The 121,896-nt window shown below is 51.4% G+C and overlaps 1 protein-coding gene and 1 non-coding gene across 5 annotated transcripts; one reads left to right on the top strand and one right to left on the bottom strand.

The window, feature by feature from the left end:
* Positions 1-3,868: 3,868 nt before the first annotated feature.
* Positions 3,869-68,304, bottom strand: LOC121464720 (protein ELFN1). 4 transcript variants are annotated; one of them, XM_041677753.1, is made up of 2 exons: positions 68,196-68,304; positions 3,869-7,059 (listed from the first exon to the last, which is right to left on the bottom strand). In XM_041677753.1, the coding sequence occupies exon 2, from the start codon at positions 6,786-6,788 to the stop codon at positions 4,299-4,301; it is 2,490 nt and encodes an 829-aa protein (XP_041533687.1). In that variant the 5' UTR covers positions 6,789-7,059; positions 68,196-68,304; the 3' UTR covers positions 3,869-4,298. The 4 variants fall into 4 exon arrangements, with proteins under 4 accessions (XP_041533687.1, XP_041533690.1, XP_041533689.1 ...); XM_041677756.1 differs by having other exon boundaries at positions 3,869-7,056; positions 68,196-68,289; XM_041677755.1 differs by lacking the exon at positions 68,196-68,304 and adding an exon at positions 65,093-65,144.
* Positions 21,418-21,521, top strand: LOC121465205. The gene has a single exon (XR_005976632.1). It is a non-coding gene; the product is annotated as a U6 spliceosomal RNA (small nuclear RNA).
* Positions 68,305-121,896: the final 53,592 nt, after the last annotated feature.

The raw sequence follows: 121,896 nt of genomic DNA, 5'->3' as shown, positions 1-121,896 counted from the left end.
TCCATGTGTCCTCCAAGACCGCGTGTCTGAGACTGGCTGGTCCCCCAACTCCATATAAGGGAGGAGAGGACAGCAAAAAGCCCAGGAGTGAAAATGTCGCACTTTGAAAACAGCTGGAACTGTCTCAACAGTGTTCTTCCTGCGGTGTTAAAGTGCTGGCAACAGGAAAGAAACCAGAAGCTCATCCCCACTGCCTCAACTTCCCCAGTCAGTTTCTGCTGGATGTCCTGAGGCCCCATCTGGACGATGTGATCTTTATCTGTTGCTCTCTGTTCTGTGGAAGCCTCTGGTCCTTGTCAGTCTGTGAGTAAACTCTTCTCTCTGTGGGAAGCCTATCTGTCTGCCTCAATGAAACTTCCCTGATTGGTTTCTGCTGAACATTTTATATTTTAAGTCTCTGATTTAATTCTCTCTCTCTCTCTCTCTCTCTCTCTCTCTCTCTCTCTCTCTCTGGATTGCTATATATTTGATAAATACTCTCATTCAAACAAAAGAATGGTTCCCAGAACATTCTCTGCACCATACAGAACAGATACCTATGCCTGATCTTTCTCAGGGTCACTCCCATAGGGCTGGGCTGTGGAAGCTAAGAGGCATGTGGAGTAGGCTTTGTCCTTCAGGGTCCTCTCATCCATACCAGCTACCTGTGGCTGCCCTGCGTGCTGCTTTTGTGACAGAGACTCCTTGTCGGGTCCTTTGTGAGACTGTCCTGGTAACCAGAGGAGGGTGTGGGGTGCCTTCCCCACATTGGATGGAGGAGATAGCTGGGACTTAAGGTATAGGGACAGTCACAAGGCCCCTGATTCAAGCTCCCATACCTTCTGCTTTCCCATGGGAAACCACAAAGCAGGGACCATGGGGAGAGTTCCCACATCCCTACTCTAAACCCAGTTCAGACCCCACTCTCCTAGGGCCCATCCTCCCTTTTCTTTCCCCTTCTCCAAGCCAACTCCCACCACTTTCAGGAGCCCCCAACCCAGCACCCCTGGCTTTTTCCCTTCATTGCCTGGCATCCCCTGCGCACCTCTGAGCTGACCACTTCCCTTCATCGCACGTGGCTGCCAGCCTGCAAGTTCCCAAGTTCAGCTGTGCAGAATTTTGCACACGGTGGGCACCTGATAAATGCGGGTCAGGGCTGGAAAGATGGCTCAGCAATTAAGAACACTAGCTGCTCTTCCAGGTTTGATTCCCAGCACCCCCACAGTGGCTCATAACCATCCATAACTCCAGTTCAAAGGAATCTGACGCCCTCTTCTGGCCTCCACAGGTACCAGGCATGAACATGGTACACATACAAATATGTAGGCAAAACATTTATACACATAAAAATAAATAAATATAAACACATTTTAATGTGTAGGTCTTCTCCTGGCACCTTAGCAACCGGAGTCTTAAACGCTTTCTAGTGAGGATGTAATGGCATGTGAGTACCTGTCACCAGCTCACACTCAGCGCAGAGTTGACTCCGCTGGCCTTAGGAGACCTTGGAAGACTAGGCATCGCTGCCTGGGCTCTGGCAGCTGGGCATCCTGTATGCACCTCCTGCCTCTTGTGTCTCTGCCCTCATCCCTCTCCAGACCTGCGATTCTTCCATTAGACCCCATCCTGGTACCAGCTCTCTCTGTCCTGTCTCTTCACACATGTGCACTCTCTGGCCAGCTGCCTGACCTGTGAAGCTGCCACCTTTGTTCTGTCTGTCATGGTCCCCTATAAATAGCTATTTTGTCTCCTTGGGGACAAGGAATGTGTTGAGCAGGCCTGATCACCTCCTTCTGTCACATAACCAGAACAGTTATTGAGTGGCTATGGGTCCCTGGGAGGAATAGGCTCTTCTCTAGGCCTCCACCACCAGCTCTGGATTCTACATTCCCCTCTGGATGTGATCTCTGTCTCTGGACCACTGGTGGATCCTCCTTCGATGATCATAAAGGTACAGCACTGGGAAGGAGCTGAGCTGGTTGGTGCCTGTTAGGTTGGACAAGAAAGGACAGGATATGTAATATTTGAGGGGGATTCATTTAGAGAGTTTACTGGCAGGGTGCCCATCAAATGCAGCCTGGGTAGGAATCTAGAGTGGGCTCTGTGTGTAGCTCTGTGTTTCCCTCCAGGGACCCAGGAGAAGCCAGAACTTGACCCTGGGACTATGTGGTTCTAAGAAAAGTGCCTAAAGTTAGAGGAAAGAGATGAGCCTGTGTCCCTGGGAGTATGCAAGCAGAGGCTGTGTGCCCCTGGTCCCCAGCCTCCCCAACCCTCTCTGCCCTCATCTCCAGCTAGGCTGGAACCTAGGTGTATTCCCCACAGCTCATCAGATGCCAAAGTCTGCTTCTTTCCATGACTGTGGCTCTGTATTCAAGTCCCCCAGCACCTTGAGTCCAGGATGTTGGTATCTTATTGGGTCTTTGTCAATAGTCCATACTAGGACTTGTTTTCCCTGGGTGGAGGCCCTCGGTGACTAGGACCTTTAGGGGCATAAAGGGAAGATCCTCAAAATGGTTTGGGAATATTGATTGGGAGACATGCTTCCTGGCTGTCCAGGTAAATGAATGGCCTCAGGTTTCCATGGGTACAAAGAGACAGGATGTCCCTTCCCAACACAGCACTGAACCTCTCTGGAAGAGAACAGCATTGGGTGGGGGTGATCACAGGACCACTGGAGCTATTAGCATTGGGCTAGAGGGTGGCAGATGGATGGTTCTTGACAAGAGGTAACTATGGTTTCAATAACATAAAGTTCAGAGGCTAGCCTTGGACTGGGACTTCCACCTACCAGCTCCAGAAACTGAAGAACCTAGAAAGATCCACTGCTCATCCCCAGAGGATGGGCCCACCCAGAGAAGGTCATCTAAGACAGAGAGTGGGCAAGAGACGAGGGAGGGTTGGCAGGCAGGGCCGGCTGTGCGAAGATGAAAGCCGGCTTCAGGTTGAAGGGTATAGAAGGGTCTCTCTCCATGTGGGTGGGGCTCTGGGTATGGAAGGACCCCTCCACAGACACACCCTCTGATCATCTCACCCTCACACCAACCCACCATTCCCACCAGCTCATAGGAGCCGCTGTTTATTCCAGGATGTCTCTAACCCTCATCCATTAGGTCTGCACATGGGGCCCAGGTGTAGCCACAACCCTGCTGGACCTCCTTCTGCTTCTTATTCCCAACCCATCCACACTGGTTCCCACCCTCATTAAGACTGGACTCTTCCTTGCTCAGTGTGAGCCACACTAATTTACCCCCGGGGCTCCCACTGAACCCATCAAAGTCACTACCCACAATCACCTATATGGGGCCCTGAGCCCCCATCCCCAGTAAAAACCCACAGAACACATGTATTTGAATTTTTTCCTTTGCAGATTTTTTTTTAGTAGACATAGTCTTTTTTTTTCTCTCTCATTTTACAGCAAACTTTGCAAATATAGATTCTTTTTCTGTACAATAGAACAGCTACAGTGTACAATGAAGATGGGGACAGGGTTGGGGGAGGACACACCTGCTTCACAATGCTTCCCAGCCTGCACCCCTCTTGCCACCCCATCCTGTCCCTAGGCACAGTCTCCATCTCCCCCCTGGAGTCTCACAGCCTCAAGATGCTGCCAAAGTCAGGCGGCCCATCTGCCTCAGCTCCACCCCCCCCCTGCACAGACTGGAACGTCATATTTAGGGGGTGCCATGAAGCTGGCACACTTGGTCACCCCCCCCCCCATGATAGGTGATTTAGGTTTTTTTTTAAGAATTTCACTTTTATATATATATTTTTTAAAAAGGAAGGAAAGAAAGAGGAAAGAGAGAAGAAAGAGAGAAAAGGAAGAGAAGACTCAGAACAGGAAAAAGATGGAAAAAATTCCCCTCCCCCGCCCCCACCCATAAGACACAGTTTTCCGAAGTCCCGTGTATGCGTGTGTATGCATGTGCATGTGTGTGTGTGCATGCGTGTGTATGTATATGTGTATTTGTGCATGTTTGCATGCGTGTGGTGAGTGTGTGTGTGCATGTGTGTGTGAGTGTGTGTGTGCATGTGTGTGTGTGTGGCTTGCTTGCTTGCACCAGGCAGCAGGCACAGTACAGTTTACATGAAAGTTAGTATATCTATTGTTGTGGCCACCTGCGGCCTCCTCAAGCTGTCCCTGCAGGCCAGGCGCTGAGCCCAGCAGCCCCTTGTTGTGCACTTATGTTGGGCTTAGTGTTGAGTCTCAGTCAGGGATAGCTGCTGCGGATGGTCTATCCTTTTTGGTCCACTGAGCATCACGAGTTTCGGAGAGGACAGGGCCGGGTTGCCTTGGGCCCTGCTGAGGGATGGAGGGAGATTCAGGACTTGTGCTGGGCGGACACGCCTTTCCAGTAGTCTAGGATGTCATGCAGGTCCTCATCTTTGGCAAACTGGACCTTCTTGCGCAGGGCGTGGCCAGCCGCCATGAATTCCGCATCATCCTTGTGCCTCCTACGGCTCAGTCTGAGGCGCTCCCAGATGCTCGGGGACGCCCTGCAGGTATACTCGGGGCTGGATGAATAGCTCAGGTTGTGGTACTGCGGGGACAGCTGCGAGTAGACGAGGTCTCGGGGTCGTGGCCGTGTCAGAGGCTCCAGGATGGATGCCTTGCGGCCTCCAAGCCCTTCATGAGTGGGCGGAGGTGGCGGCGGAGCAGGTGGCTCAGCAGGGTGGGAGCCGGGGTACGAGTGCCGATGCTCGCCATACTGGCGACTCTTGTCGGCCTCGGCCCGCAGCACAGTGGCTGCGGGTGTCACAGTGAGGATGGTCTCGGGCACAGGTGAGCTTTTTTCAATGTACTTGGTCTCAGTGGCTGGGGCCTTATGTGTGCCGGTGGCCTCAGCCCGGAAGGTGCGAGGGCTACGCGCAGAACCGCTGGATGAACTGCTGGCCCTGGGGGGGCCGGGTGCAGCCTCCACGCTGTGGTGCCGCTGCAGGCCACCATGGCCAAAGGCATCTTTGTAGACAGGGGACAGGAAGCTGTGCTTGCTAGCCAGAGGCTCGGACAGCAGTACCAGCGGCGGCTCAGCCACGGACACGGCCCCCGATTTGGCGCCCTGGAAGGACGTGGACTCAGACTTGAGAGCATCGATGCAATTGTTAATGATCTGGTTGACCCTGTCCACCTCCTTGGCAATGGTGGAGATTTCCGCCACTGAGCTCTGGTTTTCTGTGCCAGGCCGGCTCAGCTCACAGCTCCTGCGTTCTGGCGGCTCCCCTGTGCGTACTTCAATGTAGTTCCCCTTGGTGGCTTTGGGGGTCTCACTACTCTCCACTAGCTTGTACTGCTCCACGTCACTGGTGGTGGCTGGCAGGTAGGGTATTCGAGACACAGCCTCAGAGCCAAGCAGCGGGCCCTGGGTCAGCGGGGCTAGCCCAGGTGCCTCAATCTCAGGCCCATACTTCAGCTCGATGATGGTCTTTTTCAGGCTGCCAGCTGCCGCCGCCACCGCCTTCTTATGTTTCTCCTCCTGTCGCCTCCGCTTGCGCAGGCAGTAGTAAACAGCGCCCAGAACCAGCACCATGCCGAAGAGGCAGCCGAGGATGGTCATGATGTAGTGAGTGGCTGTGGAGGGGCTGGGCACGGGGCCAGGGGGGCTGGGCGGCTTGGGCAGGCAGATGGTAAGGCAGGTGTGGTTGTGATGGGTGCCAGAGCTGGTGGAGACCACGCAGTATGTGTAGTTGGTGAGCGTGTAGAGATTGGTCAGGCGAATCTCCTCCTGAGGCTGGGTCAGCTTGGACACGGTGAACGATTTGCTGTTGTTGTAGTGCTCCAGTGTGTACATGCGGTTGAACGGGCTTGGCAACTGCACCATGATGGTGGCCGAGTTTTGGGTCAGTTGCTTGACCTTCATGGAGGGACGAGCCTCCATCTGAGTGGCCAGAGTCGTCAGGACCACCAGTGGCGTGGTGCCGTCACCAGAGAAGCACTCGTCATCGGGACAGGGCACATCGCTGGGCTCCGGGGGAGGTGGCGGTGGTGAATGTCCCGGCTGTGATCTGCCTGGCGCCGGGCGAGGTGGGCCGAGCACCTCAGCTGTGTAGGAGTCCTCGGTGCACACAGACTGCAGTTTGCTGAGGATGCTACGCTGGTGGCCATGGCGGCCCTGGCCCAGCAGGAAGTAGCCGGCGTAGACAGGAGGCGACTCACACTGTACCCGGTCGTGGGTCTGTGTGGCATTGGTGAAGGCGGCCAGCCAACGCAGGAAGCCCAGCAGCTCACAAGAGCAGTAGAAAGGGTTACTGTAAATTTCGCACACCGAGAGCTTGGCCAGGCCCGCGAAGGTGCCGCTGCCCAGCTGCTGGATGCGGTTCATGGAGAGGTCTATGTTCATGATGTTGGGACACTCCCAGAAGGCGCTAGCCATGACCACCTCGATGAGGTTGGCCTGCAGGTACAGGTACTCGAGTTTGCTCAGGCCCCGCAGCATGCCCTCCGTAAGGTTGCGCAGCCGGTTGTATCCCAGCTGCAGCACCTGGAGGTTGAACTGGCCGGAGAAGGCCCCATCCTCGATGTAACCGATCTCATTCTTGGTGAGGTTGAGGTATGTGAGGTTCCCAAAGCGGCTCAGGGAGGCATAGTGCACACTGCGGATACGGTTCTCATTGAGCCGCAAATCCACGATGGTGTTGTTGATCTGTTGGGGGATGGCCTCATAGGGCGGTTGGTTCTGGCTGCAGATGGCCAGCCACACAAAGCCCTTATCACCCTCGATCAGCCAGCAGTCGCCTTGGGCCAGCCCGCCTGCGTGCAGTAACGTGGCAGCCGCCACAAGCACCCAGGGTGCGCCCCACCCATGCCCAGCCATCTCGAGACACTCTGCCTGTGGGGACAGGGTGGAGGGCTGGGCAGTGCCCCGCCCCCCGCGGGGACTTAGAGGTGGAATAGGTCACTGCCTGCACTGTCAGAGATGTCCTGTCCCAAGCTGCATGGTGCAAGTCCTGGGAGGGAGGATCGCTCCCTCACTGCCCACTGCCTCGCGCCGTCCTCCCCGATCCTGAGGTGACCACGGCCTGCTTTCCCATGGGCCTGTGTGTCCTGGTGGCTTCTCCCGGCTCCTGTGCCTGAAGTACTCTCTGCTGCAAGACAAGAGAAAAGAGAGTAAGTCACACACACACACACACACACACACACACACACACACACATAACCCTCATGTCCAAGGTCACTGGGTGACTGAAGAATTCAGCCAAGCCATCCACCCACGTTTTCTGTGAAACAGAAACCCTGTCTTAGGTCATGGGACTGGGTGAGAGAGTCTGGGGTCACCAAGGCAAACATATGCAAGGCGGACACGATGTCCCCAGGGTGACCAGCTCCCCAGGGTGACCAGCTCAGAGGTATCTTGAGGGATGATACAGTTCACTGGGCATAGCTCAAGTCTGCAGGGTAACAGCCTAGAAAGGACTCAGAGTTCATCAGGCCATGAGTGGCAGGGCTGGCTGAGGCAGGACATCCATCTCATTGACTCATTGGCACTATGCCTGCCACCTGGATGGAGTTCTTGGATGTCACTTCTCCCCAAGAAGGGCCAGTCACAGCACCTTCAGAGCCGCCTGCAGAGGGTGCCGAACACCCAGCCAATGTCCCCAGCCTGAGGCGGATCAGTTCTCCTTCTGCCCTCTAGGAGGCAGCAGAGTGGTCCAGCACACCCAGGGCTCATCATTAGTAGAGCTCCGAGTGACCGTCCCCACCACATGACCCGGCAAGCCACCCCTTCTAGGCCTCAGTTTCTCCAAGCGAACCAGCTGGCTGATCTCTGAGGCCTGCTACCCACAGAGCACCCAGGACTTGAAGCTGTCCCCCTCGTGGCAATGGAGGAGGGGCAGCCCACTTTGCAAAGAAGTCCTCCTGGGATTGAGGGAGACTGAGATGGCTCAGCAGACCAGGGTGATGACTGCCAAGCCTGACGACCTGAGTTCAATCCCCAGGACCCACATGGTGGTAGGAGAGATTCAACTCCCGCAAATTGCACCTCCCATACACACAATTAATAAAGAAATATAAAACAACCTCCTTAAATTAATTAAAAGAAAAGTCCTCTCCAGGCATCCTCCACTTTCCCAGACGAGGCCCACCTTCCTCCATCTCCCACCCCACGTTTACATACAAGCAGCCTCCTCTACCCCATGCCCCCCCCCGCTATGCCCCCCCCCCCGAGGACCAGGACTATGCCTCCCCCTAATCCCCAAAGCCCAGAGTGCATGAGAACAGAACTGTGGGGTGATGGGAGGATGCCTTATGGGGCAACTGGAGTCCTTTATCCTCTGGTCCCCTTCTGCCCACTTGCGGGATGGAGAAATGGGTATTCGCTTGTTAATACAGGGATTTACAGCTGCCTTTGTCACCGCTCAGTGGCCTGGCCAGCAGCCAGCTGAGTGTATTTCACCAATATTGACAGCGGCAACTAGGCTGCTCCGAGGCGACTAAAATGAGGAGGAATATATATATATATATATTTCTTTCCTCTTTGCAAACTTCATAAATGGGACCTGGCTCCCAAGAGAATCCATTTCTAATGGAGAAAGGCGAACAGAATAGACTGGAAATCCAGAGGAACCCAGACCCTGCCTTGCGGTTCAGCAGCCTGGTTTCTGCTTAGACCTTGTGCACTGGAGCTGGTGAGCAGACATAGAGCCTTGGGGGTGGCATGATCCTTAGCCAGAAGGGCCTGGGAATTCCCTTGGGCTCCTCATCCGATGTCAAGTTCACAGTGGTGGCACAACGTATCCACCATGCCTCGGAGCCTGACAACCACGGGAGAGCTCAAGCCAGAGAAAGGCCAGTGGAGTTGATTGTGAGGACACGGACCCCGGTGGGAAGAGCCTTTCTCTCCTGGCCTCCAGGAGGGGTAGTGCCTGGCGAGAGATCTTAATCAGCTGTAATCTCTTGCTCAAAATAACTGAAAGTCGAGTTAAGCAGGATTACAGGCCCAAAGAGGCGCCGTGGTGTCTCCTGCGGTCTGTCGGCCTCCTACGCACACAGCTGCAGGTGTGTGCATGGGCATTTGCACTCCTGTGTCATCCTAGGCATAGGTTTGCACACACATGCTCACCTAGACACATGGGACAGGCTGTGTGGGGACCCCAAGGTGCTCTTTTGTCCCCCCCTTACCTTGTTTGTACTCTGACTCACAGTGTGGGCAACAGGCCCTACTCCCTCTCACCCTGTTCCAGTATGGCAGTGGGCACTCTGAGTTCAAGGGCCCCTGACTCCAGCCATGTAGTCCTTGTCTCCTCCCCACCCCCACAGCCTTCTGCTATCCCACACCTAGGTTTGTCAACAATGCAGGGATCTTCAGTACCTGCCGGGGTAGGAACCCATGACTGTCCCCTCTATCACGGCCAGCGGCGCCTCAAGCATGGAAAGACGGACCCACCTCTCACATAGCCTCTGCCTCACAGGGAACCCCACAACCTCAGCCTTGTGGGTCCCCAAATTCTCCTTCCATGCTTAGTTTTTCAGATAGAGGAAACTGAGGTCCAAAAAGTAAGATCCATCCTGGGTCGCACAGTGAATTGGCCCATGCCTCTTCCCGTTTAGGTCAATGTCCAGAGTCACAGGCACAGAATTAGGTGGAAGCCAGGGCAGATGCCATGGGTCTAGTCCCAGAGTACTGAGGCCATGGAGCCACTCTGGGGAGTACTTATCAAGGGAACAGGTCAAATCGCCTTGATAGGTATTGGTATTGATGGCCCAGGATGGTGTCCTACCTCCAACCCGAGCTCTCCCGCCAACCTTTCCCTCATTCCATAATTCACTCACTCCCCTGGTCCTCACCTCACCCTGCAATCCCTTCTCATCCCCTCATTTCTCCTCTCACTCTGTGCTTAGTAACTCACTCATCAACCCACAGACCCCAGGTTGGAAGGCAGTGTCTAGACCCTGCAAGAGGGAGTTGCATCCCGGCACCAGGCCCAGCCCCCCATCTAGAACACACGTCCTTAAGTGGACCACATTCTGTGTCAGGGGTCCCCCGCCCACGTGTCGATACCCAGTGTCAAAAGTGCAGCCAATCCTTACAGAATTTTCCACGGTAATAAGCAACACACTCAATCTGCCTCCTTCCTTGTTCACCTCTGCCTGCCCTCCACAGTAAACTTCCTCACTAGGGGACCCATGTTTCCCTCTGCCTTGGGACTGTATCTTTTTCCAGCTGTTTCCACCCTGGATCTAAGAGAGTGATGCCTCCCGTCACTGTCACAGGTGACCTCTGGGCCACCAGTCCCTGGCTTCTTGTCTTTCTCACACCATGGTATTCTTTTTTTTTTTTTTTTTTTGGTTTTTCGAGACAGGGTTTCTCTGTGGTTTTGGAGCCTGTCCTGGAACTTGCTCTTGTACACCAGGCTGGTCTCGAATTCACAGAGATCCACCTGCCTCTGCCTCCCGAGTGCTGGGATTAAAGGCATGTGCCACCACCGCCCACACCATAGTATTCTTTCCTGTCCCTGAAGTTGGGCTCTCAAGTGGCCCTGTGGCTGACCCTCAGCTGGACTGCCCAATGCTATCCCCTGACACCTCCACTTGGCTGAACCCCAGTGGGTCTCCACAGCCCTGACATTTCCTAGGTTGTAGATGAGGTGTGCAGATACCTGTGCCAACCAGTGGCTCTCAGGCCTAGTTTGGAGGATAGATTCTGCTTACAATGAGCAGGGACCAAACCCGGGTGCTGGCTCAGCTCACCAGGACCAGTTGACAGCTCTGACCCCTGAGATACCAGAGGGAGAAGCCTTGCACCATGGGAGGCTTTGAAGCCATGCTGGGAGATGAGGGTCAGACCACCTGGCCGGATGGAGATGGCAGAGGTGCCGAGGGTGTCAACCTGTCACTCAAAGAAATGCCACAGGGGGAGATGGCTCACCATATGAGCATGAAGATCTGGATTCAGATCCCCTTAACTCATATAAAAAGCTAAGTGTTGTAGCCACAGTGCTGGGGAGGGGGTGACAGGGTTCAGGGGCCAGACAGCCTCAGTGAGCTCCAGGCCAAGGTTACCCTGTCTCAAAAAAAAAAGTGAATGGTACCTGAGGTTGACCTTTGACCTTCATGTGTTGGTACATATGCATGTGCTTACATGCACACATACACATCAGCACTCACATGAACACACACAGAAGGGAGGGAGGGAGGGAGGGAGGGAGGGAGGGAGGGAGGGAGGAAAGACCTATCACAGGCCAAAGAAGCATTCAAAGAGACCTAGGAATGAACAGAGTGGTTTTAGTGGTTTTCCTAATAGGCTTTCATTAGGCAGCTGACTTGTAGACTAAAAGGACTGGGCAGCAAGACAACTTCCGGTCCCACCCTGCTCTATGCCATGCTCTCCCCCACAGCAGGGGGATGCTAGGCGTGGCGTTTAAGAACAGCAAAGGCCCCTCAAAGGACCATACACAGAGGGACACACAGTCTGGCAGGAGGGAGGAGAGCTGGAGAGAGACGCAGTTGGGCCGGAGGCTGGGTGGGCAGGGCATCAGACGGACGGTCTTAGTGGCTGGGTAGGAGTCCATCAGGCAGGCAGGAGGAGGAGAGGGTGCATGGTCATGTGATCAGAGCCATTCCTCCCCAGGGGCTGGGAGGGTGTCCCAGGACAGAGGGGAGTAGGCAGTGCCAGGCTATAGTGGGTGGCTGTTGGGGCAAGGTGTGGGGGGGAGGTCCAAGGTGACAAGGGAGGGGCCGGACTTGTTCCCATCCACTTCTTCCTCTCTCTGTTTCCCACTTCTCTCTTCTTAGAATAGGTGGCCAGAGGCCAGAGGATCTGAGGCTGGGGAATCAAGCCTGCACTGCCCAGGCCCTCCATGTTCAACTTCAGGTCTCAGTTTCCACACCTGAGATTCACTGGGTATCTGCAAGGATTCTTCCTATAGTAAGAGGGCCGGGGCCTCATGTCTGGGGATGACTCTATGTACACACACACACACACACACACACACACACACACACACACACACCGTGGGTGCTCATGGAGGACCTCTGTAGCCCAGGGCACCCCAGGGACAATGGACTTGCATTGTCATTCCAACCCCGCGGCCCTTCCCTGGTGATGAAGTAGCGCGTGGCATTCTCAGCTTTTAAACTTCTTATAGTCAGATTTACATAATCATGGCGGCCGAGTGGGACTGATCACATGTGTCTAAAAATATGGCTCTGTTTTCGATCATAGAGCAGGAAGAGCCGCCGGGGCAGAGCTGGAGCTGAGCCAAGGCTTCTGCTGACGAAGTGGACGTCCCTTCCCCTCCTGCACCCCCCAGGGGCAGCACAGGCTGAGGGCCAGGGCGGGACACAGAGAGATAGGTAGAGAGCTATCGATCAGTAACTTTTCACCATTCCAATGTTTTGCCAATAGATCATGTTTACTGCTAACGCCCGCTTGCCCGCCGCTGCCGCAGGGCTCCAGCCAGAACTGTCCAGTGCTCTGCGGCAGAGCCTGCCGGGCTATGATGGGCAGGCCTGGGAGGCTGAGGCTGCATGGACCCGGCCTGGCCAAGAGCACACCGGGGCCAGCCTGTTCTCTTGCTGCTGAGTTCAGGTTGGGGTGCTAAGGTTGGTTTGGCCAAGCGCTGCCTGGGTGACCTTGGGAAAGTTACTGACCCTCTCTGAGCTTCATTCGGCTTCCTACTCCGTCAAGTAGAGATGAGCTTGGCTCTGCCTCCTAGGTTGACGGTACAGAAGCATGCTTCTGGCTATTTAAAGTTTCTAGAACTTTGTACGGATTGTCCTCTTTGTTCTAGACCCTCCTTGGTCTAAAGAGACAGAAGAGAAATTTTGTAAAACAGCCTGGGTGGACAGAGCATGGGTGTACTCCTGGCTCCACACAGGAAAGGCCCCAGGGACCCCCACCAGCTTTCAGGATTTTCTCATCACCCACTAAGGTTGTCTGGATCCTACCTGCTCTCCCAGTACACACACCCCTGCCCCCCGTTCAAGCTCAGCATGACCAGGACTGCAGGATGGCTGAATCAGCAGCCTGGCTCCTTGGGAACTGGCCACAGGGTCAGGCCTGGCATACCATGGACCTTGGCTGGACCTGACTTTGTACTCCAGATGGCCAGAGAAATGGAGGCTAGAGAATACCCTTGTCCACACCACACCCCTCCCTGTGAGAACTCAGAGGTCACCAAGGAGGGCTGAAGGGACGGGGAGACTGTCCAACACCAGATGACCTTGTAGAAGAACACTGGGGTCTCGATCCATCTACTCAGAGAAGAAAACACTCTGCAAGAATGCGGACAGAACAACTACACACACACACACACACACACACACACACACACACATCTACATTAACTGAGCATCTACTAGATACCAGAGCCATCATCAGTGATGACCTCAGCATGTGGAACAAGGAAGAGGGGAAAGAGGGAGAGAAAGAGAAAGAGGGGGGCTCAGAGAGAGAAAGTCAGCCAGGAAACAGAGACTAGCAAGAGAATTCAGCAGGCAGTTTGAAGATGAACAGTCTCCTGATTCACTCCAGAGTTCCAGAGGGAACCGTGGAGCTGGAGCCAGATACACAAAGCATCCAGCCTCCCCCGCGAGGCTGGGGCCCAGGGATGCAGGAGGGGGGAGGGTCTGGTCTGCAGTTTCCTTCCCAACCAGAGCTGGGGCCCCCAGATCACTCCCTGTGGCCCTCCCCCCTCCCTCGCTGCTCCAGGCTGCTCTGAAGTTAATTAGGGACCCAAACACTTAATGGTCTCTTAAGCTTCCACCGGGCATCTTTTTAAATTAAAAAAGATGATGTATTGCACCATTGGAGGGAGAAATCAGTCCGCAAAGGCTCCTCGCTCAGGCGCTGGCAGGCATCTTTGGAGGAGGATGCCAGGCTGGTCCCTGAAGATGATAGACAATGTGTGACCCTCTCCAGGAACTCTGCCACACTCCCCATCATCAGACAGAGAGCCTCGTTTAAAGGCAAGCATGGGTCTGGGTGTCCCATCACACCCCATAACTCCAGCAGCCAGGAGGTTCTATCTTTAGTCTGACCTGAATCTCTCCGGTTGTTTTGAGGTCTGCTGTTCTCATCCTACCACTATGCTGACCTCCGAGAGCCCCCGAGTTCCAGAAAGCCCCTTTCTAATTCTCCTGACCTCGGGGACTCTGACACTATTTGGGGGTTTGATATCGGCCTGGTGGGAAGGCTAGGAGCTATGGCAGAAAACTGGCTGGCTCCCCAGGGGACAACATAGGCCAGATCTCACTGGGTACAGACACAATGACCAACCGCAAACTACTCACGGGGTCAGGCCAACCCTCACGACACCGGCACCTTGGCTGTCGGATCTGTACTCATTTTCCATTGTACTAAAGATTTGGCGGGGGAGCGGGCACCATTTTTGAGTTGAGGTTGTAAACGAGCCACCAGCCCTCAGATTTTACAATTACCTGGGAGCTAGCACATCAACGGGCAAGGTGTGTCTGTGTGAGCTCGAGGGCCTGGGTTCGATCCTGGGTCCCACATCAAAGCCAGGTCTCATGGTGCATGCCTGCAATCCAGTGCTGGGTGGAGAAGGGAGAGGTGGAGATGGAGGACCCATGGGGCTCGCTGGCCACGTAGTCCAGCTGAATCAGAGAGCATCAGGTTCATGAGAGACCCTGTCTCAAAAATAATGTGGGGTGACTGAGGAAGACAGTGGATGTGGACCTCTGCACACAGTCAGAACCCCACACACACAATGAGTGAGCAATTGGTCCTTCAACGTTACATTAATTAGGGAAATTAAGAAAAGCACAAAACCTCTTCTGAGGGTATTGGCGTTGAGACACGTGTAACTGGAACCAGTGTGTGTCTGGGCCTCCACGGGCCCCTCTGTGGGACACACCTCCACCAGATATGAGTCTATGACCTCCTGACAGAGTGAGAGGGCAGGAAGGGAAAGGACCCACACCACTCACTCGTACCCGTGGCTGCCCACACTCCATTTGTCCACGCTGTAAGTTCTGAGGAGGTGAATGGAATAGAGGCTTTCCTCCTCCCTGGGGCTCGACCTGCTTCTAGACTGTGGAACAGAGTCTACTACTGCCATCACCAGCATGCCCTGTCCCCTAGGAAGCTCCCATAGTCACCAGTCATCTCCCAGAGGCCACACCATGTCCACCCCAACAGGCGCCAGGGAATGATGGTCAGCCACCAAGGAGGCTCCTCTAGACAGGTGTGGTTCGCAACTGTCATCCCCAGCTCACAGGAGGCTGAAACGGGAGGTTCGTTGTCACCAGATCCTTGGGTTTGAGACTCCTGCCCTGCCTCCCACAGTTCTGCAGAGTGGGGACAGTGGCTTGCCCTCAGAGAGAACACTGCCTTACACTTGTGTGAGTTGACGTCTCGTATTTAATGTTCACGCCACATGGGATGTTTCCTCTGCATAGAAAAAGGATGGGAATTGACTCCACCCCCCCTCCTAAGTAGCAGCAAATGGTCTTGACAAGATGTATTGATTAATCTATTTCTTCTGGTTGATTTCTGATTCTCCAATCTCGCCCTCTCTTCCTCCCTCCACAGCTCTGCACGGCTTTCAAGTGCCCTCCAGGACCTCTCTCTGGCATCATAAATGAGCCCACCAGGGTTGGGGAGATGGCTTAGTCAGCACAGGGCTCGCTGTGCAGAGAGCAAGAGGCCTGGATTCTACCCCAGAACCCACATGAAATGCCAGGTCTGGTAGCCCTTGCTTGTGATCCCTGAGCCAAGGAGGCAAAGCCAAGGTGATCCCTGGGGCTGGATGGTCAGTCAGCCTTACCTACTTGGTGAGCTCCAGGACAGCGAGAGATCCTGTCTCAAAAAAACAAGGTGGATGGTACTCTAAGAATGACACCTGCGGGTGGCCTCTGGGCTCCACACGTGCTACCAACACCACACACACACACAGTGATAAGAAATGCACCCACAGATAAAGCAGAAGGCAGCCTCAGGAGATGGTCCCCCAGGACATTCCCTGCCTCTCCTTCTTTCACCAAACTGCACACTTTCTGTCACTGGTCACCTCTGTCCTTCATATTTAGGAAGACAAACATTGTAACTAAATTGTTCATATATCCTGATTTCTTAATTCTGCCTTTTTTTTTTTTGACAGGATCTCATGCAGCGCAGGCTGGCCTCAAGCTCCCCTATGTAGCCAAGGATAGCCTTCAGCTTTTGATCCTCCTGCCTTCGCCTCCCAGATGCTGGGATTGTGGGGATGCCTCACACACCCCATTTGTGTGGTACTGAAGACAGAAGCCAGGGCTTCCTACATACCAGGCAAGCCCTCGTCTGACTGAGCCACACCCCTAGGCCCAGTTCTTTATCTTTTTGGATATTCATTTTTAGGGGAGGGAATAGTTGTTTTGAGACAAAGTCTCCCCGTGTAGCCCAGGCTGGCCTGAAACTCTCCCTCTTCCTGCTTCTACCTCCTGGGCACTGGGAGTCCACCCCATCCGGTTCTGAATCTTCTTCCAGACGAACCTTCAGGGCGGGTCTCTATTGTTTTCCCAAACTGGCCACCTAGTGCCGACTGTGAATTAATTCTGGAGTAACTTCCAGGGAACGTTCCAGCAAGCCTCTTCGCATTGTTATTTTGTCTTCCTGTCCCCCAGGAAGACATTATCGAGCTCTTTGTAATGATCCTAAATTTTTCTTGTCAAATTTTCTGGAAATTCCTTGGGGCTCCAGTGCTGCTGTTTTACTGTACCCATCTCAAGTGGGGGACCAATTATTTCATTACTTGTTCGGATCACTTGTTCTTTAGCGCAAATGAAAGTTATTGATCTGTGTTATGTGTTTTCTCTCTGGCTGTGTACCTTCATATTAAATTCATATATTAAATTATTTTTTTCAGTTGCTTCTCTTGGGTCTCAAATCACGCGGATGGCAAATAATTACAATTTTTCCTAGAGACGGCCGTTCATTTCGCTTTCCTGTCTTATTGCTATGTCTACTGTCACAGCACAAAGAGAAAGGTGCTGTCTTTTTTTCTAATAAAAGTTTTTGAACAGGAATGATTTTTTCTTAATGCCATCATTTAGAACAGTCTTGGCTGGGGCAGATGCTCTACTCTGATAGCAAAGTGCTTCCTCATACCTATTTTTAGCTGTTACTTTAAAGCCAGAAGTTGGCACCAGAGCTTGGTCAAATGCCCTTTGTCATTTATTAACACGGTGTGCTGGCTAGCTGATTGGTATTATATATTTTATTAATAGATTGCTCTAGCTCGAGGCCGTCTCCAAAATCTTTGTATGAATCCTGTATAATCGAGGCGGATCATCTCTCTGATAGTCTTCAGACCCGCGCCTGTGTCTGCTCTTGTCTTCCCAAGGTGATTTGGATGGCATTCATGGGCAGGGATAGTGTGTAGGGGGGGTTCATTTCTGGGGTGTCTTTGCCACTTTGGGAGTGTGTGGCCTTTCCTACACCCCCAGGTGGTCGTGGGCTCAGTCTCTGATGTTCTTGGAGGGGAACCCCCCACTCTCAGGGATTCTGGTTCTTTCTGTGGGGCTGTGTGAGTGAGCATCCCTAACCTAGACCAGCACCCACAGAAGGGCAGGAGACAGGGTAATCTCTGAGAACACATTAGGAACTCGAAAGGGACCTTCCTTGGCAGATGCAAGAGCAGTTGGGGGGGGGTTGTGGGGACCTTTGGGGAGACAACCCTCAACTAGTGAGGTCTGGTTTGGGGGGTCACTGCCTGTGGCCCTCTCTAGGACCCACAGGGCAAGGCTCAAGGACATCTGTGCATGAACAAGACACACCGAGGGTACTGCAGATATACAAGAAGAAACAGAAGACCCTGAGAGCCCATGGCTCATCCCTCCTAACTGACAGACAAACGGACACCATGTGCAGCGTCAGAGCTCCCAGCCAGGGCTGTTTATGAAGTACAGCAGCAATGTCACCTCCTGTGGTTGCTAGGGTGTCTCTACCTTGGCATCCCTGAACCCAGGCCAGCCTAAGGCTTCCCAGGCCACCACAGAGCTAGCTAAATCAACCGGAATCAACCTACAGCGAGGCCAGCATGTCCTGAAAGTGCCTTCCATGCCGTACCACTGTGGGTGTACATGCTGTGTGGGAAGTAGGGGGTGGAGGCCAAGGCCTCCTCGGTGCCTAGATGGGGGCAAAGCACCAACGCTGAACAGAGCCAGCAGTGCCACCAATCCCTTCCCTGAGCCTTTGACTCACAAACCTCAATGTGGAACAGCTGCTGGACCACTTGTTACCCAGCAACAGCAGCCCCAGAGTCTGCACATCACATGCCAGGGACAGGGCAGGTGGTGGCTCCACCCCCCTGCTTCCCTTCCTGTCTGCTATCTGCTGAGGGGAGTCCCCAGTCCTCAGAGCCATGCTGAGTGGCCTCATGGTTCTCATGCTGAGGTGGAGGCTGCCGCAGGGACTCCAGGCAACACTATGAGCACAAGCCAGGACCCTGAAGCTATTGAGCCTTTTTTTCCTCCTGACTGGGACACCTGCCAGCCATAGGCTTCCCTGAAAACCACCACTTCTCCTCGTGTGTGTGTGTGTGTGTGTGTGTGTGTGTGTGTGTGTGTGTGGTGGGGTAGGCTAGAGGTAACCTAGGCTAGCATTACTCTGTCAACTTTATTTTTGGAGAGAGTCTCTCACTAGCCAGATAGGGTAGACTGGCCGACCAGAGTGCCATGGGGATCCTCCTGTCTCAGCCTCCTCAGCACTGGGATTACAAGATGTGCCTCCACACCCAGCTTTTTATATGAGTCCTCGGGACCTGAATTCAGGTCCCCACACTTCTTCACCCAGGGGCCCAGCTGCCCAGCCCCAAGGATGCTCCTGAACTCCTCCGACCCTCATTCCACCTCTCTGACAGGTGGGCCAGCTATGAAGTGTGAGCAAGGCCACCATGACAATTAGTATTGAGGGTTTCTACGGCCATGCATGGCACAGGGGGACAGTCAGTACAGTGTGGTCCTGCACAGGGCAGAGAGTGAGCAGCTGCAGGCCTTCAGCTCCCTAGGGAGAAAGTGCTCAGTCATTCTGACTTCTGTCTCCTCTCTTAAAAAACAGAGACAATGAAGGGATCTCCTAAGAGAGCCACCCACCCGTGGAATTCACACCACCATATCACGGGCTCCTAGGGACTGTAGCTTGTGGTGGGAGTGGGGGATGGGAGGGAAAGAGGGAAGATGGCTGAGGTTCAGGAGGGGAGTGGGTGGAGGAAGACAGGTGTGGTGGCTTGCCGGAAGAACACAGAATGCACCTAGCTGGAGCAGGGCATGGCTTTCTATGAAGTCATACAGCTCTCCAAGGCTGAAAAACAAATAAACCAAAAGCAACAAATAACGCAGAGAATGGTGCAGGGCGGGAGGGTGCAGAGACTGGAGAGCTGCGCCAGAGTGCAGGGCAAACAGGGGTGCAGCGATGAGAAGGGGACCAGGGCAGAGGGTCCAGAGCAGGGGTGGAGGGGTGGAGCGCCACCCGGTCCCTCACCATGGGTTGGGAAGGCGGGATGTGGAGGTCACAGGTGAGTGGGTCTTGCTCAGGCCACGTGTACTCCTTAAGAACACAGCTTCCTTCTAGGACCTGGGGTTCTGAGATCAGGGTCCCTGGAGCTCTGGCTTCTCCAACCAACAGGTAAAAGGTTTTTACTAGGGAAGCTGAAGAAAAATGAGTTTGGAGTCCTCAGGCAGATGGAAGAATTTGGAGTCAGAGAGTGGGGGTAAAAGCTCTCCTCGGGGGGCTGAGCTGACGAGAAATCTGGGGATTATAGGGTCATCCCTAGGAGGGTCCCTGGCCACTATGAACCCTTGAGAGCCACCAGCTCCCTTCAGTCTCTTCCACTGGAAAGAACAAAAGTTAAGCCTAGCCGAGTTACACAGCTTCTAGCTATGTCAGAGCCTGAGGGGATCTCCCCACCAGAATAAAAGTCTATCCCTTTTACTCTCCTGGGGTGGAGTGACCACAGCCTAGGACAGTCAGGACAGAGATGAGAGTCGCAAGTCCAGAACTTTCTAACCTGAGAATTGCCAGGGCCAGTGTGTATGCGCATGTGACTTCATGAGCAAGTATGCAGCCCTGGTTCCTGACTCCAAGCGCTGTGCCCAAGCCTAACCATCGCTGCACGCCGCGCGCGCACGTCTGCCTCCTGTCTCGCAGTAGGAGCTCAGCCGCCAGGCTGGCAGCTGGGAACCTTCCATCTTTGCTATCAAAGTTGGGCCTGGAAGTCACCCAGCTGGGGTTGTGAGCACAGCCCCAGGGTCACACCAGGCTGGCTTCCTGATGAAGCCCTTGGGGCTTTAATCCAGGCCCATGGCTCCCAGCCTATCTGCCCTTGTCTCTGAGTCCATGTGTGTCACCTGCCACCCACAGGCAGCAGCTTCTAGGCCACACATTTCCTAGCCAGAGCCCCCTGGCTTTTCTGACACACACGCACACACACACACACACACACACACACACACACTGCCATCTTTCTGCTCTCCACAGAAGACCCACACTGCTGCTAGGATCTCAGGGCCGGCAGAGGCAGGATTTAACGCTTCCAGTCTTCCTCTGAGGCCACTATCCCGTTCTTTCTGCCAACACCAGGCAGGTGTCCTGCACCTACCTTAGGGGGCTGGGCAGGGTCACTTCCCACCTCTACTCTGGAAGACCCTAGGCAGCCTCCCAGATTCCAGCTTGAACTCTCTTGGACCTGATGAGTCTTAGGGCAGTCTATGGGTTCTGTTCCCACCCATACTGTGACAAGTTTGAAGATCCTACAGTAAGATCCAGAACTTCCTTCTAGTAGGATTTGTGGCTCAAGACCTTATGCGACCCCGTGTCACCACAGGGAACAGAAAGACAAAAGACAAACTTGGAAGAGGCAAGCTTGGTCTATATCAGAGAGATATACAGAGCAGAATAGAGGCGGCAATGGTCCATGTGCTGGCCAGTTAGATGTCAACTTAACACAAGGTAGAGTGATCGGAAAGGAAGGAGCCTCAGTTGATAAAATGCCTCCATAAGATCGGGCTGCAGGCAAGCCTGTAGGGCATTGTCTTAATTAGTGATTGATGGTGGAGGGTCCAGTCATTGTGGGTGGTGCCACCCCTGGGCTGCTGGTCCTGGGTTCTATAAGAGAGCAGACTGAGCAAGCCATGAGGAGCAAGCCAGTAAGCAGCACTCCTCCATGGCCTCTGCATCAGCTCCTGCCTCCAGGTTCCTGTCCTGCTTGAGTTCCTGCCATGACTACTTTTAAGGATAAACTGGGTCTAATCCCTGATGAAGGTGAAAGAAGTGTCAGAAGATATACACAGCAGGATTGTTCCTGCTGGCCAGAGAGGGATCAAGAGTCAAGAGTATCGGGTGGCAGCATCACAGGGCACGCATACTGTGGAACATTATACAGCAATGAAAAAGAAACAAACCACCCAGCCACAAGCACACTGCTGAAAACACCTGCTGTGCTGTCCCTCAGGTCAAAGTTCGGCAGCAGAGTCCTTCACCAGGTTTGGGTAGTACAAGTGTAGAACTGCTCGCTTCGGCAGCACGTATACTACAATTGGAACGATACAGAGATTAGTATGGCCCCTGCATTTTCATGACGTGCAAATTCGTGAAGCATTCCATATTTTTTAGTGGACACTAGATGTAAAGCAAAGGGTAACCAGGCTACAATCTCAGCTCAGAGAGGCTGGGTAACAAGGAGGACCTTAAGAGGGATGCATGCATTTCCCAGGGAAGAGGAAATAGATGAGATGTCCTGAGTAAACTGGGAGCAGGGTCGGGAAGTAGAGCGAAGGGGTTGGGGAGATGGGAGTGCAAGGGATCAGGACAGTCGAGATGGGGACGATGGGGATGGGAGGAGGGGAGAGTAATGAAGGAGTTATCTTGATAGAGGGAGTCATTGTGGGGCTGGGGAGAAACCTGGTGCCAGGGAAACTCCCAGGAATCCACAGGGATGACCCCAGCTAAGACTCCGAGCCATGATGGAGAAGGTGGTGCCTGAACCGGCCTTCCCCTGTGATCAGACTGGTAACTGCCCTGATTGCCTTCATCCAGTACCTGGTGGAAGCAGATGCAGAGATCCTAAGCCAGGCCCTGGGCCAAGCTCCAGGAGTCCAGTTGAAGAGAAGTTGGAGGGATGATACAACCAACTGTAGGGGGGGGGGGGCAGGATCATCAGAATCATGATGGGGAAACACACAGAGACAGCTGACCTGAGCTTGTGGGAGCTCACCGACTCTGGACAGACAGCTGGGGAGCCAACATGGGACTGACCTAGGCCCTCTGCATCTGGGTGACAGTGTGTAGCTTGGTCTTTTGTGGGGCCCCTGGCAGTGGGACCAGAACCTGTCCTTGAAGCATGGTCTGGCTCTTTGGAACCTATTCCCTATGGTGGGATGCCTTTTTCAGCCTGATGCAGGGGGAAAAGCTTGGTCCTGCCTCAACTTGATATGCCATGCTTTTTTGATTCCCGTGGGAGGCCTTACCCCTTCTGAATGGAGACAGAAGAGGAGTGGATAGGAGAGGGTGGAGGGGAAGCAGGGTGGGGAAAACAGGAGGAGAGGAGGGAGGGGAAACTGTGGTTGCTATGTAAAATTTAAAAATGATGAATAAAAAATGAAAAAGAAGCTGGACGGGGTAAGGGCCTCTGAAAGAACAAATCAGAAAAGGTTTAGTGCACCCAGCGTATTTATGCAGATGATTCCGGGAAGGGACAGCTTGGTTCAGAAAGCCTGTATCAGTGATGGACTTGAAAAGAGACAGGAAGATATGAAAATAACAGCAATAGTGTTGATAAAAAAATTTATTATTAAATTTTTGATTTTGACATTTAATCAGTTGACACAAAATCAAATGGAATCATTAGTTAAACAACGCCTTTAGATTCCACTATGAAATTAAGGGAAATCTTTTTTTGCTTGTATCAATAAATACCCAAAAGAGAGAGAGAAAATAAATGTAAAATTGCATGAGGATAAAGAATCACAAAATTAAGGAAGGGGAAAGGACTCGATGTGGCCTTCTTCATTGACTCAGTAGCTATGGGGAAGGTTCCCAGCTCTGGGGCAGCTGGGAGATGGCTTAGTGGGTAAAGTACCACACATGCATGAGAATCCAGTTCAGACACCTCAGAACTCATCCATAAAGTCCTGGGGGAGGGCAGAGATAAGTACCCCCCACCCTGCACTCACTGGCCAGAGAGTCCAGGCAAGTCAGTGAGTTCCAGGTTCAGCGAAGAGACCCTGTCTCTAAAGCTATGACAGAGGAAGGCATGGGACAGTCACTGGTCTCCACCCTCATTCACGCATGTGCACGCATGCGCACGCATGCCATACATAGACATGAGTAAGATCTACAATGACTGAGAATAACACCTACAATTCTAGCACTCGGGAGGCCGAGGCAGGGGGATTACAAGTTTGAGGCCAGCCTGAGCTACATAGGGAACCCATGCTGTGTCCCTTTCCAGATGTTACAATGGCCAATTCTGTTCTGAGGACTTCGGCAGAATCCAAAGTCAAAAGACAAGCAGAACAGAGAGGGATGGAACCGCTACTGTGCGCGGGAAGCCTCCGGAGTATGAGAAGCCACCTGGGAGGGATCTCCACTGTGTTATTCTTTATACCTTTGGTCATAGTAAATATTTTATAATTAGTGAAATATTTATTAGGGATTCCTTAAATATTTGAGATGTCTTGAATATTTTATAATAAATTTTAAAACGTTTTGAAAAGGAGCTGCCTGTGGTGTCGGACTGAGTTCCCCATCCACGGAGGTGTGCAAAGACAAGGACAGGCTGCCCTCAGGGGGGCCTTGAACCTCAGAAGGATGTGGGTTCAAACACTGGTTTGTGGGGTCCTGCTGAGGTGGGTAGGGAGTGGGGATCAGGTGTCTGTCTGTCTGTCTGTCTCCAGCTCTGGCAAAGGAGAGAAAAAGCGGTTTTCCCTCATTCTGAGGACTAGGCTGAGATGCCAAGTCATCACAGGGGCTCTGGGCAGCAGGGGACAGGAACTTGGTCCATTTCTTTGTCTCCATAAACACAAACTCCATCAGCTGCCAAGGGTTGGAGCCAGCCACACAGCACAGCACAGCAGAACCATGGGTCCCAGGAGGCTGCACACCCCTTTCAGCTTCCCCCAGGTTGTCACACATCTCTTCAGCCACCCAGGAGCCACCTCAGCCTCTGCAATCACTGGTTTTAGCCCAGACGGGGTAAGGCACTTCCCTGGAGACACACAGTCAGATCAGGATAAAAATGGTAAAAATGAAGTCTCGGCCCCTCTCTAGAGTGTTTTCTAACTCTTCCTAAGGACAAGGAGACAGCTCCTTGGCAAGTGGATTTCCCCTTGCTCTGTCCCCAAGACTTGGAAGGGTTGGTGGCTTGGGCAGGTGATAGAGCAGAGAGTCAGAACTCAGACTTTTCTAGAACCCTCAAGTGGCTGTCCTTAGCTTTATTATTATTTGTGTGTGTGTTCATGCACAAATGTGTGCATAGTCACATGTATGAGGGAGAGAACATGTGTGCCATCACACACGTGTTGGGGTCAGAGGACAACTTCAGGTGTCAGTCCTTGCCTTCCACCTTGTTCAAGGCAGGGTGTCTTTTTCGTCCCTGAACACGCGAGGCTAGCTGGCGCATGAGCTTCTTGGCAGCCTTCTGTCTCTGCCTCCCATCTCCCCGTAGGAGTGCAGGGAGTATAGATACGCACCACTGCATTTGATATGGGTGGAATTCGAACTCAGTCCCTTTGCTTGCACAGCAAGCATTTTATCTGCTGAGCCTCTCTCATTAACTTGAATGTCACCTAAGGCTTTGGAACCTCAACCAGAGCATGAGCAGAATCCTCCCTAGCTGACCCCTCATCCTATGCGATGATTAATGGACCTCCTTCTGGTCTAACATGCTGTGTGGACAGTGGGCGCAACACCCTCTCCAGTGCCCTTTCTTTCCTAAGAATATTGATTTATTCTTGTTTGGGGACTCCTAGCAAGAGAGGGCTTCCTGGAAGGGGCCACAGAGAGCCTTGGAAATGATGCTGTGCAGGCTCCTAAGGTGCTCGTGTGCCTGCTTGCTTCTACCAGGTCCCAAGATCCAGGACATTCATGGAGAATCTATGTCCAAGAATTCTGATTGGCCGCCAGCTTCTATTCTCATCATATCCTTTAAACTTGAGGGCTAGTGAGATAGTTCAGGAGGCAAAGGGAATTGCTGCCACGTCTGACGACCTGAGTGGGAGAGAACAGACTCCAGCAAGGTGTGTGTGTGTCTCTGTGTGTGTACGTGTGTGTATATGTGTGTGTGTCTGTGTGTATATGTGTGTGTATGTATGTGTGTGAGTGTATGTGTGTCTGTGTGTACATGTGTGTATATGTGAGTGTCTGTGTGTCTGTGTGTGTCTGTGTATGTATATGTGAATGTGTGTATATGCGTGTGTATGATGTGTGTGTGTGTGTGTGTGTGTGTGTGTGTGTGAGTGTGTATATGTGTGTATCCAGCTAGGATGCAGATGCAGTAGAAGGAGCTAAAGCAACTACTTTGGCCCCAGACAAAGAAGTCACAGCAGGAGATGCCTGCCCCTACCTGCCCTGGCCACCAACCCCTGAGCCCTTATGTGTAGGATACAAATACTTTTTATTTACTGAGTTTTGGTTCATTCTCTCATCTCAGTGCAGAGGGAAACCTTCTTTCTTAGGGGATCCAGTTACTGGGGAGGGGCTCAGCAGGAGCATGGAGGTGTCTGGAGGGAGGAGGACAGAGAGATGGGAACACATCCCTACTCTTCAGCTTGTGTCTGCCACACCTGGTCCCTCCTCTCACCACCTCCTTCCACGGGCCACCCTGGTGAACCTGTCCGGCTCATCCACAAGCCTCTGGCTCAGAAGCTGAGCCTCAGGCTCCCCACAGCCTCCACTGAGCTGCAGCCCTACTGGGTGTTTGAAAACCAAGCAGCCATGGAACGCCTGTGATCTCGGCGCAGCAAATAGATTGCTGGACCAGAGAGACAGACGTCCGTGCTGGAGTCTGGGCAGAGGCCAGCTCCTCTCTGTATGTGTCCTCAGAGCCACGGCACCGTGAGTCACTCGGGCAGCCTGACAGGAGGGCTCAGGCAGAAGGCACCAAGCAAATGCTCCCTTCTGCAAGATGTTCCCCAGCTCTGGGCCATGTGTCTCCACACCACAGCTCTGACGACAGCATCTAGCTCTGTGTCCTCAGCCTGATGCCACTCAGGTCACCCGGCGGATCACTCCAGCCCCCTCTCCTTCTTCATCACGCCTGCCCCTCCCCTGCAGCTCCATCACAGTTCACAGTGATGCCTGGAGGCATGCTGGGATGGTGGGGGTGATGTAGGGAACAGGGGCACAGCCATTGGGAAATATGGGTTAGGGCAGTTAGTTTATGTACATTGGCAAACTTATCCTGGCCAGCAGGTGAGTGAACTCAGCTCCCTTCCTGGCAATAAGAAACAGATGTATCTACAGGATTCCTTTGCCTCTCTTACACTCTCCTTCTTTCCTGCCTGAAACAGGCAATGGCTGGAGGTACAGCAGCCATCTTAAGACCACGAGGACAAATGCTCATGATGACAGAACAGGACGTGGAAAGACTGAGTTTTCAGGATGGCGCTCCATCACCATGCTCTTCACATAAGAAAGAGGAGCCCTGTGTGGGGTTCAGCCCTACAGTGCGGGTCTTTGTTTTACACACTCTAACTGGCACAGCATAAAAGAACGCCGAACTGTTTTACTAGGGAGTGGCTACCAATTCAGATTCCCTGCAAATGCTTCTGACTCTTAGGTGGAAAGTTTCAGGCCAGGACTCCTAGGTCTTAATCTCCTCTCTCTCTCTCTTTAATAAAGCAATAGCAAGCTTTGGGCTCTGAGCCTCCCTGGGGCTACAGCACCCAATGAGAATTTAATAACATTGTTTTCTTTCCATTGAATTTATTTTTATGATTATGAATTCTATTTATGGCCGGGGAGACCTGTTTTCCATTTGTGTTGTGCTGTAAAACTTCCCTTTATATAAATGTATTTAAGTTTTTAAAAAGCAGATTGATTTAGAGAGAAGCTGTAAAGGGTGTCATGGCAGGAGAGGTGGGGCCCGTGAGGGGCACACTGGTGGGGTGTCTGAGCCCATTGCACTGCCCTCGGATTGTTGAATCACCTGGGGGAAGTCCAGGGCAAGGCCATGAAGGTCACAGCCGTCTGCTGCCCTCTGGGAACATAGCCCTGATGCCCAGGGGCCTGTCCAGCCCCATTGCTCCGGGGAGTTTCTAGAAAGCCAATCTCAGAGTCATGGGTTGGACAATTTGGGGCTTGGTGGGGGCAGGAGTCTGGTCACCCCAGCCTTCTTCAAGCCGCTCTACCCGCCTGTGGCAAGACTTCAAAAGCAGGGACTCCAGGAGCCGCCTGACCTTTCGCTAATTAGCTGGAGCTGTTTGCTACGCGGTCTCCAGCCCTTCCCTAGACAGCGGCTCAACAGGCCAACATGGCTGCTGTCAACCCCTGTCGCCCTGGGGCACATAAACAGTTTTGTGCTGGAGAACAGCGGAGCTCAGCAAGCTGGGCTTCTGCAGCTTACGGAGGGAAGGCAGGATCACTGGTTCTGGACAAGTCAGCAGATGCTACCTGGATAACAGACACTGGGTCCATTTCTCAGACAATGGCGGAGAGGCAGAGGAGGGGGAGTGTCCTTCACAGAGGGTCTGGGCTCCACCACACCAACTCCAGGGTGTTCTAACCACACCCATCACCACAGCCACCAGACAAGCTCAGTCCCTGCTCATGGACACAGAATCCAGCCAAGGACTACATAACACGGAGGGACCTTTCTGAACTCTTAATAGTGACTTCCAGGAAAGAGGCTTCTAGGGATGGAGTCCCTGTACTAGGAAAAAGAGAAAGGCAGGAACAGGGAAGGTGGAAAAGTGGCAGAGCCTAGAACAACTAGGTGTAAGGAATCTTGGAGAACAGAGGCATGGCTTAGTGGTAGAGCCCCTGCCTAGAATCCCCCAGTGAGGGGCTGGGGTGTGGCTCAGGGGTAGAGCCCCTGCCTAGAATCCCCCAGTGAGGGGCTGGGGTGTGGCTCAGGGGTAGAGCCCCTGCCTAGAATCCCCCAGTGAGGGGCTGGGGTGTAGCTCAGTGGTAGAGCACCTGCCTAGAATCCCCCAGTGAGGGGCTGGGGTGTGGCTCAGTGGTAGAACCCCTGCCTAGAATCCCCCAGTGAGGAGCTGGGGTGTGGCTCAGGGGTAGAGCCCCTGCCTAGAATCCCCCAGTGAGGGGCTGGGGTGTGGCTCAGGGGTAGAGCCCCTGCCTAGAATCCCCCAGTGAGGGGCTGGGGTGTGGCTCAGTGGTAGAACCCCTGCCTAGAATCCCCCAGTGAGGAGCTGGGGTGTGGCTCAGGGGTAGCATGCTGACCTAGTGTGCAGGAGTTCCTCAGTTCCATCCTGAACTCCTCCAGATTATAACTCAGTGCCGGCAACTGAGAAAAAATGTCCCGCCCCTGGGTTCCTGAGGAAGCCCAGTGGAGCATATGTGTGCCTCCTTCAGACCTGCAGGAGCCTGGAGGCCATCTGCTCTGCCACCTGCCTTTCCAGGTAGTTGTCTGGGAACCGTACCATCCTCCATTCAGTCAACAAACACTCATTCAGGGCCTGTGTTGCCAGGTCCAGGAGGATGCATTTTAATACTTGAAATGTCAAGCCTGGGGCACAAGAAGAAGGAAGGAAAGGGGATGGGCCTAAAGGAAACCCTTAGAAGGGCAGGGGTGGGCATATCTCCAGGTATGGGTGCTGTGTGCTTAGTGCAAGCACTCTGCTTCTCTGTTTCTCCATCGGCTACTTTCCCCTAAGAACCCAGGTGTCTCACAAATACTCTGGCCTCACTAGAGAGGCCCAGGAAGCCCTGTATAGATTTTGAAGGTTGGGGATGGAAAATGACTTCCCCAAAGCCCAGTGGCGACAACTTCAAAGGCAGAACAGTTGGGAGGGAATGGGAGTGATCCCGCGAGAAGAGGCGTGGCCCGGGGTGAGGCCAGGCTCTTCACGTTCGCACTCGTGGCTGTGCCAATGCCCTGAGATCAGTGCAGCCAAATCTGCCCAGTTTTATGGCGGTCACACATGCTCACTCCTCCATGTGGGTCTTACTCACCATGTCAGGGAGTCTCGGGGGTCTGTGTTGTTCGAGCATTTGCCCCTTCCTCTCTCTGTGTGGCACAGCAGAGACCAGGTGTCTGCCTTCCTGAATCCCAGGCTCTATGAAGGCATCATCATCCATGACTCTTCCTCCAAGAGGCCTCCTGGGCCACCTTCCTGAGAGGTCTGACCTCCAGCAGAGAAAGGCACCATATGGCCCATCTCAACCCCGTGTGACACAGGAGAGCACCTCACAAATTTCCAAATGCTTTCCTACTGTAGTTTGGTAACTCAAAATGTAGACTTCTTCAAAGCTCAAATGCAGCAGGCAAGCAGTCTCTGGAGAAAAACCCCCATTCAAAAGTCAGAGAACAGCCTTAGGTCCCAACAGCACCTCCTATTGGTCATGTGTGGTATTACAGCCCTGCTCCGCTGGACAAGCAGAAAACTAATAGACTGGCATAGAGCCCAGAAAGGAGGAATCCAGGCCCCGTTGTTCCAAGAGGGCACACCTCAATGATCTTGTCCAGCCTCTACCACTTATAGGTGGAATTCTGTTCAAAACAGCATTTGCTAATGGCAGAAGCCTCATCTCACTTTCCACCAGGGTCCAACCTATATCTGTGGTGCGAGCTCCTGCCAGCTCCTGGCTGCCTCTTGCAGTCCTATGCCATCCCCTGTGGCTTCTGTCTGTTAACAAGGGACAGAGCTTCTACATGGGACTGCATGAGCAAGGCCTGTATCTATCCAATGTCTGGCTTTGCCTCCATCTCCATGAGAGACTGACCATGAAAAGACCACCACCACCCCCAGCAACCTTTCCCTCCATCCCCAGGGCACAGGCTGCTTGGAGCTAGTCAAGACCATGACTTGGGAAAACTAAGTCAGGAGAATGAAATCTTGGCTCAAGGGCAGCCCTGTTGCTGAACTAAACAGTCTTGGAGAAGGTGGCCACTAATGGGGCTCTACAAGTACCCAGATCACCTCATTTATGCATGTGAGTATTCAACAGTTCATGCATGGATTCATTCACTTGTTCATTCATCCATTCATGCATTCATTCACCCGTCCATCCATCAATCCATGCATCCATCCATTCATCTGTCCATGTATCCATCCATCCATCCATCCATCCATCCATCCATCCATTCGTCCATCCATCCATCCATTCATCCGTCCATGTATCCATCCATCCATTCATCCATTCATCCATCCATCCATTCATCTGTCTATGTATCCATCCATCCATCCATCCATCCATCCATCCATTCATCCGTCCATGTATCCATCCATCCATTCATCCATCCATCCATCCATTCGTCCATCCATCCATTCATCCATTCATCTGTCCATGTATCCATCCATCCATCCATTCATCTGTCCATGTATCCATCCATCCATCCATCCATCCATTCATCCGTCCATGTATCCATCCATCCATTCATCCATTCATCCATCCATCCATTCATCCATCCATGTATCCATCCATCCATCCATCCATTCATCCATTCATCCATCCATCCATTCATCTGTCTATGTATCCATCCATCCATCCATCCATCCATCCATCCATTCATCCGTCCATGTATCCATCCATCCATTCATCCATTCATCCATCCATCCATTCATCTGTCCATGTATCCATCCATCCATCCATCCATCCATCCATTCATCCGTCCATGTATCCATCCATCCATTCATCCATTCATCCATCCATCCATTCATCTGTCCATGTATCCATCCATCCATCCATTCGTCCATCTATCCATCCATTCATCCATCCATCCATTCGTCTGTGCATCCATCCATCCGTCCATCCGTCCATCCATTCAACATATCAGCCTTAGTCTCTGAGCATCAAGAAAATATCTAGATTTACTGGTAGCTACGTCATTCATCCTTCTCATTCAATCTGGAGGCCCTTTGGCTGAGGAGAGGAATAAATAGCGTCTCCCAGTGTCATGCACCTCAGAAGATCCTGGGGCCGAGGACTTGGAAAGCAAAAGGTTTTATGTGGGTGGCAAGGTGGCTCTGGGATACTTGTGCCCTGGAAGGCTGGCAGAGCTGGAGAATGGCTGAATCTGTAGCCTGCATTTCCCAGGCTGGCGGGGAATGTTAAAGGCGACAAGGAACCTGTCGCTGGAGGACTGTGTGGTGTGTGTGTGTGTGTGTGTGTGTGTGTGTGTGTGTGTGTGTGTGTGTAAATAGACAGTGAGTGGCAGTAATTACCTAAAATTGTGGGTTAGGAGCAGATGTACATAACCAAAAAATACACGGGGAAGTGGGGGGAGCACTCATCAATTAGAACTAATTACTTAACAGCTAATTCAAATAATAATGGACTGTATTTGAATATGCTAACGAGGCCAAACCTGCCTCAGTAAAGGTAAATGGAACAAGAATAGCAGGAGGCCTCGGGCTGAGATGAAACCCAGGGAAAGCAGTCATTGTTCCTTCTGCAGGCCCGGCCCTGGCCACCACCTACACTCCATCCCCAGGACTGGCCAAGGTCCCTGCTCTGGGCCACCTGTCAATCCCAGGCAGCCCCAGCTTCTAGCGCTTGGCAGAGTCCTGGCTGCAGCGATGCCCGAGGGAGAAGCGAGAGTACATGCTCTTTTAGCCACACAACAGGCCTGAGACAGGAGAGAAAACTGAATTCTGAGGACAGCCCGTGGCCTGCCAAAGACACCAACCCAGGGCAGGGCCAGGACACAGTTTCTGCCACCATCAGACTTTGCAGCAAAGCTGTCCAAGACAGACCGCTGCACCAGCCAGCACCACCGCAAACGCTGAGTGGACGTCAGGGGGCTGGGGGCAAGGGTCCTGTTGTCCCACTGAGCTATGAGCCGGTTCTGTGTTCTCCATCCAGTGCTGCGTGCTGCCACACCCAAGTCAAGGCAGTCGCCAGGAGTCTGTCACGTAGCATGAGTACGGGCATGCACATGCGATTGCACATATGTATATGCATGTGTGTACACACACCTGAACACAGGCAGAAGTCAGTGTGGGCTTCAGGCCGAGATGGGGTCTCTCAGGTACATGAGCCCAACAGGCTCCCAGGTGATGAAAGACTTTAGCTGGCCCTTCACAGGTATCTGAGTGACAGCAAATGACAGATCGGTGGCTCTGCTGGAGGACACACTTACACACTCACACACACAGCAGGAGGCATGCCACCAGGCCTGCTTGGCCTGAGATCTGGACACCTAGGACTGAGAGCTGCTTCAAGTTGGATAAGGGAACAGAACTCATGGGAAAGATCCTGCGGGCTCACAAGGGTGTGGTGGCATTCAAGTGACATCCCTGGCTGGTGAGACTTTAATAAGCTTTTGAATTGAACTTTCTCACTTGGGTCTACCTAAGAGCCTCAGCCATCACCTAGGCTTCAGGATCTGAACTCAGGACCCACTCTGGAAACATATATATCGTCCATGATGCTGGAGAAAAGAGAGTCAGACCAAATTCAGAGACTCCAAGGTAGAAAATTGAGAGTTGGATTCTTCACTAGAGTTGCAACGGGCCAGTTAGTGTCTGGGGCCATTACACAGGGAGGTAAACTGAGGTTCTGATGCCAGATCGCCCAATTGGTTGGTGGGAAAAGGGTATGAGATTCCTCTACAGATGGGTACCTTTGGAAAAGCCATGGAAAAGTCAGTGCACTGGCCAGGGCAGGTGGGTTCCCTGGGTTCCAACTTTCTCCGATGGGGCACCCCCAGTGTTCCCAGGATGAGGGCTAACTTGATCGACTTGCAAATGTCCGGGGAAGAGGGGTGGGAAAAACCAACAGCGCCCAGAGTTGACATTTGCATTTCAAACACTTATATCAGCAAAACAAATAACAGTAATTATACCATTTGCATATTTGTGCCAGGATTGTTTAGCATGGGGGGAGGAGGGGCGCCTGCTGATGCCAGCAGTCCAGCCTCCTGCACAGCTGTTCCGCCCGCCACTGCCTGCATGCCACCCCCTGTCCCCAAGACCACACCTCGGGTTCCCTGCAGGAAGGGGAATGACCACCAATACCTGACCAATACCTGACCCCGTGACCCCAGGCCGAGCACCGGCTCCTCACCTCATCTTCTGCCCTGTGCTCATACCACTGAGACCTCTCTGTCCTCTACAGTGTGTCTCTCTCCTCTCTCAGAGTCCCCCCACGTCAGGACCACCAGCCTGGGAGACTCAGAACCGGCTGTCTCTCCAGCTGACATCCGCCCCAGTCCAGTTTAGAGGGGAGGCCATCTTCACCACCACCCCGATAGGAACTGACAACTCCAGGCCACTGAGGACTCTAAGCTTTCCGTGGGTGGGGCTGCCAGCCCTCCCATGCGGTACAGGCAGCCTAGGCCCATAAAGGACAATCCATGCAAGCCCCTGCCTTCAACTGAGTACTGGACATGCAGGTCAGGGCGCCGGGCATTGCATAGAACTTGAAGGGGAGAGCCATGGTGGCCTCCAGCTGGGAAGGGAAAGGGCAGAGGCACTGACCCCACTCCCACCCCAACTCCAACCCCCAGCGTGTCCCCAAGGCTGTGCAGGCAGGTCTTCCCGGACACCTTGGGAGAGCAGGAGCCCAGCTTTAGGAACCCCTCTGTGATCACGCTTCTGCAGTACGCGAGTCTCCATTACTCCAGGTGCATCGCTCACAGGGACATGGGTGGAGCCCGATGCTCACTCCTGCCCCCCCCCTCACACACCCAGGGTTCAGGCTATGACAACTCAAGTTTCAAGTCCAGCAAATGATGGAAGGGTCCCCTTGTTCAGGTGCTGGCTGCAGCTACCCACAGTTGAGAGTTCATCTTCTCCCATGAGCCCTCGGGCCACAGGGTCCACGTGTCAGTCTCACCCCAACACAGCACAAACATCCTGCCTCTACAGAGAGCAGGGAGCTGAGGAGATCGGCGCACAAACGGAGAGGAGCTGCGCCAAGGTGGACGGAACAGGAGAGTGACCATACGAGTGGAGTGGGCGTGGGGACTGTCTGGGGACCACCAGAAAACCAGAGGAAGGTTAGAAGGCCAGGCTTGGTGGGAATAAGACAGCTCGACCCAGCTAACTCCCAGGCCCAGCTCGGCACCTGAGTGTGAGCATGGTGTGTGTGTGAGACACTGTGTCCATGGCCAGTGCCTGTCTGCTATATGACTGTGCACACGGAGGCTCTGACTACATGTATAAGTGTATGATGATGTGTTAAGTGTGCACTTACATACACTTGTGTTCCTTCCCCTGTCTGTGTCTGTGCAAGACCACGTGTACTCAAAGGTAAGGTTGCATGCGTGTGTAAGTATGTGTACATCTGTGTGTATACTGCAGGCTTTCTCGGGTGGCCTTTTATTTAGGCCAGGGCTGAGTGGACAAGGGACTAGGAGTTGACCTGCAACCCCCTCCCCATCTCCCAGAACAGGGCGCAGACCAGAATTGGACAAATAGCTGACCCCATTCACCAACACATTGTCTCCTCCTGTCCCCATCACAGTGGGCCCTGGTCACCACCCTAAAATGGACACACTCTCCTGAACAAAGACCTTAATGAAGATAACAAATGTGGGTGCTATCCTGTTAGAGGGTGTTCCCAAGACCACGCACCTCTCACTGACCAGGACTGTCATTGTGGGGTGTCCTATGGACCCATCCCCCATGCCCTCTGTGATCTCTACCTTCAGATGCAGAAACTCAGAGCTGGGATTTGAAATGAGCCCGCCTGGTCCCTGTCTGCTTACAGAGCACACCCCAGCACTCCAGCTCCTTGTGACAGCTCTTAAAAGTCTTTAAGACCTTTAATTTGTTCCTCGATTGTATGTGTGTGCGTGTAGGCACATGAGCATGCACAAACGTATGCAGGTTTACACTACATGTAGAGAGGTGTCTATGCATATGTGCGCACACACATGTATGCGTGTGTGTGTGTAGGCTGGGGTCAACCTTGTGTGCTGTTCCTCAGGTGCCATCCACATTGGATTTTGAAATAGTGTCTCTCATTGACCTGGAACCTCACTACGTGGAACTGCCTCTGCCCCCCCAGTGCTGGGGTTACAAGTGTGCATTGTAGTTAGTGTCTGGCTTTTTAGGTAGGGTGCTGGGGATTGAACTCAGATCCTCACATTTGTGCAAAAAGCACTTTACCTCCAGAGCCATCTCCCCAGCCCCTGTTCTGTGTTTTGAAACAGGATCGTGCTCTGTAGCCCAGGCTAGCCTCAAATTCCCCATCCTCCTACTTCTGCTTACAAGACCTGGGGTGATTGGTGTGTAGTACCATGCCCATTTTAGAGAGAAGAAACTGAGCCAGGATCCCACAGCCTGAGGCTGAGCTGGACTGAATGCTTTGCTTTCGTCTTAAACCCAGGCAGGCAGAGGCAGCGGCTAGAACGGTCCCTATGGTAATCAGGGCTGCACGGTCTGGTCCCTGCGCTGCCTGCACAGCGTGCCACCTCCTTCCTTCCTTCAATCTCTCCCAGCTCAGCACAGACACGGAAAGCCAGACCCCAGAGACTCTCAGGTGCAAATGAGGCCCCTTCCCCCAGTAGACTCCGAGCTGCAATTAACCCCTCACCCCACCCACACCCACAGCCCCACAAATTCCAGATGGAGTAAACCGTTAAATGTGAAATATTAAGCCATAAAGAAAAAAAGCTGGGTGGAAACACAGCCCAATCCTTATGAGGTCTCAGGAGAGACGCCGGCTTTCCAAGCTCAGAAAGAGTGGAATAAATTGTAAAGGGGGAGAGAAGCACGTTTGGCCGAATAAAAATAAGGAAAAGGTACATAAAAAAATAACAACAAAAATGAAACTCTCTGTGGTACAGAGAGGAAATGTCTGTGATGCATTTGGCAGAGGTGGGGCAACACCCACTCATACCAGCATTGAAGCCCAACAATGCACGGACACACGGGCAAAGAATCAGACTCAAAGAGGGAAAAGAAGATGGCTAACACGTACACAGGTTTGTTCAGCCCTGTGCCTCAGGGAAACACATTTTGTAAGGATTTTGGTGTGTGTATGCGTGTGCCCAAGGAGACCAGAAGAGGTCCCCTGGAAATGAAATATTGCGTGAGTTGCTCCATGTTGTACGATCAGGCTCTTCTCAAGAGCATCAAGTGCTCTTAGTCACTGAGCCATATTGCCAGGTCCAGAAACGTATATTTTAATAATACTTTAATGAAATAAGATGAAATCCAACTTGTGCTCACCAAATAAGGATTGAGCTACATAGCGAACAAAAAACCCTAAGTTAAGGCTAAAACTCAGTGCCTGGCAAAGCTCATTAGACCGTGGTAGACTGGACCAAGCGCTTCCGCAAAATCATTCTGAATCCAAATTAGAAGCCTTTAAAGTGTGCCTTGCTTCAGTTGGGAGGCTGAGGCAGAAGGATCGTGACTTCCAGGCCAGCAAAAATGTATAATGAGGTCCTGGCTCCAAAGAACAAAGGAAACCATGACTGGCTCTCAGCAGAGAGCACACGTCATGGTGAAGTTTCTCTGAGATCAAGAAAAAAAGCAGGGACATTTCTATTTGACACGTTCCTAGTGACTTCAGCCACTGCAACAAGGCAAGAAAAAGAAATGGCAATTCTAAGGTTCAGAAAGGAAGAAATGAAACTCTTGACATTTTCCAAGGATATGACTATGCATATAGAAGCCAAAATTATGTGCGAATTCTATTAATAATAGGTGCCCAGTCAAGTGGTAGGTGTAAAATCCACATACAACTGTATACTGGATGTCTATGTGTTTACAGCAAAAAGCAGATTACTAAAACAGCTTCTACTCTTGCGGAGAACCTGAGGCAGGCTCCAAGCACCCAGGCAGCTTACAAACATCTGCAACTCCAGCCACACAGCTGACATCTTCTGCTGGACACACACACACACACACACACACTTCCACACATATTCATGCACGCTCGCACGTGCATGCACACACACACGCAGAGCATAGAGAAAGAGAATTTATCTTTACTTTTGAAATTAACCCTCTCCAGATAGATCTATAGGCTCTACCAGATTCCAGTCAAAATACCAGTAGATTCTTTTTTCTTTGTAGAGCTTGACAAATGGGTTCAAATATTTGCGTGGAAGAGGCGTGGCTGGGAGAACAAGGTTCTGTGGGGTCTGTATGGATAACTGGGCTATGAAGCTATGGCAACTGGCATTGTGTGGGACTAACACGAGTGTAGACGGCACACCTAGAGATGCATCTACCCTTGGATGAGGTAGAACAAGCCAACAGAGAAAGGTGACGGCCCTCCGTCAGCCAGCTCTCTAAACGCAAACACTGTGAACTTGACTTACCTCTTCCTGTCACACTTCCAACCACTCCAGCCTGGTCCATTGTGCTGGTGATTGTCATGTGCTATTTGAGCTCAATGAGAAGCTGACTCTGAGGTGGGTTCACCCACCCCTTTCCAAATCCACCCGTGTTTGTCTCAGGGTGTTCCCCACAGTCTGAGGACGGGCTGCCCCCTTAACTCCGGGACTGGGAGAGAAGCATGACCAAAGGGCCAGAGGAGAAGATGACATCCTTGAAACAGCTGGAAGGGTGAGCCGATTTCCAGAGGTCGCTATCCCGTGATGGGAAAGCACCTGAAGGAGGGAAGAGAAGCCGGAAGTGCAGCCGAGGAGAGAAAGCTCAGTCATGGCTCCAGCTGACTGCCTCAACTTTCCTAGGTCGTTTCTGCAGGGTGTTCACAAGCCCGTAGTTTGACGATGATGTGTCTCTCTGTCTTTCTATGTCTCTGTCTCTGTGTCAGTCTCGGTCTCTCTGCCGTCTGTCTCTCCATCCACTCAGCATCTACTGTTTACTACTTATTCTTTTGCTTTGGTTTCTTGTTTGCTTAATGTAGCCAATCACTCAAAACTGAAAGTATAGCTGGGTGAGACAAGTCTCTGAACCATACAAAATGCGTGGAAAGAGAACTGTGTATCATATGATATAGTAATATAGTTTATATATTATGTTATCATGTTTGAAAATACACTAATAATGTGGTGACAAGGGAGAATTCCTTTCCACCCACACAATTATAAACTAATAAATATCACTGCTCAAAAATGAAGAACTTCTGCTTCTAAAAATATTCCATATGCTGAGCATGGGGGAGCAGGCCTGCAAGCCTAGATATTGGGAGGTTGATACAGGAGAACCACAGCTTCAGGGGCTGCTTGGGCTACAGAGTGAACATGGGTAACCTGGGCCACCCATAGTGAGATCCTGTTTCAAAATAAAAAAGTGAAAAGATGTGGCTCAGTGGTAGAGCATCTGCCTAGAGTCCCCCAGTAAGGGGCTGGGGTGTGGTTTAGTGGTAGAGCCCCTGCCTAAAATCCCCCAGTGAGGGGCTGGGGTGTGACTCAGTGGTAGAGCCCCTGCCTAGAGTCCCCCAGTGAGGGGTTGGGGTGTGGCTCAGTGGTCGAGCACCTGCCTAGAATCCCCCAGTGAGGGGCTGGGGTGTGGTTCAGTGGTAGAGCCCCTGCCTAGAGTTCCCCAGTGAGGGGCTGGGGTGTGGTTCAGTGGTCGAGCACCTGCCTAGAGTCCCCCAGTGAGGGGCTGGGGTGTGGCTCAGTGGTAGAGCCCCTGCCTAGAGTCCCCTAGTGAGGGGCTGGGGTGTGGTTCAGCGACAGAGCACTTCTCTGGCATGCACACTGCTCCAGATTTAATTATCAGTGTATAAATAATCAGCAACTACGTCCTATGCCAAGCATGGCGGCACAGGCCTGTATTCCCAGCCTGGGGAAACTGAGACAGGAGGATTGTGCTTTCACAGCCAGCTTGGGCTATCAAATCCTCCAAAATAAAAAGTATAAACAAACAAACAAAACATAGGCCTCACACAGCATCTTAGGAGGTCACTGTTGCTGTCCTGTATCATCGGAGGCAAAGATCCTTCTTTCAGAATCCAGAAAGAAATCTGGCAAATTGATTGGGAAAACACGGGAAGCTCGGCTGTGAAATGAACAGATATTTGTAAAAGGCATTCATTTCACAGATGAGGAAACACAAGTGGTCATAAGCCCCGCCCCTGATGCTCAGTCCCAAGGTGCCTCGGGGAGATTAGGATGAAATTTCGGTCCAGCACCATGACACACCCACCAGCTGGGCAAGCTTCCATCTGCTTGTGTCTGACAGTGGGAGGACACGGTGCCCAAGGAGCACAGGCTGCCACACTGGGATGCTTAGAGGGCCGCTGCGTGGGAAGCAGTCTGGCACGGAGTCGCATGTATCTGAGCCCGCGATTTCTCTCCAGCGTGTAAGCCTTTCACAAACTTTAAATGTGTGACATACGTCTTATAGAAGGAGCCCTCGCCATCAAACTGCACAGCCCCTGTCTGCTCTAACAATAGATTCTTCTCCGGCGGTTAAGACCAACGAATACTCGCCATGGCAGAAGGCAGTGAATCGTCACAAGGAATCCTGACCCCACATGTAAACTCAGGGGGGAGAAAATTGCATGCCATGATTTCCAGTGTATGTGATTCAGGAACCAGCCACACAGGGTCACCTAACCTACTTGACAAGCTCCCGTGAGAGACCATCTCAAGACACAAGGTGAACAGGATGAGGGACAGATCTGAAGTGTCAACCTCTGGCTTCCACACACATGCGCACACACACACCCAGAAACACACACACACACACACACACACAAAAAATAACCTAAAAAAATATAAAAGGTTTTGGGGTTTTTGGGTTTGTGACAGGGTCTCGCTATGTAACCTTAGCCATGTGGCCTGGAACTTGCTATGTAGACCAAGCTGGCCTCAGACTCACAGAGATCCACCACCTCTGCCTCTCAAGTGCTGGGATTAAAGATATGCACCATGCTGGGTTTATATTAAAATAACTTTAAATGCTAGGCTAAAGAAAAGCATCCACGCTAATTGGTACTGTTTTATCCTTTTGAGACAAGGTCTGACTCTGTAACCCGGGCTGGCCTGGAACTCTCTGATCCTCCTGCCTCAATCCTTCCAAGTGCTGGGATTACAATGCCAGGCTTGTGCTTATAAAAGTGTTCTGTGACCTGAGAAGGCACACCTGCTTGGTGAGTTATGGAAAGCTTACCGTGTGGCAGCAAGGCCAGGGACCCCTCACCCCACCTCCGCACTCCCTCGCAGCCCCAACAGCAGCTTCTCAACCCACCAGGAAGCCAATAGTGCTAATTTGCTCCTGGAAGCTTGAGGCTGAGTCTCCCTCTGAGGGTGTCCCTGCAAGAAAAGAAAATCTCTGCAGAGGGGAGGCAGGATTGAGAAGACATTAACCTGATGAATCGTGCATGCGAGCCGTACATTTGAGAAGTGCTTATTAGAGAGACAAGAAAATGAGGCTGGAATTTTGCTTGTTTGCCTGAGATGAAGCTAAGTTTCCCTTGGTCTCTAATGGGCTAAAAAAAATTTTTGGGTGAGACGTTCAAATGTAGGCGTAAAATAAAAGACACATCTAGACACAGGTGACATGTCAGGAAAGGGTGACGACAGCTGTGTTGGCCCCGTCCAAATGTGCTCACCGGGAACAGAAAGGGTCGTCACATGCCTTCTGTCCCCTCCTGCCACACTTCCAGCGAACTCAAGCCTTTCCCTTCATGAGCCTCTCCGAGGAAGGCACATTGCCAGCCCTGTCCGGGTAGCCATGCGACACCTGCCTCTTCTCCTGTCTAAGGACACCCCCCTCCCCCACCCGAGCCAACTTTGATTCTCTTCTAAAGCATCCTACCTCTCACTTATCAGCTCTCTCGCCGCGGGCCTACCAACCCCACCTTCTGTGTGTTGCTTGAGATAGGACCTCACAATGTAGCCCAGGCTAGCCTGGAACTTGAGCTCCTCTCTGTCTCCCAAGTGCTGAGATGATAGGCAAGGGCCACCGTGGATGGCTACAGATCATGTCTTTAGAGCCACGTGACAGGTGAGGACTATAAGGAAGAGATAGTCGCTTGCCTGGGGTCAGTAGCTGGCACCTGCCTTCAAACCCCTCCTGTCAGGCTGCCTCCCTAAAGGATGGTTGTGTGTGAGAAGAAAGCCTTTGAGTTCTTCTCTGTGTCCGTGCTCCTACCTGGTGGGTACCTTTTCGAGGGGCTGCAGGATGCTGAGAGATGCCTGCACGTATTCATGTCAGAGGATAGAGACAACTGCAGGAAAGAGCGTTCCAGGGAAAATGAGGTCATGGCGGGGTCTAAACCAACACAGCGTGCACACAGCACGCAGTAGGCTCTTAATAACCACATACTCAGGAAGACACGGTCTGTTTTGTAACCCCAGGGCTGGGGTACGGGGTAGACCAAACAGATGTGCAGACTGACGTGCCTAGGGAAATGTTCAGTTGGTAAAGTACCCACTGTAATCACGGGGACCTAGATTCAGTCCTCAGAACCCACAGAAAATCCAGGGGTGATGGCTCATGCTTGTAAACCCAGCACTAGAGGGAGGTGAGCCAGGAGGTTCGTGAGTTTGGGGCCAGCCTGGGCTACATAGGAAAACAGTTATAGCATTTTCCAAATAGATGCTTGAGAATATGAGCTGGCCTAGCCAGAGCCAGCTGGGTTTTTAAAGGTCACAATTGGGGAAATGAGTGTCTATGCCTCTGCCTCCTGCATAATTTGGTCAGGAGTCCATGTTTTGCCCCATGCATTCAAACACATCCACCCGCCTGGGAATCTGAGTATGGAGGGTGCAGCCCAGCGAGATGAGGTCCCTCTCAGGCTTGGGAATGGCAGCGGCAGAAGCGGGATGCAGCACTCAGGCGGCTGGGGTAGCCACGTGACACCTGCCTTTTCTCCTGCCTAAGAACTCCCGAGCCAACTTTGATTCTTTCCTAAAACATTATCGATCCTACCTCTCACTATAGCTCTCTCGCCACGAACCGACCAAACCCACCTTCGTGACTTCATGAGCCAGGTGGGATGCTGACATCACCAGGCTACCTGGCACATGACTCTAGAACCTGGGCCCTCTCAGGGCCCCACTGTGCTCTCAGCTTTTCGGGGGACCGGACCATGTCTGGAGCTATCACACGGAGCAGTCATGATCAGGCTGGAAGAGAAGAGAAAGGGCTACGGGCCGCTGCATTTTTGTAGCTCTATCAGCTCCAGCTCAGCTCTGCCAGAGCAGAAAACCGGTTTGACCACGCCCCAAAGGGGGCACCCGTGGTCCCAGTGCTGCTCTGTGGATGATGTCCTGATGAGAGTTAGACAGAGGGCCTCCTGGCATTCGGTTGAATCAGGTTAAAGGAGAGACAAACTCCAGTACAGGCTGGGGATGTGGGGCTGCCATGGGGAGCTAAGCTAGCGGGTTCCGTTCTCAGCACGGCAGATCCTCAGCGCGATGGCACAGACTTGTCATTCCAGCCCTTAGGAGGTGGAGGCCAGTCATCCGCAGCTAAGTAGTGAGTTTGAAGCCAGCCTGGGCTACATAAGTCCCTGTCTTAAAGGTCAGAGGAGGGCAGCTGGAGAGATGGCTCAGCGGGGCAAAAGCACTCGCCGCCATGCCTGTCAATCTGAGTTCAATCCCTGGAACCAACGTAATGGGGAGAACTGAAAACTGACTCCAGCAAGTGTCCTCTGACCTCCACAGGGGCACCACAGTGCGTGCATGCACACACATTCACACACACACACACGCACACACACGTGCGCGTATAAAAGAGAGCAGCTCAGGTATAGCTCTCATACTCCCACAGGAACAGCAGTCGGTGACCTGCACAGTCACAGGCCTTTGAAGGCTGTCACTCCAAGTCTGGCAAGAGCAGCTGGTTAACCAGACCAGGTGATCGTGACATCTATGTTTCCGAGGCTCACGTCCACCTCCTCACTGCTGAAGGATCTTGGCACCTGGACAGGAGGGTGGCCCTCACTCCTCCTGTCTCTGAGGGCTCTGTGGGGAATGTCCGGGACTTCGTAGTGTCACTGGCTGGGCCCTGCTGGGTAACAAGTGGCTGAAGTATTATCTCTCTAGAAGGTGGACGAGAAGGCAGGAATCCCCTCCTCAGCCTCACCCCACACCTCCCTCCAGTTGTCCTCCTCCAGCCTTTGTGATGTCACTGCTGTTGCCATGGGAACCCTGCCAGCCCGAGCTGGATGACTTCACAGAAGGGTGGGGAGGGCCTGAGCCTTGGGTCTCAAGGCAGAGCTCTCCCACAATCAGCTAAATAGCAAAAAGAAGTGGGGGTCACTGGGTAGGTTTTAAGGCGAGTGTTCCCACCCACTCCACCCGTAACTGGAACAAGAGGTGGTGCAGGGTCTCTTCCTCTCTCTCCATGGAGGTGGGAGGAAAAGAGTGAGGGACCTCTGTCCTCCTGGGATGCCTGAGGATCCAGTGTCAGCAGCTTCAAGACTCAGTTTACCTTCCCAGAAAGTGGGACCGGGACCTCCTAACACACTGTACTAAATCCAGGATGGATGGGCCTATGACTCATCCTGTAGGAATCACAAATCGGGAGTGGGGGGCTTCTGGAAGATTCTCCTGAACCCAGAGCCTCTGCCTAAGAACCGCAACTGGCCCTGCCTGCCCCACTGAGAGGAGCCCATCCCTTGTGACTCCCCCCAGCACCAATAGAGATCTCCCAACACCTGCTGTATGTCTCACCAGGACACACTGCCGGGGTTGCCATGGGGATGAGCAGGAGGGGCAAGTGCGGGTACACACAGCTGCGTGTGAGCACACGAGAGCAGGGAGCACACGAGAGCGGGGAGCACATGAGAGCGGGGAGCACACATCCGTGGATATTTGACTGGGCATGTTCACACGGGGCAGCAGCCCCGCGGGGTGACTGTATAACTACAGGGATCTACTGGCCATGTGGGGTCTGTTAGCACACGCACGTGCACACACAGCTGCGTGTGTCCTCATGATGGATGTGCTCCTCCGGCACACGCAGGCAGACTGTGCATAAAGCCCGTACCACCGGGACTGCCCCAGCCTCTGTCACCTAACACTGATGCACCTGCCCAGATGGAGGAACCCGGCCTCCCTGGAGCCTCTTCAGGACACCTCACTAAATGTCACTTCTACCTACTGGGGGTCTCCTGGGTTCTGGAGAAAATCCTCCAGCTATAAACACCTCCAAGGCTGGGTGTCTGTCTCCCAGAACCCCCTGGAGCCAGCCCCACAAGGAATAACCCACATCTGCTCCATGCCAGATCCACAGAGGGAGTCTGCTTCTAGATCATTTCCTGGGTGCTCCATAGCCCCCAGGAAAAGCGCACAATGACCCCCTGAGTTCCTCTACATTCCGAGGGCTGAGATGACAGGAGTGTGCCACCTGGATTAGTATAGTGCCAGGCAAGCTCCATACAAACGGAGTTGTACCCATTGTGTAGATAATAAGACTGAGGTTCAGGGTAACAGTCCAGGCCTTGCGGACAAGGGGGGGGGGGGGGTGTCACATGGGCCCTCACAGGCATCTTTGCTTTACCCTGCCGAGCAGAGGGAAGAAGGCTGAAACTTCTCCGACACCCTCCTGGGCTTCCACTTTCGGCAGCTTTGGCACTCAGGAAGCAAGCCTTTTTAGCTTCTAATTACGGAAACGAGCCCAGAGAAGGAGGTAACTCGTCCAAGGTCACAGAGCCCTGGGAAAGTCTTACAGGAGCTGATGGAAGTTGAGAGACAGGAGTTGGGGGGAGGGCTCTAGAGGGTTCCATGCCTCAGAAAACTTCCTTGGCTCCCAGCTTCCAGCCGGAGACATCTGCCGTGGTGGCAGGTGGGCAGGTCACCCGCCCAGAGCTTCCTGCTTCTGCCTCTGCATCTGATACATTCAATGAAGACCAGAAGCCGCCTAATGCAATTTAGAGCCCTGTGGCCAGAGCCGGCTCTCGTGATTAGCTCGGATTTTTCTTGGCTGTCTCTTTGAGGCTCCATGCAAATGAGTCTCCTCCTCCCAAGCCAGCCCCTCCTCCTGGCCCCTAGGATGGACAATGGATGAACATCTAAGACTAAGGGAAACCTCGGGGCTCCCGGCATCTGAACCTTCTTCTGCTTGCAGCCCTCGCCAGGCTGAGAGAGCCCTGAGAGCCTAGCCTGCTTGGAAGTGCTGGCTGATACTATCCAGATCCTGGGGTCCCCTGCAGCAAAGGGCAGGAGCAGGCCTAAAACTCAATATCCTTGAGAAGCAGCAGTAAGGGACATCCCATAACCAGCTTCCACTTCTGGGAGTGGGGAAGGGGAATGTGGCTCAGGGGGTAGAGTGCTTGCCCAGCTTGCATGAAGCCCTGGGTTCAATCCCCAGCACCCCATAAACCCACTGTAGTAACCCCTGTCATCTAGCACTTAGAAGGTATTTAAGGAATTCAGGGCTAGCCTGAGCTACACGAGACTGTTTCCAAAAAGGAAAAAAAAAAAGAGCAAAGGTGTTGACACACACAGGCATAGGTAGAGGTGGGGAAACTGAGGCTCAGAATCAAGAATTGACCTGTCTGAAGTCAAGACTCAGGAGTGTCTAACCTGGGGTCAGTCAGGTCACACACAGCGTTCTAGAAATACATCAGCCACCCCACCCCATCCTGCCTGACACGACAGCCCTGCCAGGGGCCTGGCGGACAGACACCACTGGTCGAGAATGCAGAATCGGCCTTTAAATACCTCAGCGATTTCATGCCCTGCCGTCTCCCATTCCCGAGCTGCCCGAGGCGCCGGGCCGAGAGGCTGAGACCTAATGAGCTGTGAAGGTCTATTTTTCAAAGTTAAACATCTCCCAGGCTCCCTGGCCCAGCCTTTAGACACAGCCTAGCAACACCCTTGTGCGGAGCCAAGACAGGCTCTTCAGGAGACTGTCCTCTATGAGAGATTTCCACCATGGCTGCATCTGTCACCACCCACGGATGCTGCCGGAAGTGCTATGCCAGTAGTTGACTTGTGGGACAGAGAGGTGGGGTGAATAAGACTGGAGATGCATGGGCAAGCTCCCGGGAGCACTGACTCCCGGCCCAGAACAATCTTCAGGGACATCGAGTCTAACCTCATGCTACATAAACGAGTGTTTGGGTGTCCCCTAACGTGAGGGACCACAAGACTCCAATTCTGAACTCTCATGGTCGAGTCTAAGTCAGGTGTACAGAAGATGCTCAGTAGATGGCCACGATCAGGAGCAAAGCAGTAACGCTTTGGGCCACTTAGTGGTCACAACACATGGAGATGTCAGCCCTGCACTCTGAGGGCACAAACTGAGCTCTTGCCTTTGGGGATCAGTCAGTCCACTGTGGTCCTGGTTAGGTCCCACACTCAGGAGACTATTCTGGAAGGAGGTCGGAACTGGGTTAAAGTCTCACCACGGTGACTGTGAAACCCTACAAGCCAGGTCAAGCCACTTCTCTGGGCTTCCAGTCAACATATGCTATTTGGTAACATTAATTACTGTCTCCACTTGAAGGGATTCTACACTTTCAAACTTCTAGTGATGACATTGTTTTTTCAGGCCCTGAGGGGATATAGACATCTACCATCCAACAAGCCATCTCTACCCTATACCACTTCCATCATCTGGGCAGCTGTCCCCATGCTGTGCCACTTCCATCATTCCAGTCTTCCTTTATGGTGAGTACACCTATGATCTGTGTTTGCTATCAGTCATCTGCTCACCCACTCGCCTGCCTGGGCATCCACCCACCCAGCCATCAATCCACCCATCATCCACCCACCCATCCATCATCCATTCAGCCAGCCATCCATCCACCCACACAATCACTCACTTAACCATTCATCCATTTATTCAACTGTCTATCCACCCACCAACACATCCATTCATGCAGCCATCCAGCCACCCATCCAAACAACCATTCACCCACCCAACAGTCCATCTACTCTCCCGTCTACTCATCCACCCTTCCACTCCCCTACCCATGCTTACGTCCATCTACATGCCCATCTGTCATCCATTCAGCCCTTCAACCATCTATTTCCATCCTCCATCACCTATCCTTCCACTCTCCCACCACTCATCCATCTATACATCCACCACCCACCTATCAATCCATTTATCCACTCATCCATCCATCCATCCATCCATCCATCCATCCATCTGTTCACCCATCCATCCATCCATCCATTCACCCACCCATCCATCCATTCATTCATCCATCCATTTGTCCACCCATCCATTCACCCATCCATCCATCCATCCATCCATTCACCCATCCACCCACCAACCCATCCATCCATTCGCCCATCCATCCATTCACCCATCCATCCATCCATTCACCCATCCATCCATTTGCCCATCTATCCATCTCTCCATCCCTCCATCCCTCCATCCCTCCATCCATCCTTCCATCCATCCTTCCATCCATCTATCCATCCATCCATCCACCTATCCATCCATCCATCCATCCACCTATCCATCCATCCATCCCTCCATCCATTCGCCCATCCATCCATTCACCCATCCATCCATCCCTCCATCCATTCACCCATCCATCCATTTGCCCATCTCTCCATCCATCCATCCATCCCTCCATCCCTCCATCCATCCTTCCATCCATCTATCCATCCATCCATCCATCCACCTATCCATCCATCCATCCATCCATCCATTCGCCCATCCATCCATTCACCCATCCCTCCATCCATTCACCCATCCATCCATTCGCCCATCCATCCATCCATTCGCCCATCTATCCATTCACCCATCCATCCAACCACTGTTTTATCCATCCATTCACCCACACGTCCATTCATATAATCATAAATCTATCAATTAATGCATCTGCCCACAGGCAAATGGAATATTCTAGCCACACAACCAAGATTCGGGGACCTCACACCCTGGACAGAAGAACATACACAACATGGTTCCATTCAAGTCATGTACAAAGATGTAAATAGCACGTGAATCAAAGTCAGAGTGCTTGCCCCCAAGGAGGAGAGAAAGGTGAGGAAGGCCTCTGAGAGGTGGGTCATATTTTACTTCTAGGCTTGGGTGGTTCTCACATGGCGTTCATTCTGTGCTATTTCATGGAGTTGTATATGGTGCTTTTAAAAAAATCTTTTCTTTAAAATTCTTTTACATTGTGTGTGTGTGTGTGTGTGTGTGTGCGCGCGCGTATACACATGCCATGGTCCATGTATGGAAGTCAGAGATAAAGAGTCAATTCTCTCCTTCCACACCAGGTGGGTTCTGGGGATCGAACTCAGGTTGTCAGGCTTGGTTGCAAGCCCCTTTATCTGCTAAGCCATCTAGATGGCCCACTTTCACCTTATTATTACATTTTGTTTACTTGCATGGTGTGTGTGTGTGTGGGCACATGCGCCATGATGGGTGTGTGGAAGTTACAGGACAACTTGCAGGAGTTGGTTCTCTCCTTCTGCCGTGTGGGTCCCAAGGGTCAACCTCAGGTTGTCAGGCTTGACGGCAAGTGTTCTTACTTGTTGACCCAAAAGTTTTATATTTAAGATAGCACCAATGAGATGGGACTGCCATGGTTATATAGTATAGACCTCAAAATCTTTTCTTCAAAACCCAGTTTGACTTGGCACACATCTATAATCTTAGCATGCAGGAGGCTGAGGCTGGAGGATCACAACCCAGACAGAGGACTCAGTGGATAAAGTGCTTTGCTGTGCAAGCACAAGGACCAGAGTTCAAATCCCCAGCGCCCACCAGCTGGCCATGGTGGCATGCGCCTGTAGCCCCAACACAGAAGGGGTGGAGACAGGAGATTCCTGGAGGCTCATTGGCCATCTAGTACAGCTGAATCAGTATGTTTTTAGTTCAGTGAGAGACCTTCCTAAAAAAAAAAAAAATAAGATGGAGAGAGATTGAGGAGAACACTGACCATTGACCTCAGGTTTCCACATATGCATGAGAACACACACACACACTCACACACACACACACACACACACTCACACACCCCAAACCTACACACACACATGCATGCACACACTCACACCCCCACACACCTACACACACACACACACACACACACACACACACACCAGCTATAAAATTAGTTGAAACTCTCAACAGTGATCATTTCAGCATCCTAGAAATGAACCAAAGAGATTTATTTGGGGAAAGGAACTGACAATGGATAACACAGGGGTCTGTGCTCCTCGCTCTTAGAACCGCCTCTGTCTCCCCACCTGATTAGATGGTGCAGCCTTTAAACAGGGATGCAATGAGCAGGCAACGAGGACTAGAAGCTACTCTGTCAGGGGGCTGATGGGACTCTGAGCATAAGGCACACGACTCAGCTGGGCAAGAAAGTGCAGGAACCTCTTTGCTGGTGGAGGGACAGCCAGAAAGGATGCTAAGCTGAAACTGGGATCGTGATGGGGACAGTGACAAACCAGACTATGTATGCAGGAGCTGTGACAGTCACTCAGAGACCCAACCTCTCCACAGAGCTGGCTGATGAAGACCTTCCCCTATGTGGGGAAGCAGAGACCCAGATAGCTTAAGCCCTCGGCCCACTGAGAGTGTGCAGGTGCCACAAAGGGTCTGGCAGGAAGCAAGGGCCAAGGGACACACAAAAACTAACTGATCTTTAATGTGTTCCCAAACTCACACACTGTCAGTCAGGCATGGAGACTAATGGGCCCAACTGGCCTCACCACCTCTAACTGGTCCCTCACTGACCCCAAAGCTGGGCATACAGAGAGTGGGCCCTAGAAAGTTATGAGAGGGAGGAGAGGAAGAGTGGAAGGAAGAGGAAGGAGTGGAAAGAAGAAGGAGGAGAAGGAAGAAGGCAGAGGAAGGAAAGAAGATGAAAGAGGGTGAGGAAAAGGATGTATCAGGGAGGAGAAGAGGGCGGGGAGGATGAGTAGGAAAAAGTGAACATTAGAGGAGGAGGAGATGAGAAAACAAGGAGGAAGCGGGGAAGTAAGAGGGAGGAGGGTAGGGAAGAGGAAGGAGGATGGAGGAGGAGGGTAAAGAGAGGATAAGAGGAAGGGAAGAGAAAAAGAAAAACAAGGAGACAAGGAGGAGGAATTAGAATTGAAGAAGTAAGGGAGGAACAACAGAGAAATTGGTAACCACACATCAGAGGAAGTCTATTCCACAGCTTTGGTCCAATTAAGGTACTAAACAAACAATAAAAACAGCAGCATAAAATGCCAACACTAACCACTCCCCAAGGAAAAAGTCAGAATCTGGATCCACTCTGGGACAACTGTCCATTCTCAGTACAAAATTATACAACAGACAAAATCAGAATGGCTCCCACTGAGAAGAAAGCAGTTCGAAGAAACCATTACAGAAGGTCCTCAGATGTCTGGTATGGAAGAAAAATGCTCCAAGGCAGTCGCTACATTAATAAATTGCCCCTCAAAACAAAACCATGTTTAAAGAGTTAAATGAAAGTATAACAATAATAAATAAAATTGTGCAACCTCTGAACCAGTAATGCTAGTGCACACCTTTAACCCCAGGACTTAGTAGGCAGAGGCAGGCAGATCTCTATAAGTTCAGGGCCAGCCTGGTTGACCTAGCAAGCTCCAGGACAGCAAGGACCACATAGAGAGACCCTGTCTCAAAAATAACAACCACAAAAAAGTATGCAACCTCAACAAGGACACAGAAGTTATTTTAAGATTTTACTTTATTTTTAATTGTGTGTGTGTGTGTGTGTGTGTGTGTGTGTGTGTGTGTGTAGGTGTGTGCTTATGCACATGCATGCAAGTACCCACAGAGGCCAGCAGGGGGTGTTAGATTGCTTAGAGTTGGAGCTACAGGTGGTTGTGAGCCACCTGATATGAGCACTGGGAACTGAACCCTGGTCCTCTGGAGGAGAAGCAAGAGCTCGTAACTTGCTGCTGGAGTGAGTCATCTCTGCAGCCTCACAGAAATTGTTTTTAAAATGAAAAATTTGGGGCCACACCTTTAATCCCAGCATTTGGGGCGCAGAGGCAGATGGACCTCTATAAGTTTGAGACTTGCTGTGTCTATTCAGAGAGTTCCCGCACAGTCAGAGCAACAAAGAGTAATCTTGTCATAATATAGGGAGGAGGAGGAAGAGGAGGAGGAGGAGGAGGAGGAATTGATAAATTTGGAATTAAAAAGTATAGTAGCTAAAATGAAAATTCCCTTGACTGAGAACCAACAGAAATAAAATATTACCTAAAAGCATTTCCACAATGCAAAAGGAGATAGCAAAGGAAACAAGAGAAAAAGGCTTGAGATATAGGAACTATGTAAACAGAAACTTCATGAAATAAAAAATCTATAAATGAGCTAAACAGTCCAAATAAAAGGCAGAGACTCTCAAGGCAGATTTAAAACAAGAGCCAAACATAACATATACTGTATAAAAGACATATATTTTAGTGTAAACATTAAAACATGTAGAAATTAAAGTGATATAAAAAGTAGTTATATGCAGATAACCAGGGAAGAGCTATAGCTCAGCATTTGAGCATGTACCTAGGTTCCAATTCAGTGTATAACAAAAGCAAGCAAACTGATGAGGCTGGAGTGGAGAAGAACACAGACTGGACAGTACCTTCTCTAGCCTAGGTGACTGAGGTTTTCAAAACTCTCCACTCAGGGAGCAGTACATGCTTTTCAAATACATAGGAATATGAAGAGACGTTACAAACAGCCTTATGATGGAAACATCAACAATTTCAAAGAATAGGATGGGCGCCTAGACAGACACAAGTTTTGACAAGCAACAGAAAATCTGAGTAGACTCATATCAGGACCCAAAGAGACAACCAGTTTTAAAAATTCCCATGGAAAGAAGCACAGGACTAGATGACTTTAATAGTAAATTGTGGCTAACAACTAAAGAGACAAAATCAAATTTTCAGGAATTTTTCAGAAAAGAAGATGAACTGGGTGTGTCTGTGTACTCTGGTGATCTCAGTACTCAAAAGGCTGTAGTGAGAGGTTTATGGGTTCAACGTTAGGCTGGGCTACACATCACGACTATAACTCAAGTGGTTGAATCCTTGCCCAAGGAACTGTAAGGAGAGAGAGAGGAACAGAGAGACAAAAACAGAGACAGAGACAGAAAGACATAGTCAAGAAACTGTTATTTTTTCCTGGCATTGAGAAAAAATTCCCAGTAGAACACAGTTAAGCCTCTTTGACTCCCGAACATTGATGCAAAATCCTCAACAAAATATTAGTGCACCAAGCTAGTAATATAAAATAGAAAAAAGGGAGAAAAACACAGGTCACCTTAGCAAATATGGTAAAGCAGTTGGCAGTACTATTATGAGAAAACTTGCAATCAGGTACCAACGTTAGGAAATATTAAACCCTAAAAAAATAAAATCCCACATCTGACTTCATCCTGAACAGAAAAGACAAAACATTTTTCTCATTGGGCAATGGTGGCGCACGCCTTTAATCCCAGCACTCGGGAGGCAGAGGTAGGCGGATCTCTGTGAGTTCGAGACCAGCCTGGTCTAGAGAGCTAGTTCCAGGACAGGCTCCAAAGCCACAGAGAAACCCTGTCTCAAAAAACAAACAAACAAACAAACAAAAACACCTTTCTCCATGATCACAAAGCACTCTGCTGTTCAATGTGACGCTAGAGATGCCAGCCAAAGCAATAAGGCAAGAAAAAGAAACATGAGACATGCAGCTTGAAAAGAAAGGTGTCAATCCCTCCTTGTTTGCAGATAACATAGCCCTTTATGTATCCGTTAACATCTGCTAGAACCAATCAATGGCTACATTTAGCAGGCTGTGGAACAAAGGATCAATATATGTAAAATTTGGGCTGGGGAGATGGCTCAGTCAGTGAAGTGCTTGCTGTGCACCGAATGTTTACTGGATGTTGGGCTGAAGACACGGCTCAGTGGTTAAGTACAGCTGCTCTTGCAGAGGACCCAGGCTTGGTTCCCAGCACCAACATTGTGGCTCACAACTGCCTGTAGCTCCAGTTCCAGGAATCTGAAGCCCTCTTCTGGACTCTGTGGGAACTGCATGTGCAACATGTCTACACACAGGCAAAACACCCATACACATAAAATAAAAAACAAATCTTTAAAAACAAATAAATCTGGACCTGGTAGGGGCTTGCCTTGTAATGCCAGCACCAAGGAGGAAGAAACAGGCAAATTCTAGGGATCAATGGCCAGCCTAGCCTACTCAGTGAGTTCCCAGCCAGAGGGCCTGTCTCAAATAAAAAGTTAAGACGGATCTCGAAAAATGACACTCAAGGGTGTCCTCTGGCCTCCACACACACGCACACCCGCACACACAAACATACACATGCATCCTGTGTATGTCTAACCGACACTCCTCTGTGCTGCCAGGAAACATTACAAAATTAAGAAATAATTCCATTTGCCATAGCTTAATCTAGAAAATAAACTATTTAGAGTGAATTCCCCTAAAGACATTAAGTTAAGCCGGGGGTAGGTGCACGCATCTGTAATTCTCGCCACTCAGAAAAATGGAAACAGAAGGACCCTGAGTTTAAGGCCAGCCTGGGTTATACTGTGAGACGGCATCCGAAAAGTGTTCAGTTCACAATGGTTGCATACAGAAAATGAGAAAGTGCTCAGAGACATTCAAGACCCAAATAAAGGGAAACAACAACGTTCTAAGATGTGGCTTCAAAGGCAGCGATCCTAAATTCATCTATGAATTAAGTACAAGGCCCTTGCACTCCCAGGAGGAACTTTGGTAGACACTGTCAGGCAGATCCTAACATTGGCATGGCGTGGGCAGGGACTTGGAAGAGCCAAAGTGAGTTTGAGGAGAAAAACTATTTGAGCAGATTATAATTCTTTGTTTTAAACCCTACTGCAGAGCCCCCATGGTGCCGAGTGTATAACACTGCCATCAGGACAGACACAAATGCGACCAACAAGACGGCTCAGTAGGCAAAGGTGCTTGCTGTTAGACCTGAGGACCAGAGTCCAGTCCTGGAATCCACAGAAGGAGAACCAACACCACGAGCCATCCTCTGACCCCGCATTCATGCCATGGAGCACACACGTGCATGCTGATAATAAATAATGTATAATATCTTTAAAAAATAGACACCCGTGGAGCAGAAAAAAAGAATCCAAAAATATAAGCTCCTACGTTTATGGTCTCAAGAAAATATAAGGCAGACGAGAGTCTTTTTAAAACACACATACACCAAGAAAAAAATGAACTCCAGTCCGTCTACATCATAAGCAGACATTAACTTCAGATGGCCAATAAATCTAAGTAGCAGAGCCCAAACTCAACAACTCCTGGGGGAAATGAAGGAAAATCTTTGTGACCTTGGAGTAGGCAAAGAAAGCCAAAAACAAGATTCATGAAAGAAGAGAAAATGAGTAAAACGGACATTGTGATAGGAAAAACCTGTGCTCCAGAAAGCTCATATGAAGAAAACAGGGGCTGGGACTCCGGCTCCGTGGGGAGAGAGCTTCCCCAGCATGCAGGAAGCCCTGGTTTCCTACCCCAGCCCAGAATAAACCCTGGTGTGCCAGCACGTGCCTGTAACCCCAGCACTCAGGAGTAGAGGCAGGAGATCAGAAGTTCAAAGTCATCCTCTGCTATTTAGCAAGTTTGAGGCCAGCCTGAGCTATATGAGACCCGAGAGAGAGAGAGAGAGAGAGAGAGAGAGAGAGAGAGAGAGAGAGAAGAAGAAGAAGAAGAAGAAGAAGAAGAAGAAGAAGAGGAGAGGAGAGAGAGAGAGAAAGAGAGAGAGAGAGAATATCAAGATATGACATTTACAAATCCGTTTCTTACAAAAGACTCATGTTGGAATATGTACAGAACTCTCTCACAGTAAATTTGAATAATTTTAAAAGCTAATAATGAGACAAACCCATTAAAATGGGCAAAGATTTGAATAGACATTTTATCAAAGAAGAAATGTGGGTGGCTAAGAGCACACAGAAAGCCATTCAACGTCACTGGTCAACCTGGAAACGGCACATTGGACCCAGCACAGAAAGCACCGCAATCTGGCTCAGATCTCTGTAATAAAAAGACTGGCCATGCCGGGTGCCGAAACACACAGAACGCAGCCCCTCAAGGATTGCTGATGGGGATGTAAACTGGTCCGGCCAATTTGGGAGTCTGGCAACTTGGCAGTTTGTTAAGAATTTAAATATAAGCTTACCAAATGACTCAGCAATCCATTCCGAGGGATCTACCCGAGAGAAGCGAAGGCTGGCGTCCACTTAGAGCCTGGTACACAAATGTCACAGTGTGATTCATTACGACCCCAAACTAGAAATGATTCAAACGTCTGTCCCTCGGGATGTGGAGAGAGGAGAGGCATTCTATCGAGACAGGGGAATACTACTTAGCAATTAAAAATAAATAGAGGATGAGTCACGCAGTGGCGTGAGCAAACTTCACAAACACCACACCAGGGCAGGGGAGGTGGCTCGTGGGGCACAGAGCTTTGCCCCAGAAGCTTGAGGGCCAGAGTCGGATTCCTAGAAGCCATGCTTTTTACAAATGGTGTGGTGGTACCTCCCGGTTTGAGGGGAGTGAGAGCTGCCGCTTCCCTCCACTTCTGTTTCAACCCCAAGCTGTGTAAAGTAGGTGGGTACACACCCTAGAATGCTTTTCTGGTCGTAGTTGTGGGGGTGCAGATGCTCCCCCCACCCAGCCTGGCACATGTGGTGCCAGACAGAGAGAGAGAAAGAGAGAGGGAAACAGATGGACGGACAGAGGGACAGACAGACAGAAAATATCTCAGAGCTGTGGAGGTGGAGACAGGAGGATTTCTGGGGTTTATTGGCCTCTGCATGCTTGCATACAAACATCCATGTACATGTGTACACACACACACACACACACACACACACAGTCACTAAGAAAGTGTGGCAACACATGCCTCTCATCCCAGCACTAGGGAAGTTGAGGCAGGAGGATGGTTGGGAGTTTGAGGACAGCCTGACACTCTGTCTCAGAGCTAAATGAACGATACTATTGAATGAAGCTGATTTTTTTTTTTTTGAGACCCTGGTTGTGTGAATCTGTCAGTGTCGGAGCTTGCAGAATTGTACACTCACAGTAGGACTGGTAACTCACAGTGGGTTTGCACAGGCAGGACTAAATGGTATTTGTAGTGTGTAAAAAAAAAAATCACAGCTCAAGATGGGTGGTGATGGCACACACCTTTCATCCCAGTACTAGTGAGGCAGAAGCAGGCAGGTCTCTGTGACTTTGAGGCTAGCCTGCTCTACAGATCGAGAACCTTGACAGCCAGGGCTACACAGAAAAACGGTAAGGGGCATCTTGTGACTGGAACAGGTACCTCACTAGCCAGCCCTGCCTCTTGAATGTCCAGGGTTGGAGTTTGCCCTCCCTGAGACCAGGACTCCCTGGATGGTCACTGGCTCATCAGGTTTCAGTCACAGCAGAAGGTTGTCTGTGATCTTGGGGACCTTGCCCCAAATCCAACTTACACTCCCACCTCTTTTAGGTCCTGCCTTGGACATGCCTCCCACTCAAGGGGCATCCTGATGCAATCACAGACCCAGGGGGACCAGGGCACCTTAGGCCCAGGCACCTTAAAGGCTCTTCCATGCAGCCTGTAGAGCACAGGGCACAGGGCACAGGCTCAGAGAGAGAGGAGGACAGAGGAGGGAGCAACAACTTTATCTTTGACATTTGTCCTGGCTGCTGTGCACCATGTACGATGTCCGCAGGTTCCTACAAACTCACTGCTGCTCCTCAGCCATTGCCCTGTATCTACCTGTTCCTCTCCGTACCAGGGAGAGCATGGAGAACCCAACGTCTTCCTCTATCCCTCACCCACCCCTCATTCCCAAATTTACTGCCACGGTCAATTGTTCAGCGTGACACTAGCCAACCTTCCTGAGTCACTCAGCTGGGGAAGCATGATGGAGCATAGGGGGATGCCTCAGAGACAACAGGGTGCATGGGGAGGGGCGTGGGAGAAAAGCAGGGTGAAAGACACCCCCCCACACACACACACAATTGGGTGTGTGAGGCTGAGGGGCTGGGCTTTCATCATCTGAGGGTGGGGACAGTAATGATGTAGACCTGGGGGCTGTGCAGCAGGCGGTTGAATGCTACCAGGTCACTCGCCATTCTCTGTGTCCCAGATTGAGCTGGCTGTGGTAGGATTGTCCATCTGGTCACAGAGCAGTACTCTGGCCTTCTGGGGGGCAGTGAGCCCTTGTGTGCACTGGCTGGTCTTGCCTGACCATTGTGCACGCGCACGTGCGTGCGTGCATGTGGGGGGGCAGAGGTCAATCTTGGTCTTCAGGAGCAATTCATCTTGCTTGTAGAGACACGGTCTCTCACTGAACTGGAGCCCACCATATAGGCGAGGCCCCCAAGGATCCTCCTGTCTCCATCTCCCCAGTTCGGGATTACAGGGCAAGGACCCACCACACCCAGTTTCTTCTGAGGGCTCTAGACACGGAGCTCGGGTCCTCAGGCAGCTGCTTTAGAGACCAGTGGTTCTCACCCTGTGGGTCGCGACCCCTTCACAGGGGTCATGACTAAGACCATCCGAAAACGCAGATATTTACATTAGGATTCATAACAGCAGCAAAATTCAAGTTATGAAGTAGCAACAAAAATAATTTTACGGTTAGGGGTCACCACAACGTGAGTAACTGCATTGAAGGGCCGAGGCATCAGGAAGGCTGAGAGCCGCTGCTCTAGACGGAGCCGTCTTTCCAGTCCTGACACCCTGGATTTCTGACAAGCTGTTTTTCCTAAACGCCATCCCTGGCGAAGCGCATCCCTCAGATCTAACATGTCCTTGCTCTGTGGGGACACCAGACGGAGGAAACCAAAACAAGCCCAGATGTCTGCCAGGCGGCGAACACCTCAGAGGCCTGAGTCTCTTCCCTGAGCTCTCAGGACAGAGGAGCCAGGCAGCGCTCAGACCCAACAGGTGAGAGCCTGCCGGAGCTCCACAGATCCACCGGTTCTGCCGGGTTTGAGACAAGAGCGTGTTCCTGTTAAAAAGCCCGAGCTGTCCACGCTGTTCCTCCCTGCACACACATCCGCATGTCCTATAACCCTGTCTCCAAGACAGATACCGGTTCCCAAGAAGGCTCACCACTGTCACCAGAGCCTGCAGGAATCCGCGGGGGCACATGTACCCCCATTTCCACCTCTGAGGCATTAAAGGACATCAAAAGGAAGCAAGACACACTTTTCAAAGCCTTGTTCTCCATGGGGTGTGTCCCTCATTTCCTAACACACACAGAGGTAAGAAAGGTTTCACTTTATAGAATATTTTTCTCCATAGAACATCGCTCCATGTTAAGAAAAGTACATTTCTCTTATCAGAGGGGGCGGGGCATTGCAAGCCACAGCGCTCGTGGAGAGGTCAGAGGACAACTTGCAGGAGTCTCCTTCCACCATGTGGGTCCTGGAGACACAACTCGGGTAGTCAGGCTCGGTAGCAAGTGCCTTTGCCCACTGAACCATCTTGCTGGCCCAGCTCTAACTAGTCAAGCGATGTCAAAAGAAACGTCACGGGTTCTCCATCACCTGTGTGTCAGCCTGGCTCCTGAGACCCTCAAGAGTCAGACTCCAACTTGTGCCTCAAACAGACTTCTTGGCTGCAGGGCATGGGGAGGGGTTCTTTCTTTGTTTTTTGTTTTTTTTTTTTTGTTTTGTTTTTTGTTTTTTGAGACAGGGTTTCTCTGTGGCTTTTGGAGCCTGTCCTGGAACTAGCTTTTGTAGACCAGGCTGGTCTCGAACTCACAGAGATCCACCTGCCTCTGCCTCCCGAGTGCTGGGATTAAAGGCGTGCGCCACCACCGCCGGCGAGGGGTTCTTTCTTTATCCATCTGCTCATCATGAAACAGTGTCTCTCTTTGCATCCCAGGCTACCCTCCCTCAGCTTCCTCAGCATCACCACGAGCAGTTCAGAGAGGCCTTTTAAATATATCCCGTCAACCTGGTCTCCCAGAAATTTCACTGGGCCCTGAGAACAAGAATGACCTCTTCCCATGAACTTCAGCCTGGGGTCAGCCAGAACCCTGTGGCCTTTCTTTGGACTTCTTAACCTGGGCGCTTGTCCACGTTGGCCTTGAAGGTCCTTTGCCCTTTCAGCTTGTTCCTCCTCCCCTGGCATTCTCCCCCTGACACACACACACAGGGCACAGAAGAAGTGCCCCCACCCAGGATATCAGGGTCCCACGGAACAGAGCACCAAATTCAAGAAGTACAGCAGCCTTGCCTCTTCTATACAGATACATTGTGACGATCTGTCCGAACCAACTCTCTTCACCTTACATGGGGGATGTCATGGCTCAGAGGAGAGAAAGGGACCCCAAGCAGGCCACACCCCACACCAAAGGCTTACAGTCTCAGCCCCTTGCCCGGCGCAGCCTCATCCTGCAGCAGAGCGTCTCCCCACCCATCTCCCACCCAAGATTCTGTTTTCAGTCCCTTATGTCACCCGATACTTCAGACACATTTGACAAATTAAAACTCGGAGGCCCAAGGAGGAGGGCTTTACTCCCAGGTCACATGACTGGCAAGGGATCACCCTTGAACTGCAGCCCACCCCTCCCAGAGACCCTGGTTGTAGGGAGCAGCAGTGGCACTGATGGACATGAGGGATTGTAGCTCTTTCAGGGATGGCATCCAGGGTACCCTGATGCCGCTAGGTGCTGGGAAGGCCCCTGAAGTTCTCTCCCCATATGAGACAGTCAGGAACCAGGTTCAGCACTCTACCAGGCAGGGCAGGGACTTCCAGTTCATCAGCTGGTACCCTTCCTGGCTCAAGGCACTGACCTCTCAAGGAACAAACCTGAGAAGCCTCAGGTCCCCTGGCATCTGAGCCGTGGGCACAGTGAGGATCTAGCCCAAGGTCCTTTGCCAGAAGAAAGCACTACAGGAGCAGAGGGCCGTCAGTGACTACATGCAGAAGCCACGGCTGACCACAAATCCCTCCCTCTCTTTGGCGCTGTGTACCCTGGAAAGGTCTACAACCCCTTTCCAGACACAATCCTCACCCCACCTCCACACTGCCAGCCAGGGTTGCCTTCATCCCTGAGAGAGAGAGAGAGAGAGAGAGAGAGAGAGAGAGAGAGAGAGAGGAGTCTGTGTGTTGGGACTATGTGGCAGCCCATACGAGCTTCCGTGTTTACTAAACCAGAGGAAGTTAATGACTAAGAGTTGCCGGGGTTTGATCCTACTGAAAATAAAACTGGGATCTGTCGGTAAACACAAGCGAGTCTCAGGCTGTCAATCACTTCCCTGGGGTTCCCGCGATAAGCAAGATTCTGTCTGGACCCAACAACTTCCAAGGCAGGATGCTGTTGCCAGGGGCGAAGTTGTAGCTTATGGGGGCAGACTCTCTGGGTCTCGGTTGTCCTGTCGGCATTGCCTGAAAAGCTCTGATGGAGGTGTGATCACCAGGGGAGAGGGCGGATGCGCTGCTGAGGCTGGAGGGTTCTGGGGGACACGAAGCCAAGGAACCCTCACCTCCATGATGGACACCTACGGGCAGGAGTAAAGCTTTCTCATCTGCAAGGCTGGGAACCTGCTCATGCTGAGGGGAGAAGTCAGGTGTGGGGGTGAGTGTGGTCTGAGTGCTCTGTCTGGATCGCCATGGCAACAGTCCTATCTGGGCCTCAATTTCCCCATCTGTCATGTGGAAGGGTTGCTTGGAAAGTGGAGCTGAGCTGCCAGGCTGGGCTAATGGGAGTTTCTAGGCCAGCTCATGCCTTCCCACCCTCATTTTTTTTCTGAACCTCAGCTTCTTTTGGAGGTGCCCAGGACTTGCAAGTGGCCCTGGCCCTGCCTGTGCCCCCAGAATCCCTTCTAATTGTCTCTTCCTGTGCCTGGAGTCCATGCCTGGGGCTGGCACAGGGAGACTCTTGTGGCAGAAACTACAGGGGGACAGCAGAAGTTTGAAGACCACATCATAGGGTACGCTAACACCCCCCAGCACCTAGCTAAGGCCAAGCCTGTGCATCCCTTAAAAACCAGGAGAACATCTTCTGAATCCGTACCCCTCCATATTGGGGGCATAAAAGTATGAGATTGTCTCACAAGAGAGGGGACCCTAAGAGACAGGTCACAGTGGCAGAGACCAGAAGGAGGTCAAATCATCAAGACACAGGTTCCCAGTGCTGGCCACTACCTCAGACTCTCGGCCAAATGGATGTGGAAAGGGCCATGGAGCAGTGGTCTCAGTGCTGGTGAGTTGAGCCCACTAACACTCGGTTTTCCTCCTATCCAGAGTCCAGAGGGAGCAGGGAGCCGAGCGCTCCCCCCATCCACCCCCATTCCCATTCTGTATTTTGCCTAAGGAGGCTAGGCTGGCCTAGGCTTCTGATCTCTTTCCAACCCTGAGGTCTGGGCCCACTGGGGCAGCCTGCAGCGAGGAGGCAGCTCTCAGCCTCCAGTTTAAGTCCTACAGCTTGTGACTCCTGACCTTGGAAGGTCCTAGACCTTTCTGGAAGATGGTCCAGATCAGTTGCTCTCCATCAGAAAGAACCACATTCTCTCTCTCTCTCTCTCTCTCTCTCTCTCTCTCTCTGCACCATAGCCTCATTCTCGGAGCTCAGTACTTGTGAGCTGAGGTGGCCAAGAGTCCCTGACTAGCCCCCAACTCCTGTCTTGCTCTCCCCTCTAGGAAAGGAAGCTGACAGACAGCCTCAGGGGACAGAGTAGGGCCCATGGAATCAGATGCCCAGATAGGAATGCAGAGGAGTCAAACAAGGCCACAAGTAGTCAAACAAGGCCACAAGTAGCATCCCACTTCTTGCCCACCCCCAGCACAGATGCAAGAGAAAACAGGTGTCCCAGCAGCCTGAATAAATAACTATTCCTCCCAACCTGGCTTGCTGTGTGACTCTGGGCACCATCCTGTGCCTCTCTGGGCCTCCTCTCCTCACGTGAACCTTAGGAATGGATAATGTCAAGTTCCCTTCGGGGACACATGCCATCAGCAACTCCAGCAGAGACTTCACTCAAGGCCAGGTGACATTCGGTGCATTGTTGAGAGAAAGTAAATCCAGGACAGATAACAAAAGGAGAAGAACAATGGTGTGGGGAGAGTAAGAAATGTATCCAGTGTCTGATGTTACAGCGTCATCTCTTTCACGTTTACACCCAGAAATTTATGGCCCTATCGCTGACTCTGGGGATCCCTCTCCTGCCGGTCAGCCCAGTGACATTTTTTTTTCCATCTCGTTCCTTCTGTCCCTATCTGTGTGGCACCCACCCCGATGGCTACAAGGCTTAGCTTTTTTCAGCTGAGAAATATGAGTTCATGGGGGGCCAGGGACTCTCTGCTCGTAAATATCTGGGAAGCTAGAGTAGCTGAGTCGTGCCGTGCCACTTAGAGTCCGGTCTCCTACAGATGGGAACTGGGTTCCTCAGGGACGGTGACTTGGCAGGATCTGAGAAAGACTTCACGGGTGTTGAGGATAGTTCCCTAGAATCTAGAGGTGGCGTTTAGTTCCTGGAGACAGGCAAGAGGCACAGGGAGAGAGAGGCCCTACTGCGCTGCCTGGTTCAACTCGGTCAGAGTTTTGGTCCTACTAAGTTGGCTGAAGAGTGTGAGGCCAAGGATTTAATTCCCATGATTCAAATGGCAGGGTTGAACTAAGTCCCTGGCTTGGGACTCTCCAGGGAGCAACAACCACCTGATTTTTTTAAGGGGAGGCAAGGGAGAAATGTCCAGCAGATTCCTCAACCAAGGTGTAAGGAACTCAAGGCCAAGGCACTTTGGGGAAATTGGTGTTTTCCAAAGAAGGGAAGGGCGTGACAGAATTGCCTCTCCTATAGTCAGAGATCCCCCTCCCCTCTCCTTCAGGCCTCAGAGTGGGGGTCCAGTTAAGGTGTCCACTCCAGCGTTTCTCAGGGTCAGCAGACAGGGATGCCTGCTGTACCATGCTGAGTGACACACACCCAAGGTCCTGGGGGAGGAGGAGGAGGACAGAGAAAATAACAAAGCACAGATCTTCCCTTCTCACCTGAAGACCCCAAAGGCTTCTGCTGGGCAGAGTGGAAGGAGGGGTGCTTCAGACCGGCTTCAACCTGCCTGGACCTCTGAGGGCCCAGGAAAGTAAAAGTTAAAGCTGGGAGGTGCCAGCCCCTGGATCCAGAGAAGATGGGTGTTCCCTTAGGCTACCCTCAGCCATCTGGACTTTAACCCTCCACCTTTGGTGGCTTGGGACACACAGCTGGGGAATGGGACTTAAGAATCTGTCTCTTCAACACTTGTTCGACGACAAGGTGACGGCTGATGAGGCCAGGGGAGGCACAGAGGTGAGGTTATTTCTGGCTTTTCGGTGACATACCTCCAATCTAATCGTTGCCTCTCTGGGCTGGACGGGGTGGCTCTTCAGAATGTGTCTATAGGAGAGATTGAGGAGCCGGCTTGCTTTTTATACCTGCTCCCAGCTCTGATACCTTTTAGAACTCCTGTGCCCAAAGATCCCAAGCTCTCCTGGGAGTAGTTCACTCATAACCCCCACAACCCAACACAGGGGGTGGACACATCCAACAGCTCCATCTGGGTTTCCTCCTGCCCCAGGCTGGAGAAAACAGCCCCCCACATCCATCTTCATTAACCCTTTACTTCTCTGAAAGTATTATCCTATCCCCATTTTACGGACAGAAAAACTGAGGCTTAGAGACATCACCTGACTCAAGGTCGCATAACCCCTACCTTGAAGAGCATAATATTTCGATCTCAGATGCTGTCAGGTCCTGGAGGGGGTGGTGTCTGGCACTAACTTAAGGAACAAGCAGGTTAGGAACGGTGGGAGATCAGGTTCACAGGGTTTCTCACCCCAACCCTTAGACGAATGGCCATGAGGACAGCTCCAAGTTTGCGGGGAGGGGTCCACAAAATTTCTAGTAAAGTCCTCAACTCCCACGCCAGGGTTTTAACCCAGTAGTTTCGATGCAGACCCTAGCCTTTCTGATGTGTGACTGAACAGTCTCAGGTGCCTTGCCAAAATGATCCCCTGCCGTGGGAAGGATGGTAGACAGGGCGGGGGGGGGGGGTCAGGGACTCGGGTGAGGAGGTGCGTGAACAGTGCGAAGGTTTCCAGGCCTGGCAGTGGCTGTGGAGGGTCGTTGACACTGGGGAGCAGACTGGGGTGCACTCAGCGAAGCAAAGTGCTGGGAAAGGGGCTGCTCGACTGGAGGCTAAAGGCTGCGGCAGTGACTCTGAGGCGACATTAGTACCCCTAGTCTCCGGCTCTGCGGGACTGAGCCGGCTCAGATTCCTCTACAGCCAAGTTGCTACAACTTTACCAGCTGCACCGCTTCGGGTTCCTGCACAGGGCCTAGGGCGCAGTCGGGGGGTCAGGGGCGCACGCTGCGCGTTGGGGTGAAAGAAGCGCAACGTCGCCGGCTGGTCTCCCGCGGAGTGGCCGGGGTCCCACCGGCCCAAGCTCGGCTTCGGGCCACGCTGCGACGCAAGATCCCCGAGCTTCACGCTTACCTGCCCGGCCCGGCTCGGCCGGCGTTCCGGGGCTGTACCCGCCACCGCCACCACTGCTGCCGCCTCCGTCCTTCAAGCTCTAAGTTCGCTCTCGGATTGAAATTCCTCCCCAGCTTCGCCCATCGATCTGCGCGCGCGCCCCGCCCCTCGCCGCGCGGCCTGAGGGGGGGTCCGGGGGGGGGGCTGGTTCCCGCCGCCCGCCCTCCTTCCCCTCCCCCTCCCGCCCTCGCCACCAGTCGGCTCCCTCCACCCGCTCCGCCGGCGCTCAGTCCGGCTCCGAGAGCCGCGCGCCCTCCCTCCTCCCCGCCTCCCGGTCCCCTCTGCGCTCCGGGCTTGTATCGCCCTCAGGATCCGGCTCATGGGAGCTGGAGATCGCGGAGGAAACTGCAGGGGTGGGGGACACCTGATAGTCCCTCCTGCACGTCTAAGTAGAAAGGATTATCTGCTGCCTCAGCAAGGGTCTCGCACGACCCCATCACCACCAACACACTAAGACCATCTCAGGAGCCAGGTCTTCCGGTGGAACTGGCCCAGATCCCAGACAGCTGGGACCTAGGAGCCCAGAACGATGCTCCTGTCTCTGACCCCCATCCTTCACTCACTCACCCCAACCTCTGAGAGGACTTGAAGGGCTCTCCAGCACCCCTCCAGCTTAGCCTACCATTCCTGATGTGCGCCTGCTTGTAAGGAAGCCCCAGGAGAGAAACCGAGTCAGGAACGGCTTGCCCCAGGCCCAAGAAGACCCTAGCTAGAGGATCAGAGCCATATGGACTCCTTACTCTGGCCGGTACGCTGATGACAGCGTCCTGGATAAGTCCTGTTCACAGCCCCACCGGTGCCTTTGGTGCCTCCGGCAGATCCCGGCTCCCCACACAGCCCATCTCGTCCCCACGCGGCGCCCCCTCCCCATTTCCTGTTCCCCGCCCGCCCGCTCCTGATTCCCGGCCTCAGTACCCCCTGCACGCTCTCTCCGCTCCTCCGCTCCTCGCCAGCAGCTGGGCAATTCACCGAGCATACAAAAGAGTTGACTCAATTCAGTGGCAGAGCAAATCAAGATAAATCCTATAGTGTGTGGGGACCGAAGAAGGAAAGTGAATGAACGCCCATAGCACCATCCAGTCCTGTGTATGGACTGGCCCTGCTCTAGGGTGGCAGGCTGGGTTCCCTCCTGGCCTGGGCACCTACAGGAGCTGGAAGGGGGTGGTGGGCTCTTAGCTACCTTCCCCCTGCCAGGCCTTCAAGCACTGGATGAACTTGGAAATTGAAGACTGTGTGCCTTCCCAGCCCTTGCTGGATAGGACTCCTAGAAAGGGATACCCAACGTAGGCAAAGACTATGTCTTGGAAATGTGTAACTGATAGGATCAGGTTAGACACAGGAGGGCAGCAGGGCCCTTGGGCCATCGATGATGATTGTCATTTCCCCAGCCTGGCCTTCTGTTATTGTCAAAGCCCAGTCTAAGAGCATCAGATAGATAAATACTGCTGGCCTGAATGTTCTAGGCCCTGGCCCATGGACCTGGGGTTGGAGGTGGGGGAAACCCTTCCAACACAGCCGTATCTAAAAGGGGCTCCCATCCACTGATCTAAGATTGTCCCTGTGACTTTCCAGTCACTCATGGATGGTATTCTGAGTCTGGTCAGTTCTATGCAGGTGGATAGGAGGAGCCTGACACCCTTGCCATCAGTTCCCCACGGCAAACTCCAAGAGAAGGGGCAGACTCTCCACATCTCTAGGGTTCCCCCTGGCCAAGCATGACCAAAACCCTGCTACAAGTCTGGTGAGTCTAGATATTTAAGGGTGAGAGCTGCTTGTGTACCAGGCACTGCGTTAGCACGTGCCCCCAGGTTCACTCAACTGAACTTTGCTCCTCTGACCCCTTCAACAAAGAACAAGCAAGCTGAGGTTCAGGTCCCCAGAGCGCTCTGGACCAATATAGCCCCATCCTCAAGGCGAGTTTGTGACTTCCCAGGGTCACCAGTCTGCAGGAGAGGGAGGAAGGTCCCAGGAGGTCAGCTTAAAGAAGGGGAAACACCAGCACTGATAGATAGCCGTCCTTCCATGATAGGGTCCCCAGGACATCCAATATAGGAGCTTTCAGTTACCGGGGGTGGGGGTGGCGGACATTAGTAAGAGGGTTGGGTTTTCCAGGCCATGCCCCCCAATCTCCAAGCTGCTCCGTTGGTTGTAACCAAGATCCGGGAGTCCCATGGGCCGCCCTTCCCCCGGGACCGGACAGATCGGCCGTTTGCTTGTAAGCCATTAATTCTATCACAGAGACGCCGGCGCCGCCACGCGAGGACATCTGTCAGGGACCCATCGCTGCGCTCCACGCCCCTGCCGCTCCCCAGACCCAGAGCAGCGGGAAAGATGCACCACCTCAGCTCTCCAAGCTCTAAGGTTGTTGAAGCGGGCTCGGAAGCAGTGAACCCGAAGGGGGCGGGGCCACGGCACCCTTGGGACAAAGAGTCCCCCCCACCCCGAACTGTTAGGGGTCTGGGCTCTGCAACCTCTCATTCCAGACCGGAAGATGAACCCGACTCCCTTGTTCCCAAATGCTAGAGCCCACCCAGATTCTGACCTGAGCTTTGGGGTGAGATGGGGAGAGGGTACAAGGGTACAGAACCCTTCTAATACTTCAGGTCGTGAGAAGGAGACACTGGGGGGGGGGGGGGGGGGAGGCAAGAAGACACTAGCTCCTTCCCTCACAGGGAACGGGGTACTTCCTCCCAAACCCTTCCAGGAGCTTCGCAGGCCAGTCTGCTCGCCACAGCCCCTGGGCAGCTGCTGGTGAATGTGTCACTAGTGGGCTACAAGGACTCAAAACTGCTTGAGGGTGATCCCCATTCATGCCTAGCAGAATGGCCTTGGGGACTTTGCACCCATAACCTGGGGTGGGGGGGGGGCATTTGGAGCGCTTGGGTGTCAAGAGGTCGGCCTAGGCTCTTGACCCCGGGTGGTTAACAGTCCAGATCGGGCTGTCTGGAAAGAGAAAAGTTAGGGGAGGGGAAGCTGACACCTCGCGACCTGAGGGGAAAGTGAAAGGAGAGAGGTGGGCTGGAGACGGGATGGGATCCCTGAGAACTGAGAAGGGTCAGCCAAACCCAGCCCAGCGTCTTTCCCAATCCCTACAGGCTCCTGTCACAGGCGCCTGTTAATAACTAGGACTCAGGTCCTTCCAGGGAGCTGGACAGAGCCCGGACACCCAGCTGGGGTGGGGATATGGGTCTTACAATACCCTTCCCAGGACTCTAGCGACTGGAGACCAGTGAGCCGCACGCACGAAATCGAGGCCTCACCACCCACTTTTTCTCCTCCTTGAACTAGGAGCGGAGGTATCCAGACTCAGGGATGCAGCTTCTGGGCCAACTTGGGGCACCTCGGCCATCCCGTGCTCCTCGCAGCAAAGCGACCCCTCTTCCCCGCCCCCAACCTAGACAGCACGCTCAGCAAAGTTTCTGGTCCCGGGTGGTGCTTCCTAATACGAGGAGAGGGGAGGGGTCCCAAGCCCGGGCTCTCCGATCCGCGTAGTCGGGGAGGGAAGTTTGTCCGGCCGGAGCCCGGCAATCGAGAACTTCGGGTGCACCCGCCTAATGAACGCCGGTGAGTGGGGGGCGCCCTAGAGCCTCGGACTCAAAGCGCTGCATCCGAAACCCCACAGGCTAGGAGGGGACACGGCCCAGATGCGGACACCCAGGGCAGGGTGCGGGGGACTGGGGCAATAGAGGAGACTAGGGCTGTGGGAGCCGTTGGGGACTCCCGCGCCACCCGGGAAGCCGACGAGAGCGCATTCTCCCCGCCCCTCCCCCTCCAGGGGCGGGGACCTGTAGACCCCGCGTCTGCGGCAAAGGGGACCCCCGCCCGCTGCACACCCCTTCCTACCTGAACTGGGCTGCGGCCCCCGGATCTGGAGGCTCAGTCGCCGGCTAACAGAGCGCGCGCGCCCAAGTCCCGGGAGCGCCGTGGCGGCAGCGGCGGCGGTGACTGCCCCTGCTTCCTCCTCCTCTTCCTCCTCGGGGCTCTGGCTGGCTCCAGACAGACCTCCTCCCCCGCCCGCGCTAACCGCCCCTCCCCGAGCCCGCCGGGCTTAGGGATCGGCCTCTCGCCCAGAGTCGAGAGGAGCCTGCGGGAGCCGGGCTGCGGCGCTCACTGCGTCAAGAACCGGGGACCGAGCGATCGGAGCAGCCCCGGACCCGCCGGGCAGGCGGGGCGGCCGCGGCGCCGGCGACGCCGAAGGGGCCGGGAGGCTCCGGCTTTCGAGCTCGGGAGCGGGCGCGGCGGCAGCGGCCGCGGCGACGCGAGGCGGTGGTTCATTTTGTGAGCGCGAGGCAGGTCGGACGTGGGAGCTGCGCGGGGAGGGGACCCAAGCAGGGGCGGGGGCCGCTGCATGTTCATCGGTGGCCCGGGGAGGGGGTCAGGGCTCCCGGAGAGGAAGTTGGCTGGAGCTGTGGGGACATCTCAGGACGCCGATACAGCCTCTTCTCCTTTTCCTGGCCCTGCCGGCATCCCCTGTCCGTGCCCCAGGCCACTGAACCGCGCCTTGGAGCCCAAGTCCCCCCGAGTGTCATGGGGTCGGGACCCTTCGTGGCGAAGGGAGGTGGGTATGAGAAACGGGGATGTGCACGCACGTACAGTCACGGCTGTGCACACACTCGCACCCGCACGAAGCCATGTAGAAGTTGACCCCGAAGTCAGACCCTGGGTAAGCGCGTGTGTCACAGCACCACCCGCAGGGACGGTTGTTTCACCGGGCAGGCGGCGGGGGAGGAGAATAGGAGGTGGTACAAGGTTGTGTGGCCCTCTGAGACGTAACATCCCTTCTTCCCACCAGGGACTTGCTCTCCCCCTAAGGTCACCGACCCAGTTCACAGTCCCTTCCCTCTGAATCGCTTGCCGCCACCCCCTTGGACTGAGAGACCTGGAGGCGTGAGATCAGCCCGGCACCTTCCCATTCCCGGAAGGTTCCGAGTGGTGGATTCCCCTCCTACTAGCCTCTTTCTCGATTCTCTGGAGATCCAAGTCGTCTCTCTGGGGGCTCTGGGCCCCAGGCAGTTCACCCCACCCCCTCATTATTCCCAGAACACTGGCAGAGCCGGTCCCTAGATCTCCCACTCCCCACCGCGCCCCTTCCCCAGCCAGGAGCTTTGGCGTTGGATTGAAATTCAAAATCAAGTTCAAGAGCGCCCTCGCCGGGCTAAGGCCTTGCGCGCAGCTTCCGAGCCTCCGTGCGCTTGTGGAGCTAGAGGACCCCCTTGGGCAGAGAGCCTCGACCCTTTTGGACCCCACCTCCTCACCGCAAGAGCCAGGCTCCGGGGAGCAGCCCAGACTAGACAGGGCGAGGAGCCTGGAGCCAAAACGCGCGGCCAGATACACAAGAAGGAGCAAGGGAATGCTAGGGACTGGGACCCGAGCCCGGGGCGTTCATCCTGGACCTCTGGCCGTGCTGCCCCAACCCTCACACCGTTCCCATGCTCAGACGCGACCAGAGGACAAGGATAGGTACCCCCGGATTCAGGGCCGGTGGCTTGTCCTGCGACTCTCCTGCAAGTCATAAACTCCATTGAGCCTGTGACACCTGGCAGGCAGTCCACACTTGGCGGGACCCTAGGCCTCACCCAGTACACCTTTCATTTGGAACACAGGGGAAGAGCGAGATCCCAGTTGAGGCCTAAATTAGAGGAAGGTCTGCCCTTCCCCTTCCGGTGGATTCTTGGACAATCAAGGACAGAGCTGTTCAGTCTACCCTTGCTTGGGGCACTCAGACCTCAAGAGAACCAGACTGGGACTGAAGTTCCAAAGACCAGGGTCTTAAGGTCTGTCTTGTTGCACCCCTCAGAGCCTAGCTGTTAGTAACCTAGACAGGTGTAACCGCTCCTCCCTCCCCAGCATTCTAGGAACCATCCCTGCTCTTAGCCAGTACTTACTGTCTGCATGCCCACCCTCAACTCCCACCACACACACAGAGTTCTTTAAGATGTTGGGGAAAAAAGATACCATTGGGGCTTGGTTGGGCAGCATGATGCACCCAAAAAAAATTCAGGCACTCCTCAAGTTGGGAAGGGTAGGCCACAAAGCTGACCCCAGGTCAGAGCCAAAAGGAAGAGGTGGGAGGGAGGCTGGCTTCAGCTAGCTTTCTCCTAGTGAGAGCCCTGGCTCTCTCAACTGCACCCACCCCAACACACACTCCATAGTCCCCTCTCCCATTCTCCTGACACTTGTCATCAGCAGACATATGGACCCCAGAGCATCTCACAATGTGGACATGATGTGTGCCTCACACACACGTTTGCAGAGAAGCCTAATACCTCCTAGTGGGCACACGCTATAATTTATCCCCAAGCTCACCCTCATGAAGAATATCAGTCCTGGCAGGAAACACAAGAACTCCACGAACTACACACACACACACACACAGACACACACACACACACACACACACACAGGGAGAGAGAGAGAGAGAGAGAGAGAGAGAGAGAGAGAGAGAGAGAAGCCCCACTGAGAAGCTGCGGAGGAGGGCCAGTGAAGCCCATCACCAAGGCATACCCGTACCCCACTCTGTTCCTGGGTCACACATACCCCCGGGTCCAGAGGGTGCCTTCGGGGTACGTGAGCTTATATACTGGACCTGCAAAAGTCATTCTCAGGAATGCAGATGTACCAGCTGTTTATAGTGTGGTCTATCAGACTGGGTCCCAACAAAGAAAAGGAAGCACCCCTCACCCCTCCCCTTTGACCTCTTCGCCATCTCCATCTCCTTCTTTTTTTTCTTCATCAACTTCCTCTCTTCCTCCTCTGTGTCCTTCTACAGGCTCTCCCTCTGTAGCCCAGGCTAGCCTGGGACTCCAGTGCCCTGCCTCAGCTCCCTGAGTGTGAGCCAGCAGGCCCAGTTTACCCTTGGCGTGTATTTATCTGCCCCCACACAGGCTGCTGCACACACCTGCTTACACCCTCACCCCACCCCACCCCACACAGGCCTAGAACTGATTTAGAAGAATGGGTTCAGCTCTTCCACTGGACAGATGTGGGACACCCATTTCTGCTGACTCAGCAGAGAAAGGCCCAGCCCGGCGGTTGGGTGGGGGGGAGGGGGAGTGACTTTATATCCACTGAGTCAGTGAGATCTTATTTCTACAGAAAGCTGAGAAGTATGAAGGGACCATTCCACATGCTCCCAAAGGAAGTGACGCCTAGAGAAAAACAGACAATCCCATCTATACCCAGAACAGTGACATCCACAACCCCCAAAAGACACCAAAGCCACAAAAAGAAACACTAGTCATTTTCCCCATATATAAAGAGCTCTTACAAATCAACAAGAAAAACGTGACAAAGATGTAGAGTGGGCAGAGAAAGCAAACAGAAAAGGGAGAAGGCCTCTCAACAAATGAGAAGTCACCACGTTTAACAGAATGCAAATGAAAGCCCGACATGACTTTTCCCTCCCAAACTGGCAAAGGTTAGACAGTTTCCAGCCACTCTGAGGTCACAGTATAGGAAAGCAGATGCTACGGGAACTCAAGAGAGGACGTCAGGATTCCAAAGCCACACACCCTTGGACCTGGCATTTTCTTCTAGGAATGTGCCCTCTAGATGCTTGTCACGAATGGGAAAAGTGATATATGCCTCTGTGCACGATTGTTTGCTGAGGCTCTCTGACAGCAGCAGATTGGAGGTGTCCTAAATAGCCACAGAGGAGGGACAGTGTATATGCATCACAGCACAGGCAGCAGAGCAGTGCAGCCAATAGAGGGACCGGACTCTCTGAACCCAGCTCCTCTCACTTGTTCACATATTTATTTTCTTGTGCTGGGGACTGAAGCCAAGGACTTGCATGTGCTAAACAAACACACTACCACTGAGCCCTTCGCTGGGAATTCTAGACAATTATTCTACCGCTGAGCCACACCCCAGCCCCTCACTGGGGGATTCTAGGCAGGGGCTCTACCACTGAGCCACACCCCAGCCCCTCACTAGGGGATTCTAGGCAGGAGCTCTGCCACTGAGCCACACCCCAGCCCCTCACTGGGGGATTCTAGGCAGGCGTTCTACCACTGAGCCACACCCCAGCCCCTCACTGGGGGATTCTAGGCAGATGCTCTACCACTGAGCCACACCCCAGCCCCTCACTGGGGGATTCTAGGCAGGTGCTCTACCACTGAGCCACACCCCAGCCTCTCACTGGGGGATTCTAGGCAGGTGCTCTACCACTGAGCCACACCCCAGGGAAGGACAGTAATTTTTGCTGTGTGCAGGGATTACTTCTCTAGCCAGTTCCTGTAGCGATCTGTGGCCAGGGTTGGGAGGGAGGAGCAGATAAAGAGATTTTATTTTTAAAATTATTCTTCAGTCAGTCATGGTGTGCAGATCTTTAATCCCGGTCCTCGGGAGGCAGCCACAAGTGGATCTCCATGAGTTCAAGGCCAGCCTGGTCTACATAGGGAGCTCAAGGTCTCCCAGGGTGACACGGTGACCCTATCTCAAAAAAAAAAACATCATGCATATTTACAGACAGCAAATGCAGAATTCTGGGTTCGGCTGTGACACAGGGCTGAGTTTTTGATTTTTGTATAAATTATGTTTATTTATTGAAGGAGGCACCTGTCATGGGGTTGTGTAGTGGTCAGAGGACAGCTTGCAGGAGTTGGTTTTTGGCTTGCACTGTGTGGGTCCAGGAGATATCAAACTCTGGTTGTCTTTAGTGGTTGAGCCATCTCACTGCTCACAGTGCTGCGAGTCCTGACCCTGTGGACATGCAGGGCAACTTCCATCTTGGTGACCATACTAATGAGTGCCACCACCCCCAAAATAGAACTGATGCCCCTGGTGGTTCTACTCAATTGTTGTTCAGACTTCTCCATTCATAACAAATTCAAATACAAATAATGAAAATGAAGACTCCTCGGCTGTGCCTTCTCTATCCTCATCCCCGTGGGTAATCGGGTCATAGGGGACAAGACCAAAGTTCATGGGATGATCATGTGACGATGCTCCAGTAAGGAGACCTCATGTATACACCTTGAGGGGCTGGGACTCAGCAGATAAAAGGGTTTGCCACCAAACGTGACCTGAGTTCTATCACCAAAACCCACAGTGGAAGGAGAGAACCAATTCCTGAAACTTGTCCTCTGACCCCCACACATATAAATGGTAGACACACACACACACACACACACACACACACACACACGAGCGTGAACACCACATACACAGCGTTGTGTGGCCAGCCACACCATTATCTAACTTCAGAACGTGTCGCCAACCAAAAAGCAAATCCTGTACAACTATTACCAACCCCAGATGACTCATCTCCCTGTTTTTTTAATTCTGTGGATTTGACTGTTCTGGGTCCTCACTAAGAACAGAATCATTTGCTGTGTGGTCCCCTGCAACTGGCTTGTTTAACTGACCGTTATGATTTTTGAGGCTCACACCCAGTCAAGCAAGTACCAAAAGTCCATTTCTTTTCCTTGCTGAGTAATACTCCACTATGTGGATATACCCCACTTTTTATCCATCTGTGTCAAATGAGAGACACTTGGTTTCTGCTCTGGGCTTATAGTGGGTAGAGGAACATTTTTACACAGTTTTGTGTGGACACATGATCTCATTTTCCCAGAGTATACCTAGCCCTTGGACCGTCCACAACTTTGTGTTCGACCTTCTGAAGAACCCTAGCCTTTCCCAGCGGGCCCAGCACTTTCCACACCTCCACACCCAGCCAACATTTCCCTGTCATCTGCGATGATGGCCATCCTAGAGGATGGGGAGTCTGTCCTGTCTCATTAGGACCGCGATTTGCATTTCCCCCATTGGCTATTGATGTTGAGAATTTTTCTGTGTGTGAATGGAAATTTGAATAAATTCTTTGGATAAATGCATATTCATCTTTGTGCCCATTTTAAAATCAGGATATTTATCTTATTATTATTGAGTTGTCAGAGTTCTTTACATAGTTTAGACCCAAGTCCCTCATTAGCACATCACTTGCAAGTGTCTTCTCTGTCCCTGTGGGTTGTTTGTCTGCATGAGAGCTGTCTGCAGCTCAGAGAATTTGAATTTTAATAAAGACCATATTTCTTTTAATTTCTTGACTTCTTGGTGACACTTTTGAGCACCCTTTTCTTAAGATGAAGATTTGCTCCTATGTTCTCCTCAAGGTTGTATGTGTATCTGTGGGGGGAGGGAGGGGCTGGAGCTTACCATATAGGCTAGGTTGCCTGGTAGTGATATTTGTTTTTCCTCTCTCTCTCTCTCTCTCTCTCTCTCTCTCTCTCTCTCTGTCTCCTTCCCTTCCTTCCTTCCTTCCTTCCTTCCTTCCTTTCTTTTTGGTTTTCTGAGTTTCTGAGACAGGGTTTCTCTGTGTAGCCCTAGTTGTTCTGGAACTTGCTCTGTAGATTAGGCTGGCCTTGAACTCAGAGATGGTCTGCCTCTGCCTTGAGTGCTGGGATTAAAGGCGTGTGCCACCACCAACTGGCCAGTGCTGGAATTTCAAATGTGCTCTGCTATATCTGGCTTTTTTACATAGCTTCTGGGAATCAAACTCAGGTTCTTGTGCTTATGAGGCCAGCAATTTACTGACTGAGCCACCTCCCCAGCCCTCTGCTAAACTTTTTACAGTTTTAGCTTTTTTGTTTACATCCATGCTTCATTTTGAGCTATTTTTTAAAGACCTGTGTGTGTGTGTGTGTGTGTGTGTGTGTGTGTGTGTGTGCATGTGTGTGGTATGTGTGTGTGTGTGTGCTGTCTACATGTATATCTATGCACCACATATTCCTGGTGCCCATAGAGCCCAGAAGAGGGTATCAGATCCCCTGGAACTGGAGTTATAGACAGTTGTAAGCCTCATATGGATGCTAGGAACTGAAACCAGGTTCAATACAAGAGCAACAAGTGCTCTTAACTACTGAATCAGCTCTCCAGCCTCCCAGCCCTATTTTTATTTACTTAATCACTTATTTATCATGTGTGTGTGCACACCTGTGCATGTGTGTGTGTCTGTGTGTAGGACATAAGTCAACTTACACATTGTTCCTCAAGTGCGATTCAGTTTTGTCTTTTCTTTTTTGTTGATTTGTTTTTGAGATGGGGTCTCGCTGTGTAGTCTTAGCTATTCTGGAACGTTCTATATAAGCCAGGCTGGTCTCAAAGTCATAGAAATCCACCAGCCAAGTGTTGGGATTAAAAAATGGGCCACCACAGCCAAACCATCTTATCCTCTGAGAAAGCCTCTTATTGGCCAAGTACACTAGCAGACAGCCCAGCACTGGGGTTCTAAGCTCCTGCCACCACACCCGCCTGTTTGACGTGAGTTCTCAGGACTGAACTCGGGTCCTGGTCTTCTGCAGCACGTGCTTCCCAATGGAGCTGTCTTGCCAGCTGCACCCACCCAGTCCCCCTATTGCTTCTTATTTCCAGACAAGGCTCTCTGAGTAGCCCAGGCTGGATGGCAGAGATGACAAACCCACATCACCGCCTGACTGTCTCACCCTTAACTCAGAAATTCTTCCGACAAAGAACATGGGATTATGGCCTATTGCACTGTTCGCTGGTGGCTTTCCCCGCTTCTCTCCTTACCTCTGTCTCTCAGGCTATCCACCTCTCCCCAGGTGGATGGGTTGCTCACACCAGCGCCCTTCACAACTCAGAATGTGGAGAACTGGGGCCACCATCCCATCCAACCAAAGTTTGCTTAATGCAGGACAGTGGGACACAAGAAGAGATTGAGAAAGGGATGCTGTACCTAATGCCTGGGGCTTTCAGGTCCTGCAAAGGTGGGCAGGGCAGGCCAGGGCTGGGAAGAGACCGGGCAGGACTGGGCAGGTACCCTCTTTATGCCCCCCACTATCTCATTGCATTTTGAAGGGTGAGATTGCTCTCCTTAGAGGTGAAGGTGAAGCCCCCAGAGTAAGACCCGTTACCTGATCCCAGACATTCATTTCAATTCCAACCCTGATGGTTCTGAATGAGAAGGTAACAAAAGTGACATCTTGCAAGCTTTTAAGTAGACGGGGTCCAGAGGTCCTTAATTTCTTAAAAACGACATCAGGCAAGCAGGGTTCCTACCAAGGAGGGGGACAAAAGAGGAGCCTAGGAGCAGGGGAGGGGCTAGGGCTTTCAGTCATGTGGACCAAGGATTTCTAGATCCTAGATGGAAGGGTTGTTGCTGTCCCCATAAATGTGGCTTTAGACACACTGAACATCCCCTGCTTTCCTTACAACAGATGCTTCAGGCAGCTTCTCTCTGGACTTTTCGCAGGGATCTCCTCGGGGATCACCCTTGTCTGGCTATCACTGGCAGTCCTGCACACAGTAGGTACTCACAATAGCCGCAGACAGTAAGCACTCCTGCTGAGTACCCTGCCCAGAGGCATGCTCAACCTTCAGCCTGTGCCTGGTGACAAACACCGGGTCTGGCTTCACTCGTGCTGGCAAGGGAAGAGGAAGAGAGACTCTGGGAACTTCCCCAGCTCCAATCGTATGTGTGCTAGTGCATGTCTGCCATGTGTGTGCATGTGAGCATGTCTGGATGCCTGCATATGTGTGTGTATCTGTGCACTGGAGCCCTGTGTTGGTGTATACATGTGCGCATATACATATATGTGTGATATACCTTGTATGTGGACACACTGGTGTTGGGGCCTCCATGTGTATGTTGCAGATGTGCATGCAAGTGCATGCAGAGTACTTGTGTGTGCTGGATGCCTATGAGTGTGATGTGTGTTCAGTGTGCCCTGTGCATGTGTGTGCTGCATGATTTTGTGCAAGGTATGTGCACACATGTGTGTACATGTCTTCAGGGTGCCTTGTGAAGCTGTGCACATGCGTATGCAACGCATGTATGTATACATGCATTGCAGGGTGCTTACATGCATGATTCAAGTATAACATTTGCATATGTGTACATCCACATGATATAAATATCAGTGTGTGTGCATATATGTACACATGCATCCACACTATTGTCCACTAACAGTCGAGCTTCAAACTCCCCTTACATAGGCTACAAAGGGGAGTAGGTGCATGACCAGGTGCAGGGCTCTGTGGAAGAACACAGTGCTAGGTTAACATCACCAGAGGCTGGCAGCCTTCGGAGAATGGACCTTGACACACCTAGGCCTGTGCCAATGCTCTGGAGGGCACTATAACAGGGTGCTACACATTGCCAATGCAGCAGAAGGGTGTCTATGCACAGCTGAAAGCAGACTCACAGACAAGGTGTGTGAGGGCCAAGTTGCCTCCCAGGCAGGCTATGGGGGAGCACCCTGCCTCACCTCCCTTCCCGGTTAACAGCTGTGGCTGGCTTTCTGTGGCTGCCAGCTTTCTTCCTTACCATGTCTTCTGGGTCCAGATTTTCCCTTCTCTTAAAGACACTGTCACAATGGATTAGGGTCACCCCAATGACCTCATTTAGCCTTGTTCACCTCTGTAAAGATTGTGCTCAGTAATGTCTCACTCCGAAGTCTGGGAAGTTGGCACACTGCCATGTAACACACGGAGTCCACGACAGCCCATCTCTCTTAACTCACCAGCCCAGAAAGGGAATCTCATTCATCTGTGCTTCAAAGGGAAGCTGAAACTCAGAGATGTCAAGCTATTGACCCACAATCACCCAGCCTGGAAAATGATATTACTTGTAACCTGGAGGCACTACAAAGGGAGAGACACATTATATCCAGGACAACCCAAGGGGCTTCCTGGGAGATGTTTGGTTTAGGCATTATATGTTCCATGGGATTTTTATTGTTTGAAAAAGTAGAGGGACAATTCTGAAGACATCTTCCTCCCAATTTTGGGGGACCCCTTCAAGCTTTCAGTCCTATTCTTGTAACTACTACCCAGAGGCTCTTGGCCAAAGTAGCTCATCACTGCAGGATTCCGGGCAGTTGCTTTACCACTGAGCCACACCCCAGCCCCTCACTGGGGAAGTCTAGGCAGGTGCTCTACCACTGAGCCACACACCAGCCCCTCACTGGGGGATTCTAGGCAGGTGCTTTTCCACTGAGTCACACCCCAGCCCCTCACTGGGGGATTCTAGGCAGAGGCTCTACCACTGAGCCACACCAGCTCCTCACTAGGGAAGTCTAGGCAGAGGCTCTACCACTGAGCCACACCCCAGCCTCTCACTGGGGGATTCTAGGCAGGGGATCTACCACTGAGCCACACCCCAGCCCCTCACTGGGGAAGTCTAGGCAGGGGCTCTACCACTGAGCCACACCCCAGCCTCTCACTGGGAGATTCTAGGCAGGTGCTTTACCACTGAGCCACACCCCAGCCCCTCACTGGGGGGTTCTAGGTGGACATTCTACCACTGAATGACATCCTAGGCTTCTTTTCACTGCTTCTTTTGAGATGGAGTCTCACTAAGTTGCTCAGGCTGGTCTTGAACTGTGGCACCTCCTGAGTTCTGGGATCCACAGGCTCCAGCAAACCTTCCTGCCCCATACTATGCAGCCCTGCAGTCTCTTCCCACTCACTCTCTCAGGCGAGCATGAGTGGGTCTCCTCTTGCCACATGTGCCCACATCTTTCCCACTTCTGGTTCACTACCAAGACCCCTAGCGCTGTCCTGGCAGCGGCCAGTGTCACCCTACCTGAGCAGACCTTTCAGAGAGGTGTCTCTGCTGGGAAAATCCCCGAAGCCCCTTGCATAAACATTATTTTCCTTGGGGTTCAAGGCATTCTTCGGCCAGTTCCCATCCCCTCCTCGGGACCAAGCATCCACTTCTCAGCCTGCATGCTGCTCGACAGATGTGTTGAAGTCTGTCCACCCACTCCTTCCCACCCCAGTTCCATTTGCTAGGTTAGGGAACTGAGACAAAGATGTCAAAACAATGTCAGTCTGGCCACGCCGCCAGTGGTTGGCAGGGCTGGGATTTAAGGCCATGTTTCAGCTGAGTCCTATCCCCATTTGGGGCCCTTGACCCTGCTGTGGCCATGATGGCTGCTCAGCCATTTTTGTTTCTCCCGTTCACAAGGCTCCTATGGCTGTGGCCTTCACAATGTGCAGGAGGACGACCTGGCCAGCCCTTTGAAGAACACAGAGGGTTGGGGGGGGGGGGCAGGAGTACCTAGAGTCACTCAGCAACACCAGGGAAACTCAGCAAAGAAGGAGGAATTAGAGGCTAGTTGGGTCCTCCCTCCAAATTTCTGAAGTCCTGAACTTCAGAATATCACTGTATCGGAGACACCTTCATGGAGGTTACCACACAGAGCATCCCTCCCAATGGGACTGGGGTCCTTATAGGAAGACATCAGAAGTTGGGGAGGTGGCTCAGTTGGTGCTTGGCTTGCAAACATGAGGCTTGAGTCCGGTCCCCAGAATCCACATAAAAAAAGGATTCAGGCCTTTAACCCCAGCAGAGGAGAAACAGAGACACGTAGATCCATGGGCTCACTGAGCAGCCAATCCAGCCTAATTGACAAGGTTCAGTTTAAAAAAAATGGGGGAGAAAACCTGCCTGGAGGTTGACCTTTGACCTCCACATTTACACACATACACACACATACATACACATACACACATACATACACACATAGAGAAGAGATTACGACACAGACACTCATGGAATGCTGGTCATTCAAGGACACAAGGGGTCACATGATCTACAAGTCCAGGAGAGAGGCCCCAGGGGAGCCAATCCTGTCCATCTCTAAGCACCGCCCTCCAATCCATAGGATTTATGAGAGATTAAATTCCTGTTGTGTTTTGTTATGGTGACCCAAACAAGCAGACACAGGTGGCTCCATGCTCAAGCTCAGGATGGATCTGGAACCCAGAGGGTCCTTTCCCACGACCGCTCCCCTCGCAGAGCCTGGCCAGCTCCTGAGAACACCGTTCAATCGGCAGCACCAAGGGCTCCGGCAGGGCCTTGCTTCCTGACAAGCTGTCAAATGGGCAGCAGATAAAACGCCTTCCCCGCGTGACAGACGGTGTATAAAAAGCCTCCGCAGCATTTTTTATTGACTGGGAATCTTATGCTTCACGTCCCTTCGTCTCCTTGACTAACAGGCTGCACACAAGCTGGGGATGTGTATCGGCTGGCAGGCACACGTAGCCTCATCTGCCCTGGCACGGCCTAGGAATGCCTGGTTCTTGCCCCAGCAACAGAACCTGAACCCAGAGCCCAGAGGAACTCTTTCCCTGGTGGCTATTCTATTCATTTCTTGGAAGGTGGGGGGTAACCTTATCCCTTGGGGTGGAACCAGGGGTAACGGGGGCACATGCCACAAGCCTTGGCACCTTGGGCACACCCTATAGAGAGGTCCTTGCCCTTCCTCATCATAGAGCATGAGGGGGAGGGGAAGTGACTCGCCCATGAGCCTTTTTGAAAGTTTGGGACTAGGGGGCTGAGCTTGGGACCCAGATCAGAGCTCAGGGGGACCCAGGGTAGATGGTGCTCTGAGTGTGTGAAAGGTGAGGCAGGGTGAGACCTCAAGGGTCTGTGGGTGCCCAAGGCCCCTACCCCAGGAACGCAGGACGGAGGGGCATGCAGAAGGGCCTGAGTTGGGGAGATAACGCAGTTGGTGAGTTCTTGCGACATAAACACGAGGACCTGAGTCTGGATCCTCAGCACTCGCAGAAAAGCCAGTGGCTCTGTCTGTAGTTCCAGCGCTGGGAGCGTGGGCAGCAGAGACTGGCAGATGCCTGGAGCTCACCAGCCAGCCAACTTCAATGAACTGGAGAGCTCTGGGTTCAGAGAAAGATGCTGTCTCAAAAAACAAGGTGGAACTGGTCAATGGTGGCACAAGCCTTTAATCCCAGGACTCAGGAGGCAGAGGCAACTGGATGTCTGAGTTTAAGGCCAGCCTGGTCTACAGAGTGAATTTCAGGATAACCAGGGATATACAGAGAAACCCTGTATCAATAAAAACAAAACAAAGGGGAAAAAAAAGCAAGGTAGAAAGAGAGAGAAGCTGGGGGTTTATCAGGTTAAGAGCAATGAGCAATGGCTGCTCCTGTTGGGGGACCCTGGTTTAATTCCCAGCACCCCTATCTGGAAGTTCACAGTTGTCTGTAACTCCAGCTCCAGGACCCTCTTTCAGCTCCCTTGCCATCTGCACACGTGTGAGAAATACACACATATATACATTTGTTAAAAAAAAAGATCTGCAAAACGAGGTAGAGAGGGATTGAGGGATGAGGAAGGCACCACACATCAACCTCTGGCCTCCGTATGCGTGTGCATGCACACACACACAACCACTCACAGGCACACACTCACAGGCACACAGTGTGTTCAGGCCTGAGCACAGCTGACCAGACCCCGGCTGCTGCCCATAATTCTGGGTGGGCTGGGCTGGGTCTCTGCCTCTCTCTGCACACATGCCTCCACCCAGGACCCTTAAGTAATTGCCATTGCAAGTTTGCTTCTCGCCTAGCCCAGTACCCCAGAGACCTCACTGAGCCAAAAATGTCTATGATGGCCTCAAAGGCAGCCGGGAGGAAAGGCGTGCTGTACTCAACGAAAGGCTGTTTCTTCCTTCCAGAAGAGCTGGGTGCCTTGGTGCCTCTGACAAGGCTGAGCTCAGAGCCAATCGCTGCCCGGGGAGCCAGTAATTAATAAAGATAGATAATGATGGACCATCTGTCCCAGCCCACGCTCCGTGGCAGGGCCACGTCGAACTCTCATTAGGCATTCCAGTGCTGTTGTCCCCACAGATGTTGGCGGTGGCTGCGTCGGTCCCAAGGGAAGACAGAGGTTGGACATATTTAGGCAAACAGCACGGAGTAGGCTGGGTCTCAGCCATGAAGTTCCCACAGGGTCAGTCTAGGCAAAGATCCAAAGTATAAGGGGACCTCTATTCGCCCTCCACCTGGAATGTGGCCCTAAGCACACACTGAGACAGGTTCAAATCCCACCATATACTCGCTGTGTGACCTTGGGCTAGTGAGCCCAGAGCCAGACATCTTGTTGTGGGCTTGGGAAGACAGGGTGAGCAGTCGGGACAGAGCAATGGCTTTAGTATTGCTGTGGGCAGGGCTCACAAAGGCCCTGGAGCTCCCAGCACAATGCGGTGGGTAGAAAGTGCTCACTAGACACTGGAGAAGGCAGGCCAGGGAGCACAAGTATCTTAGACAATTCTAGAAGGCACTAAACAGTTTGTTCTAGTTCATGAGTCCAGCCATCTATTACCTTCTGTCGGAGCCCTGTGGACAAGGCCAGTCTGGAGGAGTAACCATGCTGTAGGTAGATGGGGCCAGGCACCTTGAAAACCCAGAGCCTGTAGGACTTACGAGCAAAACTTGGGGACCTGGGCTCCTCTGGGTAGAGGGGCATTCTGCAGCCACACTGGGCTTGGCCTTTTTGAGTCTCTGTGTGAATGGCCAGATGTGTTCAGCTCAGAACTTCCTGACTCAAAACAACCTACATCTACCAAGAATGGCCAGGCCTGGAATACAGACAGGGTAAGAGGGGTCTCAGCACAGTGGGGTCACAGTCCAGAAGGGGTCACAGCACAGAGGGGTCACAGCACAGAGGGGTCACAGTACAGAGGGGTCACAGCACAGAGGGGTCACAGCCCAGAGGGGTCACAGTACAGAGGGGTCACAGTACAGAGGGGTCACAGCCCAGAGGGGTCGCAGCCCAGAGAGGTCACAGCACAGAGGGGTCACAGTACAGAGGGGTCACAGCACAGAGGGGTCACAGCCCAGAGGGGTCGCAGCCCAGAGAGGTCACAGCACAGAGGGGTCACAGCCCAGAGGGGTCGCAGCCCAGAGAGGTCACAGCACAGAGGGGTCACAGCCCAGAGGGGTCACAGTCCAGAGGGGTCACAGTACAGAGGGGTCACAGCACAGAGGGGTCACAGCCCAGAGCCGAGGGGGCCACTGAGATCGCACAGGTGAGTAATGGGACTCCGAGTCCGGCTGAGCAGTTTGGTCCAGTGTGCCAAGGCCCTTGCTTATCCTGTGATTTCAGTCAGCCAGCTTCATCTGTGGAAAGTTGGGCTGTCCCCAGTGGTAGCTTGGGAGAGTGACAGGACACATACAGTCCGGCCAGGCCCGGAACCCAAGGCTCCTGTCTTTGTTTCAGAGACAATAAGGGCTCTGACAGTGGAACCGGAGACCCTGCCATTGTTCTTAGGGGGTGGTACAAATCTCCTGGGTGTCAAAAGGGACACTGAGGCCTAAGGAAGGGCCAGTCTTTACCGGGGGAGAGAGTCAGAGCTGGGACTCTCTCTCTCCTGAGGTAGGGTGATCAACAGGCTCCTAGCAAGCTGCTGTGTCCTGCTGGGTCTCACTCAGGGTCAGCAGAGACACGTGGCTTTGGGGGACTTAGCTGCCATGGAAGTGCCCAAGGGCAGGAGGTTAGGAAGAGTAGCGCCACTGCTGTCGTAAATATTCATAGGCTCATAAATATTCATGGCCACCTCCTCTACCAGTGTAGGGTGAGCCAGTGTGGACAGATGCTCTGAGCCCATTTTAAGACTGGATCCTCTGTGAGCCTGGACCCTGGAGCGCACCCCCCCCCCCCCCCCCGCAGCAGACCTGGCAGAACGCTTTTAGGAAGTGTCACCCCGAATCTGGAACACATGGTCTCTCCCTGACCTGGATGAGGGTTCCAGAGACCAACTGGCTAGACACTTGGGCATGGCAGGCTGGGGGAAGTGCCCCCCACAGGCCTGGCTGTTCCTGGCAGGAAGCCATGAATGGGCTGGGCCAGGCCAAAGCTGCTCAGAACAGGTGTCACCTGAGGGCCAGAGGGAAAATGTGCTGCCAATCAGAGGTACCCAGCACCCAGGTTTTGATTTCACCGAAAAGGAAAGAGAAGAAGGCTCAGAGAGGGTCAGTGATCTGCCCAACGTTGCACAGCAAAGTCAAAGGAAGCCCAGGACTCCATTTTATGAACATAGAGGAAGAATATCTCTGAGACACAGGTAGACAGGGATATGTCAGGGTGGATTCCCGCTTAGATGTGTGTATGGCTTTTCGTGAGCCATAAAAAAAATCCTCAGGAAGCTGAGGGATGACTCAGCAATTAAAACTATTCAAGCTAGAGGATACCCAAAGCCCATATAAAAGCTGGGTAGGCACGACAGCCCTCCTCAAAAGGCAGAGAGAGGACTCCCAGAGCTAGCAGCACGGTGGTGGCCTACGCCTTTAATCCCAGCACTTTGGAGGTAGGCGGATCTTTGTGAGTTCAAAGCCAGCCTGGTCTACAGAGTGAGTTCCAAGACAGCCAGGGCTACACAGAGAAACCCTGTCTCGGGGGGAAAAAAGCCAATAAGGCAGAAATGTCATTGAAATGATTCCTGACATGACATCAACCATATCCACCCACCACACATACGCTATCACACACACACACACACACACACACACACACACACACACACTCACACACACACACACATGCACATGCAGAAAACTAAGAGGGAAAGAAATTGAGGAAAACACTGGACACTGACCTATGACCTCATTATGCACACACACACACCACACCATGCATATACACAGGAAAAGGGGTGAAGCCTCTGGGAGTCTTTGTTGAATGAATGAATGATCAACAGGCCTAAGTTTGTGTCTATGGAAAGATGAGAGCTTTAAAGTGGCCTCACACAGATCCTACAGGGAAGGCATGGCAGGGGAGGCCCTGGGGACAGAGTCCCAGGAGGAGGCAGGGCAGGGGGCATGCGCTGATGAGGTGCAGGAGGGTCTCAGATTCTCCAGCAAACCCTTAGCTCCCTGTGTCAGGGAGGCGGGGGGGGGGGGGGGGCTGGGCTGGGAGGAGGAAGACAAGGGGAGTCACACCGATAAGAAACCAAAAGCAGAGGCTGACAGCGAATAGGGAAGGAAAATAATCATAAATGATGGTTTTTATTTTGAAAAAAAAAAGTTCACCAGGAAAATATCTGCCTCATTCCAAAGGCCCTCCCCCAACCCCTGCCCAAAAAAAAAAAAATTGCAATAAGAAGAAAGAGGAGATGGGGACAGCAAATTAAGAGACTGAAAATAGCCCAACAACCCGCCTGATACCACCGAGAGTCCCCAATGTGCAGGAAGGAGGGTGGGTAAGGAAGGGTGGGGGAAGGAGAGCCGCACTGCCCTGGGAACCCGTAAACATTATTCTGCCACTGAAAAAGCAAGAGCGGCGGGCGCAAAACAGGACAGACCATCTATCACAGAGAGGAGATGAATGGCTCCTGCTGGCCAAGGAGGCGAAGCTGGTCCATCCTGGGGGCTGAGGCCTGGGGGCCTGACAGGGTGGGTGGGCTCTGGGCTGGAGGGATGGATTGCTGCTGAAGTTGCACAGGTAGGGTCCCATGCAACAACAGACAGACCCTCCCAGGGCAGGGGCTGGACTCAGAGCGCCCTGTCTGTGCCCACTAGGGTGCTGCCCCAGTCAGACCCCACTCCTGTCTGTGAAATCCCACCAGGAACAAAACGTACCAAGCACTACTTACTAAATGGTTTTCAGTGTGTCCACAGTCCCATACTGTGGAATGTTCTCCCAAAGCACAAGGAGGACTAAGCCTCAACCCCGAACAGACAGAAAAAAAAGCAAGGACTGATAGCTCAGACATTTTTGCAGCTCCTTGGTAGGGTGAGGCAGGTGGATTACAAGTTTAGGACCAGACTAAGCTACAGAGTGAGTTCCGGGCCTGCAGGGACAACTCAGGGAGACTGTCTTAAAATAAAAAGAGGGCTGGAGGTGTGGCTCAGTGGTAGAGCACCTGCCTAGAATCCCCCAGTGAGGGGATGGGGTGTGGCTCAGTGGTAGAGAACCTGCCTAGAGTCCCCCAGTGAGGGGCTGGGGTGTGGCTCAGTGGTAGAACACCTGCCTAGAATCCCTAGTGAGGGGCTGGGGTGTGGCTCAGTGGTAGAACACCTGCCTAGAATCCCCCAGTGAGGGTTGAGGGTAGCTCAGCAACAGAGCAGTTACCTAGCATGCTAGAGCCCATAAGTTCCATTACCGGTATCACAAAAGAGTCCCCAAGAATCCCCTGAGGTGTCTTCACACTGAGGTCAAGGATGGCATTCTAACTACAGTTTATAAATGGCCCTGGGTGGGCTAGCCTGGCCCCTGGGCAAGGAGCTCTCTTTTTCTCAGTATTCAGAGAATACTGTATCCAGAAAATAGCTGAAATACCAGGTTAGCTGGCACAGAGACGTGCCAGGGCCTTCTCCTTGATGGGGGACTGTAGAGGGGACTATACGGGGCCACCCAGTCAGCCCCAGGGTGACATCAGTCACTGGAGGCCCCACAGCTTCCCGAGCCCAGCTGTGTACCCTGAGCAGCCTCCCTGGAGACCCTATGAGAGACAGATGGAGAGAGCAAGGAGGGAGGCAGGGACAGATGGGGAGGTGAGGAAATGAGGAGGAAGGCAGGAAGACGACCGGCAGAATCCGGGAGGCAGGGGACAGAGAGGACGTGAGAGACTTCCCGGGACCGAGCCATTTCTGGACCCCACCACCTACACAGGGCTCTTCTCTCCCTCCCTACTCCTTGCCTTGCCTCCTGGAGCAGATTTCTCCACTTTCCCAAGCCTTCCTGCTTCCCAGGACTCTGCCTCCCAGGGCTTCTCCCCAGGGCTGAGTTTTGTTCTTAGAAGAGAGATCCAATGAGCAAATGGATTCATTTGGGGAAAGAGTCAAGCCCTCCTGCAGACATCCAGGGCTCCCCCAGACCCCACCACCCGGTGGAGCATCCCAGAGCTACCCAGCCCCACTTTGTAATAAATCAACACTACCCCTGGAGCCACCCAAAACAAACCCTACCTGAACTCCCTACCCCTGGGGCCACCCAGAACAAACCCTACCTGAACTCCATCCATTCAATGGCTAAAACCCACAGAGGATGTGGAAGAGGTTGTCCGAGGGCCTGCGGGACAGAGCAAGGTCTCTTCCCTACTGAGCAGAGACAGCGTCTTTAGGGAAAGACGCCCTCCCCATATCCAGCCCCCTCCCCAGGCCAAGACGGCTCCATCCAGGACCCCAGCCTCCTAGCTCCCAGCCCCCCTCGCTGTGACACCAAAGCCCTCTGGTTCTGGCATTTCCCAAGGGTCAATTAAGATGTCTGGAGTTGATTAGACTGTGACACTGATGAAGCCCAGAGGTAATTAGCAAGTGGAAAAAAAAGTTTTGATTAGTCCTCGGCATAATTCGCTCCAATTATTCAAAGTTCATGCCTGCAGGAGGTGGAATGCCCCAGGAATACTTATTTATATCCAGATTTTTTTCCCACCAACTTTATGCATCTAGTTACTCTTCAGGTCTTGAACTTGTTTAGTTGGAGAGCTGGGCAAGGGGCCAGGCTGGGCCAGCCAGAAGCAGAAGGACTCAGCTGAGGGGCACAGGGTGTCTCCCTTTTAGGACAGAGCTTGGGGGTCCCCTCTAACACGCTCACTCTGTCATTCTGCGTTCAGAGGGTTTTGAGGAGTGTGGTTCAACCTCTGCCTTTTCTCTACGTGATCTTTACACCCCAGAAGGTAGGTTCCCGGACCCTTTTTATATGAAGCAAAGAGGAGACTGAGGTAGGTGGAGACCAAAATCAGGCAGATGCAGACTTTTGCCCCAGCCTTGCCTACCCCCGCCTCCACCCCTCACCATTCTGATAATGAAGAGAATCCTTGCTATAGTCTGAGGCCCAGATCAAGCCCCCCAAGACCCTCCTTCTGGAAGTCATTGTGGTTTACAAAAAGGGGGACCATTGTGCTGGGCAAAAGGCAAGGTGACCTTCAAGCCCTGCTGTGGATCATTGGCAAATACATTTCCCACCCTGAGCCCCCTCCATACCCCCTCTGTAAGAAATAAAGATCAGAGGAAAGCCTGGGGTCTAACATGGGGGATGCCCTGGTGACTCCAGCGGACATGGAAGAACCCAGCCTAGACATCCTGAGGTGTAGACAGTCATTGATGCTCCAAGAGAGGAAAGGTGACAGGGAGTGAGCTAGTGGGCGGAAGGGGAAAACATATCACAGGAAACATTTCCCATCACCAAGACACCACAGCTGCCGCGGACCACTGCCTAACAATGACCCAAGCCCTATTGACTCCAGATCTACCCTTCTGACATCTAGTCACTGGCCTGTGAGTCACCGGCCCTGATCTGGCGTTGGGATATCCTGGACCGATACAGTGTTGCAGGGGTGAAGAATTGTAGGCTTCTGTGTAACGGACTCTCTTAGGAACCCAGACACTCTTCAGGGACATTCTGGATCACAGTAACAGGTATCAGCCAGCACCAGTGTTCAGGCCAGGGGAGGTGGGTGCATGCTTGACTGAGGGCCTTGAAAGCCAGGGGAGCTGCCTGCATCACACTGTCGTGGGGGCAGAGTCCAGACTCACCCAAGACAGGCAAGATGGCACACTCCTGCCCTCCTCCCAGCTCTCAGAAAGCAGAGGCAGGAAGGTCTTCAGATCCAGGCCAACCTGAGCTGCATAGCCAGACCCTGTCAATAATAATAATAATAATAATAATAATAATAATAATAATAAATAATTTTCCATGGAACCTGCTTGAAGATCAGGAGTTCACACAGAATGGAAGACTCTTTTTTCAAGACAGGATTTCTTTTATTTTATTTTATTTTTATTTTTTTTAAATTTATTTATTTATTAAAGATTTCTGTCTCTTCCCCGCCACCGCCTCCCATTTCCCTCCCCCTCCCCCAATTAAGTCCCCCCCCCCCTCAGCCCGAAAAGCAATCAGGGTTCCCTGTCCTGTGGAAAGTCCAAGGAACCCCCACCTCCATCCAGGTCTAGTAAGTTGAGCATCCAAACTGCCTAGGCTCCCACAAAGCCAGTGCGTGCAGTAGGATCAAAAACCCATTGCCATTGTTCTTGAGTTCTCAGTAGTCCTCATTGTCCGCTATGTTCAGAGAGTCCAGTTTTATCCCAGGCTTTTCCAGACCCAGGCCAGCTGGTCTTGGTGAGTTCCCAGTAGAACATCCCCATTGTCTAAGTGTGTGGGTGCACCCCTCACGGTCCTGAGTTCCTTGCTCATGCTCTCTCTCCTTCTGCTCCTGATTTGGACCTTGAGATTTCAGTCCTGTGCTCCAATGTGGGTTTCTGTCTCTGTCTCCTTTCATCACTTGCTGAAGGTTAATATTCAGGAGGATGCCTATATGTTTTTCTTTGGGTTCTCCTTATTTAGCTTCTCTAGGATCACTAATTATAGGCTCAATGTCCTTTATTTATGGCTAGAAACCAAATATGAGTGAGTACATCCCATGTTCCTCTTTTTGGGTCTGGCTTACCTCACTCAGGATAGTGTTTTCTATTTCCATCCATTTGTATGCAAAATTCAAGAAGTCCTTGTTTCTTACTGCTGAGTAGTACTCTAATATGTATATATTCCATACTTTCTTCATCCATTCTTCCATTGAAGGGCATCTAGGTTGTTTCCAGGTTCTGGCTATCACAAACAATGCTGCTATGAACATCGTAGAGCATATACTTTTGTTATATGATAAGGCCTCTCTTGGGTATATTCCCAAGAGTGGTATTGCTGGGTCCAGGGGTAAGTTGATCCCGAATTTCCTGAGAAACCGCCATACTGCTTTCCAAAGTGGTTGCACAAGTTTGCATTCCCACCAGCAATGGATGAGTGTACCCCTTTCTCCACAACCTCTCCAGCAAAGGCTATCATTGGTGTTTTTTATTTTAGCCATTCTGACAGGTGTAAGATGGTATCTTAAAGTTGTCAAGACAGGATTTCTCTGTGTAGCCCTGACTATCTTAGAGCTCTGTAGACCAGGCTGGCCTCAAACTCAGAGATCTACCAGCCTCTGCTTCCTGAGTGTTGGGATTAAAGACGTGTGTCACCACCACCTGGCTAAGACTCGTTATTTTAAGGCACTGGGTTTGGGTAAGTGGATAAATTGGCATGGGTGTGGAAAAGAAGAGCAAGCCTGCTCAGACAGGCCTGCACAGCCAGACCTGCACAGCTCCAAATCCCAAGCCCCACCCATCTCCCTGATCAAGTTCGCTGAGCTTCTGAGCCTGCCTGTGTCTTCTCTCTGGGCTGCCTGAGAGGCCAGGCCTTTCTGTCCTCCTGGGGAACTCAGGGCTTGAATTGTCAACGGTGCCCCCTGAAGCCTGCCCCGCCCCTCCTCGAAAAAGCCTGCCCCGCCCCTCCTCGCGCGAGCGTGCCTGTCAAGTCTGCCAGCTGGATGAGCGCCCCACAGCCCCTTTTCGTTTGAATTAATTGAGCCCGACCCAGCGAGGGCTCTGGCAGCTCCCGCCTTCGTGTAACCGTCTGCTTATTAGCAGGGTGGTTCTGAGAGGATTTGGTCCAGATTCTGCCCAATTAACGCTGTCCTGAGCCACAGAGGGGGAGCACAGAAACCGCCTAGCAGAGATGCAGCCCCGCCAAGATGAAGCGAGGAGGGCCCTTAATGTCCCCTTCGTGCTGAGCCCCACTTGGACACTGACCTGCTAGCTGATCCTTGCTGCTGTCCTGTACTCTTGCAGCCTCAGTTTCTCCCCGTGTAGATGAAACAGCCCAGGAGATACAAAAATAGCATCGTCAATTGTTTGTTCAGTGCATCCCCAGGGACAGGCCGTACAAGTCATTACCACCCTTCAACTAAATGAATCCCACAGTTCAGGCAAATGACACTTCATGAATCTTCATGCCCCTATCTTTGCATGGACAGATGCTATTGGGGTGCTTAGGAGGGGATGGCTGCAACTTATGGGTATGTTTCACTCTTCGAGAGACTGAAAATGTTGCCAAATTGGTCACAGTATTTATATTTCTCCATTAGCAGTCCACATAGAAGTGCCTGCCTGTTGCCCTGTGTCCTTGCCAACACTTGCTATGGTCAGACCTTTTGGCTTTAGCCACAGGAGGGACTTGAGATCTCATTGTGGTTTTAATACATATTTCCTTAGTGATTCATAACATTGAGCAGTTTTAGTTTGTGCTTTTTTAAATAAGACCTTACTGTGCAGCCGGGCTAGCTTTCGACTCTCCAGCCCCCTGCCTCAGCCCCATGAGCACTGGGTTGATAGGTGTGACCCAGCATACCTGGATTTAGTGGGAATCATCTTTTTTGTGTGTGCTCATTTGTTTCCTTTTAAGAAATTAGTGTGTTTCTGTTGTGCACACATGCGCGCGCACAGACGTGGGTGCGTGTGTGTGCAAATTCATGTGGAGGTGCGGGGGTTGACTTCAGGTGTCTTCTGCAGCCTCTCTCCGCCTCATCTTTTGCAGCAGGATCTCTCACTGAAACTGAGCTCACTGATTTCGTTAGACTGGCTGGCCAGTGCGCCCCAGAGACCTGCGCTTCTCTGCCTCCCCCACCACGGGGACTGCAGATGCATGAGGTCATGGCTTATGTGGGTGCTGGGAATCCAAACTCAGGCCCTGATGACGGCACTGACCCGTCCTCCCAGCCCCCTTGTGTTTCTGTAGTGAGTATCTGTGTAGACATTTAGAGCATTTTAAAAACTCAAGTTCTTAGTTTCCTGTTAATGAACTGTAAATGTTCTTTACATATTCAGAATGCAAGTCTTCTGTTGGATAAATATTTGGAAACATTTCTCCCTGTTGGTGGCTTCTGTTTCTGTGGGGAAAGAATCTTAGTGACTATGTTTCAGGGGGCACAGAAAGATGAGATCTCTCTATCTCTCTGATCATCCAAGTCCCTAAGGGCCCCTCCATGTTTCCAGGTCCACTGCCCTCTCTGCTGCTTGTTGACCCAGACTGACCTCTGATCTTCGGCTCTGGCCTCTTCTGTGGGACCTGGGGTTGAATGTAGCCTACAGAAGCACTCCTGAACCCCACACAGAATCTGGACCCCCACACAGTCAATAGCCACAGTCTGCAAGCCTCCACCTCAGCGCTGTCTTGAGATTGAGATGTCCCGGCAGCATCTGCCTGCATCTATTGCTTTCCTATTGCGGTGGTAGAATACCTGGCAAGTGATATAAGAGAGAGCTCACTCCGGCTCACAGTTCCAGGGTGGCCAATCCATTATGGCGGCAGGAGCTTGGGGTGGCCGGTGCCATGGAGTCAGAGACGTATAGATGCTGGCACACTGTTCACTTTCTCCTCTATTATTTCACCCTAGCCTAGGGAATGGCATTGCCTACAAGGATTGGTGGGTCTTCCCACTTCAGGTCACTCACTCAAGATAATCCTTCATCAAATGCCCAGAGCTTTGTCTCCAAGGTGATTTCAGGTACCACCCAGGGGACAGTCAATCTAAACCATCAGATTGGGCGAGCTCTCCGAAGCTCATGCACCTCCAAGCCCAGCATGCACCTGGTGCCCGGCCTCCATGATTCCCGCAAGACCCCTCTTCCTGAGGTTATGACCTCAGACTATCAGACTGTCATCTCTGAGTGGCAGGGTGTAGCAAGAACGAAGGGATATGGAGAAAGAGCTATCAAGGTGAGCATGAGAGAACACCACTTAGGAGAAAGAGCTACTGGAAACCTCTCCCCACCTGGGCTACACACAAAAAACAGATGGGAAGAAACTCCATGATGCACAGATGTGGGAGATGCAGGGGCTCTGGGAGTAAGTGGTGGTTAAGACAGACCCTCAATTTTACTGGATCCAGAATCACCTAGTGGACAAGTCCCTGAGCATGCCTACAAGGGGCTGTTAGACTCTGAGTGAACTGAGGTGTGAAGACCCACACTAAATATGGGTGACACTGTCCCACGGGGTGGGGTCATAGGTTAGATAGAAAAGAGAAAGTGAGCTGAGCACCAGCATCCATCTCTCTCTGCTTCCTGACTGTGGATGCCACGTGACCAGCTGCCGCATGTTCCTGCCGCCATACCTTCCCTGCCATGATGGACCATACGCTTGAACTGTGAACCAAAATCAACGCTTCGCTCCTTAAGCAGCATTTGTCAAATATTTGTCATAGAGATGACAAGCCACACAGACAGCCTCTATAGGACCGGAATCACATGGCATAGGGTTTCTGAGCATCTTTCCCCAGCCGTCTTCACAGCTCACAAGTACCTTTGCCTTTCTTAATAAACCTCCTCTGTTTTCTTCACATTGTTCTGGGACACAAAAACCTGGACATCTCTGCAGGTGCCCTCTGAACTCAGACTTGAACAAAACGATGCTGCAGAAGGCAGAGTAACCTGCAGATGAGGCTGCAAAGACGGGCATACCCTTTCCTGCCTGCGGAAGGCCCCTCATCAGGAGGAAGTCATGCCCTGATATGAAGACAGCGGCGAGAGGCTATGGCCCACTGCCGCCGGCCACAGGAGAGCATGTGCTACTTTAGATGTAGGTCCTCTGGCCCCTTTGGAGTCCCTGATGATGTCACACGGTATCTCCTGGCTTCAGCCTCCAGCATGCAAGTCCCCAAGGCAGAACCACTCATCCGAGCCCCTCCAAACTGTTTCCTCCCAGAAGTTAGATAGGACAATGCGCACTTATTGTTTATAATTTGCCACATTTTAGGCCAATTTGTGGTGTAATTGTAGGCAGCTGATATCCAAACCATTTGTTTTGTGAACCAAAATAAAATAACCACAACCAAAATAAACTTCAAAATTAACACACACACTTCGATGTAAATCTTCCTCTGACCCCATCTGCAGAAGGCAAGGCTAACTCATCTCCCAATATGATACGGAAGACTGAGCCCCGGGGAATGGAAGACTGTGGCTGTGCTGTGGATTTTTCCTCTGGGCATGACGTGTTCACTGTCTTGGAGAAGAGAGTACCGGGACCCTGTAGCCATGGCAACTAACTGATGGGAACAATACAGAGGTACCAGGTAGATGGTGGTGGTAATGAACTATTGACACTTCCCAGGAGGAGGAGGGGAGAGTCAGGGCCCCTCACTAGGATTCCATCCACAACTCCCTCCTGCCCTCCCTCAGCTGCAAGCGATCTTAGAAGCGATCTAGAGTATACAGGAAGGGGAGGATTGATTAAAAGGGGACTCCGTGATGCAGTCTCCATGAGGTCATCATGGGTAGGACTTTGGCCTGACTCAGGAGTCACTCAGGCTCCTGTCAGTCATCCCTCAAGCATACTCTCTAAGGAATCCCAGTAAACTCATTGATTGGACTTGGGTGGGATTGGACTTTGATCTGTCATTGATGCCCTATCTGGGGTGAACAAGTGTTTGTTGAAATCCTTCCAGGAAAAGTTAATGTGAAAACTGCCCTGTGGGATTCCTGTGACTGTCTTTAGGGGACCACTCAGGGGGTCTCCAGGTGAGTTCTGCCCTTACAAAAATCCAGGTAGTTGCTTAGGTTTGGAAAAGGAGTTGATGTCAAGTTACCCTTCTCAGTGAGCCTAACTAGAAGAGAGAGAGGGATGGAGGGAGGGAGGGAGGGAGGGAGGGAGGGAGGGAGGAAGAGAGAGAGAAAGAGAGAGAGAGAGAGAGAGATCCTGTGACTGCAGGATGGAGTGGGCATGACCAAGTCTTGAAGTAGAAGAGCAACTATGAGAGACAGCATTGTCCACCAGAGATGGCAAGATAGGGTCTTGAAGGGAGAGAAAACCTTCCCTTTGGTTGGAGAGAAGGACCCATGAGGCAATGAGGGGTCACCCCTCTATCTGGGTTTCCTCTCTGTTGTGATAAAGTACCTTGACAGGAAGCAACTTAACGGAGAGAAGGGTTTCATTCAGTTCACAATTCTGGGCCGCAGGTTGGTCTTTGCTGCAAGGGAGTCAAGATAGGCCAGCCTTTGCTGCAAGGGAGTCAAGGCAGGAGCTAGAAGCAACCTTTCACATCACATCCACAGTCAAGAGTGGAGAGCAATGCATGTATGCTTGCTTAGTGCTCAGCTAGCTCTCTCTATTCTTACACAATCTGGGATCCAACCCCAGCGAATGGTGTTAGCCACAATGGGTAGGTTTTCTGTTGTTGGTTTTTCTTTTTACGATTTTACTCTTTGCCCCTGCCCCCTGCCAGCTCTCAAATAAATACACCTGTAGAGACGAATTCTTTTTTATAAATGCCCAGCCTTTGTTTGGCTTGTTTCTTACCAGCTTTTATTAACCTAAATTATCCTGACTACCTTTTGCCTCTGGGCTTTTACCTTTCTCTATTTCTGTATACCTTATCTTTCCTTCTAATTTCATGTCTAGCTGTGTTGCTGAGTGATTGGCCCCTGATAACCTCTTCTCCTTCTCCTTTCTTGCCCCCTGATCCTTTCTCCTCCCAGATTTCTCCTCCAGTTTATTCTCTCTGCCTGCCAGCCCCACCTGTCCCTCTCTCCAGCTTCATCATTGACTACTCAGCTCTTTATTAGACCCAATCAGGTGTTGTAGACAGGCAAAGTAACACAGCTTCACAGAATTAAACAAATGCAACATAAAAGAATGTAACACATCTTCGCATCATGAAAACAAATGCTCCATAGCAGAAACAAGTAGAGCACATCTTAAAATAATATTCCATGGCAGTTTTTCCCACTCCAGTGAACAATAGTCAAGACAATCCCCCATGGACATCTCCACAGGCCTAGGCAGTCTATCATTCATCTTCTCTTCCTAGGTGATCTCAGCTCGTGTTGAGGTGATATTTTAAAACTTACTTTCAAAACTTAATCACTCATTCATATAGGTTTCAAAGAGGGGAGGGTGGTCCCGTGGCAAGTAATGAATAACCCATAGTGTATTTGCAGCCAGGCTCTCTCTATTCCCCCATGTGAGATGAGGGATAAATGTACAGTCCTTCGGTTAACATGTGTCCTCATCCAGGGTTGTCGCCTGTAGGGACAGCTTTGGGTGCTTAGATAAACTTCCTTTGTGGAAATGGGAACCATAAACTCACAGAAGGTCACAATAGGTCAGAGAGAGACACAGAGAGAGACTGCTGCCAGTGAGCAGGGCCTGAGTAGCCCAAAGCCCAAACCTAATACATTGACCCTGTCAAATTTAGCACAGCAGAAGGGATATCCTTGATTTCTTAACATTTCTATGCAGGACCTACAAGATGGCTCAGAAGGTAAAGGGGCTTGCTGCCAAGCCTGATAACCTGAGTTGGATTCGTGTAACTTTTATGGTAAAGGGAGAGAACCAACTCCACAAGTTGTCTTTTGACCCCTGCCTGTGCACCACAACACACACACACACACACAAACCCCAATAAATAGATGCAATAATATTTCAGCAAATAAAAGAAGACGCCACGGCTTCAGTTTATTCCCAGGAGTATTCACACGTGAAGCAGCCTCACACTGCCTGGGAAGGAGCTTCGAACTCCTGGCTGACAGTCAGGGCCACCAGCCAGCCACATACACCATCTCTGAGTAGAGTCTAAGCTCCTGTCTCACCTTCTGGCCAGGGTACCCTGTAGTGAAGACAAGTCTTTCCCACCAAACCCTGTTCATGTTATAGATCAACGAGGGACATAAGCCAACAACCAAAGCCATTCAAACCATTATATCCCAGCAACTCACATGGAATCCATATGATCCACATGCGTGTGGCAGCCGGACTTGGTCTCTGTGGGCAAGCATTACCGTTCACTCCTTTCTTCTCATCTATATTTATATATTTATTTTGTGCATGTGTGTGTGTGTAAGCATGCTGGGGTGAGGACATGCATGAGTGTGTACGTGCATGTGGCATGCATGAGTGTGTACATGCATGTAGAGAAGAGATGTCAAACTTGAGTAATGCTTCTCAAGAGTCAGCCACCTTGTGTTATGAGACAAGGTCTCTCACTGGCCTGGAACTTGCTGATTTTGATAGACAAGCTGTCCAGGGACCTGCCTGTCTCTGCCTTCCCAGTGCTAGAATTTCAAGCACACAGCATCATGTCAATTTTTTATATGTAAGGCTATGGATTGAACTCAGGCCCTTGTGCTTACATGGTAAGCCTATTTTTTTTTTCCTAAGTGAAGTCATTCCCAGGCCCTGATGTAATCGTCTGTTTCTTTTTAAAGCAATTTTTAATGTCCTTATTCTATTTATTTATTATATATGTGTGCACATGAGTCTGCCACACTGTGTGCACGGAGGTCAGAAGACAACTTGAGGGAATCAGGTCTTTGCTTCCACAGTGTGGATCACAGAGATCAAACTCAGTCCACCAGGCTTGATGGTAAGCACCTTTACCTGCTGAGCCATCTGGCTAGCCTGTGATGTCACCATTTAGATATGGCCCTTAAAGTCCCACACATTGAAGGCTCAGCATCCTCTAGCCCCCACTCGGGACACCATGAACTCAAAGAATGTTCTGAAAGCTTTGCAACTATAAACCAACATGAGCCTTTTCCCTTGGTAAGTTAATTGTCTCGGGTGTTTTGGTACAGTGGTAGCAGGCTAATTCACGTGGGTTTCTGTATGCAAGCATTTAAACTGGTCAAGTGTGAATGTATACAGTGTATAGATACAATTGATCATGTGAGTGCACCTGTTGGAATGACTGCACACCTTTGTATGCAGTTACATGTCTGTGCATGCATGTGTCTAGAGGTAAGAGGACAATCTCAGTTGTTATTCCCCAGGAGCTGTCACCTGGTTTTTTGAGACAGTTTGTCATTGGTTGGAGCCAACTCGGTAGGCTTGGCTGCCTGGCCAGTGACCCTAGGCATCTGCCTACGGCTGGCTCTGCAGTGCTGGAGTTACAAATATGCACCACCACACTTGGCTTATTTTTATGCAGGTCCTGGGTGCTCAAGCTTGCACGGCAAGTACCTTACCAACTGAGGCACTCCCAGCCCCTCAGACTGACTTCTCCAAAAGCATCTACAAATGCCTCTGAAATACATTGTATCCGTTGCCTGTAAGAGCCTCTTTAGGAGGAACTCCCTGGTAAGAACGGCCTTTGAGGAGGTCCGTCTGGGCCCTTATTGTTTCCGTTCAATAAACACTTAGGGCCACAATATTTACACGGTTGCTAACGTGCCCACTCCCGAGTTTCTTAGAAACCTCTTTAGACACAGTCTGTAAATACTGCCACATTCCTTACATGCAGTACTGAACTCACCCCAGGAGTCCTTGCTTATCCACAGATGCCAGGGATGGAGTGAGGATTCTTTCCCAGCCTCTGAACAAACAGGTAATTCTGGAAGCTTCTTAGAAATACTAGTTTCTGTTAGGAGCAGTCAGTCAGGCCTGAGACCCCCAGGAGTTCACCATTGTCAGCTTGCATTGTTTTTCTCTTTTATTTCCTTTTTTTACATGGTAGCAGGGTTGAATCCATGACCTCATATTGCTAGGGACTTCCACCACCACTGAGCCACACCCCCAAACTCCTACCAGGTGTTTCTAGGCAGGTGCTCTATCTATCATTGAACCATGCCCTCTGCCCCTCACTGGGGATTCTAGGCAGGAGCTTTAGCACTAAATCACACCCCAGCCCCTCACTGGGGGATTCTAGGCAGGGGCTCTACCACTGAGCCACACCCCAGCCCCTCACTGGGGGATTCTAGGCTAAAAAGATACTGTTGAGCTACACCTCCATCCATATTAACTTTTTTTAAATGCAGTTTATTAATTTAGAGTGTGTGCCATGTTGCATGTGCTGAGGTCAAAGGACAACCTGCAAGATTTAGTTCTCTCATTCTACCTCATGAGTTCTATGGATTAAACTCAGGTCTGAACAGTAAGAACCTTTCCAGGCTGGGCCATCTCACTGGCCTTTTAATTTTTCTACTTGGAGATGGTGTCACCAAGTTGCCTAGGCTGACCATGAACTGATGATCTTCCTGACTCAGCCTCCACAATATCTGGTTGCTAGAATGGCAGGCTTCTACCACCAACCATGTCTGCATGTCTTTTTATTTACTTGTTTCTTGTGTTTGTATGCTCCAATAAAAATTTTCATTTTTGTTCTTTTTTCTCCTTGTGGCTGGTGTTTCTGTGTTCTGACATCTGGGACTCGTTAGTAATCTTCTGGGTCCCTACAGCTTCGGCAGGCCCACTTACCAGCTCTGCCATCTGGGACTCACACAATATGCTGGGGAGTTCCTCCACCACTGAGCCACACCCTCAAACTCTAACAAGGAAATAAAAAGACATGCAGACTTGGTTGGTGGTAGAAGCCGGCCGCCAACCCAGAAGGTTCAGGTAGGCTCCACTCTGCACCAACTGCTGTCCTTGATAGTGTCCCACAGCCCTGGCATCTCCACTGCAGCTGAGGCCGAACTGATGGCCTCTCCTGGCCTCTCTTCAGGGAGACTCTGGCCCTGCCACACAGCGACAAGCCTCGGCTTCTCTCCATTGCTTTTTCATATCTTCCAAATGAGCCCCTTGTGGGAAATTCTTACACGATCTGTCAAGTCTTGTTGCCAGCTCAATATGCAGCCTTGGGCCTCTCACTGGGCCACAGCTTCTCTGTGCTGACTCTAAGGAAATACTTGCCAGAAGACTTTGCCTCAATGATGCTGGGTTGTTGTTGGCTTTTTTTTTTTTTTTTTTTTTTGTCTTAATCACAGTTGGGTTTTCAGCCCCAGCTAACCAGCATTGATTTTTCCCGGTAAAGCAAACATTTCACTTCAGTGGCTCTGAGCTCTTGTTAATTACAGCTGACTCTTCAGGCTTAGCCGATCAGAAACGCGAGTTCTTAATTCAAAATATCCCACAAATAGCCTTGTTAGTGTCTTTGAGGGACTCTGAAGCTTCCCAAGCTGGGTCTTCATTGTCTGTACTACTCTCTATGTTAACTTCCGAGTTCCCACAACAGCTCAGTAAGTTCTGAGTACTCGAAGGCTTCTCCAGCAAAACTCTCAAGTCCTCATTCCTTTCATATTAAAGCGTCCAAGTCATAAAAGTCACAAGGTTGCACCCATCACAGCAATACCCCACTTCTGGTACCAATTCTGTTCACTTCTCTGTTGCAATGATAACACTCTGAGCAAAAAAACAATTTGGACAGGCTGAGGCTTTATTTTAGTTTATAGTCCACCATCGATGAATATCAAAGCAGGAATTCAAAGCAAAAACTTGGAGACAGAACAGAAGCAGGAAACAGAGGAATGCTGCGTGCTGGCTTGCTTCCCCTGGCTTGCTTGGCTACCCTTTTCATATAGCCCAGGCCCACTTGACCAGGTACAATACAACCTACAATGGGCTGGATCTTCCTACCAAGAAAATGGTGATGCAGACAAGCTAACGAAGGCAAATCCTTAGGTGAGAGTCCTTCTTCCCAGGTGTGCCTAGATCTACATCAAGTTGATTTTTAAAAACTAATTAGCGTAAGGAAAGGGAGGGGGTGATTTTCTTTGTTTAGTTTTCTGAGACTGGGCCTCATTCTGTAGTCCTAGCTGGTCTGGAATTCACTATGTAGGCTAGGCTAGCCTCCAACTCACAGAGAGCCACTTTCTTTTGTCTCTTAGTGCTGGGATTAAAGGCAGGCATAACCGTGCCTGGCAAGGGATGCAGTTTTGTACCAAGTTCACAGAGGAGAGGTCACTTTATATAGGTGACTACCGAGCCCTGCCATATCTGAGCTGCAGCTGCTTCCAGCTGACTCAGACTCTGGGTGGACACTCATGCTATGCCATTTCTCCTGTGCCTGCCTTTTCCCAGTGTCTGCACTTCCAGAAGCTATAAGACCCAGAAAAAAGCCAGGCCCTCCCTCATTGTCCTGCAACCCTGTAGCCAGGGTCACTCGGCCATCCTGAGACTCCTTTTGCTGACCTTGAAGCCAGCCCCAGCAGAGACCACAGCCCCAGAACTATGCTAGAACCAGGATGGTGGTCTCCTCTCTTTGGGTGCCATGCTGGGGTGGGAAGAGCTATTCTAAAGAATGGGCCATGGCTGGGGAGGCTTCTTAGTGAGTGAGAGTACTTGCAATGCAAGCATGAGGTCCTGAGTTCAGATCCCAGCCCCTAAAGAAAACACCGGATGTGGACGTGCAGTCACCTATAAATCCAGTGTTATAGGGGGCAGAGGCAGGAGGATCATTTGTGTATGCTGCTCATCCACCTAGGTCTAGGTTCAATGAAATCCTATATCAGAGGAATAAGATGGTTAGTAACATAGAAGGACATCTGATGTCCTTCTCCTGCCTATGTCCATTCACAGGCACATTTAGCTGCACGCACCTCTCTCTCTCTCTCTCTCTCTCTCTCTCTCTCTCTCTCTCTCTGTGTGTGTGTGTGTGTGTATGTGTGTGTATGTGTGTGTTTGTGTCTGTATCTCTCTCATACACACGCACACAAAGAGAGAAAGAAAGAGAGAGAGAGAAAGAATAAGCCAGACACATGTTGTCTTTACTGACATAGCCAACCGCATCAGGATGTCTCAGCTTCCCCTTGCTTCCTCAGGAGTCCCCTCTCAAGCAGCACAAAGGCCCCCCACAGCCTCTCCCACGCCACAGCTTACAGCAATGAAATCTGTGTTCTTGCCTAAAACCCTCTTCTTCCTTGAAAAGCCTTGCTCTTGCAAAGAAAGCCTCCAAGCTTTCAGAACATTGCCTCTGCTGTGAGCTTTTCAACATTCTCCTGGAGAGCCCATTGATTTATTTGTTCTTAGCTCTATCCACAGTCCCCCTGAGGCAGCCGGGGCCCCTGACTCAACAGGCAGAGACCATGGAGCCAGGAGAAAATGAAGGAAAAGACAAAAAAAAATGGATACAGCTCGAAAATGCATCTCATTATAAATGTATGGAGGGGGATGGCACAATAAGAGCCTTCCTGCCAGCCTGGTAGGCACTCCCGGGCATGTCATCCACCTGTCCAGCATTTCCTGATCACAGCGCAGCGTGTTTGGGGGTGGCCAGGGTACCACACTACATCCCAGCTGTCCTTACTGTCTGTATACAGGTGATGTGAGAGATAACACAGGTCAGGTGGGGATGGATACAGGTGAGGTAGATGGGTAAAGGGACAGGTGGCTAAATGGATAGGTGAATGTGAATGGATAGATAGATGTTGTACAAGGGATAGGTAGGTAGGTAGATAGATGATAGATAGATAGATAGATAGATAGATAGATAGATAGACTAGTGGATGGGTGGATGGATGGAGATAGATAGATAGATAGATAGATAGACAGACTAGTGGATGGGTGGATGGATGGAGATAGATAGATAGATAGATAGATAGATAGATAAGTGGATGGGTGGATGGATGGAGATAGATAGATAGATAGATAGACTAGTGGATGGGTGGGTGGATGGATGGATGATTGACAGGTAGACAATGCATGGGTGAATGAATTGAGGAGCAGAAGAGTGAATGATGGGTAGATGAGTGGAGGAGTAATGGATGATGGTTGAGTGGATAAATTGGATGGATGAGTGGAAGATTGATGAATAATGAATGAATGGACTTATGGATGATAGATGGATAATGGATGTGTGGATGCTTAGATTGCACAGATGGACAGATGGATGATGGATGGATGTGTAGATGATGAATGGATGGATGGATTACGAATGAATAAATGATAGATGTATGGATAAATAAAGTAGATGGGTGGGTGAATGGACTGAACAATAGATGGATGGACAAGTAGATGAGTGACAAATGACATTCCGAGCATTAGAAAGTTCCACTGGTACCCTGGTGCTCTTCTATATTATAGAAACAGGATCAAAACCTGAGGACAGATTTTTCTACATTTGAAACCCTCCTGGGCTTTGAACTTGGCAGGAAAATGCTAATCTTCAGTCACCACTACCCAAGAGACCCAGCATCTGGGCAGGAGGGGAGAGACATGAACAAGCAGTAGGTGCAGTAGGACCATGCTGGGGAAAGCAGGGTTTTTAGAAAGATCATCTTCCAACAGGAACGAGAATCCAAACCACACCATCGCCAATGATGAAGCCAGCCACTGAGAAGTCAAAGGACGTTTGTCAGACTTACTTAGATCGCAAAAGATGTGAGCAGCTTAAGTGACCTTGGAAAAGAACAAGGTTAGCACGCTCACGCTGCACTGCTGGACTCAGGACATACTACAAAACTATAGTAAATGAAACAGCATGGCATTGGCTAAATACAAGCAAGTCCCATGAATTCAAGAGTGAGCCTGAACACAGCCACACAGGGATGATGACTAATTTTTATCTGTGCGTGCTCATGTGTGTGCAGGTGCATGCATGTGTGAGTACATAGGGACCAGAGGTTAACCTCGGGTATGGCTCCTCTGGCACCAGACAGCTTCTTTCTTGAGACACAGACATACTGGCTGGCCAGTGAGCCCAGAGATCCACCTCTCTATCTCTGCCTTCTCTACCAGAATTACAAAGGTCACATCAATACATCTGGCTTCTTTACATGGGTTCTGGGGACCAATTTCAGGTCCTCTTGGTTGTAGAGCAAACGCTTGATCAACCCCAGCCCCATGGATGGTTAACTTTGGACAAAGTGGCAAAGGCTGTGTGGTGAAGCTGGGAATGCTTGGGTGTCTTTGTGCACCAAGAATAAACCCAGAATGGTAGTTTGCTCGGTATATGAAACCAATGCTAAATGGGACGTGGACCTTTGTACGTGTAAAACCTAAAACTATCACATTTTTGTCAGAAAACATGGAAAATCTTTGTGTCTTTGTTTAGGTCAAGATTGTTTGAAATACGACCTCAAAAGCCTGACCCATTTCATTAAAAATCTACTCTTCTTAGTCTGGGACTCAGTGAGGAAGGACTTGCTTGGTAGGAGGAAGGCCCTGGGTTCAAGTCCCAGCACCTCAAAAGAAAATATGAGTAAACAAGGAAATAAGCAAAGGAAACTGTGAACTGCCCCCAACCTGAAGTCCTAGTTGTGGATGGCTGCGGCAGGGAGGGGAGGGTGTGGAGTAGGGGTGGAGTTTGAGATCAGCTGGGCAACAAGACTTTTCTCTGGGAAGAGTAATAATAAAAGACCATCCAATGATGTGAAAAAGGCACTGAGAGCCAGGCGGTGGTAGTGCACGCCTTTAATCCCAGTACTCCGGAGGCAGAGGCAGGCGGATCTCTGTGAGTTCGAGGCCAGCCTGGTCTACAAGAGCTAGTTCCAGGATGGGCTCCAAAGCTACAGAGAAACCCTGTCTTGCAAAACAAAACAAAACAAACAAACAAAAAAAAAAAAAAAGAACTAGTGTAAATCACTGCCTCTCACCACTAAGTTCGCCATCCCTTCAGGAAAGAAAACAAGGACTGGGGACGTGTGTCAGTTGGCAAAGCCCTTGCCTGTGAGCGTGAAGACCTGTGTTGCATCCTCAGAAGCCTGTGACAAAGCTAGCCATGGTGACCTAGGCTTCCTGGGGAGATGGGTGATTGACAGATGAGATCTGTCGTGAGACAGGTGGGTCCCTGGGATTTTCTAGCAGCCTGTCCAGTCGAATGAGCTGTAGACCAGTGAGAGACCCTGACTCAAAATTCAAGGTGGACAGGCTGGTGAGCTGGCTCAGGGGCAAAGATGGTTGCTGCCAAACCTGGCCACCTGAATTCAATCCCTGGGACCCACATGGGGGAGGACCACACATGTGGAGAAAGCGAAACCTCACATGAGCCGATGGGACTGTAAAATGGCACAGCCGCTAAGGGGGACAGTCCAGGATTTTTGCAAGACTGTTTATATAGAATTCCCATGACCCAGAAACCCTGTTCCACAGTGCATATGCCAAAGAAAACAGGGTGCAAGGGTTTGGCTGAGAATCACTGCCCACAGGCTCACACACTGGGAAACCTGGGACTCAGCTGGGGATACTATGGAGGCTGGAGGTCTGGTGGATGGAGATGGGTCACTAGGGTCAGACCACTGAGGATTCCAGCCCACAGGCTTCTGTCCTGAGCTTTCTCAGCCTCCTATAGGATGTGAGAAAACATCACATGGACCAAACCTCTGAAATCCTAAACCAAAACAAGCCTCTCCCCCTGGAGTTGTTTCTCCAAGGTATTTTTTTTCTGCTTGTTTGTTCGTTTTGTTTTGTTTTCACAATTTTGAGAAAGGTAACCAAAACACAGGGACTCCATAATCACGTGTCCACAATGCTCACTATTATGCTATTCATAACAGAGAATGCAAATGAGTGTATGGGCAAGGTAGAGTCCACTTGCACCCCATTCTCAGCCAGCAGCAAGGGTGGGCCTGAAGTCACCATTTTGAGGACTGGCCAGGCACTGAATGGCTCCTGTCACACAGTTCCCTTATATCCAAGGACAGAGGGCCTATGGGAGAAGGAGGAAGAGGGAGAGGAGGGGGAAGAGGCTGGGCATGAAGGTTCATGCCTGTCATCCCAGCACTTGGCAGGCAAAGACAGGAGGATTGCCGCAAGTTCAAGGTCAGCCTGGACTGCAGTTCAAGACCAGCAGGGCTACATAGTGAAACCCTGTCTCACAAAGAGATAGAGAGAGGGGGGAAAGAAGAAGAAAGGGGAAAAAGAAGGGAAGAGGAGGAGATGGGGAAGAGGGGGTGGAGAAGGAAAAAGGAGCAGGGAGAGAGAGCGCGGAGAGAACAGGCAGGAAAGCAAGCAGAGAGGACATTAACCCGAAACAAAGTAAGGGGAAGGCTCTAAAAAGCGTTCTGCCCCTGCTATGCTGGGCCTCTGGATTAGGTGGTCCCACTTTCCACCAACTCTTCACTGTCTGGACACCTGCTCAGTGTCCTCTCAAGGTCAGGGGAGGGGCCTAACAGCCCAAGGGCTCAGACAGCCTTAAACCACTGTGGGTTCTGCCGCTCAGCTAATCCAGACAGTGGGCAGGTGGCCTGGGAGCTGGGGAGGGGGATGGGCAGGTGCCTGAGTCAGGGCTGGAGCAGGGACTTTGCTTCGGGCCAGCGAACCAGCTGCTAGACATGAGGGCTACCTCCCTACCTGAGGTCTCAAGCCTGGAGCCCAAAGACCTAGCCGACTTGGCAACACCCACAGTCCCCTTGGCACTCCCTTCCAGCTCCCCAGGCTATAGCAGTCAGCAGGAGACTTTGCGGGAGTTGACTACCCCAGGCTCCAGGACGCAGGGGTTCACGTAAGTCTCTACCATTTATGGTGCACAGTACCTTCTATGGCATAGAGGGAACTGGATTTTCTTGGTGATGTAGTTTGGGGGAATGGCTCCTGGGGGGAACAGGGGACATGAGCTCCTGGCCACACTAGCTCTGCCATGCTACTAGGCAAGCAGATGGCAGGCCTAGTCTTCTCTAGAAGCCCAAAGACCCACCTGTCCTTCCTCACTGTAATGAAAATAGGGTCTGGGCTCTCCTTCTTCTCCCTAAACAATGGGGTCCAAAGCCCTTCAGTATATATGGGGGGGAGGGGGTTGGTTCTCTATGCTGCTGCTGCTGGGGCATCCTGACAGTCTCCTTGTTCTCAACCACCTCATTATGTCTTTGTCATTCTGCTTGCCAGATACCTCAGCATCCCTCATTCCTCAATCAGCGTGACCTTGTTCCAGCTCAGTGTGGCCAGTGAAGTTCCCCCAGGTCCTGAGGCCTCTTGCTCGCCCCTGCCACCTTACAAGCTTAGTTGTGTCTCCCCCATTTCACACACTGAAGTCCCAACCCCCAGGATCCCATAGGGTGATTAAAGGAAATGAGGTCACCCAGTGGGTCTGACTAGGGTCTTTATGAGAAAAGATTTAGGGGCTAGAGCTATGGCTCAGTGGCTAAGAGCTCTTGCCGCTCTTACAGAGGACCCAGGTTCAATTTCCAGGACCCACATAGTGGTTTACAACTGTCTACAACCCAAGTTCCAAGGAATCTAACATCCTCTTCTGGGCCTAGTGGACAATGGGCGCACATACGGCACACAGACTTATATGAAAGCAAAATACTCATACACAGAAAATAAAAATAAGTAAATCTGGGGGCTGGAGAGATGGCTCAGTGGTTAAGAGCATTGCCTGCTCTTCCAAAGGACCCAAGTTTGATTCCCAGCAACCGCATGGTGGCTCACAGCCATCTGTAATGAGGTCTGGTGTCATCTTATGGCCTACAGGCATACACAGACAGAATATTGTATACAGCATAACTAAATTAATATTTTTTAAAAAGTAAATCTTTTAAAAAGAAAAGTCTAGGGGCTAGGGAGAGGCTGGTGGATAAAGTACTCGCTGTATAAGTGTGAGGACCTGAGTTCGGATCCCCAGGGCTTTGTGAAGTTAGGCAAGGTAGCAGGTGTCCATAATCCCAGCATTCCTCAAGTGGATGAGAGGCATAGGGAACACCTGGAAGTCATCAGGCCAGATAGCCTGGGCTGCACACCAGCAAACAAAAGGCCCTTCCTCAGGGGGAAGGTGAGAAAGGATACCTCATATGGTCCTTTAACCTCCACACCTGCTCCGTGCCCCTTATGCAAATAAACGGGGGAGGGGAATCTTTTTAAAAAGAGAGATTAGGCAAGGCCAAGTTGCCAAGCCTGCAATCCTCGGATTTGGGTAACCTAAGCGAGGCAGGAAGACTGCTGTGAGTCAAATTCAATGGCAGCCTTGTCTGTAAAGCAAGTACCAGGACAGCCTGGGCTAGACTCTCTCTCTCTCTCTCTCTCCACACACACACACACACACACACACACACACACTTTCAGGGTAAGCCCACTCCTACCCAGGCCACTATACTATGCAGGACAACAGGAACTCTGGTTGAGACCCAGGCTCCTTTCTCTGAAGAACCGGGGAGCTGTGGCATAGAATCAGGGGACACGCCCAGCACAGACCCTCTCCTCAGCCTGCTGTCTTATGCCCAGGTTATCCAGTTCAGACACAGAAGCTGTAGAAGCCTCCAGAGGGCTTGGCAACTCAAGGGCAGCTCAGGCACTACACGGAGACCCTGTCAATGAAGAGAGAGATTAGAATGAGACCAAAGAGAGATGGCCCTGTGGGACACAGCAGGAGGAGTCCAGATGCCCAGAAGGGAGCTGAGGTGATGGCTCAGTCAGTGAAGCGCTTTAGGTGCAGCTATGAGGACCTGAATTTAAATCTGAAAGCTGGGCAGGCAGAGACGGGAGGATCTCTTGGCTTGTCTTTCTAGCCAGGCCAATCTAGCCAAGTCAATGTTCTCTAGACTCATTGAGAGACCCTGTCTCCAAAAACAAGGTGGAGAGAGATGTAGAAAGGCATCCAATGTTGATCTCTGACCTCCACATCTGCATGCACAGGGGAACACATCTGCAAGTGTGCGAACATGCACACACACACACACACACACACACACGGAGCCTATGAGGATAGCTTCAAGTGGAACTCATTCTGTCCACACTTTGGTCTCCTGGTATATCCCCTAAATTTCTCCTTGATTCCTCAGATACCCCCACTGTCCTACAGACTGAGTCTGTAACTCCTATTTGGGTTAACCTGCCCTGATCCCCAAATGCCTGTGGGGAGAGGACCTGAATTCCTGTGACTAAGGAGGAAATGCTGGACAGAGCATCGTGGGCATTTTACCGTTAGTGGTGGCCGCTGTCCTGTGCTTCCCAGAAAATCATAAGGCCTTTGTGTCTGCCCTAAGCTCATTAGGAAAGTTTAAGAATTGTGCTCATCCCTTTTGTTAGAAATATTTCCTAATGCGAACTTCCTGCCGAAGCAAAATTCCCAATCAAGCTGAATCGAAACAAGCTAAATTAAGAAATATCCAGGTTTAATGGAAGTTCTGCGCTCTAGGGTGGCCCCGAGAAGGAACTGGGAAGCCACAGGAATGCGACCACCGAGAGGAGGAAAAAAGGGATACCACGTGTTCCTCTTTGGGGAACTCATTTAAATACCCTGGGGAGTGCTGGCCTGCTGGGATTTGGAGTCCAGACCAGGCCGAGGGCTGGGATAGATGCCAGGGGCTGAGGACTACACTCCCAACTTGACACCTTTCTCATCGCTGTGAGAAATCCCTGGCAGAGGGCTGCAGAGGTGGCTCAGCCACTGAGAGCATCCACTGCTCTTCCAGAGGACCCAAGCTGAGTTCCCAGCACCCACATCAGGTGGCACACAACTGACTCCAGCTCCAAGGGATCTGATACCCTTTTTCACCCTCCATGGATGCCTGCACTCACAAACCCACACACATTCAAAGATACACACGTACACATATTAAAAAAAAAATGAGAATAGCCAGGCAGTGGCGGTGCACGCCTTTAATCCCAGCACTTGGAAGGCAGAGGTAGGCAGATCTCTGAGTTCAAGACCCACCTGATCTATATAGACAGCCAGGACTACACAGAGAAACCCTCTCTTGAGAAAACAAATAATAATGTTGATGATGATGACGAGATGAAAATAAAAAATTCTACACACTTGACAGAAGCAACTTAAGGGAGGGGCTGGAGAGATGGCTCAGAAGTTAAGGACACTGACTGCTCTTCCAGAGGTCCTGAGTTCAATTCCCAGCAACCACATGGTGGCTCACATCCATCTACAATGAGATATGGTGCCCTCTTCTGACCTGGAGGCAAACACTGTATTGTATATGTAATAAATAAAATCTTTAAAAAAAAAAAAAAAGAAGAAGAAGAAGAAGAAGAGGAGGAGGAGGAGGAGGGGGAGGAGGAGGGGGAGGGGGAGGGGGAGGAGGAGGAGGAGAAGGAGAAGGAGAAGAAGAAGAAGAAGAAGAAGAAGAAGAAGAAGAAGAAGAAGAAGAAACTTGAGGGAGGAAGGGCTTATTTTGGCTCAGGGTTCCTGGCAGGGAAGTCATGGCAGCTGGAGAGGAGGGAGCAGCTCAGGTTGTCATAGTAACAGCAGCTGCAGGAGACCTGCTCATGTACTGGCGGCTCAGGCAGCAGAAGCTCAGGTTGGATGTGGGACTGGGTCATAACCTCCAAAACCCACCCTTAGTGACCCACCTCTGCCAGTCATGTATGACACACCAGAGACTCCACAACTTCCCCAAACAGCGCCACCAGCTGGGGAGTCAGCGGTTCAAACACATGAGTCTGTTGGGGACATCTCATGTTCAAACCAGAAGAGAGGCAAAGAAAGCTGCTCACTGCTCTCCAGTTATCACTACTGTATGAGAGGGCAAGCATTCCACACGTCTACAGGTTTTTATTACTCTCTCCCCCTCCCTAGCTCCTCTTCCTTCCCCCTCCCCCTCCTCCCAATTCCCACCCCATTTGTGAGTCCAAGCATGTGTGTGTGTGTCCAAGTGTGTGTGTGTCCAAGCATGTGTGTGTCCAAGTGTGTGTGTGTGTGTGTGTGCGCGCGTGAGAGAGAGAGAGAGAGAGAGAGAGAGAGAGAGAATGGTTGAAATGTCCCAACAGGCTCCTGTGTTTGAACACTGGGTCTCCAGCTGGTGGCACCGCTTGGAAGAGTAGGGAACCTTTAGGAACTAGGATTTAGCTGGAGGAAGTGGGTTGCTGAGGGGTTTTTGTTTGGGTATTTTGTTTTTGTTTTGTTGTTTATTTATTTATTTTTTAACATTGGCTCTGTTTTGAGCCAAACCCTGTCTGCTTCCTGATCTATCAAGATGATTGTAAGAAGCTGCTGCCCGTTCCCGTTGCCATGAGCCTCCTTCTGCCATGCCTTTCCCACCATGATAAACTGTCTTCCCCCAAACTGTGAGCTTCAGTAAACCTGACTCCCCTTAAGATGTTTCTGCCAAATATTTGGTCACAGCAACAAGAACAGGTAACTAAGACAGAATTCCTTCCCCACTCAGACAGAGGAAGCCACCTCTTCCCATGGTCCAGTCACTAACACTCGACTTCCCTCTGCCTCCACAGGCCCACCCTTGCCAACCTCTGTGATCTCCAAGATCCCCCCCCCCCCACTTTACTACCCCAAGTAGCAAATCAGCCTTATTCCATGTGGAAAAAAAACTGTAAACCAACATACAGCACTGACTAATGAGGTAAAGATAGATTATGCTAGAAGCCAGCAGGAAACTCAAAACAAAGTCTGGGGAGAGATGGCTCAATCAGTACAGTGCTTGCAAGCGCAAGGACCTAAGTTTGGGACCCAGAACTCATGTAAAAAGCCAGGTATTTTGGTGTGCACTTACAATCCCAGCACTGAGGAGGTGGAGGAGGATCCCTAGGGCTCACTGACCAGCCAGCCTGGCAGAAACAGCAAGCTCCAAGCTTAGGGAGAGACTGTGTCTCAAAAAACAAACTGGAGAGTTGGTGAGATGGCTCAGCAGGAAAAACACTGCCAAACAAGCCAAGTGACCTGAGTCTCATGTCTGGAACCCATGCAGAGGTTTCGGAAGTGAGGAACTAACTCCACACACACACTTTGGCAGATGTGCAACCACACAGGTATCATACACACAGAATAATACTAAGTCACAACTAGGGTTAAAGATGGGGAGTGAGAATCAACACCTGAAGCTTGTTCGCTGGCCATCCCACAAAGGAGCCCCGCCCCCACAGCACTACAAACACAGTCAGCAGGTTGCAGGCTTCAGCAAGGCAAACTTTCGACCATCTCCAGGCAGGAGGAGCTTCGTCCACAAGCGCCAAGGGCACAAATCATGAAGGGGAAGACACGCAGAACTCGGTAGAGCAAAATTAAGAATCCCTGCAAGACAAACTGCACCATCAACAAAGCCACAAGACAGATGCAGCCGCAGACAGGCGGGATGATTACATCCCACATAACCGAGCAAGTATGAATGTCCCAGATCTGCGGAGGACGCCCACAGATCAATAAAATGATGAACAATCCAGTGGAAGACTAGAGGGGGAAGGGCAAGGACAAACGCGGGTCCAGGAAGAGGGCCCAAGGTACATTCCGTGAAAAAGAGGCTTGCTACAGCAGCGACACCCGGGGAGGAAGAAATCACACCCCTGACTCCAACCCACCAAGTGGCACAGCAGAACTGTGACGGGAACTGAGAGTTACTGGGGCGCTCTCTAGCAAACATGGAGTGTTTCAATTCCACCAGACACCTGCTTCTAACCTCTCCACCCTCCTGATGTGTAGGGATAAACTCTTTACATTCTAAGACCCCAGCGGATACATTCTAGACATTTTAAAATCCCAGCTGGCACCTGACTTGTACAGAGCCAAACTGTTAGCATTTTCCCCACAATTACCTACAATAAGGTTTTACTTTTAGAGTGCTGGGTGTGACTTCATGGTAGAGCACCTGCCCGGAATCCCCTACTGAGGTGCCGGGAGTGTGGTTCAGTGGTAGGATACCCATAACCCCCATTAAAAGCCAGGGAGAGCAGTATATATGCCTGTAACCCCAGCACTGGGGAGGTGGAGACAGGGATCCATGGGGCTCACTGGCCAGCCAACCCAGATGAATCATTGATGGGTGAGATCCATGTTCAATGAGGGACCCTTTCTAGAAAAATAAGATGAAGGAGTGATAAAGACACCCAACATTGGCCTCTGGTCTGTACATGGGACACACACACACATACACAACTTACATATATGCCACGTACACACAGAGAACACAAACACATCCATACATATACACCATATGCATAAAACACACACAACGCATATATACTACATGTATGCCACATGCACACAACACATATATAACCCATATATAAATGCCACCCACATAAACATTGCATGCATACCACACACACCACATTCACACATGCGGAATACAACACACATATCATACATATGTAGCATGCAATACCATACACACGCACAAAAACCTTGCCCCCTTCTGCCATGGGAGGACCTGGCAAGAGGGCACCACTTATGAAGCAGGGCACCACCTTTACCAGACACTGAATCTACCTAGCGCTGTGGCTGTTAACTTCCAGCCCACAGAATTGTGAGAAGCAATTATCTGTGGATAAATTTCCCTCTCTGCGGGTTTTTGTTACAGGGGCTGGAGTGGACAGATGCCCCTCCACCACCCTTAGGGCACAGTGTGAACTTGTCTTTAGAGCTCCAGCTACTTTAGAACTCCCTTTGTTTCTGGCTTTCTGGCATGATCTGTCTGTCTAGGCTCAGGCTCAGGCAACACTGGATAAAAAGCAACAAACCACCGTTTAAATTCTCTTCCTTCCTTCCTTCCTTCCTTCCTTCCTTCCTTCCTTTTTTTTTGTGAGACAAAATCTCATGCATCCAGGGTTGGCTTGATGAGTGTATGTGTTTTATATATGTTGTGTGTGTATGTATGTATGTGTTGCATGCATGTGTTGCATGCATGCAGCACGTGTAACGTGTGTGTTCCATGTGTATGTGATATGTGTGTTGTGTATATATTGTATGTATATATCATGTGTATGGTATGTTTGTTGTGCATTTTGGTATGTATGTGTTTTATGTACATGACCTGTATATGTATTTGTGCTGTTGCATGTATTTTTGTGGTGTGTGTGCATATGTGTATGTGTCTGTATGTGGTATATGTGTGTATAGGGTATGTGTGTGGTATACATGTATGAGGTGTGTTCTTTATGTGTGTGGCATATGTGTTATATGTATGTGATATGTGTGTATATGTATGTGGTGTGTATGTGTGTGCTATATTATGCATGTGTGTGTGTGTGTGAGATGTGCATGTCTATGTATGTGTGGAGCCAGAGGACAATCTCTGGTGTCATTCCTCAGGCACCAGGCACCATTTCTTTTGAGACAGGTTTTCCACAGCGTTGGAGCTCCCTGATTCTGCTATGTAGTTAGCCAGCGATTAGCCAGTGAACCCAGTGGTTCCTCTTGTCTCTGCCTCCCCATCCCTGGACTACATCCATGCACCATCACACCTCACATTTTACAAGGGTTCTGTGGGTGGAGCCTGATCCTCATGCCTGTCTGGCAAGCATTTCATGGACTGAGCCATGTCCCCAGCCCCCAGATCTCACCACGTAGCTCAGGCTAGTCTCAAGCTAGGCTCTTCCAGCCTCTGTCTCCCTGGTGTGTGGTTACAGGCACTGGCCACCACACCTGGCTCCTATGTCCAAGTTCTCATAGATCTGCCACTTGTCCCTCCCATGAACACCTGGCCATCTCCTGACCACAGCACTTTCCAGACTGATTTTTCCAATGGAAGCAAGAGCTGCCCCTGGTAATCTGAGGTTCTGAGCTCTGTGTGGCTCCTTCTCTGCAGCCTGCCTCCCCAAGGGAAAAACTGCTCCTAACAGGACTGCATTGCTAGGAGCTGCAGGTGTGCAGTAGAGCCTGTGACATGCTGCCCCAGCCCTCCGCAGGCTGCAGATCTCCAGGAAATTCCTTCTTACCTCAGCAAGTTCTAGCCTGGTCTCAGCCTCATTTTAGGAAAGAACTCTGCCAGGCACAGGCGGAGCCTTAAAGCAGGTTGCCTTTGCTGTCGACAAACAAGAGGTCCCTTGAGCCATAGGAATGGTGCTGTACTCCTGTAATCCCAACACTGGGATGCCGTTAGTTCAGGAACAGCTTGGGCTAAAATACAATAGGTTCAAATTTGGCCTGGGCTATGAAGACCTGTCTCAAAACAAAACAAACATCTATATAGACAAGAGGCCACACAGATTAGTTAACTGTGTCCCCGACAGTCTCTTCCAGCCTCAGGACTGTGACACAATGGTCTTTTCCCTCAGGGTTCTGTTTCTCCCACTATAAACTTGATCCGACTGCCACTTCTGGAGTGTGACACTCAGAATCGCCTCTCAGGGACTTCTCCCTGAGGTAGCCCACCCCCTCCAGGAAGACGATTTCTCAAACGCGGGACCACACTGGAACCAACAGAAGACAGAGTGAAGCCTAAATCCACTTTCTCTGGCCAATTTAGTGCAGCCCCAGCCCGACTGGGCCACCCCGCCTCAGTGGTCCCCCAAGGCTCACAATCGGCAGACGCGGTCAAGTGGATCTAAGGCGCCTCTAATTGGCTTCTTGACGATTTGGAAGCTAACGAAAGCTATGCTCGGCTCATCTTTAATTGGCATGGGGCCGCTGGAGATGCCAGTGTGGGGAGAGCCGTGGGGCCTGTCTGACACCAGACTGTCACTAAGGCTCCCGTGCCGCTCTGTGAAGGCCCATCCTCCTGCTCTGTCCCTCCCAGAGCCCTGGCCTCAGCTGCCCACCCCACCTCGCCTTTCTGTCTCCTCAGCCAGCTGCACCCACCCTAACTCCTTTTGTGTGGGTGATGGGAGACCCTGGGCTTGTAGGCCCCACCCTGGAAGGATGATCATGTTTTTGGCCTCGGAGGGTGGGCTCCCTCCTCTCTTCCTCTTTTCCTTCCTCCCCTCCTTTCCTCTTCTTTCCTCTCCCCCTCCCTCCATCATTAAAGCGGTCACGTTTCCAGCTGAGATTCAGCTTCAGGAAGGACCCACCGGCGGTCACCATTCTTTTACATGTCTAGCCCTGGCTTGCCACTCACCTGCTTGGGAGTGCTGAACTGCCAACCACAAGCCCTGAATGGCTGGCTAGGTCACTCAGAGCCCAGGGGCAACCGAGTGCAGAGTTTCATCTGGGAGCCCTTGTGAGCTCTTATAATAGGTCTGGAAACCCGGCCACAGCTTCTAACTCTTCACACCAACACCTTTGCACATACGTTTTTATGTGTGTGTCTGCGTGTTCCTCAGAGTGTACATGTATGGAGTGGAGGTCAGAGGTCAACCCTGGTGTTGTTCCTCAGGAGCCATCCCATCTTCTCGGTGTGTGTCTCTCTCAGAGAGTGGTAGCTAGGAGGAGAGAAGGAGGGAGAGGTGTATGGGGATGCATATGCTACAGCATACGTGTGTGAGGGCAGGGGACAACTTTGGGGAGTGCATTCTCTCCTTCCACAAATACGTGGTTGTGGGGTTCAAACTCAGGCCACTAGGATTGTTTGGCAAGCACTTTTTCCCACCGAGCCATCTCTCAGACACGACTTTGCTTTTTGAGAAAGGTGCTGTCGTTGTCACTCAAGGCTCAGAGATTCAGCTAGACTAGTCATCCAGGGAGCCGCTTATCTCCTCAGCGGAATTCTTGCGAGTGCCGACCACCACACCTGGACTTCCTATGATGAAGAGCAAACATGGTCCCTGTGCTTGATGGGGACATTTCTCCCACCCCTTAAAAGTAGGTCATAAGGGCTCTCGGCTAGCAGTAGACACTTGAGAGATGGGGAAGATGAAGCTGATGCACCTGCCATCCTGAGCCTGTGCATCTGAGCCTCGGGTGACCACCAAGAGCCCTTGTCTCTCGTCACAGGACCTCAAACAGGAAGATGCAGTGACACTGGAGGCTCGGGGGTGCTGGGTGACTGGGTGTCTCACCCCCGTGCTTAATGTCGACATCCGAGTTTCCTCAAGTTCTCCTGATGCTGTTTCAAAGTTCTTCTGTTTCTGCTCAGACTCCTTCTTTCCATTAAAATGGCTCCGGCTTTGCTGGGGATAAATCTTATTTTATTCTTCTAATTTACTCGGACGATATTGGATAGTTTTAACATCACCTATATTATCAGCCCCTCCTGTCAGTTTAATTTCATCTACAAATTTCCCTCAATGGATTTGCCACGTGCCCTTCAAAGCAGAGTTCAGCGCACTCCACTAAGGCAGTAGCAGCAGGGCTGAGGCAGCTCCAGTCTCTAGCGGTGAAAGTCCATGTGATGGGCAGCCATCCACATTCCCTGTGGCGGGCAACAACATGGTGTGTGTGTGTGTGTGTGTGTGTGTGTGTGTGTGTGTGTGCATATATGTATGTGTATCTCTGTGTGTGCATGCATGTGTGTGCCTGAGTGTGTCCAAAAGTGTGCGTAGATGCACATGAGGGCATGTGTGTGCATGTGTATTGTGCCTGTGAGTATGTGTGTCTGTGTCTATCCATACGTGTGTCCATGCCCATGTGTGTGCATGCATGTGTGTGCCCAAGTGTGTGTGTCTGTATGTGTGCACGTGTGTGTATCCATGTGTGTGTCCATGTCTCTATGTGTGTGTGTGTGTATGTCTGTATGTGTGTGTGTGTCTCTGTGTGTGTGTGTGTATGTGTCTGTGTGTGTATGGCATGCCTGCTGACGTGGCCTCCTCTGACTTAGATGATGTTAGGAAAACGGGACTCTGAGACCAGAAAAGGAGAACGTCATGGGAGCATGCTTGCCGTTGGGCTTTTGGGTGGGGAGTGTGTGAAGAGGACAAAGAGAATGAAGAGAGGAAAAAGGAAGGAGAAGATGAGGAGGGGGAGGAGAGTGAAGAAAAAGATGAAGACGGGGGTGAGGAGAGGAAGAAGGAGGAGGAAGAGGAGAAAGACAAAAGGAGGACAAGAGACAGAGGGCCATTGCTGGGCCCTCACAGGTGTCATAAGCCCCAAGAGTCAGAAAAGACCAAAGGAAGGGCGGATAGGTCAGTGGGTGCTGTGCTTACCACACGAGCGTGAAAACCTGTGTTTGGATCCCTGGCGTCCAGGTAGAGCCAGGTAATGCACACCTGTAACTCCATTGCTCCTATGCCAAGATAGGAGGTGGAGACAGGAGATTGGCCAGAGACTCTCTTGGCACACGCAGGCCTGTTGGCACCTCAATCAAACCAGACCAGAGGTGAGGATCAGCATCCAAGGCTGTCCTCCAACCTCCACACTTGCATTTGTGTGTACACAAAACCTTCATGCATCCATTCACACACACGAGCATGCATGCACACAGACCACAAACAGAGAGAGATGAGAAGGTTCCAGTAGACTGCAGGTAGTGGGACCCTGCTATTGGCCTTGCTGTGCTTTCCCTCCAGGCTCAGCTGCCTTCCTGATTTCCAGAGCCGAAAAAAAGATGGCTTTTATTATTGTTTCATTTTCATGTCTTGAGACAGGGTCTCACCATGGTGCCAGGCCAGTCTCCACCTCCGATCTGAATCAATCCTGAATCGATTCTCCAGCCTTGGCCTCCCAAGCAGCTAGGGCTACCATCAGGGATTTCTTCTTTTAAAATAGCCAACATTCACTGAATACTTAGCTTATGCCAGGCAATATTTAAAGTATTTTACAGAAAACAACCAACTGTCTTAAGAACCCTCGGTAGGCTTGGCACCGCTGTGTCTTAACAGGCTTGTTAAGGTCTAATTTGCATGCCCAGCTGCACAATTCACCCAATTGGAGGGATAGTTACAGCCACAGATGCCTGAATCCATCACCACGGCCAATATTAGAATACTTTGCGTGCATGTGGCTTATGCACATGCATGTGTTCATGTGTGTATGCATGCGTGTGGAGGCCAGAAGTCAACTTTGAGTCTATATCTCAATCTCTTTTGATCTTATTTTTTGAAACAGAGTCTCTCAATGGCCTGAAACTCATAAATTGGGTGAGGTGGGCTGGCCAGGGAGTTCAGGGACTCTCCTGCATTTGCCTTCCCGGTGCTGTTAACACAGAAATGCAGGACTGTGCCCAGATTCTCGTGTGGGTGCTGAAGACTCCCACTCAAGTCCTCATGCTTGTGTGCCAAGTGCTTTACCCACTGGGCCCCTTCTCCAGCCCATAGAACATTCCCATCCATTCGTAGAGAGATCTTGCACTCTTGGTCATCACGCCATAGCTCCTTCCCAGCCCCACCCCCAACCATCATTCATCTACTTCCTGTCTCTGAGGATTTCTGGGTATTTCATATTTCCTATTTCATATCGTCACAGATGTGGCCTTTTGTGTCTGGCTCCGTTCATGTAGCATATGATATTGACAAGACTCAGACATATTCCAGCATGTCTGCCTTCTTTCCTACTGCCAAATGGTACTCTGCTTGCTGGATGGATCCCATTCTGTTTGCCCATGAGTCTGGTGATGGGAGATGGAAGGTTTTACATAATAGTCATGCTGCCCTTTCTTGGGTAGATGTAAAGAAATGTCTGTTCACCCAGAGAGGTCACTGGCAAACCAAAGAAAGGCGTCCACCCAAATCCAGCTTGGTGAACCAATGAGTTTATTGGGGTCCCTTACAGAAGCGTGGGTAACTCAGGGACAATGGCATCATCACTGAGTAGTTCCCACCCCTGTCAATTGTTTCTGCCTTAGCTAACCTGAGGAGTACAGAGTGGACGTCCAGGGAGGATCTTGCGAGCCATGTGAGTCTCTCCGCCCTCCACCTCCTACACACACTTGAGGGAAGTGTTAACGGAGCCTGCATTTGTCACTTTTCTGTTTACTATGACCAATTCCCCCACAAAGCATAAAGAGGAAGGGTTTGTCATGACTCAGTCTGAAGAGCTGTAGACCACCAAGGCAGGGCAGACACAGTGGCAGGAGCATGAGACAGCTGGTCCCATGGCATCCACAGTCAGGAAGCAGAGAGAGACAGATGCTGGTGCTAAGCTCACTTTCTCCTTTCTACTCAGTGCAGACATGACCAGAGGTTGCCTCCTGGGTGACTCTGGACCCTGCTGGGCTGACAGTATTAGCCCTCACGGACTCAATAGCCTGCGTGTCCTCACAGCCGCTCTGCTTCCATATGGGACAGTCACATTCCACCCACAGCAAACAGTTATGCTAGGGGTGCCCCCCAAGATGCTCATGTGTTTCAGGCTGTGTTCCCAGGGCAGCATGGCCAGAGGTGAGCTCTGGGAAAGCAGCTGGATCACGAGAAGTAACTGAATCACAAGGACTCTGACTTGACCCATGGTTTTACTCATGGAGGAGTCTATGGCTTTTCTGTAGAGATAAATGTGTGTGCTCATATTTGTTCTAGTCTCATCTCTGAGGTGACAAGCACTCTGAGCAGAAGTAGTTGGGGAGGGAAGAGTTTCCTTAACTTACACTTTCGGGTCACAATCTAGCACTTAGGGAAGCCGGTGCAAGAGCTCAAGTTAGGAACACCAGAGGAAGGCCGCTTTCTGGCTCGCTGGCGCATGCTCAGCTGGTTTTCTTACGCAGTCCAGGACCACCTGCCTAGGAAATAGTGCCGCCCACAGGGGGCTGGGCCCTCCTACATCAGGTAATGCAGTCAAGATTATCCCTTATAGCTATACCCACAGATCAACCTCATAAAGGCAAATACTCAGTTGAAATCTTCTTTTCAGGTGATTCTAGGCCACGCTAAGTTGACACTAATGTTAACTAGGACAATGTTTGTGCGTGTGAGGGTGCACACGTGTGCCCATGCGTGTGGAGGCTAGAAAACAACCTTAGGGGTCATCCTTATATCGTTAGCATCTTTCTCCTTCAAGCAGAGTCTCTCAGTGGCCTGGAACGCACCAAGCTGGCTAGGCTATAAGGTGGCTATTGAGCTCCAGGTATCCACCTTTGCCTTCTTCCTTGGGGCTGGGATTACAGGCTTGAACCACCATGCGTGACTCTCTCCCATGTGTTCTGAGGGTCAAACTCAAGTTCTCATGCTCGTAAGACAAGCACTATACCCCAGCCATCTCCCTAGACTGACAGAGTTGTTCAGAACTGGTGGACACTGGTGCGGGACAATTGTATTCTGTCAATTATGTTTTAAATAAACACTGATTGGCCAGTAGCCAGGCAGGAAGTTTAGGTGGGACAACCAGACAGGAAGTAGAGGTGGGGCAATGAGAACAGGAGTCTTCTGGGAAGAAGGAAGCTCCCCAGTCCTGTCCAGACACAGAAGAAGCAGGATGTGACCTGCCCCACTGAAAAAGGTACTGAGCCATGTGGCTAACATAGATAAAACTAATGGGTTAATATAAGTTACAAGAGTTAATAAGAGGGGCTGGAGAGATGGCTGGGGCTGGAGAGATGGCTCAGAGATTAAGAGCTTTGCCTGCTCTTCTAAAGGTCCTGAGTTCAATTCCCAGCAACCACATGGTGGCTCACAACCATCTGTAATGGGGTCTGGTGCCCTCTTCTGGCCTGCAGGCATACACACAGAAAGAATATTGTATCCATAATAAATAAATAAATATTTTTAAAAAAGAGTTAATAAGAAGCCTGAGCTAATGCGCCAATCAGTTTATAACTTATGTAGACCTCTGACCTCTGTGTGGTTTTCTTAAGGACCTAACGGCTGTGGAAACTGGGCAGAACAGAAACCCCACACGCAGGCCTGCCATGCTACAGGGCCTACTTCGAGGAAATATCTCTCTGGGAGTAGGGTTCCGAAAGATACTTTATCTCTGGATGCTTCCCAGCCACCATACTGTGAGCAGCTTTCCGCGCCCACTCTCCGTACCCATAGCACTTTGGCTCTGCCACAGGTCTTAAAGGAAGAGGCCCAACTGACCCCGGCCTGAAAGCTCTAAAACTATGAGCCAACATAAGCCTGTCCCCCCTAGGTCATCTGTCTCTGGTATTTTGTCCTAGCAACAGCAAGTTGAGCTGGGAGCCTCGGCAGCTCTGCTGTGTGAATATGGAGCTAGATGTCAGGGACATGCATATGTGAGTGTTTCCATTGCTCCCGGGGATGTCCTAGAGGCAGAATAGCAGGCAAAGGCTTTCACTGTTTAACTGCCAGGCTGCTTTCAAAGGAGTTTATTTTGAAAATAAAAGCAAGGAGACAGAAATTCGTCCTTCAGGGCAGAGTCGGACAGGTTTGCCCCTGGGAGACTAGGAATGTTTTCCATTCATAGCTGTGTCCTGAGGCCCTGAGTAGACGCTTCATGAATGAATGACTTAATGAATGACTCAATTAATGGGTGAATGAGGCGATCTGAGGGAAGAGAAGACAAATAAGGAGAAAGGAGAAACCTCAGTGTTAGCCATCTTGAAGGTCCTGTGGCAGGGTGGGTGCTGGAAGAGACCCTGAGAAATGACCCTGGGATACCTAATAAGCTTTTAACTTGGTCATCAGCGTCTGTAGTTCAGGGGCCTCAGCTGGGCACTGCCTTCTCCACGGAGAGGTCTTTTCCCACCTCTCTCTCTCTCTCTCTCTCTCTCTCTCTCTCTCTCTCCAGAAAGGTGTAATTTTTCTCTCCTTGCTGTCAGAGGCAGCAGTAACAGCCTATTACACAAATAACGAGAGAAATAAAACCCACTGAGACACAGACCTTGAGGCCCGCCCTGCACACAGTGCTCAAGTTATCGAACCAGCATATGA

Source organism: Microtus oregoni, unplaced genomic scaffold (genome assembly GCF_018167655.1).
Source record: "Microtus oregoni isolate MIOR12 unplaced genomic scaffold, Mior012 000029F_ref0000214, whole genome shotgun sequence".
Lineage (NCBI taxonomy): Eukaryota > Metazoa > Chordata > Mammalia > Rodentia > Cricetidae > Microtus > Microtus oregoni.
Note: the sequence above shows the minus strand (reverse complement) of the source record. Positions and strands in the feature narration are given on the sequence as shown.

What these genes read in the sequence shown, in the direction of transcription:
- LOC121464720 (XM_041677753.1), bottom strand. Translation starts at nt 6,788, where the DNA reads ATGGCTGGGCATGGGTGGGGCGCACCCTGGGTGCTTGTGGCGGCTGCC.